A 144179-nucleotide genomic window follows, 5' to 3' on the forward strand; every position below is an offset into this window, starting at 1 on the left:
CTGTACTAACTCTGTCACGTCTGGGCTGCAAGTGCTAGAGCTAAATAGACCGATGCGCTCATTGAGACCCTCATTATCATAATTACAGATCATTATTTGTGTGTGTTGAAAAATGTGCATTGCTGTTAAACTTACATAGGGTGCAGTGCAAAATAATTGCCTGGCCGCAATGCAATTTGAATTTTGCATACTTAAATCTACCTCTAAGTGAGCAGATGTATACAATGTATTTTGAGGGAAGTTCCAGGTGGAATTTAGGGACTCCTGCCTATTGGCATAACAAAAGTAACATTATGAACGAGAACATTTATACTGCATTGTGAATTCTTTAATTCTTTCTGATGATATGCATTTTAAAGCAACCTTGGATTGCAAATGTATTGACAATGTAAAAACTGAAAAATAGATACTCATAAAAACAAATGTTTAAGCTGTTTAAATAGAGAACTGTTGGGAAAAATCAGAGTTAAGATGATGGCAAGCTTATAACATAAAATTTATTTATAAAAAAGACCATACACAAAAAAAAGCTTGTATCGAAAGACATGGAAATAAATACACTTAAAAGGAAAATCAAAGTTCCTACATGGGTAGAGTATGGCACATACAACAATGCAAGACTAATTAATAACAACAGAAGGCATGTTTTATAATAAAAATAGTTTGGTCAGTTCTAATGAATATAACAAAATACTAACATTCATTCTTCATGATTTCAAAACACAGTTCCAGTGATTTCAAAACTCATCAAGGACAGAGGAAATCAATTTTAATCATTTGTTTCCTTCTTCATTAGCCCTCAGAGTTGCAGTAAGTCACAAGCCACAATGACATGAATCAAACTTTGTCCGAAAATAAATCCATATACCTTAATGTGGTTAAAAAAATAATAATAAAAGTACATTAAGACTACTCCACTGTGATAGGTAGTTTTTTTGTTTGTTTTATCAAATGTGCTTGCTTCTTTTTAAGAACTGAACAAGCTGAAATGTAAGACTACAAGTAAAATACATTGAGAAAGTGGTGCACACATCTGATACTGCATAGGCTGCCAAAGTGAACAGTAAGATGGGAAAGAACACAAGTTATTCACAGTACTTTATATAGGTCAAAAGATTATTTAAAAAAAATTATAGGATAACAGCACATGGTATTGTTACGGCACTAAAAAGGTGAATAGATAAGTTGAGGTTAGAGTGGGAGAAAAAGGAATGTAGATAAGGCAATATTTTTTTTTTCTTTTTTACTTTAGGCATCAGAAGAGAAGGAAGACTAGCAAAGATACCAAAGGCTTGCTTGGTAGTTAAAACACTGGGTTAATAGTTAATACTGTTTTTTCGTCACTTAATAATCTACGCCTTGGTCATTATATTGCCCGTGGTATTCATCATTATAGTTGCCTTCATACTCCTCTGGGTACTCTGCTTGGTAGTCACTGTCACTGATCTCTGAGCCGTTTGTTCCTGTTCCCTGGCTGCCGTTGGTGTGCATTACAGGCTCTGTGGGGGCGGTGCAGTATTTAGAGTCGTATACTTGCCGGCCCAGCCCGTACACGCTCATGCCCTTTTGCGAGGCCACTTTGTTGGTGCCCATCTGTAGTGAGATGGTACTGGAGTCCACTGGCTGCATCGCCACCTTCTGGTCAAAGATGTCTCTTCTGGTTCCTGGAGAAACCATTCCAGCCTGGGGATAGGAGAGACATCATTCATGAAGGGAAATAAAAAATAAATAAATAAATAAAAAGAAAGACTTGAAATGACATTTAAAAACTAGGCCAGATCATATCTTTCAATGTTTAAAATACATTGTGTAATATTTGAATTGGGCTGTTTATTTCAGTTTAAATATATGTTTCAAGTCAAGACTAAAACACACTTTTATAAAATGGCTTTCTTATCTTAGTGGGCTTTAATGTAATTTTAAAATTGCTGATTTTATATTATGTGTATGCTGTTACTTAAATCTGTGATTTAAATGGTCCGACTATGGCAGTTATATGTGCGACATACTATACAAATGTATTGTGGTTTGTTCTTTTTTTCTGTACAGTGCTTTGCGATAAAAACTAAACTTGTGTAAAAAGCGCTATATAAAAATGCAATAAATAAATAACGTGTAGAAATACTACCTGCCTGAGGCTGATGTGTTCAAGATACACACATACCTGGCTTGCCCCTTTGTTGGTTCCCATCTGTAAGCTGATGGTAGTCTGATCATATGGTTTGTCGGTCTGTGTCTTTGGGTCGTAAAGGTGTCTCCTGGTCCCATATGCAGTCATACCGGCCTGGCTAGCACACTTGTTGGTTCCCATCTGCAGTTAAGGACATAAAATAAGACTTAAGTCTAAATTGAAACAATATCTGCACAGGGGCCCAAAAGCACATAATTACACTTTACCAATCCTACACATGAGAATGGAATACCCCATAAAACAGTCTTACCTGCAGTCCAATAACACACTGACCAGCCTTCATTTTTTCTTCATCAAAACACCTTTCTTGTTTGTCTGCATATTTCACTCCAATATCAATCTTTGGATTTATGCCTTTGGTCTTCGCCTAGTAAGTTAAAATGACAATAATGATTATAAACCATCAAATCCATAAAGGCTTTGCTGAGCAGATTAACTCCAACACTACCCACATCCCAGATTAGAATGCATAACATTTTTTGAGATGGAAGACGAGAAGCATTTCTTGTCTCGATTTGTTTATTTACCAATTATTCTGAAAAGTTTTAGAAATGTTGCACATACCATACTTGCCAGGGCCAGCAGTGAGGTCTGGACTTGGGTCATGTTCCCAGACTCAAAGAGGTCATTTGCTTCAAAGATGTCATTAGGCTTCATCCCATAGGCCAGAATGGCTTTGATGAAATTCCCAAGGTTCTCCAGCTGAGAAAAAATAAACAATGCAGTCAGAACTGTGGCCCAACAGCCCAGAAACAGATATGTTTTTTTTCTTTTTTTTTATTATTAAAAAACATGTTTAAATCAGTTATGTCATCAATACAGAGCTTTTTAATAGTTTTGGTCTTCAGCTCATTATCAGTAAAGCAAACTGGGGTGTGAGTGAGTGAGTGAGTGAGTGAGTCTGCATTTTGTTTTTTTTATGTCTTTTCTTTCTGACATGATAAACCGGCAGAGGAGCAGATTATTAAGATTATTAAGATTATTTTTCAAAAATATATTGAGTGGATCTCATTAAAAAAAATGGTCCACTTTGAAGTTAATGAGGTTTGTACATGCATGCATTTCTTACCATATGCCAGTTAAGTTGAGAATGGTTAATTTTCTTCACCGATCCAGGCTGAAGTTTGTTTATCAATCTAGTTTAAAAAAAAAAAAAAAAAATGTATATATTATATATACAGTGCCTTGCAAAAGTATTCAGACCCCTGACCAATTCTCTCATATTACTGAATTACAAATGGTACATTGAAATTTCGTTCTGTTTGATATTTTATTTTAAAACACTGAAACTCAAAATCAATTATTGTAAGGTGACATTGGTTTTATGTTGGGAAATATTTTTAAGAAAAATAAAAAACTGAAATATCTTGCTTGCATAAGTATTCAACCCCTGTGCTGTGGAAGCTCCCAGTTTACACCGATGAAAGAAATTGCCCTAACGAGGACACAGTTACCTTACCATTGGCCTCCACCTGTGAACCATTAAAGTTGCTGTCACATTTTCTGGATAAAAACCCCACTGTTGAAGGATCATTGGTCAGGCTGTGAATCTGAAGGAAAATGAAGACCAAAGAGCATTCAACAGAAGTTAGAGATAAAGTAATACAAATGCATAGATTAGGGAAAGGGTACAAAATAATATCCAAGTGTTTGGATATCCCAGTGAGCACAGTTGGATCAATAATCAGGAAGTGGAAGCTGCATCACACCACCCAGGCACTGCCAAGAAAAGGCCGTCCCTCAAAACTCAGCGCTCAAACAAGAAGGAGACTTGTGAGAGAAGCCACAGAGAGGCCAACAATCACTGTGAAGGAGCTACAGAGTTCAGTGGCTGGGAGTGGAGTAATGGTGCACCAGTCAACCATATCAAGAGCTCTGCATAACACTGGCCTGTATGGGAGGGTGGCAAGAAAGAAGCCGTTACTCAAAAAGTACCATCTGAAAGCACGTCTGGAGTTTGCCAGAAAGCATGAGAGTGACCCAGCTGCGATGTGGGAAAAGGTTATGTGGTCAGATGAGACCAAGATAGAGCTTTTTGGCCAAAACTCAAAGCACTATGTGTGGCGCAAACCTAACACTGCCCATGCCTCAAGACACACCATCCCTACAGTGAAGTATGGTGGTGGCAGCATCATGCTGTGGGGATGCTTCTCATCAGCAGGGACTGGGCATCTTGTTAAAATTGAAGGAAGAATGGATGGAGCAAAATACAGGGAAATACTGCAAAAGAACCTGCTTCAGTCCGCTAAAAAACGGAAGCTTGGGAGGAAATTCACCTTTCAGCAGGACAATGATCCCAAGCACAAGGCCAAAGCAACATTGGAGTGGCTCAAGAACAAAAAGGTGAATGTCCTACAATGGCCCAGTCAAAGTTCTGATCTCAATCCCATTGAGAATCTGTGGCACTATTTGAAAATTGCGGTCCACATGCGTCGTCCAACCAACCTGAACAACCTGGAGCACTGTGTGCAAAGCTGGTACATACTTACCCCAAAAGACTTAAAGCTGTTATTGCAGCGAAAGGTGGCTCTACGAAATATTAATGTGTGGGGCTTCAATACTTATGCAAGCAAGATATTTCAGTTTTTTATTTTTCTTAAAAATATTTCCCAACATAAAACCAATGTCACCTTACAATAATTGATTATGAGTTTCAGTGTTTTAAAATAAAATATCAAACAGAACGAAATTTCAATGTACCATTTGTAATTCAGTAATATGAGAGAATTGGTCAGGGGTCTGAATACTTTTGCAAGGCACTGTATATAGTTTACCAATTGCATCTATATAATATACCTATCTTACCAATGTCTCTAGTTATATACCCAATATGTAAATTGACAGACAGAAGTTTTAATTTATTTTTAAATGTGTTAAATTCCAGTTGGAAGAAATATTAAGGTCCTACTACATCTACCATGTACTGTTTTGTATAGAATATGAGTTGTTACCAGTGTATAACATTTGTGAAAAAGATTAACAAGTTAGGTTGTGGTGTATGGAGGTAACATAGCTCAGCGAGACAACAGTGCTCTATATACTCACTTGCAGAGGATAACCCCGTCCTTCAGGCCCTTCTGGAAGTTTTCCCCCCCGATCTGCATGCCAGTGACGTCCTCAATCCAAACACGCAGCTCCTCCTCCTTCTGGTAGTCATATTTTTGAGCTATCTATGGGCAGAAAATAAAACTAAATTAGTGGCTCCCAACCAATGCAGAGTTCAGTTCTCTAATTTTTTTGTTTTTAACCTTCAACAGGTTATCCATTTCATGTCCAACTGAGAAATTGGAGGTGCTAAAAAATAAATATTTTATTCAGAACCTACTCACCCAATACAAAACCTTTTAGTTTGTTAATCTTTTTGGTTACTGAAACTAACAGTTATTATATTGTACTGTTTTGCACAATTGCAATAAAAGAATATTGAGGTACAAGGTAATTAAATGTTCATCTACCGTTACTCTCTCTTTTAAAAACTGCCACTCCCAGTACAAGCCACAACAGATCAGGGCTCAGCACAATGAACAGATGGGATTGGTTTAAAAAAATTTTTTTTATAATAAATTGTTCCATTTCACAGTAACAGGGTATTTCCACCCAAGACTTAAGTAGGCATTTGATACATTACCAAATTACAGAAGCACACTAAGCTTTGTAAAATTCCTGGATATCTCCAAAGCTGCCACATGCCAATCACCTATTTTTTAAAAACGTAGAAACAAGACTGTATTACTGGACTATGAGTTTAAAGGACAATTAATCTTTATCTCTCCACTCAACCAAGAATGCTGCAGTTTTATCCAGTCAGTCCTGGAAACATCTGATTCCTCAATGAACATTTTTGTATGTATTTATTATAAACTTTTTTCCTTTACAGTATATACCTAGCATTACCTTAGAGTGAAATTGAATCTTCTCATCACTAAAGATTATCTCTATTGCTTTTTTATTCTACCTATACAGTATTATGTGTTAATGCATAGTTTAAATATAAAATGTATGATAAGCGAGTGACAGGTTCACAAGCTTACCGGTTTTATTATAATTAGCTTAAACAGTACTACTCACTTTCAGGGTTTGGCTTATTCACTGAAATACGGATTATTATCCAATTGCCAATGAGGTACAGTGCCCTACCCCAGAGGCTCGCCCTTTTGTAGTGCAGGTGGGTTGAAAGCCACCGCCATAGAATTGCAGATTAAGGACTTCAATAAATTTAAAAAAAAAAAAGCTCATGTGTTGGAGACAGGCTGTCTGCTCTCTTCAACACTCCCACCAAGGACAGATCTGCTACTCAAGGACAGTCTGTCACTTCTGATATACTTAAATTACACACCAGATTTCTATAGACTGGAACACGATCAGTTCCTATCCTTTTTACCAATATTATTCCCTTGTTAAGATTTTTATTTTTTAGAACCAAAATTAGTTTTGAGGTCATTCATAGTTGTATATTTGGGTAGTCACAGAACCTCCCGTTGTCCCAGCAGGAAAAGGAAAATTCTCATTATGGAACACATTTTACTCATTAGTGACTATGTTGGAAAAATCCTATTACCTCTGACCCAGAACTATATCAATCATAAGTCAAGGCATTTGGGTCATTTACCAAAGGAGAATTTAAGGACAACGTGCCTCCAAAATGAACCAAGCTGCTGACACTTTCTTTTGGACTTCCGAATCTGCTGGATCATACAAATGCTTTCACATCTGTTAAAATACAATTACGCATAAAAAGAAAAGCACACATCTTATCCCTTACCCACTATAGATGTACCCACAAAGAATTGCAATAGCACCTATCAATACAAACACAGCTTGATTCAATTTGGACACAATACCTTCCTTAAAAAGATGTGTCTACTAATGTACAAATACTGCAACACTAAATGATTAACTAAAAAGTACCATCTGGGTACCTAAGGGTACAACTCTCCCCCTCACTTCAAAAACGCATCTGGTTGTAGTTCCCAGAACTTGAATGTAGATAACACGAAATATATTGCATGTACAACACTGCTGATTAAATGCATTTATACAGAGCATTCAATATCGAAACAGTCAAGGTATTAGGCAGCTGTTTTGGTATGTTTTTTTTTTTCTTTTTCTACCTTCTTCACTTTGTATGCTTAGTTTGGCTGCTGATGAAAGGCTTCCACGACATTCAGGAACTTGGAGGAGTGGTTGTAGAAACTATCAACATGAGAAACAAAATCCTCTTATCCCACACAGAAGAATCTTCTTCATGCGCAGGATCCAACAAACAATTTGCAAAACTCTAAGGGTTAATCCCCAAAGATTCCCAGCAATGTCATGTTCCAAATTTGAAGAACATAGCAGAAGAGTAACTTTACATTGATAAATTATATGCTTGCATATTATTATTGTTTATTCCTTAGCAGACGCCCTTATCCAGGGCAACTTAGTCATAAACAAATACATTTCAAGAATCACAGTACAAGTAATAATACAATTAAGAGCAAGATAAATACAATGACTTTGGTTCTAGCAAGTACAAGTATGACAAAATACGATTCAATAATGGAGAAGAAAACAGAGTCAGTGATAGTTGCATCAGGATATAAATAAATACAAAATACAAAATATAATGCACTTTTAATACAAGTAACCAACAATACACATTGTGTCATATTAAGTACTTTGTACTAAATAGACACCATAGTAACATGACTGACTTACCAGCACCACCAGCACTGTAATGACATGAACTTGGTCCCTGAAAACGCTGGCTCATTTATCTGTGCTACTAGACATTATCAGTGGTAACCCAATAGTGGCCTTCTACACAGCGACAGCTTGGCTTGCAATCAAGATTTGTATCTCCTAATTCCATGCCTGCCTACCTGTGTTCTGTTCTGTATGTGTCACTGTTTGTGCTTTAAAATCTCAAACAGATGCCATAGACCTGTTAAAAGAGTGTTAGTCTTTAATAAAAAAATAGTCTATACAGTATATAAAACCAATCTTTAATTCTGCTTTAGTCAATAATGCAACTTCGTTGTCAGATTCAATGGGGCAGTATCTGTTTCATGGGGTAGGGTGGTATTTTACATATATCCTGTGTTCTTGTACACAGCTCAAGCTGCAATTCAAAATTCTTAAAGCTTTAGGACAATAAATACTATGCACACTACAAAGAGCCAGTGTAAACATGAAGCTTTGACAAGAATCTTGTTTAAACATTTGTCTGTTGGATTTAGCTATGAAGAGTGTTGGCATAATATGAGAGCTTCAAACCACAGGACAAAGGGGGGGAAGATGTATCTAGAAGAAAGCAGATGATTCATTTGAACATCTGTCACTGCATCCTATAAGCATTACTGTCATCACCCTGCAACTTGGCACTCAGGTGGACAGACGTCTCAAACAAGAGAGCACATACAGTATCGAGTACATTTAAGATATTTATATTTTCAATGCCTTACAAATAAAAAAAAAGTATCCAAAAATGGATAATAGGTAAAGTCAGATAGACCAAAAATATAATAACTCAATATTGGTGAATGATTGCAAACATCATAAATACATGATTTGAAAGAGTTACTGAATCATGGGCAAATGTTTTGCATCACCCTATAGAATTAACTAATTTTGCTTCATAAAGTTGAATGAAACCTGCTGAATGATGTTACGTTAACATATTGAATTACATACCGCTTTATAGTTTTCCATATACTTGATGAAAAACTGACAAACTGAAAAATGTGACATTTAGAAATCTAACATGAAATACTGTACTATTGTCTTGATTTTGTAGTTTCTTTGATTACATGATGTTAAATAAAAAATATCTAAATTGTTCATGTAAGATAGATAGATAGATAGATAGATAGATAGATAGATAGATATTTCAGGGGGCTTTTGTTGAGGCTGTGAGGATAGAACAGAGGAAGCAGAAACAAGCTTGTTAGTGGGACAGAGGGGAACAAAGAGAGCCCGGACTTAGGATAGAAGGCAAGCCGATGGCCCAGTCTTAGAGGCGGGCTTGGAGGGGCCCTGACTTTTTATATTTATTATTATTATTATTATTATTATTATTATTATTATTATTATTATTATTTTCTCAATCCTAAAATTCTAGGTGATGCAAAACTTTTGGCCATAGCTGTACACAAGGCATTTGAAGCTACATAGGGCCATATTTTCAAAGCGTTTACTGCAGTCTAATTAACTTTTTTTTTTTTTTTTTTTTTAAACAGAGAAATTTATATGAATGTTGCCAAATGAGAAACAAACAACTTGGAAGACTTTCACCTCATTGTTTGGTTCTGGCTTTGTTCTCTATCCAAAAAATAGGAGTTCATTAAAGATTGGAGTAAAATCTTTGAAAATATAGCCTTTGCTCTTTAATAAACCAACATTCAAAGTAAACCAAGTAGTCATTAACACGCGCTTTCTATAGGAGCTGGGTATTCCCTGCTCTCCGTGCATATAGAGATCATTTCCTTCTAGCAGACAGTCTCTAGGAAGAGAGCCAAAAATATTTTTCCACTCAATGTTATCGTCAAACTCTTGCTTTTAAAGAGAAATCCGGAAAGCCATGGCTTCATCCCGCAGGAATCAAACCCCAGACGCAGCCCCCCAAAGTATTTCCTGCTGACTGCACAGAAACAAGGGAACATCTGGAGAACAAGCTAAGAAATGACACAGAAGCTACAAATGGCTTCCATTTCAACAAGTAAAGGTATAAATTTAAACACTGCCTCTGTGTATGACACCCAGTGCTCTTACTATTGTAGTAAAACAAACACAGAGGAGAGCTGATTAATGTAAAACAATTTGAGTAGTAAAATGAAGTCTGCATGATTACAGAATTTCAACCACAGAACCCAACTCTGACCGGTTTTATTTCTTGAAGGAACACTGTGTCATGTGTAATTTGTACCAACAACCCAATTATCAGGATAGTAGCCAAAAGGTTCAGTTGTATTGTGTTTGCAATTTCTTTTATGCCTGCTGTCACAAAAACTAACTACCCAGACAATGAACTTGTAGCATGCATTGTTTCCTAACAAAATATCAGTCACCAAGATGAAATATCTTTAAACCTCAAAAAATAATCTTTGAGAACTTGTACCTCAAGGCTTATAATTAAAAGAACCCAACAATCAACTACAATGAACAGCATGCAAATTCCCTGCAAACTAAAGGATTACTGCAGACTCCTAAAAAGTATTTTGTTCACTGCTCATGTTGGAACCTCCACCAAATTTTCCCCAGTCATTCCAGATGTATCATAAATGTTTGTATAATACCCTCCATGCTGTATTTAGTAGGGTCTGGATGAGGTAATGGCCTATAGAGACAGTGTATCAATTGGCACTTCAGTACATCTCTGCTATATAGATCAGCTTTTATCTGCTGGTAAAAACCAATTTGGAGGGTTTTTAGCCATATTCATAAGAACTGCAACAGATTAACCATCACATGAAAGCTACAGGACTATGGGCTCTCTCCTAGTAATTTATTAATAGCAGGAATTTGTAAAGGCTATGGTGCTGTTAGACCGACTTGACAGAGTGAAACGTAACCTTTCAAGATTCTATTTCAGTTGTTAAAATAATGAGGATACAAAGTGCTAAACAAGCCTTTCACAATTAATGCAGCTGGTATTTATGAATAATTAACATGCCTTGGAGCTTCAGTTCCTGCCAGTGCTGCTCAACAGACCTGATAATGTAGTAATAGAGGGGATTTGTGCTTGATTCAACATCTGGTATAGTTCACCGGCCCTTTCCCTCCTCTCTTTTCGAAACTTACAAAACTGATAGGCCAGTGGGTAAAGTCCATGGCTTGTAACCAGAAGGTTACCGGTTCAAATCCCACCTCTGTCACTGACTTACTCACTGTGTGACCCTGAGCAAGTCACTTAACCTCCTTGTGCTCCATCCTGTGGAGGAGATGTTAAATCAATGTAAGTGACTTTGCATATAATGCACAGTTCACAGCCTACCTCTGTAGAGTGCTTTATGATGGTGGTCCACTATGAAAGGCGCTATATAAAAATAAATATATTATTATTATATTTATTAATACCAAAATGTATATGCCCTACTGTATATCTATGTCCCGCTCCAGTGCATACCATTTCACCATGATGTGCCTACATTATTTCCAAACAGTTGCTGGTAAAACTGTCACAACCTGTACTTCTATCACTATTCATTTTAGGTGTGGATGCTTACCTGTAATTGTGACTTCAGTGATCAGTTAGAATAGTCCAACACAAAACTATGACGACTCCCAAGATGTCAAGGGCCTTGTAATTCCTTTAGGTTCTAAAATATTGCTCTTTTTTTTTTTCACTAGGGAAACAATGATTTTATTGAGTCTCGGTGATGTCATATGCCACTAGAATTGGTCTGTTCCCAGCACACACTTCCCAAACACTATTTGCGCCACAGTTAGTCATATTGTGTCAGCCTGCTTTGAGCTCGCCTGCAGGAGCCCTGAATGTGCCACTTTGGAGAACTGGAATATCAAGCAATGAAAGGCTTTAAACATGATCTCATTTAGGAAAATATCTGCTCTAAATTGACCTAATGCGTTATGGAGCTTTACTGAGAGCTTTCCATTATGTAGAGTTCAACAATGAACTTTCCTAAAATTGAATTATTACAAATACTTTGGCATTAAGATAATCCAGAATACTTCAATACTTTTTGTGCCATACGACTTTTTTTCATAAGACTACTACTATTTTAGAATCTGTTTTATTTATAGAGGTTAAAAAATCTCAGCAGGGATAACAGATCACATGATTGATATCCAAAACCTGTGCATAATGTATTCTTATGTAAATACAGCATTCATAAGCACAGTTTTAGAATATGGTTCTAAAAGCTTGAAACCAACCTACAGCTATGGCCAAAGGTTTTCCATCACCTAGAATATTATGGATTGAGACATAATAAAAAATAAACTATATGAACATAATTTAGTTCTTTTTGACATCATATAATCAAAGAAACTACAAAATGATATTGCAAAGGTCTACCGGAAGCCATAATAGTAGTACAGTATTTCATGTTAGATTTCACATTTTTCAATTTGTCCGTTTTTTGTTATCTATATGGAAAACGATATGTAACTTAATATGTTAACTTAACATTATTCTGCAGGTTTCATTCGACTTTATGAAGCAAAATTAGTTAATTCTATAGGGTGCTACTAAAAATATGTTTAAAGGTTAGTTTGCGATTACTGGTCTAGCATTTTATTTAAAGTATTTGCTTTTAAAAACAGCAGATGCCATGTATCATCAGGGGCAGTCTTCTCCCACACCCTCACAACAATATAGAGTTCAATAACCTTGAGCCAAACATTAGCCTCGTCCTGACCCTCTCGGGCTTCCTTCAGCCTTTACCACATATTTATCTGTACTAAGCCCACAATAATGGTTTTGGGAAACCACTTCCATGCCTAGTTTTCAGAGGCAGTACAGGCTTAAACCTTGATCATACGTATGTGTGAATCTGTACAGAGACACTCTGGCTAGCTTGAAACTGGAATGGTTTTTTTTTTGTTTTGTTTTTTTAAATGTCAGCCGATTGTATTTAATAATCTAATCCGTGCTAATGGCATTCAAACAGTGTACTTAGCGAGCTTGGGAGGAATGCACTACAGGCCTTTAACTTCACTGCCTTGTTATGTTACTAACTACCAATGCAATGTCTCTTCTCACAGCCATTTTTCAAAGGTTGATGTCTGAATGGGACTCCATTCACAGTCCCCTGGCTAGTGTCCAAGCAGCAATTTAGCAACCACATGAGAAACATGAGCAGATCAGAGATCACTGCAGCAACAAGCACACATTTTGGAAAGCCGCAGATGGATGCATCCATTTATTATCATTTCTTTTGAAGAAATTGCCTTTATCCTTTCACAAAACAATTATACATTCCTAACTAAAGACTATTTAATTACCTGCTAAACATGTACAGAAAAAAAGAAACACAAACACACAATAAAGACTTAAAAGTCACTTTCCAGGAAAATGCTGCTGCTGTGTTTCAGTGATCTGCCATCTGACCACATACAAATCAAAAGCGTGCATGTGAATAGCCCCATTGATCAACTGTTTAGTCAATTCCAAATCCTATGCAATACAATAATGTTCAAATTTAAATGTTAGTTTTTTTTTGTTTGTTTTTTTTTAAAATGTATGTTTTCTGAATATCTTCTGAAATCCTATTTGGGGTTCACATTGGAGGTGTTAATTTATAGTTCAGTGTTTCATCTTTCAGTCCTGCCCTAGGGATTAGGTGGCAACATGCCACCTTCCTCAATGATTAAAGCTTTTTCTGAACCTCTTTATTCATCAATTTGTAAAATTCTTCTTCCAGCTGAATATTAAACTTCCGACTAAAGAAAGAGCCTACTGCTTCATCCTCTTTGCACACTATACTGTAGTTTACCAATTACTTAACCCTACTGTAATTAAGATTATGCCTATATTTATGTTTCTCTCCATACTCACTATTGCCCACCAAAGAGTACTTGTGTGTTCCAAGAGCTGATCTCTATCAAAAAAGACAGAGAGCTTTTCTTTATTAGGAGCTGGTGACAAGAACCATGAAATGATACGCTGGCTTCCCAGCTCACGTCAAGGTTACCTTAAGTATTATTTGATAGTGATAAAGACTTGATATTAAGAATAAGGGAATTAAATTGGAAAAGTATGAAATCAAAAAACAAAGCGAGTTCTTCAAAGACGGACCTTCTTGCAAGGTTCAATTGACATGTAAACTCACATACAGTTCCTAAATGACTACATCATTGCATTTCATTTTCCATTCAGTCTTCATACATCACAGAGAATTGGTTCGACTGTTGGCAAATCCACAAAAAGATTTCCATTTAATAAAGACTATATGCTTTCCAGCCGGCTGGCAACTACTGTGAAAAATACTTGGATTTAGGGAACTCATTTATAGAAAAGAAAGCGAATAATGTAAATTGTAAGGCCCATTCCTCCACTCTCTTCAGTACCTGTCAAAAACATGAAGGCCATCGTGGGACAACTAATAAAATCCTGTATGTTAAACACTGGCCAAACAGATGAAGAACGAATTCCTGAAGAAGGAATCTATGAAGAAGACCTAGGAGTTTATGTTGCCTCAAATGTCTTCATCTAGACAATGTGGGGAAGCTATAAAAAAAGCCAACAAGATGCTCGGATATATTGTGTGAAGTGTTGAATTTAAAACAATGGAAGTAATGTTAAAACTTTACAATGCATTAGTAAGACCTCACCTAGAATATTGTGTTCAGTTCTGGTCACCTCGTTACAAAAAGGATATTGCTGCTCTAGAAAGAGTGCAAAGAAGAGCAACCAGAATTATCCTGGGTTTAAAATGTATGCAGACATGCTAAAAGAATTGAATCTATTCAGTCTTGAACAAAGAAGACTACGCGGTGATCTGATTCAAGCATTCAAAATCCTAAAAGGTATAGACAATGTCGACCCAGGGGACTTTTTTGACCAGAAAAAAAGAAACAAGGACCAGGGGTCACAAATGGAGATTAGATAAAAGGGTATTCAGAACAGAAAATATAAGACACTTTTTTACACAGAGAATTGTGAGGGTCTGGAACCAACTCCCCAATAATGTTGTTGAAGCTGACACCCTGGGATCATTCAAGAAGCTGCTTGATGAGATTCTGGGATCAAAAAGCTACTAACAACCAAACGAGCAAGATGGGCTGAACGGCCTCCTCTCGTTTGTAAACTTTCTTATGTTCTTATACATTTTTCCATAATCAGATTTGGAGGTTTTCAATACATATTATATACAAATATTTATTAGATGAAACAAGCCGCTAACTGAAAGTGCTCTGGAGCCAATGCTTTGTGATCATTGTTTGTTAACAGTAAACCAGAAACTTGATTTAGAAAAATCTTTGCATCATTTCTACTGTATCTGCTCATACAAATGTAAAGGAAAAAAGATCCAATTTACCCAACACTTTAGTTAAAAACTAGGACTTTTAAGGCCTAATTTACATCATTTATCAGAATCTTTTTTTAGCCAGTATGTCAAGTTTTGCTGTCATATGTGAAGGTACTGGTACTTTAAAGAGAGAAACTTTGTAATGTTTCCATGGGGCTGGCCTTGTTCTGTGCATGAGCAGCAGAGATCCCTACTCCCAGAAAAATGAGACGTGGCAAGTTTGGCATTTTCTGTTAACTGAGCAATTGCTTCTTGTTATGCGATTACTATTTCCTGGTGGGCAGCAGCTTAGTCACATGTGGTCTCTGCTCCTACAGTAGTAGCTCCCAGAATACCCATTAAAAGAATACCATTTGATTGTCTGGCTCTTATCTTGCTGTGAACTGTTTTTGTTAAGACATTTCTTTCTGCACCCAGACTCTGATAATCTCAACCTCTGACTCACTATTATTCTACTGTTTGCCTGTTGCACTTAAGAATTTGCTTTGCGCACACTTATGCTGGGACACCAAAATAATGATATTTCAATATCTGGCGCATTTTATATATTAATAAAATGCATACTACTTTGCGAAAATTAATCACATTAAATTAATCACATTAATCACAAAAAACATTTATATTTAGTTACATCTTGTAAATTGTAGAGCTTTTTAAAATCTAGGAACTACAATATACCCTATAGTACAGCTTTAATTTGTTTTTTGAATTACATCAATTAAGCACTTACATTCACAGAAACGTACATAAAATCTTGTACTCCTATTTTAAAATACCTAATCCAGTATAACTTTATCCAACGTGTATAGTAAAAAAAAAAAAAAAGACCCCCCCCCCCCCCCCCCAAAAAAAAAAGAGTGCACCCCCACAACTAGCTACACTGCTTGCCTAGTGGGGGCTTCCTCAGAAAGAATGGTGATGTAATGTTTCGGGAATGCGATAAGGAAGGAGAATAGGGCTTTTCTCCCCCCATCCACTGTATAGAGCAAAGGTTTTGTTGTCGACGTTTTAAAAGGTTTGACCTAACTGAACACCATATCAGCAAAGATACTGTATTATAGAATATTTTTTGGTCCCATAATTTTAATGAGAACTTCAGAGCAAAATACCGCAATAATGTTAAGTACAGAGATTCTGGGATCAACTTTTTTGCTAAAGTTTGTTCTTAGAAAGCAAACTATTCTTGAAAAAATAAAGGGTGTTTGTAAATGGTTTTGAAAACAGAAGCCCTTCCATTCTAAATGGAGATCGGGCATAAAAATTCTAGATCACTGTGAAGATGGGGTTTCTGTAATTTTTACTGCGTTTTGTAATTTGAACAATGGCCTGGTAATTGGGTTCATGCACAGCTTAGACTGGGCCTGATCCTTTGAACAGACAACTATATTATATATTGTTGGTACTGATATTGATTAATGACATTGATTTCAATTTGTGTTCTCAGCACACGCCATGATTTACCGTTGTATAGTGAGAAAATGTGATGGTTTGGGGTTAATCCATCACCATATATATATATATATATATATATATATATATATATATATATATATATATAATTTGTTTCTATGGTGAACTGTATACTTAACAATATACATTGTCTCCTTTTTAACCACTTCTCTGTATGTTTATTTCATTATTTATTTATTTTTCTTGCCGCCCTCGCACAAAGTCAACAAAGGAGAGCACAACAGTCACTGGACTCTCTGAGCAGCATTCATATACCACAGAGGTTTACAAATTGAACTTGGTGTAAAACTATTAAAAAAAAAAAAAAAAAAAAGGAGTTGACAGGAATCGTTTTAAATACTCACAAAAATGAATTAACGTTAATAAAGTAAAAGAACAATAAAATGCTCTAGGTGTCCTGGATCAACCCTTACAACAGCTTCGGAGTCTCGCATCAGAAACCAGGACAATTGTAAGGCTAAAACTAGCAGCACGATCACATAGTTACACGGCCCGCACAAAAAAAAAAAAAAAAATCAAAATGTACAGTTTTCAAACGCAAAATAAGCAATAGGATTCATATCAAAACCGTTACTTTCATTAAAATAAACTCCATTCTGACGCTTTTCAAATACGCGTTGCTACTTCAAGAGGAAATGTACGACGTTCTCTCTCCCCTGCTCCATTCTGAGCACCCATTAGTTCAAAATAAATAAATCTCAGTTGATGTGGACTTCAATTCCCTTTTTTTCTTACCTTGCTTTTTACTTCGGCAGATAAACCGTAGGCTGGTCCCCTGTTAAACTGAGTCATTTTTCTTTTGTTGCAAGTTTGAGGGAAAACTGTCAATATTCAAATACAATTTATTCCTCCTTTTGATTTAAACGATTATATAGGATCCGTACGCTTGCCGTTCTTGCACTATCCGGCTCTCCTATCCCGGTTACTTATTTCAGCAGATTAGAGAAAGTTCTAGATCATTTTTCGAGCCGAAAAACTCTCAAGTGAGTTGACAGACGCATCAAACCAATCAGAGCCAGTGATTTTGCATACCCTCTCTCTTTGTTGTGTAAGAAGCTCCTGAATACGTAGTTACCGTGTGAGTTACAATAAAGAATGGATAGGGGGAAGAAAACTATTATTAATAAAACCCTACACAGTGTTATATTCTAGAGATATTAATACTGCTGAACTACATAATACATTGTTAGTTAAAAAAAAAAAAGTACGAGTCAGTTTTACGCAGGTTGTATTCATTTATTTATTTTTATTTATTTTTTTGTCGTGAAAAACCAAAAAACAAAACATTGTAAATGTACATGTAGTATAGGTATATTTCGAAATAGCATTTTCTTTGGGTTTTAAATATGCAGAACCTGTTTATCTACCGTGAAGTTACATGAACATGCATTAAAACGTGGCAGATGAAAAGACTAAATTATTGGGTTACTAACACCATTCAGCAGTACTGTAGCTGATAGCTGCAAATGTTATTAAATGGGTGCCTGGTATTTTTAATATAAACTATTACTTCTGTATTCTGGAGAAAACACTGTTAGTCTTTAGATTTATCACGTCCTGCTTATTAAAAATATACACACATAAGAAATTACTTTGAACTGAAAACTATAATAACCGTTAGAGTCCATCCTGCCTTTATTACACATACGCAAATAGACTTAATGAATAATAATATTTAACTCTAGTACACCCCCTCAGATTCCACAAACACTTCTGGATGGTTTCACAGACCCCCTGATTAGCACTACCATCTCTGCTATTGTTGTCAGGTGACATTGAAGTCACCATCCCAACTCATTCTTGCCGTGCTCATTGGGTCTAGGTGAAAATTCTGACCAGGGCAGTACATATATATATACTACCGGTCAAAAGTTTTAGAACACCCCCATTTTTCCAGTTTTTATTGAAATTTAAGCCATTCAAGTCTAGTGAATAACCTGAAATGGTACAAAGGTAAGCGGTAAACTGCCAGAAGTTAAAAAAAAAAAGTTTAGGTTACCAAAAACTGAAAAATAATGTACATTTCAGAGTTATACAAAAAGGCCTTTTTCAGGGAACAAGTAATGGGTTAACAACGTACAGCTGTTCTGCAGCAATGGAAGTAAATTAAGCCTTGAAAGTTGATGCTAACAATTCCTACAGGTGTCCCAACTTTTGTTGATTACTTACAAACCCTCTGTCTGAATAAAAGCAGTGTTGGAACAGACTGTGTTACTACACCCTCTTAAGCATTATTTGGACAGTATTGTACTGCAGGAAGTAGTACATTGCTCTCATAATGGCGAGAAAAAGGCAATTAACAAAGGAAGACAGACAGACCATTATAACCCTTAAAAGTTTAGGTCTTTCCTTTAGAAAAATTGCAAAGAAAGCCAAGGTGTCAGTGAGTACAGTTTCCTACACCATCAAAAGGCACTTGGAAACTGGAGGAAACCCTGACAGGAAGAGGTATGGCAGACCCAAAGCCACAACAGAATCAGAAGACAAGTTTCTGAGAGTCAACAGCTTGCGTGATAGGCGGCTCACAGGACAACAGCTTCAAGCACAGCTTAACACTGGTCAAAGTAAGCAAGTCTCAGTTTCAACTGTGAAGAGAAGACTTCGAGCTGCAGGTTTGACAGGTCGAGTGGCAGTAAGAAAGCCATTGCTAAGATGGCAAAATAAGAAAAAGAGGCTTGCCTGGGCCATGAAGCACCGCCAGTGGACTACTGAAGACTGGAAGAAGGTCTTATGGACCGATTGAATCAAAATTTTAAATCTTCGGTTCATCACGCAGGGTTTTTGTACGCCGTCGAGTAGGCGAAAGGATGGTTCCTCGGTGTGTGACACCAACTGTCAAACATGGAGGAGGAAGTGTGATGGTCTGGGGCTCTTTTGCTGGATCCAGAGTCGGCAACTTGCACAGAGTGAGTGGCACCCTGAACCAAAACTGCTACCACAGCATTTTGCAGCGCCATGCAATACCTTCTGATATACGCCTAGTTGGTCAGGGGTTCATCCTACAGCAAGATAATGACCCAAAACATACCTCCAGGCTATGTCAGAACTACCTTAGAAGAAAAGAACAAGACGGTAGGCTTCAAATCATGGAATGGTCAGCACTGTCTCCAGACTTAAACCCCATCGAGCTGGTTTGGGATGAACTGGACAGAAGGGTGAAAGCAAAGCAACCTACAAGTGCAACACATTTGTGGGAACTTCTGCAACAGTGTTGGGAAGAACTTTGCGAACAATATTTGATTTCCATTGTAGAAAGAATGCCACGAGTGTGTTCGGCTGTTATATCTGCAAAAGGTGGCTACTTTGATGAGTCAAAAATTTAGATTAAATTTTGTTAAACAAAACAATTCCATAATTTCTTTTTTATCTCCAATTGTTTATTTGTTCTATGCTTTAATTTCAGAGTACATTGAGACATTAAACTGCGTAAATTTCAATAAAAACTGGAAAAATGGAAGTGTTCTAAAACTTTTGACTGGTAGTGTGTATATATATATATATATATATATATATATATATATATATATATATATATATATATATATATACAGTGCCTTGCAAAAGTATTCAGACCCCTGACCAATTCTCTTATATTACTGAATTACAAATGGTACACTGAAATTTCGTTCTGTTTGATATTTTATTTTAAAACACTGAAACTCATAATCAATTATTGTAAGGTGACATTGGTTTTATGTTGGGAAATATTTTTAAGAAAAATAAAAAACTTAAATATCTTGCTTGCATAAGTATTCAACCCCTGTGCTGTGGAAGCTCCCAGTTTACACCGATGAAAGAAATTGCCCTAACGAGGACACAATTACCTTACCATTGGCCTCCACCTGTGAACCATTAAAGTTGCTGTCACATTTTCTGGATAAAAACCCCACTGTTGAAGGATCATTGGTCAGGCTGTGAATCTGAAGGAAAATGAAGACCAAAGAGCATTCTACAGAAGTTAGAGATAAAGTAATACAAATGCATAGATTAGGAAAAGGGTACAAAATAATATCCAAGTGTTTGGATATCCCAGTGAGCACAGTTGGATCAATAATCAGGAAGCAGAAGCTGCATCACACCACACAGGCACTGCCAAGAAAAGGCCGTCCCTCAAAACTCAGCGCTCAAACAAGAAGGAGACTTGTGAGAGAAGCCACAGAGAGGCCAACAATCACTGTGAAGGAGCTACAGAGTTCAGTGGCTGGGAGTGGAGTAATGGTGCACCAGTCAACCATATCAAGAGCTCTGCATAACACTGGCCTGTATGGGAGGGTGGCAAGAAAGAAGCCGTTACTCAAAAAGTACCATCTGAAAGCACGTCTGGAGTTTGCCAGAAAGCATGAGAGTGACCCAGCTGCGATGTGGGAAAAGATAGAGCTTTTTGGCCAAAACTCAAAGCGCTATGTGTGTCACAAACCTAACACTGCCCATGCCTCAAGACACACCATCCCTACAGTGAAGTATGGTGGTGGCAGCATCATGCTGTGGGGATGCTTCTCATCAGCAGGGACTGGGCATCTTGTTAAAATTGAAGGAAGAATGGATGGAGCAAAATACAGGGAAATACTGCAAGAGAGCCTGCTTCAGTCCGCTAAAAAACGGAAGCTTGGGAGGAAATTCACCTTTCAGCAGGACAATGATCCCAAGCACAAGGCCAAAGCAACATTGGAGTGGCTCAAGAACAAAAAGGTGAATGTCCTACAGTGACCCAGTCAAAGTCCTGATCTCAATCCCATTGAGAATCTGTGGCACTATTTGAAAATTGTGGTCCACAAGCGTCGTCCAACCAACCTGAACAACCTGGAGCAAATCTGCCAAGAAGAATGGGCCAAAATCACTCTGACACTGTGTGCAAAGCTGGTACATACTTACCCCAAAAGACTTAAAGCTGTTATTGCAGCGAAAGGTGGCTCTACCAAATATTAATGTGTGGGGGTTGAATACTTATGCAAGCAAGATATTTCAGTTTTTTATTTTTCTTAAAAATATTTCCCAAATTAAAACCAATGTCACCTTACAATAATTGATTTTGAGTTTCAGTGTTTTAAAATAAAATATCAAACAGAACGAAATTTCAATGTACCATTTGTAATTCAGTAACATGAGAGAATTGGTCAGGGGTCTGAATACTTTATTTGCTGTAGGAATTGTGCAGCATCGCAAATGCTTGATAATTTTACCAAAGTGATATGAGTAAAATCATTTGCTAAACAATTACTTCTTGCAAAATAAATTTGATTCCACCTAGTCAATGTCATTCTCTTATTTTTCCCCACAGCAGCAGTAAGTGACTTTAAAGACAGACTGTAGAACTGTACTACGGTGTGTATTTGTGTGTGTGAATGTTTAAACTTAAAAATTATGTTATTGTAGAGCTGTTTTATTTACATTATGGGTAGGTTTACTTCTAGTCTTATATGTATATAAACTATGGTACTTACTTTTGGTTGACATGTGCTGTGGTAAATACTGCAGTTGGCCCCTCAATTGCTTTTAGTAACATTGCATTTAACATTAAAATGTTCAAAGTTTACATGCAAAAGCTAGATGAAGAAGTGACTGGCTTTGGGAAGTCATGCAATACAAACATTTTTGTCTGAACACAGTTTAAATTTGCTTATGTTAGGTGTTTTGTACCATCTTCCTCTGAGCTTTATATTTTGTATTAACTAATCTACAGATGTATACAGAGGTTCAGAAAAACAACAACACCACAAAAAACATATTGCACAAGAAGCAAATGTGGAAATGCAATATTCAAGGAACCGAAAGAAATTGATACCCTCAGTGGCGGCGCCAGACTGATGAGGGGGCTAAGAAGGGCAGAACAAATAATTGAGGGGGCTACACCCCACTTTGTGCGGGCATGCATAAAATATATTTTAATAGTTTTCTGTGTCAGATAAGTGTAGCTGTGTGAACAGCAGGCATTTAACATATGCTGTATGTATTTTACCTTCGAAAAGGATAACAAGAAAGTGAAATTGTCACAATATATTTTCTGAAAACCAGCATACACAGGAACATCTTGTATGTAAACGGAGACTGAGATTGTTCAACACAGGCGTGGCGTTTTTGGAACATTGACATTAATTGAACATTGGTTTAAGGTACAATTTGGGGAGGTTTAGCCTCCCAATGCCCTACCTTGTCACCACCCCTAATACCCCTTAATCCTTGGAGTAATAAAGTTATGACATTTCCAGTGTGGATAACCAGCTATGCCAAAAGGAGTTATTTGAGTCTATTTACACCTGTACAAAAGAAACAGCTAACCAATGGGATGACTAACAAACTAAGAGACAAGATAGTAGCAGGAAATAGCAGGAAATGACTCAAATGACTAACTCACAAGCTGATGAATCTTTTCCACAAAATGTTACACACAAAAGGAGAAGACAAAAACAGACAGAAAGCCAGTAGGTATCACAAGAAACATATACAGTAGGCCTAGTATGTAGAGCTCACAAACTGACTGAACTGAAAGCTATAATAACAGAGCAGAGCATTAGGGGGTTGCTAGGATTTGCTCAAACAGTTCTATGGGTTGTGTCATTGAAGTATAGACCTTCTCAAATAAAGAGAAAATTACTGTTTACCAGCGTGGGTAATATTAGTCACATAATAATAGACAGGACGATACAAAAAAGTGAGCCTTACTGGAATAGAAAAATAAACTGAGGAATCTATCCAACAAACAAATAATGCCTAATGCCTGAAGGTAGAGGTTATTGTCTTTGAGATCAGCTTAGACAACTATATATTTATATCCTTGTTTGCTAAATAGGTTTGATGTTATTTTAAATAGGTAATTGACTGTATAATTGGAAACCAATACATATATATATATATATATATATATATATATATATATATATATATATATATATATATATATATATATATATATATATATATACTGTAAGTCGCCCTGGATAAGGGTGTCTGGTAAGAGCATTGGCAAACTGAAAGAAACTCGTTATGAATTCAGAATCATTTTCCTCATACACTTTGGTGATTAGATAATTAAAAGAAGTACTATCCGGTACTTTTTTGTCCATTCAAGATATCTTGAAATATTTAAAATACAACGCTATAGATATATGGCTGCATCCTGGTACCTTTACTGTAGGTCTCATTGCGCTAGACTATGAAGTGATTAGGTACCAAAAGGCAGAAGTAACTTTATCTACTGTTGTCTTTGAAATATCTTCAAATTCCATTCTAATTGATGTATAAAATACAGGCAATAACCTAAAGGCCTTCACCAGGGTATTGCCAGGTCGCATAACCAACAAGAAAATGGATTGCAATACCTTTGTTATAACTCCTTTAAAAGAACTGCTGACAAACTTACACTGTGCAGTTTTGCTGCAATTCTCACAATGACAGAATGCCACAATATTGTAGGCATTAGAATGCTGAAGACATCTGCTATGATGTAATATAATCTTTTACCAGCTTCCACACTACTGTGTAATCTGCACTAAAGAAGGATTACTGACATCAAATACCAGCCAACATTTTTAAAAAGAGGCATTGACTGTCGGAAGGACTTTTTAATTGCATGATATTGGAGGCACTGTTGGCCATGTTCTTTCATGTCCTGTAATTCAAATGTAATGTTGTCAGTTTCAGCAACATATGGTAAAGCATGTGTGAAGTCTAAGCTCTCGACCTAAGACTTCTAATTTGGCAGTGAATAAAATATATGAGCACAATGCTGCTGAATGTGAGTGTCCACTGGCTGGAGAACTGGCCTTTTACTTGAGGAACTAGATTTAAATTTCCATTGGTTACTGGTACCAGTCAAAATGAATACAATCAATAATGTCTATAGCACCTAATGAAATGAACAGTATGTTGAGCAATGCATCATAGAGTTAAACCTATTCTAAAATACTTTCTCTAGCAATGTTAAAAAAAAATATTGCACAGTATCATTCTACTGGTAAAGTTCTGGATGGAGGCAAACTCCTTTCCAATATTTCCTGTGTCCCAGACATTTATAGTTCTGCTGACAATAAACATGTTATTGAATTGCCAAACCATCACTGTAGCAAATATGGCATCCTGATTTACAGTAGACAGGTTTAAGATGTATTTCTTAAAAATAAGTACAAGGAAGCCTTTAGAATAAAGTAAGCTGAAGATATTCAGTTCTGTTCTCAATAGGAGGTAATGGATATGAAGGCACTACAGTGATTTCCTATGGGAGAGGGAGAGATGTCATACTATCCTTCATTTTGAGTTCCTCATGGGCTGGTTGAAAATGAGCATGTGAATGAAAGCACTGTTTGGAAAAGCCAATAAATACTGCAAAACCTGCACAACAAATGAAGGAATGATTTTTTTTCCCATATGTATTTGTGTCTGTCAGTGAAACATATTCAACCAATGTCTAATTTAACTTTCCTTTAAGTACTACCGATATTCTATATTTTGTACATCTGTCATTTTAGGTATGTGTCTTTGTAAGGTTACCAATACTTGATATGCTGTTTCCTTGGAACATCAAAGGAGAGAGCAGGTTTGTTTACTGTACCAATAGTTCAAATACTGTAGTACTCCCTCCAGGGCAGATTACAAAACAAAAAACAAACAAAAAAATACCTTGATAATAACATACAGTACTTCACTGTAAGAAAATGTTTCGGTATATCCTATGAGCATTGTGCATAACAGCTGGTAAATCAAAGAAGAGATAATTTGGGGTCCACTTACTCAATTGGGGTCATTTGTATATTTATAGAATTTAAGGATCATTTCTGCAACAAATAAAAACAAAATACTTATTTTTGTCACTTATTTTACTATATTATCAAGGAGTGAACAGCAAAGTAGTCATTCAGACCTACACAAAGACTTCCCAAAAGCCACAGCAGTATCGCATACCTTCGTCTTGGAACACAGTCGCTTACAAGTCTGCAACTTTCCATCCCACTCAAGTCGACTTAATGACTTTAACAAGCTGCCAACACTAACACGCACACTGCTTTGAGGCTGCAGAGCAGGATTTAAAACGCCAGCAGTTTCCATCTGATTTCTGTATGACAATGTCACAGCGTCTGCAGATGTTCTGTACTTGACCTTGGCATTTACTCAGAATGCTGAAGCATTTCCATACTGTGCCACTACAAAACTGCACCTTCTCCTTTTGGGGATATTTTTTTAAAAAAAATCATCTGGAAGGGAGCTAGGTGGTGCAGTGCGTTAATGGATTTGGATAAAACCAAAAAAAAAAAAAAAAAAGATTTGGAACTGCTCAAGAGTGCCCCTGAACCAAAAGGCACTGCTGGTAGTTCACATCAAGAAGCTTTGTGGAGAAGCTCACATTACCCCTTCCATATTGTCATTGTCCCTCACCTTTCAAAAACTATTTGAAAAGGGTAACACTAAATACAAATGTACTGGACTTTTTTTTTTTTTTCATTCAAATAAAAACGTATTGGTTACATGGAATTTTTCTGTGTAAGTGAAGCCAGGTTTAGAACAGCAGAATATGCAGCTATGGGTATTGCTTGCACACTATTTTACACCTCAGAGTGATTAGAATGTCTAAAACTAACAGCTGTGTCCCAGGGGAAATGATGCTGACCTAGACAAAGACAACACCCCCACCCTCACCCCAAGATCCCATTTAAAGACACTCGTGGAGGAGGGGGAGGGAGGAATTGAAACAGAGAAATCTTTTACTAAGGAATGATGAACAAGACCACAAGCTTAGTAGCCAGGGTTATAAACAAGAGGGGGACATCAGCATAAACCAAAAGCATCAAGAAGCAGGGGCATTTAATTGTACTTGTCTTTGGACAGACAACTACTCTAACATGTCACAAATGGTTGTTAAGGGTTAAATAAAGTGCCTTGGGATGTTTGATATACAAGGAACTGCGTACCTTTTTGTTGTATTGAATTGCAATGTAATGTACAAGAGATACATATTATTTTTGCACTACCAGAAATACAAAGCCCATAAAGTCCCTTGATTTACCTATTGGGTGGCATTGACAGAGCATTCAATTCACAAGCGCCAAAAAAAAAAATATATATATATATTTAAATAACAAAACCAGTTTACCAATTTACACTGGTATTCCTATTTGATATCAAATTCAGTATACATTAATATTTATAAAAACAAACTACTGCTTTTGCTGTATTTTAAACTTGTGGTTAAAAGGTAACAAAAACAATCCAAGATATAAATAGTATACACATTTATTATAGTTTATTTTTGTTGGCGTTCATTGCAAGCTCAAACAGATCCAGCTTTTTTAAATTTGTTTCCTCCTCATTACACAGTATCACCAAGGGAACATACTGTCCACAAACAGGAAACACATCTACAATAGAAAAAACAATGCCAGGAGATAGGCGTGCTGAACAAATTAAAACCAACACAGGAACTTGATCACAACAGTTTATTAAACATTACATTAATGTAAGCAAAGTTATGTTCTTTTTTTTTCAGAAGTTTAAATCTAATTTGGTTGTTAATTAAGGTTGAACACCCTAATTCAGTCAGGCCTAGTTTTAATAAGGTGCATCCCAAGAGGGAGAAAACCAGGCTAGTCTAAAACAATCCACCTCTGGTCTTGCTGTTACAAAGGGCTTTCGTCTCCAGTTTCTGTGCTTCTAGTGTTTTTTTTAACCCAGCCCAGCAACAAACATTTTATTGAGCACACTTATTCTAAACAAGCAGCAATTAATTTCTGTGGCTCTGTTTGAGCATTAGTTCATACTTATGTATAAACATTCGTTTTTATGTCTCTTGTTTTTTAATTTATAATTCTTTATTTATAAATCTTCTTTGAAATACTCCACTGGTCCACATGGTGCATTTGAATATTTTTCAACAATCTGAACCCATTTAATACCTACAACTAGGTACACATGAAGTCATTCCCCGCTATGCATAACTCTTCCCTACCCTACCTTGTTCCTTACACACCAAACAAAAGTGTGGAACATTCCTTTTTCTCTGTGCATTGTTTTCCAGGCCTTATTCACAAAACATGTACTCTACTTATTGTAATTTTAGTTATATAAAAATATCAGTTTTTATGAAAAAAAAAACCTGTTATTGTTTTCTGCCAACAGCAGTAATGAATATCACATTTCATTTCAGTCATTCTTTGTGGCTTCTAGAATACAGTAATTACTGAACACTTCCTACTGGAAAACAACATATTGACCATGGTTTTTCATTATAAATAGATTATTTGGTTGTTTGTATATCATTCCAGTATTCAGAAAGTATAGCACTTTCTTGAGAGGAAAGTTGAGATTAAGTCCACTGCAAATGTTTACATTCACATTATGATGGTCATTTGTGTTGTTGTGTTTATATTATTCTGCCAAGATAAGTGGATTTGGGGTACTTTTCCTTTAGGGTTGACCACTGTACAAAAAAATAATCTGACAAATGGTACAGTAACTTTCCAGAGAGGGAAAGCGTTTCCACTCGACAGATGCTCTCTACGTAGATTATCAGCACTTTCTTGACTCCCAAGATTCCTAGAAGGAGGGCAGATGCACACAGTGGGACACAGGTCCCGGGTCCATTGCACAAAACCTGCAACAAAACAGGAAAAAAACGACTTAGAACACTAAAATAAACTGGCATCTCAGCCCACTGAATGGGAAGGCGAGTGACAGACACGAAACGCAAACCATATGGTTCAAAGACGAATGCCTTACCATTCTCTAAAGTGCAAGCCCTGTAGTCGAGAGGCAAATACGTGTCTTGTGCTCATGTCAGTATTATCATCTCATCCTCCACTATGTGGAGATGCATTACGACATCTTTAAAAGCAACCAAACAATGAAGGCTTACTTGTTGTTTTTTACAGGAATTGTTACAAAAGGACATTCTGGAGTGAAAATAATTAGTGTGTCATTAAAAAAATAAACTGTTATCAAACCCACCACTGGTTATGACAGATTTGCCCTTTAGAAAAGGACAGAGGCAGATGCCATATTTGCCTTCATGATGCTAGTGGTGGGAATTTCGCATTAGCATATGAGCACTTTCGAGTACTAAGGGCAAGCAATAAACAAAGATACCAACGGCAATTACTAGTAGGTAGGTAGGGATAGTATTTGACATTGAGGATTCTGAAAAAAAGTTCCTACAGATGTTTCTTAATTCAAGGATTTTTAAACTGTGCTTCTACAAACCAAAATCCTAAATTCTAAAAAGAAACTGCGGAACAGGTTTTTGGACAACTTGTGTTGAACACAGAATAATTACTTAAGTGGGAGTTGTGACACAGAACGAAGGTATTTGAACTGCAAATCTCCTTCCCAACCAGAACAGGCACTGTGTAAGGCTGGTTTTGTATGTGTTCCCCTCGTATGGCGGACCCAAGTGGAAACCGGAAGTCGGTCATCTTGGGGGAAAGTGAGTAGCTGCAAGTACTCTAAACTTCCTGGGGACCCACTGTGACTGCTGGTTTTCATTCCAACTGAGTTCTCAATTACTTAATTAAACCCTTAATTGAACTGATCACTTGCTTAATTGGACCCTTTTTACTTGTTTTCAGCTCTTCACCAGTTGTAGATTTCAAGTTAGCTGTAACATTTTATAAGTAACTTGAACCCTGCAACTTTTTAAGAGCTGAAAACAAGTAAAAAGGTCTAATTAAGCAATTATCTGTTCAATTAAGGGTCTAGTTAAGTAATGGGAGAGCTCAGTTGGAATGAAAACCAGCAGACACAGTGGGTTCCCAGGACCAGGATTGGGAAACCCTGCTCTAAACAACTCCACTGCAATCAGATACGGGTCAGACAGCAATTATATATACCATGGCAATGGGCTAATTGCAGGGAGGAGTTTGGTGGTACAAAAGGGATGCAGTTGCACGAGTACAGCCCCTTACGCTGATGTTGCTAACGCGCCGGAGCGCTGTGTTTTCTTGTTTTGTTTGTTTGTGTTTTAGAGGAGTGAGAGACCCAGGAGCTGCAGCCACAGAGCCAGCACTAAACCCTGAGCACTATCCTTCACGGCACAAGCACAGCACGGACATGAGCACCACTTTCCCGGGACCTACAGAGCACAGTTTCGTGAACGGAGGACTGGGGTTTTTGAGTTTTTTTTTGTTTGGGACTGCAACCCGCCGTATTGGCTTCCCCTATACCTTGTTGGTATAGGGGCGACTGTTTATTATTTGTTCAGTTTATATAAATATGGACGTTTTGCACTGGGAACATTGTCTGGACAGTCCTTTTGTACAACACACCACCTGCATCTTGTCACAGGAGTGAAAGACAATGATCTGCTTTGTCAGGCCTCAAACAGACTCCTCACATACAGGTTGCGAAAGCTGGAATACACAGGAAAAGAGGCAGACCTTGGCAACAGGCCAGTATCTGCTCTATTAATCACCTTTCTAAACGCCCATACAGTATTTACTAAACAATAGCAAGTGCACAGACCCTGTATATCACTCCATACCATAGATTGTTCTATATTAGAACCAATCATTCAAAATAAAGAAATACAAACACAACAAATAAGAAATCTATTCCTGAATTACATAGCCTACGTACAGTAAGACCTGGCAACACTGGAGAATCGAGCAGAAGTTGTCTTCACATAATTCTTGGTAAAGGCTTCATGCCTTTGCTTTGAGAAACTAGAAACCAACACCTGATAATGACGCTGCACTATCTTTAAAGAACAGCCACCAATCCCACAGGACTCCTGGTTTCAACAACAGCAAAAGGCAGATTAAAACTTCAGCAACTTGTTTGTTTAACAAGCTACCAATTATCTTCTGATTTTAAATTTTAATGCCAAGAGACAAACTGGCCTCCCCTGTTGTAATGGTTCCAATCCACAGAGGTATGGTTACATAAATCTCACTGCAGGGGGGCTGTCCTCTGGTGTGTCCAGGTCCCTGGATGATAGATAGCATGGGTAGGGATAGAACATCATAAAACAGCTAGTAAAATAGTTTACATGTTTGGCAGCCTGGCACTGATGTTATTGGAAATTTTGTTAGCTCATAAATTGGAACATGTTTTTTATTGATCATCAATAACATACATTTTAATGAAGCCGGTGCAAAATCTAACACATATTTTTACCTGCTGTACATTTTCAATGCTCCTTGTTATTTAGTAAATCTAACAGCTTAGGGTTGGTTTAGTGGTGTGGGGAAGATGTCCATTTTAATCATCTGTTCTTCATGATTCAGACATGGAAAAGATATTACAGGAAACTGATCTACAACTGCTCATAAAATGAAAGTATTTCAAGCAGATGCAATTCTGGAACCAAACTTTCTGGGAACTTGCAGCTTTTTTTTTTTACTGCATAATATACTGAATATGTTTGGTGCAACATATTCAACTGGCCTCTGAACTGCACACAAAAAGAAAGGTAATTACATTCATGGAAGCAATGACCCAATAGAAACTTCTGAAAGCCTCTAGTGTGTACAGATACTGCCATGCATCTTTGAGATTATCTGTTTGATCATCAAAATTATTTGATCCGTTTATCTTCCTGCGTAACCAGTTTGTGCACTTAACCAGCAGTCACTAACAGATACTTAAAAATACTAAAGTGAAACATCTTCAGACTAGGCTGAAAAGACAATCCATGATCGATTCCTGATTCCTGACCGATCTGACTATCCTGCTAGGCAGGGAGTCTCAGATTGGTTTTAGTTAGTCTGAACAGTCAAATGTGGTCTATACTGGTTTGCCTTTCCTAAAACAGTGTGCAAGGTGCAAGCAGGTGAAATTGCCTACCTTTTTGAACTTCTTTATTATGGGTTACACTTTCAATGTCCTGTGCGAAGCTTCTAACTTACATAAAAATACAGTTTATGTAAGTCTATTTACAAAATATTCCTGCATATTCCTCTTTCATGGAGAAATAAAAAGATTAAATAAATATTGCACTATTCTGTAATATTTGTGTTGAACAAAGAAGGCTGTGGAGTTGATGCATATTTTTATGGTGGCTCAGTCCCTGTGTTTAAATGGCAATTATATTAGAAATACATTAGAGACAAGGAAAAGCAGGTATTCTGAATTAGAAGTTTCTGCAATCAACTTCACCTAAGATACAGCTGAAAGCAAAATTGTTCTGTATAAAAAAGTGCTGAACTCGACAAGCCTGCATTTTGGTGATCTTTGTCCTATCAATGTATTAATGTGTTAAAAACACTCTATAAAATGAAATGAATTTTGAATGAGACTGCTCTAATCTAGTCAGCTCTGTAATGCTGTATGACGTACACAATTGACACACAGAAAAATTACAGAAGAAAGGGGCAAAAAATCATCAGACTTCACAAGGAATCAAGCCAATAGAAACCACATTTTAATTCTGAAACCCGGTAAGTTCATTATGTCATTCAATAGCCATTGGTTCTCTACAACATATGACTCCATTAGCAATTTTTTCCAGACAAGGAAAATTCAAACCTCTCTAGCACCTTCCACAGAAAATATATCCAGCTTCCCTCCTTGGTAGGGAGTTATTCCAAGTTGAACTCAGTTAGAGTCTGCAGCCCACACTCTTGGAATTCAATGTGCAGCCATGGGCCAAGCGATAAAACCAGACATTAAAAACAACTGGTAACTGCTACCAATTTGAAAAGCAATGAAGCAGATTTCGCCAAAAAGGTTTATTCTTTTAATTAGCACATGCTCAATTCAAATGTCTTTATTAATTCTATTGCATGGTTTTCAACAGGGGAAACTTTTTTTTTTTTTTTTTTTAATTTTGTTAATAATTGATTATCCCACACAATAAAAAGCCTGTCTCTAATATGAACTCTTCATTAACTAATCCTGCACTTTACACCTATAACTTATGGGTATACTATTGATTCAATTGTATTCCATAGTTAATAGCTAACTTAGGGCATTATATAGAAGAATAATAATTCCACCCAGATAATGATCATGATTACTGACTGTGGTAATATTCTTTACTCTTCAGTCCTCCAGTCAATTCTACGGTGTACAGTATTGTTTAATCATTTGAGTAGATTTGTTTGTTTTTATTGTAGTTTATTAACATATCATTGTTTAATACAATATCAATTTGATCAACTAGTTGAATACAGCAAATAGAAGATAAGGACTTATTTGAAACAAACAGAGTTTCAACACTCAGCAAGATACATGCTATCTGTCATCTACAGGTCCATAGGACAACCAGGACTTATGACACTCGTGCTTATCGACATATACCTCCTAGAGATCGATCTATTGCCTGCATTAAAACAATTTCAATAAGTGTTTTCTTCAGGAAAACAGTTTACAGAGGCATCTAAAATGTAACTGTTACACTTGAAGATACAATCTAAGCAGGTTTTAAATATTTATTTATGAAAGTGTTTATGAGTGAATCGTTGCATGGACTGCTAACCCCTTGCAAAATAAAATCTAAAGCCTCTTTCACACTGGCACTCCTACCCAGGTCGACGGTTCAATCCAGAGAAGCTCGGATGGAAGCGTCTGTAACAAGCTGCTTCCGGGGCATTGATACGCGCATTGTTTACTTGCGTCTGTCACCCAGGTAAACCCTGCTTTATCAAAAGCAGTGTGAAATCACGTAGCCAACCCGCATGACACCGGGTCCTGACCCGGGTAGAGCATGCCAGTGTGAAATGGGCTTTAGTTAGCCATTTTCCCCACTTAGAATGCACTGCTGTTTTGTATTTTTACAGTTATATTTACATAGTACATTTTTATAATGGCCCACTGGAAATTCCTTTTAAAAATACCATTGCACTACTGAGATTTCTCTGAATGCAGCAGTTTGTTTAAACATCAAAAAGAAGCACATTCTTTGGGTAGCAAAAACTTTTCACATGAAATACTTAAATTTAGGTTATCTTCTTAAATTCACATATTAAATAGGTTTCTTTACCTTATTAAGTAGCCAATGACTAAAAAAGTGAAGGAAACTATGTATGACAAGCACAATTTTGCTGACATAGCCTATGCCCTTTGAGAGCCTTATGAATTTAGTATGTGATCTCATTGAAATGCCCATATATGGCAAAAGTCTGGGAATGCTGAGCTCCCTTCTCACTTGTCTGCCATTTATTCCCACTCATTCCACTCTGGAATGTACCACAGATTTTGAACAGCTGTACAGCAGGCTTTCACTGTGCACATTTTTTGTAAAAGCTAATAAAGTTTCAAAGTGCTTTAAAAAAAAAATAATAATAAAAAAAGCCTGTACATTAAATAAAGCTCAGGAAAAATGCAGGCTACATAAATAGATGGATGTCCTCTGCCGAAACCCTGTGTGTGTGAAAGCATGGTTCTTTGGGAGCCTCTGATTTTTCTACAATGTGATAAACCTCTTTCAAATGGCACCTTAAATGAAGTTCTGCTAGATGAGCAGTTGAAATGCCAGTATGCAAGATGGTGATACAAACTGGTATAATATTTTATAACAGTACTTGCAGTGTCCCAAATATGACTGATATATGCTCAGGGTTTAAAAAGGTGACTTGACAGCACAATGTGTGTAAGCCTGAGACTGGTCTGTCCAAGTTAGGAGGAATAACTTTTTGCTTAATGTTTACTGCTAAGATACAATTTTCCTAAAAAATTATTGTATATAGGTAAACCAACAAAAACAACTTGGACTATAACACACAATATATAGTTCTGCTCCATCTCCTGGTTCATTAAATTAGCCCCTGGCTTCTAGCCAAGTGCCCGGTGAAGCCCTGCAATATCTTGTAAACATGCCCTTTCACTGCTGGCCCTACTAACAATCCCATGAGACATCAGACAAGCACTTTAAAGTGCTGATTCCTTTAGACAAGGCTTTAAAAGTCTTGCATCCTCTTTGTACTTTCACAGAAGGCATTGCAACATTAAATCCCAGGATTAGGATTAGAGAGCAGTTTAAGTGCTCAGTCCAATCAATTGTGTTTAAGAATCTGTTTTGTTTGGTTTACTTTGTTTATTCTTTAATAAATACACTGCTATGGCAGTTTAAGCCCTGCATTTGCCTGTGTGTCTGTACTGCTTCCTGGCCTGTGACGTCACCACTACAGCCATCATTGGCACAGGATCTCAATACAGTGTTATCTGGCACCATAATACAGTACATGGGGTCCTGGTGGACCCAAGGTGCATTCCTACCCCATGCCATTTCCAGGTAAACTGTACACTTGCTGTTATGTCTATGCAAATCCCCCCCAGCAGCCTTTTAAACTGGCCTACAAATCTACATCGTGTAACCTACATACTTATCTAAGGAGTGGTTCGTTTCACGACTTACTGACTTTTGTAATAGGAAAGTTAGAAACTTAGTCATTTTATCAGATGGTTTCACAGACCCTGATTAACCCTAACCCTTGAACTACCTACTTTATTGTTAACTCAGGTATGGTAATCCAACCTTCGGGTGTTCCTGAGTTTTCACAGTCGTCAAGCACAACTACGCCTTTGCTAAACATCACTACATGACAGTGATTTGAGTATGATTGTGTTAACTACAGTAGGCGTATGCAAGTTGTGTAACTTCTTTTTAAATAAATGCAAATGCACAATTTCGTGATATTGAGGTATTTGGTCACTAAAATAATAGCCGCCTGGGAGCTCATCCAATTCTTGGAAGTATGTGCAAGCACCAACACTATATTATAGTTGCTGAGGATGTATGTCTCCAGAAGGGCTAAATAATTCACCAAACTGCATTCAAGAACAAATTCCAGGAGGTTTTAACCTATGGCAACCTGTATTACACAATGTAAACAGGCTGCTCCAAAAGCAGAATTGTCAATGAAAAAAAACACGTTCATTATTTGTATGTGAGGGAATCCTAATTAATGTATAAGAAATGGATTCCATATTGGGCTTTTTAAAGTGCTTTACAGCTCATGTTTAATGAGTTATTAAGCCTATTTTAATTGGCCTGTTTATAACTCAGCATTCCTTCAAATAGCAAAGATGATCAACTGCCAGACCTTTTTACAGTCATTTAATTACTTTGTTTTTTTATATAAATTCGGCAATGCAATATTCAACAAATACCTTCAAATGAAGGGCCCCATGTGGTTTTAAAAATAGTTTTTACATATTTAAGAAAGCCGTTGCCTTATAAACCCATGTAACTGTAGGTGCTTCCCTGTCAAATTCATCTGTAAACCAAAAAAACATTTTGAAAAAGTGATCCTTTTTTAATCTCTTCCAAGAAGTAGCAGGAGAATGCCGACAGTATATAGATAATATTGTGACATATAAGCTTGCCTCCCTACAATGAAACTACATTTGGGAAATTTTGATAAAACAGAGTACACCGAAAGCAAATACGTAGTAAAAAGGTAGCCCTAACATTGTAGCTAGGTAAACTGCCTTCCCACCACCTATCTTAAAGTCATGAAAGCAAACACATCAAGAGCTATTTAAAATGTATACTGTCTTAGTTGTAAATTTAAATCAAAGACATTCTCCACACACCACTGCACAACACAAATGGTTAGAGCAGTTTCCACTGAAATACAGCCAGAAACTGAAATGAGAAACTCCAGAAAGTACATACAAATAAACTTAAACTTTTTCACAGCAGTAAGATTTAGTATATGCAGAGTTCGATCTGTGTTCTATGGTTATTTTGTGCCTCCTAAATTAAATTTATTTTTGCTTGATTTTCTTTTACTTTCTATTTTTTATTTTAGAGGCAAGGACTTGGTCTGTCCAAACATCTGATCACCTCCAACACAGAAGATGAACGGCTGCCAAACTTTCACCTAGATAGAAAGAAAACATTCTACTGTTCTACCAGTACATACCAAATCTGGCTTCAGCTTAAAGACTAGAGGCACAGAGTAGAGCAGTGAATATAAAGTCGTGAGCACCGAAGAACTCCAGGACTGTTGGACCTCTCGACTTCTAGGGATTCGCTGAATAGTAAACTGGAAAAAAGACAATTATCAGGGGTCACTCCTTTACAGACTGAAATTTATTGAAAAAATAAATAAAATCAATGGTTATATTTGCCAACGATTTTGTATTAACTTGCCTGCAGCCCCAGTAATCTGGATCGTGTGTTTAGGAGTCCCTTATAGAGGTTTCCCACAGTAAAAGCACAGAAAAGTGTATAAAGCACAGTGACAGCATGGTAAAGCATAGGCAAGCATTGTAAAGCACAGAGAGGTCTGGTAAAGCATACGGAAGCATTGTAAAGCACAGAGAGGTATGGTAAAGCTTAGGGAAGCATTGTAAAGCACAGAGGTCTGGTAAAGCATACAGAAGCATTGTAAAGCACAGAGGTATGGTAAAGCATAGGCAAGCATTGTAAAGCACAGAGAGGTCTGGTAAAGTATAGGCAAGCGTTGTAAAGCACAGAGAGGTCTGGTAAAGCATAGGCAAGCATTGTAAAGCACAGAGAGGTCTGGTAAAGCATACAGAAGCATTGTAAAGCACAGAGAGGTATGGTAAAGCATAGGGAAGTATTGTAAAGCACAAAGAGGCATGGTAAAGCACAGGGAAGCATTGTAAAGCACAGAGAGGTCTGGTAAAGCATACAGAAGCATTGTAAAGCATAGAGAGGTATGGTAAAGCATAGGGAAGCATTGTAAAGCACAAAGAGGTATGGTAAAGCTTAGGGAAGCATTGTAAAGCACAGAGAGGTATGGTAAAGCATAGGGAAGCATTGCAAAGCACAGAGAGGTCTGGTAAAGCAAATTAACAAAACGTGGCAAACCAGGGTAAACTGGTATATGTATGGTAAAAGTGTGGAGTAGTGGTTAGGGCTCTGGACTCTTGACAGGAGGGTCGTGGGTTCAATCCCAGGTGGGGGACACTGCTGCTGTACCCTTGAGCAAGGTACTTAACCTAGATTGCTCCAGTAAAAACCCAACTGTACAAATGGGTAATTGTATGTAAAAATAATGTGTAAAAAAGAATGTAATTGTATGTAAAAAAAAAAAAGTGATATCTTGTAACAATTGTAAGTCGTCCTGGATAAGGGCGTCTGCTAAGAAATAAAAATAATAAAGCAAGAAAGCCTTGCCCTAAATCAATTGTAATCAAAGTAGGAAAGTGTGCCATCTAGTGGTACGTTCTATTAGTTCATCTAGGATTTTATTCAATGTACCTTTTAGTTTGGGGAAAAATGGTTTGGAGAATAACTATTCAAACTCTACACAGACACAACATTTATTTTAATTACAAAAAAGTGCTTAAACTTTAACTGCTTATTCATCTGTGTTTATAGCCAGTGACAAGCTTTGATGCTGAAAACTGATAATTATTGTGGTACCTGATATTGTAGTAGTGAGGTAGTGATCTCAGATTCAGAACACTTTACATAGGCAATAACCAGATCAATCTCACAACATAGGCAGGGCGTTTATGAATTCTTTGGACGATTTCCAAACTGTGCTCCATACAAAAGTTTAATTGATCCTACGCCTTTAATTTTGAATACACAATGACATGAACTGAAGGAAATCCTCCTGTGAGAAAGCATGAAGATGCTTTGATCCATGAAAACAAATGAAAACACGTCACGGTTTCTTGTCTGTGCATGTTCACTGTCACATCGTGTAAAGGCGGATTAATAAAAATCCTTACACTAGCACAAGTATATTTTTCAATCACGATCATTCAAAACACCTAACTATCATAACAAAACAGAGGCACGCACAGTGTTGAATCAGTGCTAAGACCCACAGTTCCCGTCTGGAATTACTTTACACTTCATCACTTTGCTTTGTTCATGCCTTACTTACGCAACATTTCATTTATTTTGTAATTCTGCTTACCTGTCGTGTTGTGTCTTTTTCTTTGTGAGAATTTTCAAGGGTGCGGATTTTATCTTCACTCATTTTGTCTGTGTCAGCGATGACATAATGTCTTGGAGAGTAGGACCGGGAAAGAGACGCCATCAGTCTGAGAATTTCAGTTGTGTGTCCTCCTAACACAAGCAACCAAAAAACACACCAATTCATGGTATACATTCCCTATTAAACATTGTAAAAAAAAATCTCGGATGGGACCAATGTGTATATGGCTTATTTATTAACTGTCATGGTATAGTTATTCAATACACTAAGTGCATTTACTGTAGCTTGAGTATAAACATTAAAAAAAAAGGAAAAGAGGTGGACTTCTGCAGATTTACATTATGGGTAATTCCACCTCAAGTAGCACCAAATCCATAGAACTGATAACCTGTGTGTCACAGATTAACTGTTTTAGCCAAGTGGTTTGCAGGGTATGTACCCTTGAAATTTGAACTCCCAGAATCTCCTGAACTAACTTCATAAGGCCTACGGAAGTTCAAATTTAATTGAAAAGTAGCCTAGATCGATACATCAATATAAATGATTGTGTGAATGTTTTAAGTCTACTGAAATTGTACATTTCAAATACGTTTGCCCTTTTGGAGAAGTTTGTAGCCCGAGGGCCAAAGCTGCTAAATTAATTCAAATTTAAAAAATAAATAAATAAATAAAATAAAATAAATCCGATTAGGATTTGAAATGTGTGGAAACATAATACTTTCATATTTTTTATTTATTTTAATTCAATTGTGTTTACCAGGAAGTCATTTGAGTTAAATCATTTGGGTGGGTGGAGGGGAGTGAAACCTGACCAAGAAGATGGCAACCCTTCCGTCACATACATCATCCAGTAATATGACCTAATGAAAGCCATTATTAAGATAGTTCACAGAAAAGAAAAACTGCATGTCCAAAGTATATTTCATTTCGCCACATTGGAGCCCTTGTCTGGTCCAGATTTCAGTACCCATATAATTGCAAATATAATTTGAATAAATAAATAAACAAATAATAAAGGATATAGTGTAAATTTATTAATGTGTGTACAGTACGGGCAATGATGTTTAACACCAATGCTAGCTCCATATACTAACACAGCCGTGGTTTATACGTATGACAATAGGTACGTTTTCCGTTTTAAAGGAAATTAATTCTAAACATCGTTTCAACACGTTAACCTGCTAAGACGTATATTATTCACATTAGCCATTACATGTGACGTGAACGACACTTTATGATGTTTTCACATGGCAACGGGAAAGCCTTCAAATCGAAAACGTGGATCATACAACTCCATTCATTGGCAATTTGTATTGTGTTTCATACTTGCTGGAGCAGAGGTTTTGATCCTTACCTGATCCTGCAACCACAAGCACACTGACGGCACCCTTCTTTCCTGGTATGTAGTCTACATTCTTCTGAAGAACAAGAAACAACCTCACAGTACAAATCAAAAGTGTGATCAAAAGTCCGACTATAGCACCTAAAATAACACCCATTTTAACATAACAACTAAGAGAGCTCTAGCATGGAAAAACAACAAAACTACGGCGACGTATTTAGGCCAAAAAGCCAGAACGTTTCGCAGGACGGCTTCCTCAGTATGTTTTTGTATTTGCTGTTCAAATCTAGTCTAGTCGGTTATGTCAGCGCTTTAGGTATATCTAAGGTGACCAGATTTTTAAGCTCCAAACTGGGACAGTAGGGAAACATTGTGAATAACTCCCAACTTCCAAGGTACGGGGAAGCTCAATGAGGTTTTATTTTTACTTTGGAAATGTTAGAACTAAGGTCGTATTGAAAGTGAATGCAGACACTCGTGGTGATATTCTGAGTGGAATCTTTTACTTTCAAAAACTTTTTTTTTTTTTTTTGGTGAATAAATAATCAGTTTCTGCTTGGATTAATAGATACAGTACTACCATGTTTTTTTTTCAGCCACTTTATACTATTAAACAAAACTCTGACATTTTAGATTGTGGTGGAATGCCTAAATGGTATGACATTTGTTAAATATCCTATGTTTTGACTGTATGCAAAAAATGAAGCCCACTGCATCACCCATAAGCTTCCCCACCTTTTCACAGATAATCAGCTTTTCTGAGTTTTACGTAAAAGCTGCCCTGAATACACAAACAGAAATTTCCTTCTTAAGTAAGTAGTTTTTAGTATAGTAATAGTAATCCAAGTAGGCAAACCCTTTAAGTTTCTTTGAATAGTTGTATTTCCAAATTCCCCCTTCAACATGCTGTAAGGTATTCCTTAAAATGGTTAAAAACATGTTAATTACATGATGACATTTCCTGCCTATTCCATTATTTTCAATCTACGCAGTTTTTCGGTACCAGTCAATGATCATGAGAAAACATCTTCTGACCATCTGTATTAGATAACTACACATTTTATGAAGGCTAATTTCTTTGCTGATCATGGCTTTAGTCACATCAAGTGTCATTGTATTGTTATATACAGTAGTAACTCTTCTAGATCTGCTCTGCCTCCAGGTCAGTCTTTTTTGAGCTCAGACTTAATAAATCTTTGAGGGTGTGTGTTTAATACCTGGCCTAGAACAGTATTTGTCAATCATTGTCCTGCAAAAAAAATAAATAAAAGAAAAAAAGTTAAGCAAGTGTTTTGAACACAGTAGCTTTTGCGCAATGTGCAGATGTACCCCACATATTTATCACATGTATTCACCACCCTGTTGGAGATTCCAGCAATGACCTGTTCAGCCTGGTTTATACTTATCAGAGCTGGTAGTACAGATGGTTATATAAAAATATAGTCAGTTTAAAACAGATTGCTCATTAAAATACTTACAATTTACAATTTCTCTTTATTTCACTGTCTGACACATCAGAGGAATTGTGAAAACTTGACAGCTAGTTAGCAAAGGGACCTTATAAGTAAAGGACAACATTTACTTTCAACATGGCCTAATTGTGAAAAAAAAAATAACTTGTGAATTATGGAATTATTAAATAACAGGGAGCAAGATGCTAGGCACAAAGTATTGCAGATGCTTTTAATTATCTGTTCAACCCCTGTATCTATTACATTAGTATTACAATCTAAATGCATTTCCTGTGAATATTGAAAAGCTGCACTGATAAACATTTAGTTTAAACCAAATCCTACTGTTGTGGATGTGAGGCTGGAAGCACTGCCAAATAGGACCTCTAAACGCCCATCAAGATTGCATTCTATTTTGCATAGGTATGAGATATCTTTTTGCAAACACACCATCACTGTCACTTTGCGTTTTATATATTAAAGTATAATCTGAAATCGAACCTTCTTGCCTGTGGTAAGACTGCAATGTTATCAATAAACGGTCAAACGACAGCGTCACTTGATTGGGCACGACTGCAAGTTCATTGAGTGGCGTGGTGTGTTTTGTGTGATTGTCTCTTTAAGAAGTTTCTGTAATTTGATTCTCACAAGAATGACTTGCCCTCCAGATACCTTGGCCAGCACAGACAGCCATAACCGAACAACCACTGGAAATTGCTTCTTTTGAAAAAGCAAAAAATGCACGTTTCTGTGCTAGAGAATAAATACAATATGCGGCATCGTTAGGGCATTTACAAGAGCATCATCGTCTAACGATTATGATGACTAATTGCTTGGCATATTGCGTTTGTGCTTTTAACGGTATGGAGCGTGATGGTTTTCAGAAAATAACACTAAGTGCAGGACGTATGATGTATTTTTAACGAAAGAAGAAAGGTGAGTTTGAAATTAAACCTTATTTTGTTTTTGTTTTTTTATTATTATTTTTGTTTTTTTATGCCTAGGCTGGCCTAGTGCCATGAATTTCTACGTCATTTAATTGCAGCTTACACTGCACACTTATAATAACAGGCCATATCAACATTGCATTATTATTATTATTATTATTATTATTATTATTATTATTATTATTATTATTTATTTCTTAGCAGACGCCCTTATCCAGGGCGACTTACAATCGTAAGCAAATACATTTCAAGTGTTACAATACAAGTAATACAATTCCTTAAAAATAGGTTTTTTAAAAAATGTTTTCTTTAAAGCCGATCAATCTGGCCTTTTTTTTGTATGGTGAAATGTATCAGAATCATATGTATGTGTGTGTGTGTGTGTGTGTGTGTGTGTGCTACCAATTGTTCTGTATATACGAAGCCATGACAATTGATTTAGAAACATATATATATATATATATATATATATATATATATATATATATATATATATATTTCATCGCACAGGTGCTACTTAGACAATGCGCTGTTTATTTTTTATTTTATTTTTTTTATTATTTTATTTTTTAACATATGCTATCACCAGGGTTTTAAATCAGGCCACATATTTCTTTCTTATTAGGGAATAACATGTAAACATATTGGTTGTTTACGTAACGTTCAAGGTCACTGGAAACTTATAACACAGTTATTTAAGGAATACATAGTTAAATAACGATGTTATTTTCATGTAGTTGTAACGGTAGGGTTTTCTTTTTTTTTTTTTTTTTAAACCGACACTGCTGTAGTCATCTTGGTGTACCATTTGAGGTTCCGCTGCAGTCGTTGAGCACATGTTTAACATTGTGAACTTTTCACCCAAAATTAAAATAATATTCTAAAAGTAGGTTTATTCTGTCAGAGAAAAAAAAAAAAATAATAAATTGACATACTTCAATGAGATGCAATCACTAAAAAGTAAGTGGCTTCGGTGCTGTTAATCATTGATTATATGCTCTTCAATGCAGTCCCTAGCCTCGTTACAGACTAGAGCCTGAACATTGTTTTTGAGCAGGAAGTACCCTATTGGTTTGTACCTGTGGCAACAAATGTGACAGAACAGAATGTCTCCTGCACTGGCTTCACAACACTGAGTGGGAGATTGCAGAGGGAGTTAATCTATGCGCTTTAGTTTTGCCATGTTTTCTAGTTCAGTGTGAATTTGTTCATGAAAGTTGACATAAGTGTTTCTGGGCTGCCAAATAATTGTATTATTTGTGACTGTGTTTCAATATATTTAACTAGCAAATTAACTGTGTTGTTACATGTTCCATATTGCTACCCCAGAACAAGGGGAAAGATATTTGATTAAATCTGCCTAAATTACTAATAACCTTTAGGCTAATCTGTGTTCCCCCCTCCCTCCCTCCTATTTCAGTTAATGTCTGTTTAGGGGAACAGCAGAAAGAGAGACCAATCCACTTTTTTTAATGAAGATATTTTCAGTGTGTAAGAGGAAGAACCTGTGAGTGTCAGAATTATTTTGGGGTTTGAAGGGTTTTACAGTGCAGTGCATACCCATGTCCATGTTAATCTACTGCAATAAAATTCCTTTTCCAACTGGGCTGAAGGATGAAATCATCTTGCTCTTTAGGGTTTCTACCACTGGCAGTATGAAAGGGGGTGGAGTCGATGTGGGCTGTGAGTTAAGATTGTTGTGGAGAGGTTATTGGCCTAGTGGTACAGTATTTTGGCTATGTTTTGAACGGTTTGATACAGTTCCCTAATGTGCTTTTTTTGTGGGACCACCTGGGATTTGCCCATATACCACACATGGTCTCTGGAGTACAGGTTGAAAACCACTGATCTGGTTTACCTCAAGTCACTGGGGTACATTGACAGTGCAGGATTCTGTTCCAAGCAGACCATGCATTATTTCTTAAGTTTATAAATGTGCACAGTAAAGCAATGCTGATTTTAAAACGAGCATTTAGAATTATGTTGGACCTGTACTTGATGGACTCAATCTGAGAGACAATGCAGTATAAGTATGCAAATACCCATGGCACGAGTGTGATTGCCATGCTGTGCAAATTGATAGGGTAATGCAGCAATCTGCTGCTCCAGCTTCCCACAGTTAGACACTGAGAAGGTGCAGTTGAGTTACAGTACTACTGTGTGGGGATGGTGTTGAAACAGGGTTAGGTAAAATTGTAACATAACTTACCATCAGAACAGCAGTGGTTTATTAATTAATTTCACAGAACCAGATTAACACGAGTTGTGAATTACCTTCCTGTACTTGATCAAAGATTTGTATTGGCGTCTGTGAAAACATGAGATTTTGAATAATACATGTTGGACAAACACCTTTAGGACATGAGACTGCAAATATAGACATCATATGCACCTCAGATTCATTCATTCTTTTCTGATCTGATTTTTTTCGGGGGGGGGGGGGGGGGGGAATATGTTAAGTCATGCCTGTCTATCTTAATGAGTGGAAAAGCCGCGTTGAGAAAGGTTTTATACTTATTGATCATCATCTTTTCAGGAGATTAGACATCTTGTTTTCTCCAGGTCCCCATGTTACTTGCTGTGCATTGTTTACCATGTTTAAACAGTGCAGGCATACACAGAGGGTCCTCATAATCCAGTAATATAGTGAAATGCAGTCTGAATAGGACACCAGGAGTACATTTTAGTAATATTTAACATAGGTCATTCTAGATACTGTACTTTATACAACAACGATTCTGTCCATGTAACATTTAAAAACATGTAGATGCATTATATTCATAAATTTGGACTATGTGGGACTATTAATATACATTCGGTGGAGAAAGATTCAGCTTATCTAAAAACGTTGCCTGATAGTCAAAAGAAATGTGTTGTTTAAATATGCATGCACACCAACAGTAGTGTCCAATTATTTTGTGTAGCTCAGCTCACTGCTACCACCCCTGCGCTGACTCGGGAGGGGCGAAGACGAACACACGCTGTCCTCCGAAGCGTGTGCTGTTAGCTGCCCGCTTTTTTACACACTGCAGACTCACCATGCAGCCACCTCAGAGCTACAGTGTCGGAGGACAACGCAGCCCTGGGCAGCTTACAGGCAAGCCCGCAGGCGCCCGGCCGGACCACAGGGGTCGCTGGTGCGCAGTGAGCCAAGGACACCCTGGCTGACCTAACCCACCCTCCCCCTGGGCAGCGCACAGCCAATTGTGTGCCACCCCCTGGGAGCTCCCGTCCTCGGTCGGCAAAGGAATAGTCTGGACTCTGCGATGTTCAGACTATAGGGCGCATCCTGCACTCTACGTGAGTGCTTTTACTGGATGCGCTACTCGGGAGCCTGGGCTGAGAGACTTTGAGTTGTAGATTTCAACTTAACCAATAATGGTGGTTTCACACACGTCGTTGGCAATATCAGGTTAAAACCCATACATATAGATAAGCAATGTGAAAAGTAATCAGTATAGAGTTAATCTACAGCATGCGTATTATTAAGTCTGTCCCCAGATCTTGCATAATGTGATTTACAGTACTTGAAATATCATTCTAGAGTGCAGCAATTTGTTTACTAATTTCCAAATGCTGCTCTTTTCCCAATACAGTTCTCTTTTCAATTGTTATTGAAAGAATGGTTCTGTGTTATTAAAAAACAAACAAAAAAAACAAAAAACTAAGAGTATGTTTTGTTGCTCTCTGATGCTATTCAAACCTTTGTCATTCGTGTGGAAAAGCTGAAACAACATTACTCTGAAGTGGACTTGTTTTAACCATACTGTCTCTTACATCCTGTCAAATCAAAAAAGCCAGAATTCTCAAAACAATCAAAATCTGATTGAGCCTACTGGAAAGTCAAGAAGCATGAATTGTTTCTTGTGTTAAAAGATAATACAGTATGATAATGACAACCACATCTTTTGAAACAGTCTTTACGTGTTCTGATAAAAAATACCCAGCCTGGACATTCTTTTTCATTGTCAAGTGTACTGCATGCTGGACCTGTAAGTGAAGTGTTGTGTGTAATATTATTATTATTTTTTATTTCTTAGCAGACGCCCTTATCCAGGGCGACTTACAATCGTAAGGAACTAATGCATATTTTTTTAGGGACAGGTAAACATATAACTAATGGTTTGGGAAATGGATTTTAAACGCATTTTAACATGATGTGCATGTACCTGTAAAGACTGTATGGGTTGGTAAGGGTCTTGCAAGATTTACACCTGAAAGATCTGTTTTCTTTCTCTTTTTAGGGTTGAGCTGCTATGGAGTTCTTCAACCAGCTGATTCTTGCTGTCTCAGTGGCCAGTTTCATCACGTTTCAAGTGCTATTTCACTATCTAAGCTCCTGGGTGTCTACCCGTGTCAGCCCTGGTTTTAAAAAACTAAGTGAAAAGCAGAAGATAGAATGGAACTCCAGGTATAGAAAAAAATCCATTCCTGGTTTTGCATCAATATTGCATCTTAGGTTGGTCTGTGATGTTATCTCAGAGTAATAATTGTTTAGAATAGGATTATAAAAGTTAAAATGTGGACAGATAACACTGCAGCGGTAGATCTTTAACCTGTATTACTTATTTGTTAAGAAATATCTGTCCTGCTTTGTCTGTTACTGTGTGTTTGTTTTAAGAAACACAGTAATAGTTACTACAAATATTGTACACTTTATGGGACCAAATATGCTACTAAACATACATCTTGAGTTATTCACCTACTTTTTATAGTTTTCCATTTTTGGTTTTACTTTATAAATGGCATATGTGTTATCTTTACTAAGCATTAACACTGCAGTTAGTGTATCCTCAGGTCTACAGTGTTGATAGATAAACAATTTCAATGCTTCAGTATTCCAGCTTTACTCATGATTAGAGAAGTCAGTTTGCAGGGTGTTCATTAATACAGCACTTGCCCTGCACCCAGTCCTGGGTATCAGAATTTCCCTGGTTGAAGTTTTGAAATGACCAGGTGCCAGGATCTTGAACAATTAGGCCCAGCTGGTAAATCTGCTGTGATCGCACTCATCGCAACGTGAGTAAGTCACACCTGAGTTTGAAGGTTTACTAATTCAGCTTCAGGGCAGGAACTCTTTATTTAACTTCTGGCTCCTGATCATTTAAATACCATAGTTACGAAACCCTGGACTTGGGTGCAGAGCTAGTGTGTTTTTAGTCATATTAATGTGACTCTGTTAACACTTTCCAAGCCAGCAAAGCTTAATTGGCAATCTGGAAGCCTTATGAATGAACCCTAAAATAGGGTATTATGTAGTATCATGCTCCATGGGGACAAAATCAGTTCTGTATTTGCTGTCTGGAAAGCACAGATGACCATTTAGTTCAGCTTCTCTTGTAATACACAAGAGTAAGCCCAGTCCAATAGAAGGGTGCCAGCTGTCCTGTAGGTGTTTGTTTATTTGACACTTCACCACTTGGTATTCAAATCTTTGAAATTGCATCGCTGAATGCCTGGCCCCTCCTGGTGTCCTTGCCATGCATTCTATATGATAAATAACCCTGTTTTGATTAATGGCACCAGTGTAACCAGAGTTGGAAAAGCACAGCGTGTTTGTGCGTGGACTTAAAGGGGAGTAACTCTGTATGATCAGGTTGCCGTCAGAGTTGTTGTTTATAGTGGAACATCAATGGTTGGTTTCACAGAACCCAATTAGCACTAATCTTGGACTACCTAGTGTTATCTCAGATATGGTAGTCCATTAATGCTAATCGGGGTCTGTGAAACCAGCTGAAAGTGTTGATTAAACAATGTGTGATAAGCTGCATTTTATGTAGTGCCTCCCCTGTTATTCCTGTTATTAGGACAGTGTCGACTTTCCATGCCTTGGTGGTTGGAATGTTTTGTTTGTATATACTGCACTTCGATGATGCTGTCAACGAAGACCCTGTCTGGTAAGTTTTGTTGTCATTTTCTAACTTGCAGAACACAGCAGTTTTCATAGCTGTTACCTGGCTGTGTGTAATTAAATACATAGACCATTTCTCAATATCTAATCTGGAGTGCACACACATTTTGGGTTGGTTTTAATTGCAAAACAAAGCACTGTAATACACTATTTGGCAATTTACAAAACAGCATTCCAAAAACAGTTTTTACAGTGCTTTCTTAGTCCATGCCAAAGTAATTAACGATACAGTAATTATATGAATCCCTTGCTTTCTTGTTTTCTTTTATTGAACATGGTTAAACTGGTCATTTTGTTTTACGTGAAAAGTGAAACTGAATTCCCAAATGCACCGTTCTTTTAAAACATATTTTATCTGCAGCTGAATCCATTCTGTCCTGCTAAGAGCTCAATTTACTGTTTTAGAAGACCCATAATAAACTGTGCATTGATCAGTTTCCCTCTGTACCGTTCAGTTGTAACACATGCCAGAGGTCCATCGGTTAATAGAGGATATTGTTTCTTGCAGGGTCGGCTATGATAGGTTCTACTGTATTTACTTTGTGACTGACTTCATTCCTTTTATATTTAAGTCTTAATTTCGATTGCATGTTTTGAGGTTTAGTGTTTTTTTTTTTTTTTTAAATGTTGTTTATTTATTTTAAAAATCAATTAGTTGCCAATTGATTTTTACCCCATTTTTCTCCCAATTTGAAATAGCCAATTCTATTATTTTAGGCTCAGCTCACCGCTACCACCCCCGCGCTGACTCGGCAGCAGCGAAGACGAACACGCTGTCCTCCGAAACGTGTGACGTCAGCTTACCGCTTCTTTTCACTCTGCAGACCTGCCATGCAGCCACCTCAGAGCTACAGCGTCTGAGGACAACGCAGCTCTGGGCAGCTTACAGGCAAGCCCGCAGGCGCCTGGCCACCCTACAGTGGTCACTGGTGCGCGGTGAGCCGAGGACACCCTGGCCGACCTATGCCCTACCCACCTGGGCTCGGCCAATTGTGCGCCACCCCTTGGGGACTCTCGTCCACAGTCAGCAGTGGAATAGCCTGGATTTGAACCAAACGCGTTACTTGGGAGCCCCCTTGTGTCCTATCACTTAAATCAATATTGTGACATCATTTCCATCTGAAACACATCATGCACTGTATTAGGACATTTCGTATGGTCGTTTCCTACAGATGTGGTGCGCTATACATTTAAAAAAAAAAAAAAAAGTGATCTTTGATATGCAATTTTCTCTTTTGTGATTTACAGGGGAGATCCTGCACTGGTGAAACTAAATGTTGCAATAACAACTGGCTACCTCATTTCAGGTTAGTTGGTTTTGTGTTTTCACATATTCCATTTTTTTATTTGCTTCAAACTGACCATATTTGTGTCCTAGTTTATTTTCTCTAAGCTATAGTGTAACCAATATAACCAGATATTTCCAGTTAAATATGTATAGTTACTGAACCCTTTTTAATAGCTGTTTCTATAGAGAAAACATTTTGCTGTTTTAGATACATCTCCCCTGTATATAGTTCTGAGGAAGTCTGTTCAAATAAAGAAAAAATCATGAATACATTATTTGTGAAGGAAGATATAATGGTAAATCACGTAACCTGTTAAAGCTGTTTTAATGGTGTTCAGTGATAGCATAAACGGTATTCCACGTTCTAGTCTATTGTGGATATAGTCATTATTGACATAGAAAGTAAAAGTATTATATAGTTATCCTCTTTTTTTTCTGTTCAAGATTGTGTGGGATATGCTGTTGTTGTTGATTCCAATTCCTTTTTGTTTTCTTCAGACCTGCTGCTCATTTTTTACCATTGGAAGGCAATCGGGGACAAGTTTTTTGTAGTACATCACCTGGCAGCACTGTATGCTTACTACTATGTACTGGTGAGTGCCCTATTGTCCAATAGCAGAACATGCAGACAGGATGGGAAAATGATGACCAAGCGTAAACAGCACTTGCAGTCTCAGGATTCATACAGTCCCTTCACCATTTTGAACTAGAAAGCCTTCAATTACACCACTTACTGGAGGATTTACTTCAATTCGATTCAAATTAGAAGATTATTGGAATCAATATAAGGGAGCTACCAGCCTAATGATATTAAGTCATTTACCACATTAAATCAACACTTGCACACCAGATGTAAAATACCACAGCCATTCGTTTTCTGCTTTTAATGTAGGCTTCTGTCAAAGTCATGACAAGATTAGTAATCGTGACGTAAAACAGGGAAGGGTAACTGTTTAATTGAATATAGCAAGCCTCCAGGCTTGCCAGGACTTAAGGTTATGGTATTTCTCCCAAATTGTTAAAACTATATATATATATATATATATATATATATATATATATATATATATATATATATATATATATATATATATAAAAAATTATAGATACAGTTCCTTTTGCCACTATAGATATGATGGCAAAAACACCTGAACAGTATATTAATTGAGTAAATTACTTAGTTGAAAGATACTTTTTATTAGCATCAGTTTCAGGTAGAGACCATTTCATATCTTACTTTAAGGTGTTATTGTAACAGTTTTGATTCTTCCAAGTAGTATGAAAAAATAAATAAATACATTCTAGATTTAGATATACTAGGTATACTAAGTTGGTGGATGTCAGTCAGTAAAGCCATTGACTTTGATTGAATTCTGCTGTTCACTCTTGGTTCTGTACCCACTGGGTTCGACAAGTTCTGTAAAAATAATGGTATTTTTTGCATGGAATGCTGAATGATAACAGTAATACCAAGAGTTACTATGTGGGATGGAAATGGCCCTTCTTGCTGCCCTTACACTGAACCTACTGTAACAGCCTGTGCATGTTTTACTTGTGTGAGGGTTTTCAGTGTTGCTGTGGAAGGTCTGTTTAGCTGCATGCAATAATCATGTTTTGTGCCGGAGCTGAATATTAACTCCATCTAATGTATAGTATTGTTTTCTATGTGCAAAATTACACATTATATATAAATTAATGAATGTATATAAAAAAGCCCTTAATGTGGTTAAGTGAAAAATATATTTATGTGCTGCAGGCATTATTTATTATGTGGCCAGATATGCCTATAACAGTATTTTTTTTTCTCTCTCGAGCAACAGGCTTCTTATATATTAATATCTTAAAAAAAATGCAACATTTTGAAAATGGTTGAGGTAACATTACGTTTTCAAATTGTCTAGTTTGGTTGACACCCTTTTTTCAATATATTATCAGATTGTAGCTTGGTCCCTGTGCTATGTAGAAGTGACAAGGACATAAGTGGGCATTCAACCCTGACCAAAAGTTGCATGAAGATATGACAAATTTTACCCATTGTATTTAAAATAAATAGATACATATGCATAGATTGAATCCAGGTATATAATTTGCTTAAGTAAACTTAAACACAGTGGTTCTGGATTCTTGACAGTGAGGAGCATGTTCGGCTCCCTGGCACAATGTGTATGCTTTGTCTAATAACTTGCTTTAAAATACTGTCTTTGTAACACCAGCAGTGTGCAGTGAACTCTGTGACAACCCTCCAAAAAAAAGACAGCCATTATTTTACTGCTTAACTTTTTTAACAAAGTAAAACCTGCATATTTCTCTTCTTTCCCATTGTACTGTACTTCACTATGCATTACATGTTGCCTTTCATTGGGATACTGAGGGTATACTGTACGGAACAGAAAATGTGAAAGTCTAATCTAGAGAGGAGACCATACTGTCACTGGACTCTGTCATTGCTGCAGAATGTAACCATTGTTTTGCTTGTGCATTTAAAAGGTGACTAAGATGTATATGAGGTGACAGAAATACTAATAGAGAAATGACTATCATAGCAACAACAGTAATCTACTTGTAATAAACTGGGTTTTGTTAAATGTTCAATATCTGTTGCAAACTGCATTACCTTTCCTTAAATACGAAACAACACCCACATATGTTCTGTAAGGGCTAAGAGGGGGAGAAAATGGTGTGTTAGCAAACTGATCCTGTTAAAGTAGACATGATTGATATGATTGTAATTGAAATTATTTTCAATTACTTCATGCATTATTTCAAATAATTATTGAATTACTGTTAAAATGGTATAGTTGAAAAACTTTTAAATAACCTTGGCAAAATAGGGTATGATGTTTGTCTGTACTTCCGGAATTTTCTTTTGTAAGCAAGTCAGTTGGAGCCCTTTACAGTCATCACTAGTGGCAGCTGCTGTAGGATGCTGGGCTGGACAATTGGCTGCTTTTTCTGTGTTCAGATAGGTCAACTGGCTTAGCTGTGTGGGATACTGTTTTATTATTATTATTATTATTTATTTCTTAGCAGACGCCCTTATCCAGGGCGACTTACAATCGTAAGCAAAAACATTTCAAGCGTTACAATACAAGTAATACAATAAGAGCAAGAAATACAATAACTTTTGTTCAAGCAAAGTACAAGTGTGACATACCACAATTCAATAATACAGCAGGTAATAGTGATAGTTACATCAGGATATGATTAAATAGTGATAGTTACATCAGGATGTGATTAAATACAAAGTACTACAGGTTAAAAACTTGGCAGATTACAGTATTCTGAAGTACAGGATTAAATGCAGTAAAATAGGGGGCTGATAAGAGCAAAATAAAGCACATTTACATGAAGGGTGATAGTGTCCCAGGATACAAACAGAGGAGTTCTACAGGTGCTCTTTGAAGAGGTGAGTCTTAAGGAGGCGCCGGAATGTGGTCAGGGACTGGGCAGTCCTGACATCTGTAGGAAGGTCATTCCACCACTGCGGAGCAAGGGTGGAGAAGGAGCGGGCTTTGGAGGCAGGGGAGCGTAGCGGTGGTAGAGCTAGTCTTCTAGTGCAGGCGGAGCGGAGAGGGCGAGTGGGGGTGTAGGAAGAGAGGAGGGTCTGGAGGTAGCTGGGTGCAGACTGGTCAAGGCATCTGTAGGCTAGTACAAGAGTCTTGAACTGGATGCGAGCGGTGATCGGGAGCCAGTGGAGCGAGCGGAGTAGTGGAGTAGCGTGGGCGAAGCGAGGCAGAGAGAACACCAGGCGGGCAGCAGAGTTCTGGATGAGCTGGAGCGGACAGGTGGCGGACGCAGGGAGGCCAGCCAGGAGGGAGTTGCAGTAGTCTAGGCGGGAGAGTACCAGGGCCTGGACCAGGAGCTGGGTAGCATAGTTGGTGAGGAAGGGTCGGATTCTTCGGATGTTGCTCAGGAAGAATCGGCAAGTGCGTGCCAGAGTGGAGATGTGCTGGGAATAAGAGAGTTAGGGGTCCAGGGTGACTTCAAGGTTCTTAGCGGAGGAAGAGGGAGAGAGTGTGGTAGATTCCAGAGGAACAGAGATAGAGAGATCAGAGGAGGGGGAGGAGGAGGGAAAGAAAAGGAGGTCAGATTTAGAGAGGTTGAGTTTGAGGTGATGCGAGTGCATCCAGGAGGAAATAGCAGACAGACAGGTAGAGATACGGGAGGAGATGGTGGAGTCAGAGGTGGGGAAGGAGAGGAAAATCTGAGCATCATCAGCATAGAAATGGTATGAGAAACCATAGGATGCGATGAGGGGGCCCAGGGAGCGGGTGTAGAGAGAGAACAGGAGAGGACCCAAGACTGACCCTTGGGGGACTCCAGTTAAGAGAGGGTGAGGTGTGGAGGTTGCTCCACGCCAGGTTACCTGGTAAGTGCGGTTGGAGAGGTAGGAGGAGAACCAGGCCAGAGCAGTGCCAGAGATCCCCAGGTCAGCAAGAGATGATAGTAGAATAGAGTGATCAACAGTGTCAAAGGCAGCAGAGAGGTCGAGGAGAATTAGGACAGAGGAGAGAGAGGCAGCTCGGGCACATTTAAGTGAGTTGGTGACAGACAGGAGGGTGGTTTCAGTGGAGTGAGCAGAGCGGAAGCCAGATTGGAGAGGGTCAAGCAGAGAGTGGTTGGACAGGAAAGCAGAGAGCTGGCGGTGTACAGTCCGCTCGAGGGTTTTGGAGAGGAAGGGTAGGAGGGAGACAGGACGGTAGCTCTGGAGGGAGGTGGGGTCGAGGGTAGGTTTTTTGAGGAGGGGAGTGATAGAGGCTTTTTTGAAGGCAGAGGGGAAGATACCAGAAAGTAGAGAGGTGTTGAGGAGGGAGGAGATGAAGGGGAGTAGAGCAGGAGCAGCAGCTTGAAAGAGGTGAGTGGGGAGGGGGTCCAAGGCACACGTGGTGGGTTTGTGACCCTGGAGCAGGGAGGAGAGGTCAGAGTCTGAGAGGGGCAAGAAGGTGGAGAAGGAGGGTGAGTTAGTAGGGGTTGCAGTGGGTGTTGGAGCGGGAGGGGGTGCGGGGGAGGGAGAGGTGTTAAAGAGTTTGCGGATATCTGAAATTTTAGAAGAGAAGAAGGAGGCAAAGTCATCAGGGGAGATAGAGGAGGGAGGAGGAGGGGGGGAGGGTTTAGGAGGGAGGAGAAGGTAGAGAATAGTTTACGTGGGTTGTTAGTGGAGGCTTGGATTACAGATTGGAAATAAGCACATTTAGCAGAGGAGAGAGTAGAGGAGAAGGAGGAGAGGAGAGTGCGGTAAAGGTCTAGGGCAGCAGGGAGTTTGGTTCTCTTCCATTTCTTTTCAGCAGATCGCAGTGTGATTCTTGCCGAGCGGAGCGCAGAGGAGAGCCAGGGATGGGGAGGGGAGGGGCGAGCAGGACGGGAGGTGAGGGGACAGAGGGAGTCGAGGGAGGAGGTGAGTGAGGAGAAGAGGGTGGAGGTAGCAGAGTCTACGGAGAGTTGTGAGAAGGAGTCGATAGGAGGGAGGTGAGAGAGAGCAGTGGAGGCAAGGACAGAGGGGGAGAGAGAGCGGAGGTTACGGCGAGAGGTGACAGTGGGGGTAGGAGGAGCAGGGAGAGGGGGGAGAGACAGAGAAAAAGAGATGAAATAGTGATCAGAGAGGTCCTGTTTGTTCTGAATCGCTTTAGCAAGGGGGTAAATTACTCCAGCAATCCCAGAGGAAACCCGTAATTTCAGTCTACCAAATTATTAGCAGTTCTTAAATATTAAACGGCATGTAATTGAAGTGATAATACCTTATTTATCCTGCATACATAAATGATTTGTTGGAAGCCCGCTGTGCTGTTTTATCATACTCTAATGAAGCCATGTACAAGGCCTTTAAGAGCCTTTGGTAAAACAACAGTACGCTAAAGCACAGTGCTAAGTGGGATAGAGCTGTATTGGCTTCAGTCAGTGGCTTTGCTGAAATGCTTGTTTGAGGGCTCAATGATAATGATTATTTTCTCTCTCTCTCATATATATATTTATATTATAATTTGTATATAAATGTATTGTTTTTTGCAAGGTTTTTGGGACCCAGTAACTCCAGCCTTCCCAGTGGTGGTTGCCCCAGTTTTATGTAATTTAACTATGAAATAATACTAACAATAAATAGTTTTACATTTTTCTGCTCTAAAATGTATACAGTGTCTTCATTAGCGTATAGAAGGTTTAAACATGAGTTACATGTGACTAGCAGACCCCTGATCAAGTTATCACGTAGGAAAACCTTGGGAACTGTTTTCCTGTTCTCAAATCTGGTGTAGTTCCTAAAAGGAAAGCTACGGGGTGTCCTAGCGGATCTTGTTCATTTGACAAGCCATGTATAAGCCAGTCGTAGATGCATGTACAACTTTATTTCTTCTCCTTGTCGTTGTTGTTGTTGCTTTTTGCGGCCAGTTGTAGTTGCACTTCCTTTTCAATTAGCTCTTTCTGTCCTCACCTAACAATTAACCCAGTCCCACTTCTACTACCAGCAAACATCACATGCAAAAACTACCAAAACTAAAAAAGAAAAGCCAAAGACTTGATTGATCTGGTTAGCTTCTATTCCTGTCTTGTCTGCAGTTAGTGCTGTTGCTGTGCACTGAGCAGTCATATTGCCCAGTAACAGTATGGACTTACCAGTATCTAGAGGTACTAGCATGCAATACTGGGGGGTTCATATTTTCCATAATTAACCTCAGAATTTTTTTTTTATAAGCATCTCAATCTCAGTAAGTATACATTTTATATTTAACTTTCCATTGCCACAGCAGTCGGGTAAGTCTGGGTTTTAATACCAAATGCACTTGAATATCACAGTATAATTGTATTCAGGATACAAATATCCAGTGGTGGTTGGGTGTATTTTGTAATTCATTTTCTTCTGTGTGATCTCACACAGAAGAAAATTTGCCTAATCTTGCAATTTTAATCCTAGCACATGGTATTGGTATATCATTCCCCCCAAGTACATACTGTGTTTGGCAGATTTTGCTCTTTATGCAACATGCCAACGCAAAATGTATTGCTTATAAAATGGCTTGGCTAAATTAAGCACAGTGATTGGCTGAATAAGATCACATGACTGCAATAAGAATTGTCTTGCTGCACAGCTAGAGGCGAATCACTTCTGAAGATCAGTGCATCAGTCACTTAAAAAAAACCTTCTTGACGGCATACTGTCAGTAAAGGACTTGAGGCCTTTAGATATTTGGCATTTGTTATAGTCAAACACTAACATAATTTAAGTACACAATTTAAATGATGATTAATTTCCTTGGATTTCTTTTATTTAAAATCTCAACAAATTCTGATCAATTCGGCCACGGCAGTAGTGCCTGTAAAGCCGGGATAAAGTACAGAACTTGAATTACCAAAGTGTATAAAACATGTAAGTATGCAGTTATATTTTTGTTGTTTTCCTCTACAGGAAAGTAATGCATTCAAACTGCAGCATAAAAAAATAACCTTAAATATTTTAAAAAAAATAAAAATAAAAAAATAAACTCTTTTTGCATTTGGACCACTTTTGATATTTAAAACATGTGCTACATAACACTTTTAACCAATTCTGTTTTTACAGCATGAGCTTTGAAAGTACAGGACAGGGGTGGACTTCACCTTGTCTGATCCTACCAAATGCAAGTCTGAGAGATAGGGCTCTCAATAGCATTGCTGTTACCTGCAAAACTGTCTACTTCCTCATCTGTTCTCATCTTGTTTTTAGGGCCAAGGATTGTTGCCTTATTTTGCTAACTTCCGTCTGCTTGCAGAGTTTTCCACTCCATGTGTTAATCAGCGGTAGGTACCCAAAGAGGAAACTTTTCTAGAATTACAGGTGCAATGTAAACATGGAGCATGCTGGTGTGCCTTTATGAATACTGCTATAGGAAATGTCTTTAAACAGCTTTTTCTTTTACAGTACTGTATTTCTTATGGTGAAATTTGAATTCTTATGCAGTGTTGTGAGACGGTGGTACTGGCTTCAGTCTGACGCACTGGCGGCAGGCACACAGGGAGCTCCCTCTCAAAGTTTCAGGCCTGAGCACACCCTGCTATTGACTCCTAAGCCTCTCAAGTGAGATTGTGGTGGTTTTGGGATGTCGATGAATGTTCCTGGGAAGCTCCATTTTAGACCCCCCAAAAAAATCACCTGTGATCTGGATTGAAAGATGACGGGCCAGAGAATCTGCCTGCTGCCCCCCCTAGCTCTCACACATTTATTAAATACTCACTAAAGAAACTGAAATAAATAGTTATTCATTTTAAATATTTATACTATTGTTCATTTGAACTAGCCACAAGTTTTTGGGTCCTGGTAGTGATATCAAAAAGCGCCTTTGTTACCATGCTAATATATTTTTCAAAAGTAAATGTAAATTAGAACTGTAATATGTTGAGCAAATCGCTTTATAAGATTTAATGTCATATTTTACTTCAATGCCTTTATCAAATTGAATGAGTAAAAGCACAGCAGAGTGTAATAAAGCACAGTGAAAGTATGGTAAAGCATATTCAAATAGATGGTATAACCACAGGACAGCATAAGAAAATTGCAAATTTACTGTGAAACTTTTATAAGGACAATAGCAGTGCAAAAAAATGGATGTGGAGTAATATATTGCCTTTTAGTTACTGTTATTTCCCCCGTGTTTCAATTGAACTGATGCATTTTTATATTCTGAGTATTGCCACTATGTTTTTCAGCTGGTTCTTTGAAGTGTTAGGTTACCCAAAATCTTCCAAGCCCAACATAGCCAATGGAGTCATGATGGCAGTAATATTCTTCCTGGTGAGGATTGCTGTCATGCCCATATACTACGAACGAATGTTCTCCATCTATGGAACAGAAGCCTTTTACCGGCTGCCGTTTGGGGGTCGCAGTGCTTGGATGTGCTCAAGCATCTGTTTGGATGTAATGAATGTGATGTGGATGCACAGAATTGCCCGAGGATGCTACAGAGTTCTACGTTATAGGAAGAAAACTGAAGAGGACGCACAGCAGAACGGCAAAATTGACTGACCTGGGCACTTTAACTGCTATAATTACTATTTTAAGTGGTTGTCTATTAATATACTCATGCAACTGTTAATATAATGGGATTAATCAACTCTGTTTTTATTTTATTTTTTGCAAGTTACGTAATCTAATGTTTCAAAAGACTTACAAAGCTTCACCTTGATGAGGCATAAAACTTCTAAAGATTAACCGTTATTTTATTTTAAGTGGATATGTGGGAAATTACTGACTTTTAGTTAATAGGCAGCAATACTTTTTTTGTGTACGGCAGAACTGCAGGTCGCACACATTTTAGTAATCTTAATAATTAGTAGATCTACGTTGAGAAAGGCCTCTCAATTTTTAAAAAGATTAACCAAAATGCTGGTCATATGCTTTATGTTACCAATGTGATTTTATATTGAACCTTTTTAAAAGAGAAGAAACAAACTAATTCTGTTTGGGTATACCGTGATGTAATTGACTTGATCCAGGTGGAATCCATACATCTATATATAGTTTTTAAGGAAGTCAAAACTTGGCAAGCTGCTTTTTGTTGGAGCTAAAATAACTTCTGAGAGATGTTTTACAATTCTGTGGACAGTCAATCAGGTGAATATTCTAAAATGAAAATAAGTCCTGTTTTGGAACACAGATATATTAATGAGGCATGACAAAAATCTGATGAGCTGTGGAACAAGTCTGAAAACTGACCAGTGATATGATTACCCACTGAAGAGTGCCAGTCAGCAAAACAAATGTTTGTAGTGCAATAAAAGCTATTGGATGTAAAACTTATTTCTACACTCACTCCGAGTAGGAGCTTAAATTCTAAGTCAAGAACATTTTGGATGTACAGCCTTGCAAGATTTTACAGACTAGTAAAGTCCAAAGATTGTGCCAATCCATGGATGAAGTGGTCAAACAGACTTGGCTGCTACCTCTGTCTACACCAAGGCTGGATAGAGATCCTATTTGTAGTTCAAAAAATAGACTTGTTTTTACTTTTGTTTCTTTTATCGGAAAAGGGAATAGAAGTGCACTTATGCCTGATCTACAGCTGCTTGAGGTATCACTAGGTTTGTTAGACATTTTTGGAAAGGCTACACAAGAAATATATTGTCCTAGTGGCATCTGCTTGCATTTGCCAGCCACATATTGTATTGGTATAAATTGACTGAAGTTGAAGATGTTAGCTGTTGGTGTTTTACCAATTCTATGTTCACAAAATATAATGTTTTGTTATGATGTACTATGTGAAGATGCATGCTGCAATGTTTTCTCAGAATGTTTGCGTAATAAAGCTGAGGGTTAATTAGAGCTCTCAGTCACATAAAGATATTTAAAAATGTAGTTTTTAGATATCCAGAAAAGAAAGAGTAAATGAAGTAGGGTGGGGATCCAGGTAAAGTTGCTGCTTTTAAAGAGCACTCACTACAAATGTTTCCTGTTAGCAAAGACAAATGCACGCTTAGGACTTTGCACACAAAATGGTGGGGTCTTTTCTGCCAGATACCTCATTTATAATAACTTAACAACTTGCAAATAATGCTGAACCAGCATGCCTGCATTTAAATACAAATATATTTAATCTATGTATGGAAAAGTATGGTATGAATTAAAAATACTGTTCATGATGTATCTAGATATTAAAACGAGGAATTAGCTCAAAATCACATACTATAAGCTAAGTGATGCTTGCACTCAAGTCATGTGGTTTTTGTTTTTTCTTTTGGAAAACTGTTAATCCATAACTGTTATTCTCTAAATTTATAAGACTGTGTAATTACCTTTGGCAAACGTGGCAACAACAGGAAGTAGAACAAATGGGGGAGTTTAATTTCATGAAAGTTTTATGTTTTATTTTTTGTATTTTCCACTTGTCATTTATTTGTAACCTGATGAATATTCCCTTTTAACATAAATGTGCATGCTTTGTAAAAATCGTAATTCCACAATCGCAGCACGTCTTTTTATTGGGACGGGATAAAAACAAAAGTATAGCTCAGTGTTAGAAATTGACAGACAATACATTACTGTGTTAATCTGTTAATACAGTGTTTTATATGTTGGGTTATTTATGAGAACTTGTTTTAAGATCATTGTTATTGCTGCATTTACTTTATGGCTAAAAGTCCTCTTTTCTCTTAATCTGATTCACTCATTTGTAGTAACAGAAGTAGTTACTTAACAGTGGAAGTAAAACAATGGTTCAGATGTTATAATGGAATATTCTTTTGTGTGTGGTTTTTTTTAATTATTATTATTTAATTAATACAAAAAATATTTTTAAACGTAAATATATTTTTTTATTTTTGTTTTGTTTGCTAAAATTTGGGAAGGGGGGGGGGGGTATAAGGAATTTGATGGAAAACTTGTGGCCGCATGTAATTTGCGTTTTGTTTGGAGGAATGCGTATTTTAGTATTCTGGTTGCCTTTTTATAAGCATTTTTTTCTTGCATCATACTTTCTGTTTTACTCAAGCCACATTACCGGTATTTAAAATATTAACTTTGCTGATAACTTACTTTTTAATCTTATTGAAATTTATTAGAACATGCTGTGGATTATCATGCTGTGAATAAAGTCTGTAAGGTGGTGGTAGGGAGATGTTTTTTATTGACTTTTCGCTCCCTTAAACTTTTAGCATATAAATTACAAAAGATCAGTGAAAAGGAAACTGAATGGACTACAATATTTATTTAAAAAATAAATTCACATAATGTACTTAAACAGGAAACATTTAATACATGCCAACAGTAATTCAAAAGTGTTTATTTGAGAGTAAGCAGTTCATAAGGAAGTTCTTTTAAAGTTGCTGTAATTGTCACAGTTTTTTGTTATTGCAAATTCACAGTTGTTAAAACAGTAAAAACATTCAGAAGAAATCTAGTACTGGTCACAGTAATATTGTTAAGTATTTTAGTACTGTTTTGTTGCTCAATGGAAATACAAGTTTACAATCTCTCTGTACCTCCTATTTCTTAAATGTTTGCATTGCTTTTTCATTCTTTATTCCAATTTTACATGTATGTGTCATCATTTTGTCTGTTAAATATAAGAATGTGTCTTGCCTGCATAAAAGCAATACATTTGTGAGAATATAATTGCCAATAAATTATTCAGATCTACAGTACTTCTGGTCCGTTTAATTTTGATCCCAGTAAATGACCTATGTGGGTTCATAGTGATGCACAGGTAACTGTCAGCTGAACTTTTCTAAAACTTTAATTCAAAACAAACTGACACATATCTGGCTACTTACTTTATGACTCGCTGTATGCATGCCACAGGAATAGTCTACCAACTGTAATGTGTATTGTAAAACCACTTGCACAATATCAGTTATTTTAGATACATAACATAGAAAGTCAAATGGGGGATTTTGTTTTTGTTTTTAGAGAGATATATATAGTTATAGTCATGTGGTTAGCTCTTAATTTAATCCCTTAATTGTGGGTTTCGGGTTAATGAAGGGGTTATTACAGGAGTTGAATCTCTATTTTTATCTGTTATGTGGTCTCAAGATTTTTTTTTTTTTTTTAACGACCTTCTACTTGGAAATGAAGGTGTCTACTGATAAAATTAAAAGAAAGCAGCTTGCCTTTTCAGCAGAAAATACATAAACCCTATAAACGTAATGCCCACAACTGTGGGAAGCAAAACAACAATGACACAGACATCCTTTTCTCAGAACCCCATCCCCAACCTGATAATGAGGAAAAAGGACAACACTGCGCCATTAAGAATATGAAATGACGTTAACTGAAAGTGCTGTATACACGTCCCAGGACTGCGTGAAAGTGATGCATTGTGGGGGAAGTTAAAGCTTGTTACGTTTGACATTGAAGTGAGGTGGTAAGGAACTGTAGGTAAGTCTTTTATGTTAGAATCTACATTAATACAGATAGAACCCTTTTTTAAATAACAGTAAAGTTTGATAAAAATACAGTACGATTTTTAAAGGATTAAAGTCATGTTTATTTCAAATCAATGGACGTGGGTTTGCGATGGAAGATTGTTATACAACAGACAAGTTTGTCTTAATGCTTGGTAAAACATTATTTTTTGGTTTTCACTGATTTTATAAATAGTATTTCAAAAGATAAATAGCTGTCCATTGTACATTGTATGGTAATTAAATGACGGGTACTGTAGTTACCATACAACATGTCACATTAGAAGAAGGTAGCTGGCTTTTTAAACTCATGATTGTTGAACTTTATTGAAAATGAAATTGGAAAACACAGGTTAGCCTGTAAGTTACGTTTCATATTTACATCTTTACCAGATCTTTATATTTGGTCTGCGGGGTGAGACCAGGCAATACAGGCTACTTCTGGAAGGATGGGTGCCACAGCTTCAACTTCCACAGTTCAGCCATCAAAACTAACAGCAGCACAGCATGCCGCAACCCCGCCACCTGGGTGCCCAATGCAAGACAGTCAACCAGGTATGAACATACTGCACTGTGGCTTGGAGTTCAATTAACAAGCTCTTAGACTCAACACAATTGTATTTATAATACAGGAGCAGGACTAAATTTAAAATGTAGAAATATCTGCCATGGCGTGTAAATAGGACGGTTCGACTCGACTAACAAAGAGAGTTGCGTTGTTCTGGAAGGACATATCACAATTCCTATGTGATTTATCTTCTAACATCTTTAGGGAAAGTCGCATCTTTGAAATCTTAGATACCATTTGTAAACAAATGAATCAGTTATGTGAGCTAAAGTCCGTTTATGTTTAATTTATTTTATACCTGAGACCTGAGTGAGTTCACATTTCTGTGTTTTGTTATTTTATTTTAAAAAATACAATACATAAATGACACTTACAATCTGCATTATTTTGAAGTAATTTAAAGTATTGGATTATACAAACATATCTTACTCCACCGCTTCTCAAACTCTTTTACATGAACTAGATGTTTTTGTATACAATAGCTCCCTCTTCTGGTGTGCTTGGTCCTGTAATTAAACTGGTCAACTTTTCATAGACAGAGGTTTTCATTGCCTTTATCCTGAACTAGAAAGATCAACCAGTATGTGTCTTCAGATGTTTATTCAATTTTATGTCCCACGGAGTGTTTTAATGGGCTGACACATGTTAATTTCAGATTATGTTTTCCAGCGCTTCTAGATCTTTGCCTTGCATTATTGAAAAATAGTATATCGTACTGAGTCCTTGAAACAAACTCAACTCAGTTTTCATTAAACTAGCGGTACTAGTAGTGGGGGAACAGTTTACCTAACGGACGTTGTCTGATATCCCTCATGAAAAATTCACAAATAATAATAATAATAATAATAATAATAATAAAACTTTGCAATGGCACCAGAGCAGTCTCATACGCGAAAGACTACTGATGATAAATTACTAAAATTAATGCATAAAAAAATATACGTTTGGCGACATTTGTCACGTGACCGGTTATACGTCTAGCATAGTATTAGACGTTTTACCACTTTAGAGTTTATGTGTTTTAAACTTTTAAAATTCCTATCCCTAGTACCTGAAAATAACACTACAACGATAAGAAATGTGTTATATAGCATCTACTTTGACTTCAATCTGGATAGATTTAGACATTACCGGAACTGTATATATACTGTGTTCTTAAATAGTACATTTATTATTTATTTTGCAAAACAGAAACGTTATGTTTCACTTTCATTGCATTTGCACTTTTATTAAATCTGTAATACAATGATGTATTTACGAGATTGTGCTTCAGTTCATTTGATTTCATGTATTTTGTTTATCTTTTCTCTTTTACACAAAAACATATTATATTTATGTGTTTCCCCTTTTTTATAGGTTCATAATGGAATACAAAAAATGCAGTTCACACAGACAGATTTCTAGGTTGATGCTGCACAGTGTATTGTTAATATGTTTTTCCCGCATCCATAATAAATTATTTATTTTGGTAAATTAAGTGGTATTATGTTATTCTGTCGTTCTTTATTTGCTATCAATCAGTCCTTATGTCATATCAGTCTGATATCTGCCTATTTGACGGAAGGCAATTTTCGATTTGACACTAGTGCCTAGTCTTGCACTGAATGTGCCAGGTGAATTCATTGACATTGCTTGCAAACAGTGATGGTGTGTGCTGGGAATGAGTGGAGATTAGAAGCAAAACACATAATATTTACTCGCACAGTGATTTTCTGATATGAAGCTCTATAAGTATGATTTTAACTTGTTTGATTTCTTTTTTCATGCAAACAAATACTATTCCAGAGATTCAGGGAGCTCAAGAAAAATCAAATGATGTATTTTTCAAGAATGCAGTTTTTAGATGTGCTTCAAAAACTTAGAACACGGTTTAAAGTAGTAAAGAGAAAGGCTTGTTAAAAGCCAAATAATTACTTAATTGTTTACCATGCTGACATTATTCCTTATAAAACTTGGCCTGCGATAGTTGCAGTTGGGTCTGTATGGGGGTGTGTTTACAACCAGTTGGATTTGTGTGGGGGTGTGTTTACACTACAACCTAACTCGCTTCCAATTTCTTATTCTTACTATGATTGGCTGCAAAGATAACAGGGCTAACCAGTGATTGGATAGTGTTTTGTTGGGTGGGTTTTTATTGTGCACAGTTTTCTAGTAACTGTAATATTACTTGTGTTAATAGAAAATAAAAAAGGACTCTTCATTAATATCTGAGTCACAAAGCTCGAATGTTCGAGTCCGAGTCTTGCGGCCGTGACTCGAGTCCGAGTCACGAATAATGCGACTCGAGTCCGACTCAAGTCCGAGTCCCCGACTCGTCCTACAAGTCATATATATGAATGTTTAATTTATTATTTTCAGCTTCCCCACCACCAGGATGCCCAATGCACCAATCTGCTGGGTCAACCCCACCAGAGCAGAACGGGGGTCCCCCAGTCCCAGCGCACCAGGAGAGGGCCTATGAGTTTGTGGAATGCCCAATGAAGGCAGCGGCTGGAGGAGACAAAATGACTCATGACATCGACCCAGCAAACATGGTACGAGCTGGTGTTCAGAAACTGTTATATTAATCCATCTCTGTGCCTATGTTAGTAGCTTTCATTTATTTTGGTAATGTGAATCTGCCAACGTTGAAGCTTTATAAAAGGTACAGTGCTTCGAAATGAGAAATACCAGCTTGCTCAATTTTGGGTGCAGTAGAAATTGAGGAAAGGGACTCACCCTTTCAAATAGGGAAGTGATTATGATTGCTTGTTTTAAACGGCTAGATTTTGTTTTTTCTTAGTGTTTTGTTATGCCTCTAATTGTGATGAAACTTGGTTTGGACATTTCTTATCATAAGCTCGTGGGCCCCCGCTAGGTCAAGGGGACCTACTTATTTTTTTAGTCGTCGCCATTTTTTTTTTTACCCCGGTTTTCTCCCCAATTTAGCATGCCCAATTATTATCTGTATCCCCGGCTCACCGCTCGCAACCCCCCCGCCGACTTGGGAAACAGAGGCTGGAACACATGTCCTCCGAAACGTGCTCCTGCCAAGCCGTCATTTTTCGCACTGCAGATCCACAGCAATGCCACCAGACCTATAGTGCCGGAGGATAACACAGATCTGGCGGCTCCTCTGCAGAGCCACAGGCGCCCTATCGACCACAGGGGTCGCTAATGCGCGGTGAGCCGTGGATTCCCCTGCCCATCTAAGCCCTCCCTACCCAGGCAGCGCTTAGCCAATTGTGCGCCGCCCCCTAGGAACTCCCGGTCACGGTCGGCTGTGACAAAGCCTGGATTCAAACCTGCGATCTCCAGGCTATAGGGCACATCCTGCACTCCGTGCGGAGCGCCTTTACTGGATGCGCCACTCGGGAGCCCCGGGGACCTACTTTTTGATCTAAGACATTCAGGCTTTCGTCCGAGTCACAGTACTAAAACGGCCCTCGTCAAAGTAGTAAATGATGCTCTGTTATCCTCTGAGTCAGACCTTGCTTCTGCCCTAATCCTTCTAGATCTAAGTGCAGCTATTGATCAAATTAACCATCTAATTTTAATTGACCGCCTTAAAATCCTGGTAGGACTGTCAGGCTCTGTCCTATCCTAGTTTAAATTCTACTTATCAAATAGGCTACAATATGTCCAAATTGAGGAGAAATCCTCCTTATCTGTAGTTACGTGTGGCATTCCACTGGGCTCTGTCCTTGGTCCTATTCGGTTTGCCTTGTATATGCTTCCCCTGGGTGGTGATGTCTGTAGACACTGTAAATTTCCATTGCTATGCTGATGACACACAATTGTATTTATGTCAAACCAGGCAATTCCACATCTCAAAATACTCTAACTATCTGACTCGTAGATATAAAAAAAATGGATATCAACAAATTTTTTAATGCTAAATTTTGATAAAACAGAGGTCATAATTTTGGGTTCTAAAAAGCAACGTGAGAGCATAAACCCATGTGCCTGTGGCAACCCCATTGAGCCAAAGCCAGAGACCAGAAATCTGGCTGTATTTTTTTATTCTGATCTTTCATTTGAAACCTGCATTAAGAACGTAACTAAAGTGTCTTTTTTCCATCTATGAAACATTGCTAAATTCAGATGCTGTCTCAGTACATGATGCTGAGAGACTGATTTACGCCTTTATAAGTTATTGCCAGATTAGACTATTGCAGTGCCCTTTCTGGTATTCCAAACTCTGTTCTGTCCAGATTGCAGCTTGTGCAGAACGCTGTGGCCAGGATCTTAACTTCAACAAAATAATATGATCATATTGCACCAGTTTTGGCGCCCTACACTGGCTCCCAGTTCGATACAGGATTGATTTTAAAGTTCTACTCCTCACATATAAAGCCTTACAAGGCTTGGCTGCATCCTACCTGAGTGACTTACTGATCCCAATGTTCCAAGGCAGCCGCTCTGATCCCAGGATGCTGGTTATCTCGCCATTCCAAAAATGTTAAACAAACACAGGAGGTAGAGCATTCGGTTATGTGGCCCCTAAGCTATGGAACGAATTGGTGGTTCCTGTTAGGAAAGCTTCTACTGTAGCAATCTTTTAAAACGAGGCTGAAGACACATTTTTATAGTTTAGCATATTTATCAAATTGACTTTTTATTCATTGTTTTTTATATTCTTTTTTTATTGTATTTATTTTTTATAGTATTTATTGCATTTTCCTATCTTAAGGACCTTTTTATTGTCATCTTTGATGTTCTGCATATGTTGAAGCTCTTTGTGGCAACTTGTTGCGAAAGGCACTATACTAAATGTGATTGATTGATTTGTTGACATGATGTTGACAAGTCTGATGAACAGTTTTAAGATTCCACATGTTGTTCAGTGTCTGATTCCTTCAATAGTATTTGTACTGTTTTTACTGTAGGCAGGGAATATGTACAACGTCTTTTTTTTTTTTTTTTTTTTTTTTTGTGTGACCACGTGTTAAAATTCGAAAGTAATCTGAATGTCTAAAGTCATTTATTTATTTTAATTCTTATAGATGCCCCCTCCAAACCAGACACCAGCCCAGGACCAGCCTTTCCCCCTTCCTGTGAATAGAGAAGTATCTAGTATTCCCAGGGCTGGTTCAGACAAACAATGGGTCTACCCATCTGAGCAGATGTTTTGGAATGCAATGCTAAGAAAGGGGTGAGTAAATAAATTAATACATAGGTCATGGTTCTTATTTTTTTGTTTAAAAACAATAAATAAAATTATAGAACACATAACTGCTTTGTTTTGTGTCAAATTGTATTTTAAATGTTATTCACAGCATTGATGTAATGGTAACACATAATATATTAATACCTAAGGTTTCAAATATGGTGTTTTTTTTTTCCTCTAAATTGCTTCCCGATTTCAATATTATTATTTAAATCTTTTCACTAGGTGGCGGTGGAAAGAGGATGATCTTGGTCCTCAAGACATGACCAACATTATCAAGATTCATAACCAGAACAATGAACAGGCTTGGCAGGAAATATTAAAATGGGAAGCCCTTCATGCTGAGTGAGTGTTTTTTCTGTAGTAGCAAGGGAAACATGTTTTTCCAAGTACACAAGATGCAACCTGCTTCCACTCTGAGTCGGACTTCATGCGAATCCGACATTTGGTGAAAGGCAGCAGCTGCTGTGACTCATTGTGACATCATTTATTCATCAACACTGTACCATGATGTGTTATCACACGATGTGGAAGTGCTGTGAAAGTGAATGAGAGAGAGAGAGAGAGGGAAGGCATGTTTTATCCCAAAGAGAATAAAACCTGTCTGGATTTCATTGAAATGTTCAAGGTTCTCTTTGCATTTCTTAGGGAATGCCCATGTGGACCTTCTCTGGCTCGGTTTGGAGGCAAAGCTAAAGAATTGTCACCAAGAGCCAAAATGCGCTCATGGATGGGGTAAGATATTTTAGTGTTTTTTTTTTTTCTGTCTTCATGTTTATGGTTTTGTTGGACCATCATGACCTAATGTGAGTCTATAATAAAACAGTATTTAAGCCAGTAAGTATCCATTAAACACAAAGATATTTAAAACGTTTACATAAAGATTTTTATTGTTATGTTATTTTTATTTGTATTTTACCCTTTTTTGTTTAAATAATTCAGTCTGGCCATCACTTAATCTAAATATAGGAAAGAGGTATACACTACAACTAAGCAAAAAAAGCAGGAAGATTTGGTCAGCCAAAGTCCCACTGGAAACAAGGATTCATACGTTTGATGTTGATAATGTGGTTATGGTTTAAACCTTACATTATACTACTTTTCTTACAGGTATGAACTGCCTTTTGACAGGCATGACTGGATTATCAACCGCTGTGGAAAAGAGGTGCGATATGTGATTGATTATTATGATGGAGGAGAAGTTGATAAGCAGACCTATCAGTTTACTATCCTTGATGTCCGCCCAGCTCTGGACTCTCTTGGGGCTGTTTGGGATAGAACGAAAGTGGCTTGGTGGCGCTGGACTTCATAATTCTTCACTATGTATTAAAGATAACATTCATATCCTGGAAAGAACAAAAAACTATTTATACTGTAATTGGCCTTTCCTTCCATTTATATATTGTTTATAATTTTTTTTTTTTTTTAAACATGAAAAAAAGAATGTAATATGATGATCCGATTCTGAACTTACTCTTTTAAAGGGTTTCTTAATGTAGACTTTTTGGCTTTATTTTCATATCTGTCCACCCAGCAGCGTAAGGGCTCAGTAAAAGTAGGGTTCTGATAATTCTGATTGGACTTTAAGATCATAGCCTCTTCTGTTACTGAATTTGCCCACCTGTGGTTCTGTTTGCTAAGTTAAAATCTCAATCAAGAAACCATTAACTATGTATCCACATGGTTGATGGCTCTGGGAAAATGTAGTTGGGCAAGACACCCACAACTTCTTGTCCAGCCTCTGACATTTGATGATTGTTGTATTTCTTAAATATTTTAAATGTAGATTGCACTGCTTACAGTATTAGAGAGTCACAGTTAAACTTTAAACTAAGGGCTAACTCCCCCCCCCCCCCAAAAAAGGTGTTTTGAAAAAATGTGGTTTAGATATTTAAACTTTTTTGACCTCCATTTCTGATTAGCTTTGTAAAATGGCCTTTTTTCTTGTTGGTTGGTTTCTTTTGAACTATGTCTGCCATTTATTAATTTCTGTTCCTCCAATAAAGCGACATCAAAACAAATACGGAACAAACATACCGGATACAGTTACTAATAAAAACCTGCTTGTAATTAAAAAATCAACTCAAATGTTGTCAGTGCTCCCATTTGTCTGATTGCGATTGGAATGTGTTCAGGGTAAAAACCTGAATAAAATCTAATCATTAATCGACATGGGTTGGTATGTACTGTACATAGGTTAGCATGTAAATGCAGTAGTAGCCTCAAATGCAATGTGTGTGTTTAATGTAAATAAATATATTTAGAGTTTTTGATTGATATGAAAGTAAGCAGGGTATAAATGATTGTATTAGTAAAAAGTATGTGTCTTCTAGAGTGCTAACATTTAGAGCTGGAAAGCAACCTACTGAAAAAAAAGGAATGAAAAATTGTAAATTGAAAAATATTTTGATAACTTTCTGAAACAGCTAAGCTATTTAGCATGTTCAGATTTATATTGGATTGTTTTGAATTTGACAATGTGTACTTTTTTCCGTGTTGATGAGTAGTTAAAAAAAATCACAAATCATCAAGTTATAACAATACCTCTATGTATAAAGACTTTAGTTTACAATTATTTAATAATAGTAAAACCAAAACAGGCACACATTGCGGCATCATGTGGTATATATTGAACAAAAGGTTAAGACACTGGTTCTTCAAATATGCAGACCCACAAATGAGAAACTAATTAAATGCAGTACTTGACCTTTCTTGTTAATAAATGCACAGGCTGTGATGTATAGTGGTAACATACTAACCACTATTTATCAAAGATGTCTCATGTGAAAGACTTTGGTGTTCTCTTGGTTTAAGTAATTGTGACAGATAGAATGATTCTTGGTGATAAATCTCCCTCCCGACCTGCAGTAGAAAGTTGCAGTATAAAGGGAATAGAATGCCCTGGACTGGATAGCCTGACAGTTCATTCCCAGGGTACGGCTGAAGTCTGCCACTTGCACGTTAGGACTCACTGTGGACTTGTGATCTTGTGTGTGTTTAATAAGTTAGATATTTTTTTTATTTGCGGTCACAAAAGACCTGGAATTACAAAACCTCCACTCCAAATAAAACATTGTTTGGACATTGAAATCACTTGTTTATCGTTACTTGTGCACCACATCACCTCTACACCTGCGTACTGCAAACCACTTTGCCACACTAATGTATAACTTCCTGTCATACATTAATCATATCTTGGGATATGTTTCTGTTAAATGTAATTAACAGATACTACATTCCCTCAGTGTAAATATTGGTGTGGAATTAGAAATTGTGCATTTATCTGAAAGCATAGCAATATATTATTAACTGCCACTTGTCAGAAAATCCCAAAGGATATATAAGCATACCAAGGTCATTTTTTTTTAGGTATACCTAATCATTTTCTTTGGGGGGGGGGGGGGGGGTGGTTCTTCTCCACAGTGTGGCAGGTAAACACATAATTTCACTCCATCTTGTTTGTATTTTTTCCTCCTTTTTTAAATGTTATGCATTGGCAAGTGAACTATTGTTTGTCCCATGGGTGTGAGGTTATGCGGGGAGCCGGGGGTCCAACCTTTAGGGGTAAGTGAAGCTCACTTCCCCGACCTCTATGGTCGCTGCCATCCGCGCCTCTGCTGAGGGAGGGTTCTCACTATGTGAGTCAGAGGGTACCCCCTTTAACAGCTCCTGCTCTTTATCTTACTCAAATTGAGACTGGGTTCTATTTACAGCTCCCTATTCTATCATTCCTTTTCCAGTTTCTTCAGTGCAAGAGCCTATACCTCCTACATGACTGCTGCTCCGCAGAGCCAATCTGATGTGTTTTCTGGTTCCCGAGGCTGCAGAACAGCCTGCCTTCCAGGCCGCTCTCTCTCCTCTGGCCAAGAAGTTGCTGGTCGGGAACCTCTTTCCTTTCCTATCCTATCCCCTGAAGCCACTCCTCAAACTACCTCTCCAAGTAACAACCTTTCACTCCAGCCCCGGCTCTCGCCAAGTGAAATCATTTTAGATTGTTTTTTTATTTAAGTGAACACTGTAGCACTGTTCAAAATTGTAATGATATACAGCTATTTCAAAAACAAACAAAACTAAAAACTGAGCTTATTAAATGAATAATACATTGTATGCCAGTGCCACAGAAATATGTAATTTACTGTTTTATGTATGCCTGTTATTAATGGTCGTTCATCACGTTTGAATGCAGAGACTGAAGGGCTCACATTCAGAATTCAGATTACAGTTGATGGATATACAGGAAAGCTACTATTGAAGCTCATCTTTCACTTACCCCTTGATTACCCATCTAGTCTGCCTGATGTATCTGTTATTTCTGAACAGCTCACAAGAAAACAGTGCATCGATATAAAGCTGGGTTTACTGAAAAAGGCAACGCTTGTTTCCGAGCCCATGGTCCACAAACTGCTTCTTTGGCTACAACAGAACTTCACGACTTTTACTGAGCAATCAGTAACATACCAAAGTCCTCGGGGTGACTGTGAGCAGAGGAGTCAGGGTGAGACTAGGACAGCTCTGCTACAGGTAGATCACATGAGGGCAAAAACCAAATATTAAAAAATCATTGAAAAATGGACTTCACAACTGGGACTCACCGGGAGACTGTTCATGGGAAAGTTGATATTGATGCTACTGCAGGGAGAAAGAAAAAGCTAAAGGCATTTCGAGCTTACATCATTTTCTGCTTGTCTGACATGGTTAATAATTGATTGTGATAGGATGCTCGTTTGTTTTATACAGTTCTGTATGTTAGCGCTTCTCACATTCATTCACCCCTGTTATTGTTTTCAGTCACCCAAATCAGACTCTTTGCGTCATCAGACATTGATCCTGCCACTGAAATGACACTTCATGAGCAAATGTTGGTCGGGTGCTCCAGCGAAAGCAGGATGGCAGTTTAAATGAAATTGACTTTGCTGGATGTTTAAGCAAGTTGTTAACGTCCTTGCCATCAGATTGCAATATCAGGAAAATGCAGATCTCCACCTGTTTGGAAGATTGTTCAGCTGTTGGACAATAAAGTTTAGCCAACCTGAATTTACAGCATGTACAGCATGAAACATTAATATGCCAATTACCTAGAATGTGATCCTTATCACCAGGATCTTGTAGTTATGTTGACCTACAGTTCAGAAAAATACCAAAAGTAAAATACAAAAAATAATAAATAACAATAATAAATATATTACGACTAATAATAGCAATGCCTTAGCATTACTGTTGTACAGCCCCTTGAGATGCAGGTAATATCAAAATAAGAAATGTCAATTGAATTATATTGTATATGAGCATTAGTAGATGGAAAAATGCAAAACTTTTATTGTTGAAACTATCTTGCCATGCTGAGAAGTCCCTCTAGTGGCTAATTGTAGTAATTGCATTAATATTACTAATCGTAGCAATTTCTAGGATAGAAACAAACCAGTAATGCTGCAAAATTAGATAGAAATATAACAATAGATGATACATATAGAATAATAGATGGGCTGCAGTAAATTACAAATTTATAATTGCATCGAATCTCGAGTGGTTTATGATGAATTCTGAGTTGCAATTATAACCTAAAGTAATTCACTTCAGATATATTTGTTATTATTAGTAACATATGGATTCCACAGCATTGGATAAATATACAACAAGCTCTCCAATGCGAATGTAATGCACGTCACTAGTTTCGTCTACCTGTTGTAGGGATGTTTTCACAAGGTTTATATTCAAGACAATTGTCTTTCTTGTGTTTTTGTTTTCTTGGTCTCTGATGAATGATTTTCTAGCTCTAGTGTTCTCTTTATATAATAAAAACTACAGCCAGCAGTTTAAAAGACTTACAGAAAATTCCAAAAAAAGTAGCTCGGAAAGTCATAAATAGACAATGTATCGTCACATCCATTTTTTAAATAACATGCTTAATTATGATTTTTTTTCCATATGGGCTGAGATGCAATTATAGCACTAATCCATATATTATATATTTATTACGATGTTACAAGTCTATTAAATGCCAGATCATTAAATAATTCATAATGAACATGCTGTTCAGTGTGGATATTGGTGGTTGTAAAATTCAGTCGTAATCACTGACATTAATCTATGTGTGTTGTTTAAGGACTATCGTCTCCTGCAGAAGACCTTAAAGGTGGATGTTGACTCAAGTGGAAAGAAATGTAAAGAAAAAATGATGAGTGTTCTTTGGGAAATGCAACTGCCATGTGGATGTAAACAATAAGCACTTTATTAAAAAAAAAATAAAACTGTTTCCTAATAAATAAGTACAAAATGTATAATAAACAAAATAAAAATAAAAACCCCTCCTGAGACCGTAACACAAGTAATTAGCCCTTGACTACAAATGCTTACGACATTGACACTAACCCCATTTTTTATTTTCTTTTTGTTCAAATCTCCCAGCATTTGAAGTTAAAGATTATTCCTCTCTAGAGGAACTAAAGACATCATCTGAATTAGTTAGACTATTAAGAGCTGTACCACAAGTTTGTTCACATGCTAGTTTAGTAATTGTGCCTTTATCATCTGTCTGACCCTGGTCAAGTTTAAATGTTCCATTGGGATACTGCAAGATACTTTCACAGACACAATCCCTCCATTTGTGGTAATGAGGTTCGTTATCTCAAATACTTTCTTATAAAACAATAGAAAAGACATGGGAATTGGTGATATAATGTTTGGAATAAAGTTTTGTAATGCTGTGTTGTATTACATTTATGTAAGGGTAAACAACCATAGGGCAACAATAATAAGATATTTTGACTCCTGTGTTGACATCATTATTTGGACATTCCTTGCATTGATTTACTTTGTTACACAGCATTTCTCATTTTTGATCACCTGTAGACCTCTTGTACAAATTATCTGTGAACATAAAGACCATCAAGAGTTTTTTATTAGAAAAATAGACCATTCCCTAACCCCTGGGCTTTATGCATATAGCATAATCTTTAATGAAAATCTGAAAAATATTATAACCATTTGAAGATTATCTCAGATCATTTAAAAATGGTGTTAAAATACTCTACTATAGCAATGGCCATGTGTGAGACAGTGATCAAACAACCACTAATGGATTAGTTTAAATTATGAAAGCCTTTTTTTACATTACAAGCCATGCATATATGATGCTAGATACTGCACAATAACAAGATAGTTATTTAAAATCCATAAAGCCTGTCAGTCATACACTGCAGTCGTTTTTTCTTAACCCTGTTATCTCTGATAAATCCAATGTGTCGCTCGATAGTACGTCACTGGTCTGGACAGGCAGCTGTCAGAAATGATTGGAATTTAGTGGTTTATTTAATGTACTATGCCCTGTATTTCACTGTATTTTAATGTATTGTGCATTGTTCCTCACTATCTTGTAAAAGTGCTTTGTGATGGTGGTCCACTATGAAAAGTGCTATATAAAATACATATTGATTGATTGATTGATTGATTAATTAGCATACTGGTTTGCTGATTAAAAGTCTGTATTTTAGGTTTGAAAAAAGACCCTCTAAATGAGTGAGAAACAGAAATGGCACACCTAGCATTCTGCCTAGAATACCATGGGAGTCCCCTAAGTGCCAACATATATATATATATATATATATATATATATATATATATATATATATATATATATATATATATATATATATATATTCCTCAGTGGCCTACTGGTGCTTTAATAAGTCCCAGTATTGCTACAGATTGATCACAGAAGTACTGGCAATTTAATAGATAATTAAATGATAGACATTCACACACAATGACAAAGCATGATTTTGACATGCATAGATTTGTTCGCAATGCTGATTTCAGAAAGTGGTCCAAAAAACTTTAATGTCATCATGGTCTTATTATATACTAATCAATGTCAAACCACTGTTAATTGGAAATAAGGTTAAAAAATGACTAGAAGGAATGGAAATATACAGCCTGAGTCCATTCAAAAGAGCCTGACATCACATATTTAGATTTGATATAAAATGCATTCAATTTGAAACAATGAGACTTAAAATATAAATGTATGCAGCACAGGTTTCAGACAAGGCTGATTTAAATGAGGTTTTGTATTTCTGCAGTGCTAAATTAATTTATATTTTCTTACTTTAAACGTAATTACTCACATTTAAGATTATAAACTACTTTAACAACTGGCTATGTATTCTTTGAATATGTCTGAATGTAATTTAAGTAACACAATATGCCACTAATTAGGTATTTGGTGGTGACATTTTTCTTAAATGCCATAAATCCTAATTAGAATTTAATCTAGTCTCTATAGAGTACCTTCATATTCAAGTAAATAGTTTGAAAAATTCAAACACCTCTCCGAATAATGAGTGTATGATGTAGACTCAAATCTTCTTATTTAGAACACATTTATTTTATGCAAACTTATTCAGCCAGTGATGATAAACTTTCCAATCCATGGATATTGAAGAAAATGGGTAAATATAGTTCTGGTATTTCTATAGAGCACTGTTATCTCAATAAAGATCCAAATGCTTTTATTGCTGTTGGCAAAGACTTGCAGCTTGATAGTAGACCTTGTAGAGACCTTGCACACATCTGTTTGTGCGCTGCTTTTGTTTTTAACAATAAAATGAAATAAGTTTTAATAAGTAATTTGTAGTGGTCATGTTCTTATAAATATATATATATATGATGAGTGTGCAACCAAGACATCTCTACAAGGTCTACTATCAAGCTACAAACCTTTGCCAACCGCGATAAAAGCATTTGGATCTTTATTATATATTTTTTTCAATATATAAATTGCCTTATATTGGTTTGCACCTCTAATAACAAGCATTGTGGTGCACTTTATGTTTCTTTATATATATATATATATATATATATATATATATATATATATATATATATATATATATAATTAAAATTATTAAATACCGGTATTCATCAATAACGTTCTGTGTTGTTATTGTATTTCCCTTGAAACGACTATAGTTTCCTAGAAAAATATATAGATTTTATTTACAATTACAATACAGTTTTTATATATTATTATCTCCCTGTTGGGATAGCCCAATGTAAATTGCCCAATAGTGTCAGGTCAGGTTTTCTCTATTCCATCTTCATCTTAATGCTGTTATTGGGGATGGTACATGTAAATGTTATATTGAAAAAGAATATAAATGTGACAGGGTCTTACAGGTGCACTGTACGTTAGCCCCAATAATGGACTGTAATAAAAACTGTAATCTTTTCTCAGTAAGGAAGCCTGATGGTTTAGCTATTAAAAAAAAGGCATTTCTGATCTTTTCTGAGGCTTTGCATAAAACATGTCCAGATTTTATTCAGTTTTTAGGAAACGTGATACTTTGCAAACCCCCTTTTTTTTAACAATTATTTTTATTCATTTTCCAATTTTCTCCCAATTTTGGAATGTTATTATTCAACCTGGCTCACCACTGCAACCCCTGAACTAACTTGGGAGAGACGAAGACGAGCACTCGCGTCCTCCGAAACAAGTGCCGTCAGCCGTCTGCTTTTTTTCACTCTGCAAGCCCGGCGTGTAGCCATATCCAGAACTTGCAGTGTCGGAGGACCACACAGTTCTAAATTGCGTACGGGCCGGGCTGCAGGTGCCCGGCCAGCCACAGGGGTTGCTGGTGTGCAGTGAGCCAAGGACTCCCCAGCTGACCTAACCCTTACCCTGCCTGGGCAGCGGTTGGCCAATTGTGCGCCACCCCCTGGGAACTCCCTTCCACTGTTGGCAGTGGCATAGCCTGGATTTGAACCGGCGATCTCCAAGCTATAGGGTGCATCCTGCACTCTGGGTGGAGTGCCTTTACCGGGTGTGCCACTTGTGAGCTCCCTTTTGCAAATCCCTTGTTCATTTATTATTGTGAGTCATTTAAACACACACCTGCTAGAAAATCTTTTAAAGACATTTCTGCAGAAAATTGCCCTAACTTGAAATATGACATACAGATATTTTGAGCTTTTGTAAGCGCCAAGAAAGTGTATCATCCCTTTTATCGCAGGCTTTTTCACGTTTTTTTTTTTTTTTTTTTACTTCTCTATAACTTCTCAGACTTCAATTAATGCAAAGCTTTGTCTTGGGCGATTCAGCATATAAAATTACTATCTTAACATGGAAGTGTGTGCTTTGAGTGTAGTAGGGTAGGGTGCTGCCATGTTTAAAAACTGAGATTGCACCTCCCAAGCTGAATGTGCCTATCCAATTGTAAGTTATATTATTATGTCCTATATTTCGTTTGTAAAATACAATGCCATACCTGTTGTTGTTTACACATCACACTTTAAAAATATGTCAGCATATCTAGGTATGAATCACAGGGATGAATATGGTCACCCTTTATCTGATTTCAGTCATTTTTTGTTTATTTGTAAATTTGGACTTTTAAATTGTTGCATCTAAGCTATGTGAAAAAAACAGAGCCTTGTTGTTTTGAAGTTTTCTCAGAATCTTAGCACAAATGTACTAAAACACCACAGGGACTAAACTTGGTATAGGAAGAATTATTGATTCAAATGTGACTTTTTTTTTAAAAGAGAAAGGAAAATGACATGCATGGGAAATTAAGGAGATTATAATAGATAACACATCACTTATCCATCCTCATGAACATTTTATATTGATGCTCTAAAAAAAATAACCAGAAGAGAATTCCCAAATTGTGGGATAGCTTGATCTGAAATCCTCCCAGGCTGCAGATGGCCCATCTGTTTAACGCATAAAAAAGTATTGGACAGTAGTTTATTTAAAGTTTGTTCATGTAAAACTGTGAAACAGTTCTGGCTGGAATACATTTTGGAACACACGCTTACATTGTTCTAAAATATCACCCAGGTTTAATGAAACCATCCTGTTGCCATACCCTGTCAAAACTGTCCCAATTTCTGAGCAACGAATCCACCTTTCCTGGCCTTTCCCATGAATTGCACTCTCACAATGTGGACCTAGCTTAAATGTCACCTGCTGAGTGACATTTAATTGTTTAAAACTGAAATATGCGCTGAGTGTGGAGTAGTGCTGGTGATGTGATGTGTGGCTCTAAAGTGTGGTGGCAGGTAGGCAGGTTGTCCTCAGGTGCTGTAGATCAACAAGGCTGAATTGAGGCATTTGCAGTTCTTGTGATTTCAGGGGACTGCTGGATGACCCTTAACCCCCCCCCAACTGCCAACCATTTCTGACACAATTGCCTCTCTAGAATCAAACAACAACAACATTAAAATGTCAGTCTGCAAAGGTTTCGTTTAGTTACAGGGATTTTAAAGGGACAAATGTGTAATATAGGAAACAAACGATTTCTGATACAAGGACGTACTGGAATAAAGATGGTAAAGTGAGAGGGTTATGGTTGCCTTTCAATCATACTTTAATTGTGTTTGGAATAATGACTACATTCACCAGAATTCAGCTTCAAACACAATTTGGTTAATATTATTGCAGATTTAAAGATGTTGAAAGGGATTAAGGAACAAAACTATATCACTCAAATGTGTTCAAGGTATTAATTGTTGAATCCATTTGATTTGTTTATAGGTTGGATCGAAATGTAGACTGGAATTCATTATTATTTTTATTTTAATCTTATTACAGGTAATTGCCTTCATTTTTTTCTGTAGTTTTCTTTGTCAATGAACGAATGTATGATAAGTACGATTGAACTGTCATAGTGCCTACCTCATCAGACAGGGTGCAATCTCATTGGTGGTAATCGTGTAAAATTAATTTCACAGCAGTTCCATTTCATCTAAATTAGAATCCTACTTAGGTGTATAACCTGGATATACTGTCTGTAGGCTCCTCAGCCAGATCTGTTCATTGCCTCTGTGCAGTTGGTGCCATTCTTCAAAAAAAAGATCTTGTCCCCTTTTTAGCTGTCAGTATTCTGTGGCGTTTGCTGATGAATGACAGGGTTTATTTACCCTTTGTCCTGGTACACTTCAACCCAATAAAGTTTAACTGATCTCTACTGGCACCCTCAATTATATGTACTGTGACAAAAGCTTAACCGACTTATACCGCAAGCATGACAATAAGAAGCACAATTTGTCCAACAGGAACTGCAACATGCTATCAGTCTAATTAAGCAACTACACACTTACACATGCTTTCTTATTTTTATTGAGATGTAATGGAAACAAAAATAAACACATTTCTTTGAGAATCAGTTTCTAAAGCTAGCTTTTTTTTGTATTTTTCATTTTCGATTTTCGAAGTATTTCTATAGCCTCATTTGCTAGTCTGTCAACACATTCTTAAGCCAGGACTCTTCATGCAAAGATCCTGGTACTGTATATGTTGAATGCCTGTCTGTATAGCAGGTGTTAGATAAAGAAGGAAAGAGAAGCTGATGAGAGATAATCCACAGAGAAACATCAAGCTAGATAAACCGTAGAGGTGAGGGCTGCCAGCCTGAGCTTATTTCGGCAATAATCAAACCACTTCCAATTTGTGCATTCAGTTTAAATCACACAACTGGGAGAGATGAGGTTGAAATATTACAGCTTAGTCGGCTGGCAAATAATGTACCGCACCAGAGACCAAGTGTCTCATATCATAAACTGTTTGAAAGAAAGAAAAAAAAACCCTACATTTACACTGCTTGCAACACCAGGAAATACATTTGATGTCTTCATTGTTTAATTATTTGTGTTATTTGATTTGTAGTACTATCACCAAAAGAAGTACGTGGAACTAAAGGCTCATTTGCTTATAATGCAGTAGCGTGAATGCAGAAGACAGGACAAAACTTGGGTTTAATCTTTCCATAGGCATCCCCTGCATTATCTTCTTCAGTATATTTTTACTGTCATGATCAAAGTCATTATTCAACTGCAGAATGGAGCCGAACATGTTGAAAACATATTATTTTCAGGATCTAAAAATATTGCCTCACTGGCCCATATAAACACTCTCCCTTACAAACTTGCAGCTGCTGGTTTCCTGTGTATCTTCTCATGCTCAGCATGGTTATAATGGGAGCTTTGCATTGCACTATAGATTTTCTTTTTAGATCTCCAAACAAGCTTAATTGACTGCATTGGCATTACAAAGCAGCAGTGAAAAGGTAAACAAGAGACACATTTAGACAAAATATTTGGAAACAGAGTAATTGTATTTTTAAAGAACGTCTTCTTTAAAAGGATCAAACTAATGAAAGCACTACCTTCAAATTATAAAGAGTGAAGCCCACAGGAGTGTATAAGCAGCAAATATTGCTGTTCAGATAATATTAGAAATGCGATTTGTAATCAGCTGTGACCTTTCTCCAGCCTGTCATCCTCGCAGACGTGCTTTGTGTCAGCCAACTGCATGTTTCGCCTTCCTGACATTATTTACTTTCTCAGCTGCATAATAACGAGGGCTGCTCTGTGATTCTCATTTAAAGGGCTCCATTATGATTGCTGAACTGGAAACCACCAGCTATATACAAAAAAATATATATTTTATAAATTAACAATAGCAGTAATTAAAGGACTGGAATTCAAGATTCGATATAAATCACCCTTGGCCCTTTGTTGCTTTTCTTCTGACTGTGCAAATCATATCAGTTTGACAGTGCAGCAGAGTAAATAATAGAAGCAAGTTCTTTTTGGGGCGACGCTAAAGAAGTTTGCACAATTCATCCTTATATTAAGTCCGTAGGGCCAAAGCTTTACACTCCAAATTGTTTGTCTGAGTTGTTTATTCATTTCTGGTTTGGTTACTGAAAACATGTGCTCATTGTGGAGTCTGGGGGAGAAGGTTTTATAGATTCAACACATTGTTTGTTATTTGGCTGATATCAGTAAGCCTGTGTTTCTTCAAAATTAAATGATGGCATATTTATTATACCGTTGTTAGATTTTATCTATTAGTAAACCGAGCTATGGGTAAATAACTAATTATAAGAAAATCAATAACTAGTTTTCAGTTTGAGAAGTCAAATGTTTCTATTTGCTTTCCAAATCCTTGATCAGTGGTGCTATGATACTGCTGTACAATATGGCGGCTAATGCAACCACCCAGAATGAAACCCCTGACTGTTCTAGTGCACACTGTGTCATTTTCAATATTGTTTTTCAAAGTTACCCAAGCAGAAACTCATTAGAACTTATATGAAATAGACATTTCATAAAAAAAAACTATGTTCATATTATCTTAAGTCAGAAGCAATTCCAATTAGCTTTGTAATTACGCAGCATGGCATGCTTAAACTCATCAAATTTTTTGGCGACAGTTCCATATTAATTGTATTTGGCATATTAAAAAGCAGGCTTGCCTAAAGCTGAAGCAATTTTGGGTGAGATTATTAACACAGATATATTCCATATATATAGAGTAGGCTTGTTAAGTCCTATCAGCACTGTAGCTACTGTAGGTGATTGCTTAACCATTGCTAAGGCCTGAATTGAATACAAAACAATGCACTGACATAGATCATCATTCTTATTTAATCTAGTGACCTGTTATAATTACTCTATTAAAAAAAAAAATCATTTGAATAATGGATTTCAATTCTTCAACAAAAAAACAGCACTGTTAATTCAAACTGCAGTGTAGTTTGCTTGTTTCATTTACTTATAGTTATTTATTTGATTCAAAGTTGCTGTGACATAAATGCCAACATTCCAGTAGGGTCCTATTAGGCAGACACAACAATTGTCTAAACTAAGAAACACATTTACCTAATTACACAATACCATTACGCAGATTATACTAATAAAGTATATGAAGTACTGAACGCTTAGAGCAAGCTTTGTACAACACCTGGGCTTGGTTTAGGAATGATCCCATTATTATAATTTATTATACCAATTTATAGCAATTTTATCAAATAAATGTTCCTTCAACCTGGACCTCAGGCTGCATAATTCAGTGTCCAGTTTTAAATGATCCGTTAATTGTGTATCCAATCTGTGATGATGTACTTAAATGACCTTTGAACTATTTGCATGTTCTTTCGTCCTCATGGAGGTCTTCTTAAGATTTTCTCATGAATATTGGGTTATTGTTGATCAATTCCTAAGTAGTAACAAACTAAAGACACAAGTCTGAATCATTAAATTAACCTTCCGAGTGGTTTGACACTAGTTTTAAAACATTACCAGTGAACGAGGTTGGTCACTGTCAGTTTAAAACGGTTAGCATCTTGTTGGAGTTAACCGTCATTTTAAAGCCAGGAATTTTAACAGCCTCAGCTGAGTCTGAAGGAGTGCTGCTAAAAAACAATAAGCACTTAAGAAACAGCATGGGTTTAGCTGAGGACCCTTTCGTAGTAAAACACTGCACTCTCTTTTTTTTCTGTAAACAAAATGATTTCTTACCGTGCCTGCTGTTATCACCATGGGTTACTAATAATACACGATATGGATGATGGTAATTGAAGAAAGATAAATAAATCTTCTTCATTGGGCATGTGTTGGTTCTTGAAACAGTGGGTTTGCCACGAATGAGTAGATATTTAATTGATAGAAATTTCTGCCAACTGCAGTTCCATCGACGAGGGAATTAATTTGACAGCAAACTGTTCTGGGGAATTGTGTTTACATGTGTTCCTCAGAACAGCCATATGCTTTACAGTGTATTGCAGTGGCTAACTTTGGACCTCTGCAGAGATTATAACCTAAAGGTATGTTCTACTGACCACAAATATGAAATGAGATTTAAACTGGACAGGTTGGAACACAAGGCCTCCCGTGGGTTCATGTGACAGAGAGAGAATTAATCCGAGTCAACAATCTCCCTCCCGACCTGTGAGGGCACGGTATAACAGGAACAGTGTGCCCCAGACTGGATGGTTTGACAGTTCGGAAGTCGGCCATCCAAAAAGGGGACGAAGCCACAATACTAGAAGTCAGCGCCTTACTGCGGTAGGCGATGTGTCAGTCATGGATTGGAGGAGAATTGATTGCACTCACTACCAAAGGTGGCGTGACTGAAGGCTGTGTGGCCGAGCGATCTGTTGTTATGGTTACGGACGGACCTGTAAAAGAAGTACAGAGATAAGATAACTGTTAGTGCTGTATTTTGTTTATGTTTAAAACTATTTATTTGTAATTATTAGACGGCTAAATACCCGGGAGCTGTTGCTGTCAAGCCAGCATTAAAACCCAGATTACAACTACTGCACCAAGTCACTAATCACTGTGTATTCACCACCAGCACGAGAGCACCGTGAAAAGATGCAGAGCCGTGCCTGGACATTGCCTTTGTTTATTATTGTTTCGGAACTGAAACCCAGTATTATTTCACTATGCAAACTACATTGGGAAAAAGAAAAATAAAAGAACTGTTTGCACTGTGAACTCTGTCTGTGTGTTATTATTAGAGCACTGCATCACCGCTACAAACCACTTTGCCACAGTTCACTATAACCATTTTGTTGAATTGACACTACAATACAAGTCCATATTAGAATCAAATAAATGCACTAGTTTCAAGCTGGTTAGACCTGGTAGTTGACTTGTGTAGTGCTGTTAGTAAACTGTTGTGTACAGTATTGTTAAATTAATCTATTTGTTTTTGTAAACCTCTGATGTTTTTGGTTTTATGCACCAACTGGTTAACCAACAGGATACCAGTAAACAGAGGTAAACTATATTTTATAAATAATACTTACATATTTTGCAATATTTTTAATACACGTTATAGGTATAATATATTGACTTAAATACTGCATATGAATAAATATATGCATTTTCCATACGGGCAGCAAATATGCATAGACAAAACCGGCCTTGTGTTATGGTGATATACTGTAATGTTGCCAGTAAACAACAAATAATGACATTTCTTACGCTATTACATTGGTAATCAGCACACCCAACCTGACCGTCAGCAAAAGGACTGGGCTGCAGAATTGAATGCCGATCCCTTTGTTTCAGTTCAAACTAATGTGGGTCTTCTCAGATAAAGGAGCTAGCAAACATTGTTTTGTAGAGAGCAGGAACAATTGCATTTCCTCTTTCCCAGAGCGGGTCACCGCTAAACAAGTTGTTAAACAATGAATCAATTTACACTGAACCCTTCACTCCTGTATGGGAGTACTGATCAGAGAAGAGGTACCGTCCGTAAGCCAACAAAATACCATCACCTCATTGAGTTACAGTACACAGCAATACAGGTTGCTACACCGAAATGCATAGACGCACATATCTTTTGAATGACAATACAACACAAAGCAAGGTATATTTAAACAAGGTACCAGGTTTGACAAATGAACAGTATTGAGCCTAACTTGACAAATAGCATTGGTAAATGGAAAGAAGCGTGGCCTTCAAACTAGTTTGATAGAAGTGTTACTGTGGTATAGCTATTGCAAGTACGGGTAACGGGTAATGAAGTGCAGTAAAGAAAAACAAGAATAGAAAAAATGCGGCAAAGCAGACTTAAGCAAGTTTAAAACTAAGCATTAAAGAATTACAAGCCATGAAAGAATGTCACAGCATGATAAAAAATGTAGTTAAGCATAGTTTAGTTATGAATGGCTTATTGTTCTATGGTACATTAAGAACACAACTGAAATTAATACATTATTTATCACGCTTTAATTTAGGTATCCAATTAAATAAGTTGAATCTCATGGTTTGTAGACATTTCTTTACCCTGTTTATACAAGTGCAAACTTGATGTACTGCTAAAACTGTTGTGCTTCTTTTTTATTTAATACGACACTTGAACAGTGCATTTGCAGAAGTATTTTAATAATTCTAATGGCCCAATGCTCTTTCCACTGACAGCCTCAGACATGTGCAGCAATTACCTTAGCATTAGCACATGGTTTTTCATTCTGGAGCTTGGGTTCTTAATGATCAGAACAGCGAGAATATATTAGCTTTTTAGCATGCATGCGCACGTCCCTAAATAATATAATACAAGTACACATCATTTATAATTGACAATATTTAGAGATCAAAAAAATAAAGTTCCAAAGACTGAATGTAATTTTTCAGCAGATCATCCTGATGCAAAAGGTCACTGAATTGAATGGATTTAGTGTATTCGATTAGACTGGGTGGTCAGAAGGGAGACAGTGACAAAACGTCTGTAGTGTTTTTTTTTTTATTGTTTATTGATATAGCTCTGAAGTGCACCTTCTGTGTGAGGATGTTATTGGATGAAACACTGCCATGTGATCAGGTTGAATTAGTGGTCTTGTCTGCTTGACTGGGTTGTATTCTCATGTAACTGGTCATTTGCCAGCTGGTTTCAGTGGTTACAGCTGATATTCAAAATGGCTACATGCCCTTGTTTGGCATATTTCAACCGTGTTTGACTGAATTAAATAATTTAGCCAAGACATAGCTCATTAAAACATGGGCAATATGCTCTCTAGAGTCCACTACCATTGAAAGCCCAAAATGTATAACATATTGTAAAATTAATATTTCCCATATATATATATATATATATATATATATATATATATATATATATATATATATATATATATATATATATACAGTACTGTGCAAAAGTTTTAGGCAGGTGTGAAAAAATGCTGTAAAGTAAGAAAAAAATAGACATGTTAATAGATTATATTTATCAATTAACTAAATGCAAAGTGAGTGAACAGAAGAAAAATCTAAATCAAATCCATATTTGGTGTGACCACCCTTTGCCTTCAAAACAGCATCAATTCTTCTAGGTACACTTGCACAAAGTCAGGGATTTTGTAGGCATATAGTCAGGTGTATGATTAAACAATTATACCAAACAGGTGCTAATGATCATCAATTCAATATGTAGGTTGAAACACAATCATTAACTGAAACAGAAACAGCTGTGTAGGAGGAATAAAACTGGGTGAGGAACAGCCAAACTCAGCTAACAAGGTGAGGTTGCTGAAGACAGTTTACTGTCAAAAGTCATACACCATGGCAAGACTGAGCACAGCAACAAGACACAAGGTATTTATACTGCATCAGCAAGGTCTCTCCCAGGCAGAAATTTCAAGGCAGACAGGGGTTTCCAGATGTGCTGTCCAAGCTCTTTTGAAGAAGCACAAAGAAACGGGCAACGTTGAGGACCGTAGACGCAGTGGTCGGCCAAGGAAACTTACTGCAGCAGATGAAAGACACATCATGCTTACTTCCCTTCTCAATCGGAAGATGTCCAACAGTGCCATCAGCTCAGAATTGGCAGAAAACAGTGGGACCCTGGTACACCCATCTACTGTCCGGAGAAGTCTGGTCAGAAGTGGCCTTCATGGAAGACTTGCGGCCAAAAAGCCATACCTCCGACGTGGAAACAAGGCCAAGCGACTCAACTATGCACGAAAACACAGAAACTGGGGTGCAGAAAAATGGCAGCAGGTGCTCTGGACTGATGTGTCAAAATTTGAAATATTTGTCTGTAGCAGAAGGCAGTTTGTTCGCCAAAGGGCTGGAGAGCGGTACACGAATGAGTGTCTGCAGGCAACAGTGAAGCATGGTGGAGGTTCCTTGCAAGTTTGGGGCTGCATTTCTGCAAATGGAGTTGGGGATTTGGTCAGAATTAATGGTCTCCTCAATGCTGAGAAGTACAGGCAGATATTTATCCATCATGCAATACCATCAGGGAGGCATCTGACTGGCCCCAAATTTATTCTGCAGCATGACAACGACCCCAAACATACAGCGAAAGTCATTAAGAACTATCTTCAGCGTAAAGAAGAACAAGGAGTCCTGGAAGTGATGGTATGGCCCCCACAGAGCCCTGATCTCAACATCATGGAGTCTGTCTGGGATTACATGAAGAGAGAGAAGCAACTGAGGCTGCCTAAATCCACAGAAGAACTGTGGTTAGTTCTCCAAGATGTTTGGGCCAACCTACCTGCCGAGTTCCTTCAAAAACTTTTGTGCAAGTGTACCTAGAAGAATTGATGCTGTTTTGAAGGCAAAGGGTGGTCACACCAAATATTGATTTGATGTAGATTTTTCTTCTGTTCACTCACTTTGCATTTTGTTAATTGATAAATATAAACTATTAACATTTCTATTTTTGAAAGCATTCTTACTTTACATCATTTTTTCACACCTGCCTAAAACTTTTGCACAGTACTGTATATATATATATATATATATATATATATATATATATGGGTATACAACCTGGGGATGAAGTGGAGACTGAGAATGAAGTGGAGGTAAACAACTGTGTGCCTTTTAAATATGGGAAACGTGTATTTTACTGATGATTATGTTTAGTGAGAAATTTTAGATTATAAATCATGACTGCAGCTAGAGGGTGCTCTTGCACTTCAACAATGATAGCTCCAGGTCACTTATGTAGCAGGAAGAGTATTTATCTTTATATATATATATATATATATATATATATATATATATATATATATATATATATATATATATATATATGGAACAATAAAGGCATGCAATGTTCAAAATGTTACTTATATATGCATATGGACTGTGAAATAAGATTACTTTTCCTACATTTAAAATGTGTTTTACTGTAGTATATATTAACATACCAAGATTAAATTGTATACCCATTTGTTATAGGGGTTCAATTTTAGCGACTCTGAGAAAAATAATTTACACTTGGAAAGGCATATTAATAAAAATACACATAGCTCATGTGAGTGTGGTTGTACCATTGCCTCATCTATTGCTTGGATAAACACAGTAACACTTTTTGGACATCAACTAGGGTTTATATGAATAAAGATTATTATACATAAGATCACTTAGATCATATGTCAGTTTTTACCCTTTTAAACTACAGCTGTGGCTAGCCATTGTGTTAGGCTGGTCTGACACTGTGTTTGTCTTTGGTTTGCACCTGATCATGTTCAAGAGATTGCAATGCTGCTTCATTTGCACATTATTGCCGGTCACCAGCAAACCAGAAGCTGTTAAAACTCCCTGCAGGGCATATTTGTGAAGCAGTAGCTATGCCCTGGAAAAACAGTCTCCCCATTCCCTGAGAATGAAAGGTTGAACACCCATAGCATTCACAGTACAATGTACATGTCTTCCTACACATACATTGCTATTAGGTAGTATTGAGCTTTTGAAAAACATCTGCACTTTTCAGGGTTAATCTCTAGTATCAGATAGTGAGGCCACAGCCATCCTTTCACCAAACAGTGATGCAGAGAGTATCTGAGCAGACCAACCTTTCTCTTCAACCCAAACACCTGTAGGGCATAGCAGGCGCTGCTGTTTTTTCTCCCTCTATAGGATGATACCTCCTCGTTTCTGGAAAGAAGCCCATGGATTGTGTGTTGCCTTCCAAACTGGTGACCTGAATAGAATAATAACAAAGACACTGATGATTGGCAGCCTACAGGTAGAGCCTGGGTCTCAGGAGTCAAAGCCTCTGACAAAACAGCTGAGAATATCTTGGATTTTTACATTTTTTGTATTGTAAAATATATCAAATGTGTGCTTTAGTCTCTTAACACAGCAAGTTTGTAAGCATATAAAGTGACTATCATATTTTTCAAAGAAACATTAAAATAAAGATAATAACACTAAAATAATGACTTCATATCTGTATTAATTCCAATCAAGGAACACATTCAACATGAAGATTCCTAGCCATTTCCTTGTTTAAGTGGCATTGCAATGGTTCTTTTCTAAGGATTGGCAATGAAAAAATAAAGGCAGCTGCAGAATGTTATTAGCAATTGGAATATTAGTAGGAATGGTAGAAATAATGCTGTGGTCGGCTAATGGCTGAGCTGGTGATTTCGTCAAGGTAATACACAAGGTATTATAAATGTATCCCAAAAGAATTTTTCAGTTTCACTCTAACTTATATAATAGATTACACTATATAGATGTTATGTCAGGGTCAGGGTGGCATTTGCACACTGGGCTGCGCTGATCTGACTCTTCTGGAATGTGCGGTAATTACTGCACCCCTAGCTTGGACTGCTGTATTAGTATTAGTGTGGATACAGTCTAACTTTACTTATAATAATAATAATAATAATAATAATAATAATAATAATAATAATAATAATAATAATAATACAATTAAAAACAAACTACACAGTTCTTTACTGGATGTGAACGGATGCTTTTTTTCTTGTTCAAAGGTTACAACCCTCGCCTGTAGGCATTTGTGAACGCAGCCCAAGCTTAACAGCCTGAAAATCTCAAAAAATTGAACATATAAGGTCTTTAGACTTGGATTTTTATAGCCCTGTTTTAACCTTTCACCCCCCACCCCACCTCCCTCACAATGCATTGTATTTCTGCTGACAGCACAGGGTTCCAGTACCACCTGAGATTCATGAACTGTTTTACACTCCTGAAAGGAGTTTCTGCAGAATGTTAAATCTCAGTGAGTCTGTCTTGTGTGCATTCAAGCAATACGTGTCCGGAGGCTATGGCAGCTGCTTTATTAATGGAGGCCCCGCAACAGGCATTTATTAATGCAATTACAGCCTTGAGAAGGTGTTCTGGCTCAGAAAGGAATTCTGATCAGTACTTACAGTTAACTTCATTGGAATGAGTAGCCTGGTATGTTCCATCATGTGCTCGTTTATTAATGTGATATTAATTCTGTCAGGCTTTAATAACAGTACTGTACATCCTCAGAGATGGTGTACCAGGTAAATGCGTGTGGAAACCTTTTTAAAAAGATCAAACTTGCGTTTCTGTTACCACCTCAGCCTTTTTTGACTGGCATTGTTCAAACCTAAGTCAACCCATTACGTGCATGAGGTAATGAAATTCACCCTGGGGCTTCTCATTTACAGCAGTGTTTTCTGCTCACTGTCTGATTCTGGCAAATTTATATTCTAAGTGTGTTAACAGCTGGTATTCCCACAGAAACAAAATCTTTTTTGTATGCCACGCAAAACCAACAGGCAACACAGTGTTCCTGCTGCTTCCTGATTAATTAAAGACAAAATGCATTTGTAACATATTTGCGTTACCTGTAAAATATTCACAATCCTTCATCCTTGGCTTTGGGCAGTAATCTGAGCCAGGTTCCTTTTGGGTAAAAGGCTAATGTCTGAGAAGTCATTCAAAGAGAGTTTCTGATGTGAAGGACCTCTTGCCATCTACAAGAATACAGTAGTAATTCTGCAATAACGTTCCAGCTGGAGTTGGATGTAAGCCCTCAGTGATCTGGCTAGGGGAGCAACTGTACACAGGGCTTTTGAGGGGCAGCCTACAAGTGAAGAATATTTTTGCACATTAATCAGGGAGAGCTGCAGGTATGGTAGTTGCATATCTCTAAAAACACTTGTTCTATTGTAAATAGTAAACATATTATGAAACAATGGGGGCCTGTTTACAACTGAGTATGTAGAGGGTGGGCGAAGACCACATACAGTCTGAGTTACAAAAACATTTTCAAAGTGTGTGTTTACTTAAAATTTTGTTTTTAACATAATATAAAAAAAGAAAGATTTTTTTAGCATTTTTGAGTAAAAAGCTCCAGGGCTCTTTGCTGATGCTCACTGTCATTTCAGGTCATGGTTAATTGTATGGGCAATGCAATTCTTTGCCTATGTATTATATTAATACCAGAGTAATGTGCATTTTTTTTTTTAATATTCAGACTACCTTTACAACACTATACATAGATTTTAATAGTAACATTCAAGAAAAAAGGCTCGCATTTTAGAAAATAAAATCCTGTCATGTTAAGACTTAAATTAAAAACCATAATGAAGTGTTTGAAATAATAATAATGATTTAATGGCTATAAGAGGAGTAGTTTCTCAAAATGACATCTTGTGTACTAGATATTTTTTACAGTCAAGGCAACTGGAATCACTCAGTCACCCAAACTGGGTTCTTGTTAAATCTGTGTGTGTTCCAGCACTGAAATATATGCTTCTAATACCTGTGGCTTTTGTTTTATTTAAAAAGCAACACTGAAAAATGCAGAACAACATCATTAGAATGAAATATGCGCTGCTTGAATAAAGCGTGATGGTTTAGAAAAACGTGCTGTTCAAAGTCCTAACAAATGCAATTTGTCTGTGTTTAATACGGCAGGTGGAGAAAGTGATAGCTAGCGTGTTCATTCAGCCTCATCACAGAATTGGACTAAATAGGTACATCCACACGGATTAACATTAATCTGCAGTGTAGTGGCTGCAAAGCACTGTTGATGCATTCATAAGACATTCTGTTGCACAGTTAATTCATAATCGTTATAGTAAAGCAATTTTCTTTGAGGTGTGATGCTGTCTTTCCATTCCCAGTTTCAGGTTGTTTTTTTTTCCCATGAAGCTAGTCATCTGGTTAAAAAATCAGCTGCAGACAGACTTCAAGAGTGGATGATGGCGATTGCTTAGAAGTGAAATCCTTTCCTCACCAGGGAGCACTTTTTAAAATGTTCTTCTTGAAGCGTCATAAGCTTTTTTTCAGAAAGCAAAGGCCCATTACGACAGGGGGCATTGTGGGCCTGTTTCCCAAAGATGAAAAACAGGTTGGTTTCCTGTTTGCCTGCATTATTACAAACAATGCCACCCATCCTCTAGGTGCTTCATCTCCATCTGAGCTGGATAGCAATACTGACCACCAATTCTCTTAACACTCCAGCCTTTTAGTATGTTACTAGGCATATATTAGATTTACACACAGTTTCCTCGCAGTAAATATCTATTATGCTAAGACTAGCTACGGGTGCATTGCTAGTCCCTGCTTCTCACCTTGCAGTGTATAAGGATCTACCAAAGAATGTATCAGAGAGGCTTGTGCTACAACAACGCCACCTACTGGCTCCACATTTTTTGGAAATCTAGAACAAATCAACAGCCTTCCAATGCAAAATTAACTTTTCTAAATACGTGGCTAGTTGGTGGGTAACAGAATTATAATTGTGCTTTCTTTAAATGCACATACTTGATTTCTCTCCACTGCCCCCAATTTATAGATTTTACAGGATACTGTAAAGATTTCCATGCACTGTAAGAAATAGATCACAAAGAACACACCATAGAGATGGAGACCGGCATCAGATCCTGGATACCATGCCTGCTTCATAGCAACCACTCAAAGAAGCAGGAATGAAAGGTGAGGCAGTGCTCACATGTTCAAATAACTGGTCTGCTGCTCTACTGTGTATGAGGAGCATGACCATGAAGAGCAGGACATTTACAGTTTATTTTATATATTTTGGCATAGCCTACTTAAATATCACAAGTACATGGTGACTATATAAATATATTAACATAGCCAAAAGTGTTGCATATACATCTGCCTAGTAACCTTCATACAGTATATCCCGCACTGTCTGAGGCTGTACATTGTAACATTGGAACTCGAGACGTTAGTGAAACAATCTTTAAAACTGAAACAAACTTTTACTGGAAACAAGAGTTGTTTAAAATGGTCTGTGTTGGCTGAAAAAAAAAGTAACAAGTAGACAAAATAGATTTTTTAAAAACAACCTTGAATGACATATTCAGCAACATTTTTGAGTTTTGTAAACCTTTAAAACATATGCTGCCACATTAATTACAATGACCGTGTAATTCGCATAGACTATTTTGCTGCCTTTAATCCCAAAATGTTGAACACGGGAGAAACGTTAACTGCAAACCTGAAATGACAAAACCAAAGCTTTTGTGTTTTTCTTTATAAAAACAGAAATCATTTTTAATGAAGTTTTAAAACCAGATACTGTCAAATTATTAGTAAATGATATAACGTCATATATGCCACTGGAGCCTATCAACCTAAAAAATTAATAATAATAAAAAAAATGTATACAACTAAGCATAGACGTAAACAGCTAGTGTTTCTCCCTCTTTACATAATCTATTTCACAAGGCAGGAGCCAGGCATGCGTAAAGGGGCTACTAGAATAAAGACAAAGTGTGACTTTAGCAACAGAATAGGGGTTTCCCCTTGACTACTTGGAGAACTGGTCTCTAAGGTGAGGCAGAACTGATCGACCTCCAAGGCTGGGAAGCAAGGAACTTCGCCCAAGGGGAAACTAAGGAAGGATAGAGGATGAATCAAGTTCTCCCTGGCTCACTGAGATGTCTAATCGAGAGAAGTCAGACTCGGCTGATGCTCTGAGGCCGAATGGAGAGCCTTGTGATCTATGCAGGAAGAACAAATGTACTGGAAAAGAGGATAAAGAAATAAACACATGAAGAGGGCCAGGGGTCCCCCTCCCAGCTGTAAGAGCCACCTTCGATAATCTGAGTCAATGACTAGCTCGAAAGTTGACAGCAAGCTTGTTCTCTGAAGGGGGAGAGTGGCACAGGTGCAAATGAATAGATTTAAGCAGGAGAATGGAAAACAAAATGTAGTTAAGTTTTTTGGCCAGGGGTCCCCTCTGTCCAGCGGGCACCTTCCTCTTGGAGTGTGAGACGACTATATATATATATATATATATATATATATATATATATATATATATATATATAAAAAAAATTAAACTAATCTAATCGCTCGGTGGAGAGGAAACCCCCTCCCCCTTTTTGTGGGAGGAAACCTCTGGTGGTCCTGGTGGAGAGATGGCCCCTGCTCTGGGCCTGCTAGCAATACTTTGTTAAGCAGAAATAATATCAAGGAGAGAAGAGCGAATGTTAGATTCCATTGCTGAGGAAGGACTGGTTGATTTCAACTTTGGCTGCTGATGTTGCTGCACCTATACGGAATGAATGGGAGAATACGATTGGTGAGGAAGGACAGCTTTGAATGAATTGAAGACAGAAGATTGCAAATGTATGAATTTAGTTGAAAACTAGTTAGTTGAATGGAGGAATGGCTTGAGGAAAAGATTGAGCTGAGGGAATTAGATGTCTGAATTGGTGGGGGAGGGGCTAGGGAGGAGAGGCAATGATGAATGGCATTTAGATGAAAGACGGCAGATGGAACGTGAATGAGACTTGCCACAGAAACTGCACATATGTAAAAAAACGGCATTCTTTGGAAATGCAGAATGAGGAATTGAAATTATTGCATAGCTGTCTGCCCCCAGAATATCTGATAGGTCTTCCATTGCTTGAAAACACAGGCAGAGCTGAAGAATGGATAGGAGGAACTGCTGATGCATAATTCCTAAAAAAGGGTGTTGTCAAGAGCAGTGGAAGAATAATTTGAGGCTGATGAGGAGATTGAAGAGGGGTCTGCTTTTGGACACAGAGAGGTAGAATGGACGTTGGAAGCACAAACTCTGCAAGCTTTAGCACGGAGACCACAGAAGAATCTATTAAAAAGATTATGATCAGGCTGAGCCCAGTCAATCAGTGTATTGTCCAATGCTAACCGAGAAGCTGCTTTGGCTGAAAAAGCCTTATGATACTCAAAAAAATGGTACCGCCATATCTGACAGAGAGATCAACGATGCTAAATAAATATGAGTCCAGTTCCTATAGTCGGTGAGCATATACTTCACAAAGGACATCCCGAAAAACAGAGAAAGCAAGCATGAATTCTCCAAGAGTAAGATTTTTAAACAGCTGAGGATCCTGTGATTTAAGAGTAAAAGACAAATCTCCATAGTCTACTACCTTGTGATCCAGAAATTCTGAGGTTGAAATAAGTATTGAGACCAAATTAATATTTTTACCTTCAATAATATTGCATCTCAGTGTAGGAGAGAGAGAGTGGCGATGAACTACTGAAGCAGAAGAGAATCCTGAACTATACGCGATCGCTAGAGTGAAGATTGGCAGGTGTGGGCGTTTGCTGGAGCAGCGGGAGGGACGAGCTCTGATATGGTGCTACAGATGAGGAAGTAGTGGCTGTCGGTTCCAAGCAAGTGATCCTGCTATCAGATACTGTAGAAATGGAGGTGGAAAGAGGTGAATGAGTTGCTTGATATTGTTGAAAATCTGATAACGCAAATTGGAGGAAGGATCAGATGAAATTGAAAACTAAGGGGTTGTATTAGCTGGATCATGAGCGAATGAAGCTTGCACTGCAGGGGCGGAGCGTGAACTGACAAGTTTGGATTTATGTTGTGACTTTTGAGGGGGAAAAACAGGCTCTGTCGATATGGAATTGCAGTATGTAAAGCAGCCCGATCGCTCCCTGCTTCAATGGGCAATCCTTTTTTGAACAGAGCTTTCAGGAGTTTGTCGATGGGTCAATCCTTGTAAAAAAGTTGCACTGGAGAATCAGGTTTGATGCGTTTAGAGCTGCGAAGAGGAATGGCACCGGGCACAACTGGATAAGCAGAGGTTGAAACAGCAGCATTGTTTGTTGAAGAAAGACAGCCAGAAGGAGATAAATATTCTTCATCTGAGTCAGATAAAAACGAAAGTTGCCTCGGGTGAGTAGTCATTTTAAACTGAATGAAAACAAGAGGCTTGTTTTAAGATTGGGTCTGCAAGTCTGCGTGGTAACCGTAAACTGAAAAGCAAGACGAGAATTAGGAAGCTGGCTACAGTTTAAATAGGGTGACCGACAGGTGATTAAAGGTTGACTAACAGATATTTTAGCAGGATGACATAAGGGAGGAGTCCCGGCTCCAGACCCGCGAAATACACCAAGGTTCTACTATTACAAAGGCAGACACACAATTGAAATCAAGGCCATTCTCCACAAGCATCGTAATGATATCCTGACCTACTACTGTGTGGTTAGAGTCAAGATGCAGTATATCTACTAAGTAACCAGTAAGTTCCTCTGAATAAGCAGTTGTAAAGCTCTGTGGGATGAAAATAATGTGCAAAACACAGTTGTCTTGATCATCAATGTCCTCGTCGCATACAATGCAAACAGACTAAGAATCGTTCATCGGATCCACAATTCGGGATTTTATTTCATTGACCAGCTGTTGTATTGGTATGTTCGCTGCACAAAGGTTTCCACTAAACGTGTTGACATTACGTGTTTCTCCACTTTCTGTGCTCTTTTTAAACAATCCTGTTTGTTCGGTAATTGTTTAGCCTGAGCTTCAAGTTTGATTTTCTTGTTTTTGTGTACTGCGCTGTGAAGATGCTTGTCAATAGTACCTTTTCTTAGATGATCCAAAGACACAAGTTGAGCAAAACAGAATCCCACCATCGCATGCAACACCCCCTTTTCATAGCTCTGAACGCAATCTTCTGTTGAAATAAATTTAGCTTTTTTTAAATTTGTTAGCTTTCTGCATTTTTTATGTTAATTATGCACAGCAAGCTAATAAATCAACAATATCTAAACAACCATTTTAAACTTCCCGCTTCTGACTCGCATGTTACGTCATTTAAAGAATTCACCAATCATGAAGCCGGTATTTGTTTGACCCTGTTGCCTTAGTAACCAAATGCACGGCATTGACGTCGGACCGTGTACAGCTACAGCAGCGCTGCTTCTACTTGATAAAAGTATGAAATGAACAGGGGAGGTGAAGAGTGTAAAATACTGCAAGGAAAAATAAAATGAATATTTTTCACGATAGGCAGTCAAATACACCATTTCTGTGAAATTCATGATATGGTGAATTTTCCGGGGCCCTACATATAAGGCTAGTATGAAATACTCTCTCCCTGACTTCTTCTTGCTCTCCTGTGCAGCTCTTCTGCTGCTTCTGTGACACTGCCTGGTTTCAATAAGCGGCACTTTTAACACATGCCGAGGCACCTAGTAAAGTTAGCGCCGTTAAGTGAATATGGTTTGTATATCAAATACCTCCCTTGCGGTATTTTGTGATGTAATTTACATATATTTCCACACATTAACATTATTCATTATATTTAAATGACTCGAACGCAGTACTTTTTCCACGTGCTAGGTTACCTACCATTGGCTAGTGAATACAGCAGGTTTACAAAGCATGCAGTAAAGAGGCTTACTGTGTGCAAACCAATCTGTGACAGTCTGAGGATGGCTTTCTGTGGTGTTCCACTCAGTTTTTCAAAGTCATATAAAGGCCATTAAAACTAAAAATGAAAGAAATACAGTGGCTTACTGGTAATGTAAAAAAGGGACAAAAATAATCTTAAAAGCAGCCAGCCCCCACCCTCTTACATTAGTATACCTGTTTTATCTTCTCAGTGACTAGATGTACTGTAGATTGGAAGCCACAAATACTGTAAAATGGCTTTTGACCCCCAACAGCTCAATTTGCACTTGTAAATCTTCTGACAGCTTTAAAAAGGTGGTCCTTTGTTGTTATACAACCCTGTAAACAGCAACAAACTATTTGTTTGTGACACAAGGTGGGAAGGTTTAGGCAAATGGTAAAGATGCTTGATAGTTAACACTATGATATTATGCCTCTGTGCCTCAGCAATGCTGTATTAATCGTCTTGCTGATATCAAGAGTTAATTGTTCTTGCAATTTCATCCTTCAGCCTCTGTACAAGGTTATTGGAGCATGCCTGTCATCTCTGCCCCTGTCAGCAGTAATTTTACTCTACCTATCATGAGGAAGTGACCTCCGACCTGGAAAGACAAACGAAAGATGAAAACAGAAAAGACAGAAGACAAACTTACTGATTTTTCTTTCCACCCAGAGACCTCACACAACCTGCTGCCTTGAAAAAAAAGTTGACATTTAAAATTTAGCGATGAAGGCAGCAATTTAAATACGCGTAATCTTTACTTTTTTTTTATCAAGGTTGTCCAAGCTTTGCAAAGACAGGAAATTGAAATCCCTACAATACAACAGCCTGTAAACTGAAGACCATTCTATGTTTCAATACTTCATTTTATTTGCAAAAAGCTGCCAACATCTTCTCATGAACATAGTATATATATATAAAAACAACATTTTAATATTTTTAGGATATCTGGAGCTATAAAGGTAGTCCATTATGAAAGGCAGTCCATATAATGGACTACCTTTCTTCTTATGACCTATACCTCTTCAAATAGAGAAAGAAGACTCCACAGTCCACATCTATAGAAAACATAGATATTGTGCAAGTTCCAAAGTGTTTTGCATGTACTTAATAAATAAATGTGGTTTTAGGATAACCCAACTGCACTTTCTTTGCTTTGTAAAACAAGCCAAAGTACTGTACATCCAAAGCTCAAAATCATGTAGGTTTTCTGATTACATGTACTGTAATAATGACATAAAAATAATCCTATTCCTGTAAAATCTTGTCCCTCTGTGTTCTGTTTCATTTTCCAGTCAGTTCCTTTCATTAAAAAAAAAGTTAAACACAGGTATTGATTGAAGTCATTATGAATTCAGGTTAGGGTCTTCACAGGTTTTGTGTTTGCAAAACCCATGTTATTAGATAATGGGACTCTTCATTAGCTCTTTTATTTGAGGGATTTAAAAATCTATATTATTTACAGAAAGCCTTACACCATGCATGCAGTATTGACTTCCCATGTTCCTTTCTTGCAGATGTCTTGATTTGTTTTTAATTGCCCATTGTGGATAGATACAGGCACTGTCCCACAACACAGTGCTAAAATCTTAAAAGAAGTGATCTTTTCAAGAGAATACAGAAGCTATAATCCATATGCTTACTAATCATTTTGAATAACTGCCGTTGGTCCAATGTTGAGTTGTCTCTAACTGACTTCAAGTTTGCTTGATAAGGCAGGCATGTATCTGTTATCTCCACCTGCTCTGTTCTATACCTGAGGCCAACATAGTTGAAATGCCACAGTGTCACATATTCTGGAGAGTTGGAGGTCTGGTTATCCTATTACAAAATGCATACCAAGCCGTGAAATGTCTTCTTTGAAATTATATTTAAGTAGCATCTGACTGTCACAGGGAACAAGATTTAAAAGGCTTACTCTGGCTTAAAATCTGGAAAGGAAAAAAGGTTAACAGTCTACATTTTAGCTGCGTAGCATTTTAGCTGTATAGCCTAGAGATGAGAAATAGGCACCACTAGCTCATATGATTGTCAAGATAAACTCACACTGGATCACTTCATAAGCTTTTGTGGACTGTAATGACACCATAAAATACAGGTTTTGATGATTTCTGCTTTGATTTGTCTTGTTTATTTTCCCCTTGGCAAATAATAAAATTAGGTTCTGATAGAAATTTTTGTTTGCCTTTAAAAAAAAAAAAAAGGAGACGTGCCTTAAAAAAAAAAAAAAACAGACGTGCACTCGCTGCTGCCAGGGTGAAGTACTTCTCAGAACTCATGTCTATGGGACATGGTAAACCAAATATTCTCTTCAAAATCATTGATCAAATCCTGCATCAAGCCATCGATAAATCCACCTTACATTCATCTTCCTCTCTTACTTGCCATGATTTCTCCTCTTTCTTTTAGCACCATTTATTCTACGCTCTCCTGCCACAAACCCAGTATAGTAGCTGACCACCTTGACTCTTCCGATTGCCCTTCCTGCTCTCTCTTCCTTCACTCCTCTCTCCATTACAGATGTCTCCAGCCTACTGCTGAAATCAACTACTGCCACGTGACCCCTTGGACCCCTGGCCAACAAATCTCGTCCGTCTCTGTGCTTCTGACCTTGATTCCTTCCATTATGCACACGCTCAACCTGTCCCTGGTTTCAGGCCTGGTTCCTGCTGCCCTCAAGACTGCCCGAGTAACACCAGTGCTCAAAAAACTCTCCCTTGACCCGGCTGTCTTATCCAACTTCCGTCCCATATCCAGTCTTCCTTTTCTCTCCAAAACTCTTGAAAGGGCTATAGCCAACCAGCTGACAAAACATCTCACAGATAACAATCTGCTTGAATCTCTGCAGTCTGGCTTTCGGTCACATCACAGTACCGAAACTGCTCTGCTCCGGATTGTAAATGATCTCCTGCTCAGTACTGATGCTGCTGCTCCCTCTGTCCTTGTCTTCCTTGACCTAACTGCTGCTTTTGATACCATAGATCATAGCATTCTTCTTGACCACCTTCAGAAGTATGCTGGGATCTCTGAAACCTGTCTCTCCTGGCTGTCCTCTCACCTATTTGGACGCATGCAGTCTGTTTTCTATGATGGAAGCAGTGCTGACACAAACCTGGTCACTTGCGGTCTACCTCAAGGGTCTGTTCTCGGACTTCTTCTCTTCAACATCTACATGTTTCCCTTGGGTCACCACATCCGCCAACATAGCCTCATGTTTCACTCCTATGCAGATGACACCCAGCTCTACCTAAAACTGGACCCTGGATATCCCTCTGCCATGGTCCGGCTCTCAGCTTGCATCCAAGACATTGAGGCCTGGATGTCTTCCAATTTTCTTCAGCTCAACACCAACAAATCTGAACTTCTTCCAGTAGAAAACTCAACTCAAGAATCTCAGTATTGCTGCCATGAACTTCGGAAACTGTATGATGCCTATATTTAATGTATTTGCATTTTTATTTTTACTGTTGTATTGAATGTACCATGCCCTGTATTTCACTGTATTTAATGTATTATGCATTCTTCCTCACTATCTGTACTTTGTGATGGTGGTCAACTATGAAAGGCGCTATATAAAATACATATTGATTGATTGATTGATTTCCAAGAGATTATTTTTGTCTTTCTTGTTACAGCATTGCACAGCTCAGAGACCACAGCTACCAACTCCTGACTCTTATGTATTTATTTGGAAGGAAACGAGCCAAGAACAGCCCTCTGCTGGTATATAAATAATATATTTATTCAGTTTAATGTAACAATACTGTGTTAATGACATATTCACAGTCCTGTTACATTTTCTATGGAGGAATAGATTGAGTCTCCTGTTCTGAATGAAACATTTTCTTCTTGTAATCTCTGGGAGTGTGAGGAAGGTTTTCAGGGAACAGACTGATTGCACAGATTGCATGGCCCATTCCCAGTATCAATTAATCCCCAGTTAAATCTGACACATCTTAACCTGTACTGGATCCAATTCTGCACTACAGCAGAACCCATATGGCTGCAAGATATTTGCAGGCATTAATTTGCCAGCTGCTTAGAGGAGCTGGCGAGATACCAACTTCCATTCCACATACTTTTCACTAATAGACATGTTTGCTTTACCAGGCCCTGATGCATGCAGTAACGTTTCTTTCTTTTTTTATTATTATTAAATTCTTGTCAAAATGTATTATTACAATTTTTTACAAATCAAGACATGGACTAAATCAAAATGATAGCCCAGCTATTGCTTTTTTATTGTCTATAGAGACATATTATGTGACAATACAGCAGCAATTTGTATGTATAAAATATGTACTGCCATATAATCACTGTATAAACTGTTAAAATATTAATCTTTATATTATGGTCAAAGTACGGAGCCAATATTTTTTGTCTCTACTGGTTAACAAAGTATTATTTGAAATACAAATGTTTAAAGCTAAACAGCACAGTATAAAAATAACAACTCAGAGGACGTTTTTAAAGCTGTGAGGGTATAACCATCTAAGAATTCTCATTCTCAGTGACAAGAAAACCAGTGTTCCTCTGGTTGTTTTCAGTCTTGCTCACTGACTTTAAATTGAGAGCTATTTTTTCAACCGTATTCTTGACGTTTCCACTTTTTCACAACTGAAAACAATGCCTTATTATTGCTTACTTACTTTAGTGGGTGCAATTCAATTTCCTTGTTCTTATACTAACAGGTGAGGTTTTGCTGAAAGAAAAGCATCACGCACTGCCTGCTGCAGTGAGAAAACAGACAGTTCTTCCAAAAATGAACTGACCCAAAAAGTTTCAATCCTAGTTTGACAGGTTTAGCGTTGCAAATCAAATTCTAATTACTTAAAAATGAACACAGTCAATAATGTTGCCTTTGTTAAAAATTGATTTTATCAGGCAAATCATATGGCTTATCTTATTTTACTTCATATCGTGGCTAATTAAGGACATGAAAAAATGCCCTGAAATCCTGAGCTTTATAATAATACTGTATCCCATAATACTGTATAGCAATTAAAAAAAAAAAAAATCCACTTTTTAAATTAACTATGTAGAATTCCATTGTCTTAATTCCATTGTTACTAATACAAACTAATAATATATAGTTTTGGAAAGTACCTTCTGTTTGATTTATGTACTATGGATTCCAAAATATTTTGGTCCAACTAAATTCTGTAATAATTAAACATTGAAAGCAGAAATGTCAGTAACCTCATGCTTTATATATTGTGATATACAATAAAAGTCTTCATAAATTAGATATAGTATATTGATCTAAAAACTTACTATTTATGTTATAAACCAATTCTTTCTTCTCACCTTTTTTTATATTGATATCGGAAAGTCATTTTTGTATTTGTTTTCCTGAAGCATGGGCCCATTTTAAGAAGTATGTTCAAGTAAAATTTCCAGAAAGAAATTAAATCATTTTCACAGTATAAAACTACTCGGACCAATCATTTAAATTGCCCATCCTGCTACCAAATTGTTCCTTGCTACAGTAGTCTTACACTGTTAGCATTACAATTGTTTTATTCATGTCAGAAAATGTGTGTTTGCCTTTGCACTTCATGTGTAGTTTAACTTTACATTCTATCGCTCTCCCAGTAGGCATGGAAGGGCAGGACATTGTAAATCCACAGGGACAGTAAGCTGTCATGAGCTCAGAGAGTACTGATCAATGGAGACAGCCTAAACCTAGCTCATGGAAAATAGAAATACTTATGCATACATGAATTTCAATCAAGTACTCATTATTTATTTAAGATATCAAGATGCATCTTTATTACAGGTTTGGGGAAATTGAAGGTTGTGTAAAAAAAAAAAAAGGATAATTAATGATGGCTTCCTACAATACAGTATTATATGTATTTCAACGCATAGAGTTTAACAGATAATAATGTCCTTAGCGTTGTGCATAACAACAGAGGCTTTTGATTGGTGGAAGGCTTCAGCGATACCTTGTTGTTACATTCTAGTTAATCATTGCTGATACAGAGAACTTCCAGCAGGTAAAAATAAATTGCTCCTACCCCTAATTCAACATACCTGTATTTCTGAAGCAGGACTTTTATTATTTGCACCAGATTTGATGGTCAGTTAAATATATAATAGCATAGAGAAAAAGAGTAGCCTGAATCTGCAATTTATCTGGCTGTAACAATTTATTTGGATCTGACCAGAAATGAGCTGTTTCTCAAAGCCAGGCTGGTGCCATTTCGGGGAATGAATGTTAACCTGATTTAATGGTATTGAACTAACTGAATGGTTGTGAAACCTAATAATTGCTGCAAAATTGCCAAATAAACAAAACAGGAAAAACAGCCTTTTTAAAAATCAATACTTTTTTTATATTACAGGCACCGTTATTTCTATTATTTATCAGTGATGCAGTTATGACTACTTTACAGATATGCTTAATGGTCTTAATTCTACAGGAAAACGGTAATTTCACTGTAAATGGGTTAAGCAACATTTTATTTTATTTAGGACTCAAAACAGCTGTCAGAAATAATTGTGTTATAAACCATGCTGCTCTTGAAACCTGTTAAAATCCTCAAATCACAATCCTCTTTAGGAGTTTCCTCATGCTCCTTATTCCTTACAATGTATTTCTGACTGGTCATAGGTCAACTTCTCAGTTCAGAAAAATAGCAGGGAATGTTTTTTTGTTGTTGTATTCCTCACCTCTAAACATCATGTCAAATTCCCTGTTGTGGTTCCATGTATGTGGTGAAGGTACAGGTCAAAGTTTTTATAACACCCATGCTGTGGAATACAGTAGGCTAACACAATAACAGGACACCCCTGTTACAATACAGCATGTACTGTTCACTGTGTGTAAGAGAATGGCCTGTGTTAACATGTAGCTACACCAGGTAACAAACTGTTTACAAGGCCATGTCCATGTAATTACACATTAGGTGCCATGTACTGTAAAAACAGGAACAATTTGTAACAACCAAGTTATTACAATGTAGTTATTACAAAGTAATTGCATGTCCCACACATTTATTGTGTCAGCATTTGCATAATTATTCACTAAAAACACTTATTGTACATTTATTTACTTTCAAGTGTGTCCTGGTTAGAATGCAGAAACATTCATGGCAGACACACGTATATAAGCAGCCAATCAAACAGCCTCTAATGAAAATTAAGTACAAGACTATATAAAAAGATAAATGAATGCAGGTCCATAGGCCTAATTTCCATAGTTAGAGTATCTAAGCAAGTTTAAATGTGGAGACAGTGATCTTTTAAAGGTTGACACGAAAGTACGAATTTCAGAAAGATTTGTGTAGCCTTTTGGGGTTTTCATTATTTGTACCTCCAGAATAATTGCACAGTGTGTTTAACCTTATTAATATCAAGCACAGCTGAAGAAACAAAACTGTGAAACTCCCATACTGCAGGTATTATTTATACTCTTGTTGTTCCTGCAAGAGTTCGAAGTCCATTAATCTTGACACTCAAAGTTATCTCAGTGCTGCACATCATCAAAAAGGATACCATTACATGACAGCAGGATATGGGCCGCTGAAGTGGCTGGCACCATATTTTTTTTTTTTTTTTTTTTGTATTACTCTATTTTCTCACAATGAAATGCATTGATAAGAAAATGTCACCAAATGGGAACCAATCAATGCAAATGAAGTGTCAGTGAGTATTAACCTTGGTCACATCAGGTAACATAACAGACCACTTCCTTCAAGGTAGATGATGCATTTCAAATGCTCATTAGTGAATCACAGCGGCAGAAGGTCTGACAACCAAATCTTTATCATTTTTTTTGTGGATTTATCTTAATGGAATGGAATGTCTCCTGTTGGAATACTAATATAAGATGCATGATGAAAAGCAACGGCTTATGAAAAATTATCTAAAGCGTCACAGAAAACAAAGCCAATGGCCACTGGGTTACAAAAAAGGTGAATAAATAAATTAACCCTGTAAAGCATTTTTTTAAATGAGAAAAGCTACTTTATTTATGTAATTAGATTCCGTTTCTTGTACAAAACACTTTTTCTCCCCCAGTCCGGCAACACATAATGTACTGCATATGAAAAATCCTGGCTTAGGAGACTTGATTTAAAAAATAATATAGAGGGGTGACAATGTAATGTATCATATGTGATACAACATGGATATTACAGGGTTAATTAATTAATTATGATGTGCAAATAATTAATCAGTTTCAGCATTAAAAAAAAAATTAAATTAGACACTTTTTATAATAGAGCAGAGACATTTCTGCTTGCCGTAGTGCTTTGCAGAGCCATGGAAGTAATATGCTTTCCTGAGCATTGTGCCACTTCTCACATTATAATTTAAGCACTGAACTGGAAACCTAGGTAAACCTCCAACAGTCAGTCTAACCTATCCTCACACATACAGTGTATCTGTACTTCTTCTAGCTCTGTTTACTCAATGAAGTGGAAAGCTAAAAATACCTTTCAATATTAGAAGTAACACTTTCCTGGCTGAGTTGAGATAGCAATTTTCTGCATATGTGAATAGTTTTTCAAATAGCTCCAAAACACATACTCAAAATACTCCGGAGCAGTGCGTCCCTGTGTGGCTCACCTGGTAAAAACACATCCACGTGGTGTGCAGGGTGTCATACAATGCAGGTTCTCGACCTGGCTGTGCAAAGTCGCTGGTCTTCGCTGGTGATTCTGAAGGGTGAGTCGCATTGGCTCTGGTGCTCCCATGGGTTAGAGAGGCAAAACCGGCAGGGGTTGCATCTCATAACGCTACAGCGAACCCTGTTGGCCAGGTGCCCAGTGAGCTCAGGCAGACACCTGCAGGGCTTGCCTTTGTCCTCCAGAGGCTGGTAGCTTGCTGGCATCCGCTCTCAAGTTTCTGGGTGTAAAAGACGAAGCTGGCTTGGTCATGGGATCGGAGGAGCTGTGTGGGGAATTGTTGAGGTGAGGAGAAAAATAGATGCACATTTCAAATTGAGGGAGAAAATCGGGCGTTAAATACTTGAGCACACTAAATAAAAATACTGCAGAGCAAAGGAAATTATCAGGGTATGTGTGGCAAAGTGGTGAGTGGATACAGGTGAGTGCAGTGCAGGTATGAATCACACAGACAATTGCTAACAGGTGCAAGGGTGTTTATTGATAAATTACAATGACCAGAGCCTTAAATGCAAATACCTGTAAATAATAATGTTGGAAGTGATTACGGCGGCATGTATCACTTTGGTTTTTGTAAACTCAAACACAAAACCAAAAAGTCCGGTTTTGTCACCCACACAAAACACAAAGACACAGACACAGTTCCTACGGTGCGTGATTTAAGTGCTTGTGGTGAAAAGACAGTACGTTGTGAAACAGGGAAGTGTTGGTGTCCGGATTTGTTGCTGGCCTGCGTCTGCAGCTCCGGATAGTGTTAGTAGTCTTAAAACGACACAAACAGAACAATGTTACAAGACAGACTAACAAATACAACACTCACAATTGCTGGGTTTCCTTTTGGTTCTTTCTCTAACCATTCACAAAGGAACAGATCACCTACGCTACCCCCCTATTTATATCCTCGCTCATGACCCCTAAGTTAACGAGCGCATCCGCTCCTCCAATCCTCGGATGCCACACCGTTTACCGTCGGGGTCATTGAGTTTGGATACTGTAGCTCTGTTCCTCTCCTAAATGACCGACTTCCACCTACCCTATGGAATAAATTGTCGTGCCATTTAATTAAGGGTACTCTGTTCCTCTTGCACCGTGCCCTCACAGGTCGAGAGGGAGATCTAACACCAAGAATCATTTGATCTCTGTCACAGTATGATATAAAGCCAGTATATGACGACTATTTTGTTTGCATTTTTCCACAATGTCAGATTTAATTCAAGCTTTGAATCCGGTTTCTTTGATAATTAGGTCTCTTGCAATGTTCTTTAAACAGTAGTGAAGTTACTCTGTAAGACACCAGAATGTTATGGACCTGCTTTGGTTATTGGGGAATTCTGATATACTTTAATGGTATATATATATATATATATATATATATATATATATATATATATATATATATATATATATATATATACAGTATATATATATATATATATATATATATATATATATATATATATATATATATATATATATATATATATATATATATATTCCATTAAAGCAGCTAGAACACCCCGGTATCAGTTGATTAATTGCTAGTGCAATCAGTTTCTTCTTTTGTTATTTGACTCTCAGCAAGATTCAAGTCAAGCTAGCAGTGAAACAATGAAATAGATTGTGATCTTTGTCAGTGAAGAACATTCTCTCTCTCTGTCTCACCCTCTCAGACTCCCTGTTCTTATTTAAATAATTCAAGTTTCAATAAGAAATACTTCAAGCTGCAAAGAAAATGATTTCCAAATGTAATATAAACGTTATTAATTATGCATCAATTTCACATTCAATAGCCCTTCAAAGGTTAAACATGCCTTACCTTTTATAATTGAGATATGCTATTTTGAGGAAAGTCTGCAAGATTTTGTTTGTACTGTTTAGGCTTCTGTAATTTGAAAAGTGAGCTGAACATGATTTGCAGCTGCATAAATACAAAAATCGAACTGCAAGGTACATGGTATTGGGCCGCAAATGAACAATTACCAGTGAATGAACCTGATAGTTGTAGAAGGGTTTATTATTATTGTCTTCCTCATATATCTGTAAGTTTTTGACATAGTACCATAGAACAGGAAAATATTTTGGATCCAAGTTGATTGATTGAATGTAGTCTACAGGGGAAGGAGAGGAGTTTATTCTCCAAAGGCAGATTAAAGAGGTTGAGGTTTTTACAGATACAAGGCAGGGGAAACAGCATAAGAGACACAAAGAGCCCCTGCCGAGACATATGATGCAAACTGCAGTGATCCTAATACAGTGTGCAAACAGTGTGTGATATTGCAAGTCTATGGAATAAAAGGAAAAAGAAAGTAGGAATTGAAATAAAATACAATAAAAAAAGAAACCCAGGAATGCACTTTCCCCTTTCTTCTTCTCCTGGCTCAATATCAGGATGTGTCTGAATCATCTCAAAGAGCTGGAAGGTTTTGTGAGGGAGTACATATGCATGATGGTTAAAGGTTAAAAAAGGCTTCAAAACATTTTGAAACCTGAAAGCTAAACAGCATTTATTTCATACTGTATTTCTGGTTCTCAATATGTACAGTAACTGCTCCAATAGACAACATTTTATAGCCAGGATAAAGAACCATTGAGACATACATTTCATTTCCAACTGTACAGAACATTCTTAAATAAATAAATACTATTACATTTTTCCCTATCCTTAAGCCAGTGTATATGAATAAATACTATTTAAACACATTTAAAACCTGCAATATCATAAAACTAAGGGCACTATTCAAATCGAAAGGCAACACTAAAAATAAATTACTACTGTACACAATGTCTCTGATAATTTATTGAGACCAGATGTGCCACAAATATGTACACCTTTCACAGGCTTCATTGTGGAGTGCTATAAAACATGCCTTGCCTGTGGCTTCTACCTTTATTTGAAGCCCAGTGAGACAAACTCTGTATGGTAATTACAATCATAGTCTCCTGGAGAGCCTTTCTTCACTGCGGCTGCCTTTAGATATCCCCATTTGTAACATTGTTCTCTAAATGCTACCCACCACAGCCACACAGGAGCTTTCAAAAGGTTTTCAGGGAACTAGCAAGCTGGCTCACATGGATAATGATATTGTCAGATGTGACTTGTATTCTAATGAACTAACCTCACCCTCATTTAGCTTGAAGTGTGGACTTAATAAATAAAATACAAATAATAATACTCAAGCACACATATTCAACCTTATGCAAAAAAAAAAAAAACACTGTTCACTTTAATAAAAATAATGATGCGGCAGCAGCTGCCGTTTTTCCTTTTTACCATGATTGGATTTTTCTGCTGTCAAGTGCTCAGCTGACACTGAGAGAGGAGGGTACCTTGTGGAGCTTTGTTATAGCGAAGTAGATGACATTTTTGACCCAGGAAACTGCAGTGTTCACGAGTATGGTTCCATCTTTTCAGTTAAGTGACAGTAGACGTGGGAAGTGCATTTCCCTCAAATTCTTTTTTGTTCCTGGCTGAACTTTTAATAATGATCTTTTTTTTCTGTATTCTGCTATTCTCTCCTCCAGTCTGTATGCTGTATCTGGAATTAAAACTGCCTTGAACCTAGTAGGTGTTTTTTTTTTTTGTCTGTTATTGCCTTAAGCTGGAATCCCCATCTCTCTCTCTCCAAAGTTTCAACAAATTAATATGATAAATCTGGTTCTCATTGAGCTCGAAAAGATCCTATGTTGTGAACAGTATTGAGCTTTTGAGCCTGTGCAGCTCTAATGCTTAGAGACTTTTTTTTATTGAATTGAACTTCCCTCTGGATACCCCATCTTGCTTCACAGAGTCATCCATCACTGGGGTTTAAACCATAACCTCACAGTCCTGAGGAGGGATAGTGCAGGTATTGCAGTGCAGTCTGCAAGAAGACTACAGCACTACACAGATGACACTCACTTGAACCCATCACTATTGTAGATTTCACAAACAACCACAACTCAATTTAGCACAGGTTGATTAAAAAAAATAAAATGTTGTCTTTACATTCTTCTTAAAAGAGCTTAGATTGAATAATTAACCCTACAAAACAGCCTAAAAAAGATTGTCTTTTACTGGAATCAAAATAAAATAAATAAATGAATAAATAAATAAGCACATCTTAGCACATATGTTTTCTATTGCAACAGAATTTAGAATAGAAGCAGGAATCATCATTGGAGAATTTTGACAGCTTACGCCCTGTATTCTTTTCACTTGTCATTCTGTAGGATTTTTGTAGATTAATTAATTAGGATGTTCACAGCTCATCACATTTGAGCAGAATCTGATTGGATGCTTATGATTCTTCTTGTGAGGTACAAATATGCTGCTATGTTGTCAATTCCATGTCATTCTCTTGACCTGGTTGTACTGGCCCATGCTGATAGGGCTCTGTATCTTGTCAGATCAGCAATAGTATCTTCCTTTTTTTTTTTAGCTCAAGTGAAGATATAATATTGCAGGGAGGAAAGATAACTTGCCTTTTAAAACCCTTGATCTCCTGCTCAACCCTGGTATATGTCAATGAATCTCATCAGACAGATCAAAAGATTGTCGACTAAGACAGACAAGCTGCAGGCAGCTGTTGAGAAAATAGACACAACACTACCTGATGGACATCCAAATGCAGTGGTTGGATTTCCTCATCAGGAAAGTCCATAAAGGGAGTTTGTAAACATCCCTAGTGGAACCCAAGGTCTGAGATGGTGATTTAGATAAAATGACTCCCATTACTTTTTATCCCTTACAGAATTCATGCTGAAGGTCTACACTTATTGTAGGCAACAGGTGCACAGCACAAGGTTCAACTTTATTGCCACCAACAACTGCACTTGCCTTTTTACTGTACATATAGCATAAGAAGGCCTACTAGATCCATGGTAACAGAAAATTAATTGTAGTTGTATTGATTCGCCAGGGAAATAACATCAGTGTTGAAGGTTGGTTGTTTTGAAATTTATGCAACAGCTTTAATTTCCCACACTAAAGATGTGTATAGTGTACAAGACACCACACAGGAGCATGGAGCCATTAACACCACTAGCAGCCCATTTAATGATGACCTGGCCAAGAGGCTCACAAAACTGTAGCAGCTTTCATAGTTGAAGTTAAGAGCTACATTCTGGTAGTGAATAACAAAATGCTCAAGTATTGAAGAAAATAAATAATTAAAATAAAATAGGTCCTTGGTGTGAAATTGCTTTGATTGCCTTGCCAACACACATGCATACATATATTTTTCATTTATTGTAAACTTACAAACAACCAGTACTAACTGTTTTATGCTCATAAGGGTTCTTAGTGTTGTTTCTGACATTTTGCTTTGTTCAGACATACAGAGTTTTGGGACAGTTTTGCCAGTTCTGCAATGGGTGATACATTTTCAATTATTACAATTAATTGCCTTACTTTAAAAGTAGTACATGTTAGTGATATTTTTCATTTACAGTAGGTACCAGTAGCACAATAATAAAAGCAACTGCAACAATACGTTTGTAATGCAAGTTAGTTCATTGTTTCATTATCTTTTTTCACATATTTTATAGATGTGTGAAGCACTATTTTTTTTTTTTTTAAGTCAGTACCTACCAAACATCATTACACATCTCTTAAATCATTATCTGCTGCCACATAGATGAGGCATTTTTTACACTGCAAGTATAATTTATGTACACTAGAGACCAATTTATTTTACTGCCTTTACGCTAACTATTTGCATTGACATCCAGGTCTACTGCGAACAAGCAATTATGACAAGTTGCCTGTTGAACTGTAACTGGGTATTGTCTGGCTCTAAACAACAGCTTCATCCAATTATGAGAAACTATGTATCTATTTGGCCCCATTCTGTTAGCTGTGCTCAGTAGAATAATGAATTCAGATTGTTGATGTTGATTTGATTATGTTCTTGTCATGTTTGCAAAATAATCTAACTTTGCACACATCTTCTCTGTACTACTGTTTCCATTAAAAGAAACTGCAAGATTCATGTGATGCCATAACAATTTAGACAGATCATACTAAATCTACAAGTCCAGTATAACTGAACTCATCTTTATTGTATCATGGTCAAAGTTGAAATTAAAGTGAAGATTTTATTCTAACTGACTGGTAAATACTTATTGTATGGATTTCATGATATTTTTTTCTGTATAATTAATTGTAGTGCAAGAGTTACAGCATACAGATAACATATAGAAATGAAAAAGTAAAATGGCTAATTGGCAAATTAGTGTACTGATTTTATTAAAATACTGAAACCTGTTTTGTCTTTGTGAGTTTCATAAACCCTTTCTAATAAACACATGCCTAAATTAATTTAACTACACTCAAATATTCCAATTTAATAACGCCATGCCACTGAAGCAATGCATTTTTTTAAAATAACACCTTTCCTTATTTTGGAGTTTGAAATCTAATTACATAGGTATATCTTCAACTTTACCAAGGTGCTTTAATTTCTAATCAATAGACAGTATTTGAAATACTGTATATAGCAACACTCCATTTCCTCTAAGGCTCCGTTAAAAATAATGACGTAAATAGGATATACAATGTAATCAAAACTTCCACAAGAAGGTATTAGTTCATAAAGGGAATAAACTAGTTTACTTGGTGTAGCAGGGCAATTGCCCTGCACGTGTGTATTTAGTGTTGGTATAATTTGTATGGGGAAATGGGTTTATTGTGTGTCGTTTCGGAGTTGATTTGTTTAATTACATTTATTGTTTACAGACGGGCGCACGATTGAGACTTGCTGCCTGCTAGGCTTGGTTAAGGGGAAGGGCAGCAAGTGATTGGCTGTGCTGGACCTCAATCAGCAGGTGGGCGGGTCTTGACCGAGTGTCCGTCAGTTCAAAAGCATCCGCGGGAGATGGTTCGAGGCGACTGCAACGCCATGCCAGAGGGGAGTGGCGTATACTCAGGAGGAGAGGGTCCGTGCTGCAGAAATGACCGCTACGCAACCCTGAGACTGCAAGCGGTGCTTGTGAAGGCAATGCCCAGCCAAGGCCGTATGAAGCAGCACGAGTCGTTGTATGAATATCGGCTCATGAGTAGGTTAGTTAGGGGATTGTGATCCCATGTGATGTATAGCGAGGGTTACGTAGTGTAGCCGGTTCCTGGAGCGGGACGCCTGGTTTATAAGGCTAGCGCTCGCCCTCTGGGGCACCTTTTATTTGTAGTTTTTGCACTGTGTTTTATTTTGCCTTTTGTACAGCTTGCTGTATGTGTCCTCTGTTCGTTACCATGGCTGACCACCTTTACTTTCTTTTCTGTTTGTATTAATAAATCCTGCGCGCCTGTGCCGGCGTTTCAACACCATCCCCAATGTCTCTCTGTACTTTGTAAACAGTGGCTATCCACGCATGTGACGTAAGACCCTGTCACACTTGGGCATAGATGATATTGGCTGTGGTACAGTATTATTTGTAGGCTTTATTCAAAAACACCCCTGCAAGGCAGACAGTCAATCACTGTCCTAGCACAGTCTGAAGGGATAATCTTGGGTCTTGTATCAAAACCTGCATGCTCAGAAAGCTGAAGGCTGTAGCTGACAAGGGGTGAGGAGATGGACTGCCGCACACAGTTGATAATGCCACAGATTTGCAGGAGCTAGGAGGAACAGCGCTGTTTTTGTTCTTCCTATTGAAAACCCTGTCCATCTTTTGGAATCAGTTATCATAGCCATCGGGCAGCACAGTGAGCTGAAACAATGGTCGATGACGATGCCCTGCAAGGCAAGGCAGATCCCAGATAAGGGAAATAAGTGTGTGGGTGCTGTCCTGATTCATAAGGGGGGCACCAGTGTGTTTTGTGATGTCAATCCAAGCAAAAGTATTGATTCTGTTAGATTCAGGGATAAGATACTGTCAGACGATGATTAAAGTCTTCATAGATTTACTGTACTAGGCAATGCTCTCGCTCTATAAGCTTCCTAATATTTAGCACATAATTTACACACAACCAGCACCAAATATAATCATAATACTACTTTATAGGGTCTATTATAATAATATAAACAGCGGTGGATCTAAATAATACCTTTACCCTTTAACAGTAGTATACTTCCAGTGGTGTTTTTCAAGATAGGTGACATGTTAGTTTTCCCGAATCCAATCCAGACATGGTAGAAAGAGCTCTATGATAGAGCAGGGTTATCAGTTTTGGATGGCGGAAGTTAGATCTGCTGCAGTTTCAATTATAGATGCCTAGATCATTAAAGACATAAAAGTCGATTTTCAGCACTACCACTGCTAACTACAAAGCCATCAAAGACTACCTCCAGCTACAGCATTAGCGTTCAAATAACCTAGCCTACTCGTCAATGACATATGAAATATTCCCTCAATATCTCTTCCACACAGCTGTACATTTTCTATCCCTAATCTATAAAAAACAAATATGATATTTTATACTATCTGAGCATTACCATCTGCCTGGCTTTAATACAGCAGTATCTGACAGTAGCCTTATGCCACAGTGGCTCCAAGCACAGTCTTGCATTGTCAAAGAGGTTTACTTTTGCAGGGTTATGGTGGTATTTAGCAGTTAGCTGTGCAGCATAACATGCTCAGCAAAAGCTACAGGAAAATGAGTGTCAAGTCCATTGATCATAAAGAAGAATATTCAGCCGGCTGGAATGTCATCCAGGGATTAACCATGGCCTATATGGTAGAGAAAATTCCATTCAGGCAACCAAGTGATTAGGTCACCCTGTCCTTTTGTGCTGGGATCTCTAACATGAGTTGGCAGTGTCAGAAATAACCCTCAAAATACTTCAGGCAGAAAGGAGGACTTGAAAAAGAGGACCAAGGTATATTCTGTATTATGTCTGCTTTAATATATATATATATATATATATATATATATATATATATATATATATATATATATATATATATAAAGAAAATTTACTGATCTGGTCTGCTGCAAGCACAATGTATTATGGTTAAAGAGCTATACAATAACAATGCTTTTTATTGCACTCATTACCAAGACTGTGGGAAATTAATTCCAGGTTACATGTGTTTTCATCATGTACTCATACTAAAGTGTGAAGATGCCAGTATGTACATGAAACTCAAAACATCATGCAGTCATGTACAAAAGGAACCTGGCTTATTTTTGCTCTCTTTCACTATAATATCTTAACTTCCATTATCATCTGTTTATAAATAAATATACACAGATTTTCTTCAGAAAGTTCTGCATTTCAAATGCCTGTTTTGCCTTATAATTGATAAGTGCTTTTTTTTTTAAAGAACACACAAACAAACAAACATATATATATATATTGTAAGACAGCAGGGAGGGGGTTAATTTCCTCCCTGCAGAACAACATGTGAAAATGCACTCCCAGGGCAATTGTTAATTGATTTATTGTTTAATTATCCCCTGCACCTGGGCGGCAATTGTAAATTAGTACCAGGTGCAGGGTATAAGAGAAGAACAGTTAGTTAGTTTGAGGCTGCTGAGTAGAAGGAGGCAGAAGAGGTGCTCTGCTTCCGAGCAGTCGAGAAAAAGGTGGATGCAGTTTAAACCGGTGAGGTTTTGTTTGGTTGTTCTGTGTTTGGTGGGGAAACGGCTTAGCCGTCCCACTTATAGTCAGGGTGTTCCGGAGAGTTTAGTTAGTGCTCGTAAAGAGCTAGGTGTTTGTTTTGTGTTTGTTTCATTTTTGTGAATTAAAAATAGCGCGTCAGCGCATAAAAATCCATTCCTGTGTGTGTTGGGTCAGTTTTTAAAGGGGCAACGAACCCGAGTGGAAGCAGCTCGGTTACTATATATATATATATATATATAATATATATACAGTGCCTTGCGAAAGTATTCGGCCCCCTTGAACTTTGCGACCTTTTGCCACATTTCAGGCTTCAAACATAAAGATATGAAACTGTAATTTTTTGTGAAGAATCAACAAGAAGTGGGACACAATCATTATTAACAAATAAAAAACTGAAAAATTGGGCGTGCAAAATTATTCAGCCCCCATAAGTTAATACTTTGTAGCGCCACCTTTTGCTGCGATTACAGCTGTAAGTCGCTTGGGGTATGTCTCTATCAGTTTTGCACATCGAGAGACTGAAATTTTTGCCCATTCCTCCTTGCAAAACAGCTCGAGCTCAGTGAGGTTGGATGGAGAGCATTTGTGAACAGCAGTTTTCAGTTCTTTCCACAGATTCTCGATTGGATTCAGGTCTGGACTTTGACTTGGCCATTCTAACACCTGGATATGTTTATTTGTGAACCATTCCATTGTAGATTTTGCTTTATGTTTTGGATCATTGTCTTGTTGGAAGACAAATCTCCGTCCCAGTCTCAGGTCTTTTGCAGACTCCATCAGGTTTTCTTCCAGAATGGTCCTGTATTTGGCACCATCCATCTTCCCATCAATTTTAACCATCTTCCCTGTCCCTGCTGAAGGGCCGAATACTTTCGCAAGGCACTGTAATACATGGATGTAGGCTATATTTGCATCCTGAGCCACAGTAGTGATGTCAAAAAGTGATAATTCCTCTAGAGGACCATATACTTGAACTTTGACCCATTCGACTTTCAATTCAATCACAAAATGTCTCATTTTCAATCACTCGACAACACCCACATTACAGAAATGTTCATTAATGATAAAAAAAATTAGAACACGTTGAAAAAAAAGCTGATATATATATATATATATATATATATATATATATATATATAACCTCAAGAAATACTACAATCTCAATCACAGACTAAGGATTAAAAACGACATTTAATATTAAAATGACAATATGTGTTCTAAATAGGCTCCATGTATACATTTGTGTGAACTTATTACTTGTTTTTAAAAATGATATAGAATAATTATTAATGAAGAGCTTTGAGGATATTTCACATTCTGTACTGGGTAGCAATATGTTCTTTTGGTGCTGGCAACAAACATAATCCTTCAGAGACAACAGTGAGGCTATGGGATGAAATTGTGAAGTAACAGTAAATAACCTTAATGGCCTCACTAGAAGGGTTTGTGTTATAGTTGTCCTGGGGGTAAGTGTTGTCTAAAAAATACAACTTAAATAAGCAAGACAAATTAAGACATCGTGAAATCTATATCAGGCATAAATTGAAACATAGGAACCCACGCACACATAAAATGTTCTCATAAAGTTTTCAATCTGATAATCTGAAACACTTTGGTTTTATAAACACTACGACAGCACTTGATTTCTTTGTTGTAGTAATTTGTCTACAAATGCCACCCTATAGAATAACATTTTACTGCCTCCACTTGTCCTCTTATCTTGAAAACACACCAGGCCCGTCTTCTCCTGATTTAATGCAACTCTTGTCTAGTTTTATTCTCTGTAAAGATTTGTTTTATTATGTCTCTTACCAGACACCAGTATGAAATGAACCATCCCAGTAATCCTGTATTATTTTATGCAGTACTGCTCTGTAATTGAACTGTGACACACATTGTCTTTTTAATAGGCTTCAATCTCCTATTAATAACCATCAGGAATGCTAGCAACAGACCTAACTTGAGTCTGGACTCAAAGGGAAATAAAAAGTTTCCCCATTTGATGATTGCAGTGAAAATTACAAGTATGAACTAGTCATCTTACTGCAACAAGTAAAGTGAAAGGAACAGGCAAGTGAACATGCTTATATTATATGCTAATAAAAAGTTGAACAAAACAAAACAAACACTGACTGAACAAACAAAGCGGCGAGATGGCCAAAACAAATAGACAACAGACAATAACAAGTATTGTGCTGGTTCAAAAGCCAGCATGCAATTGTTATTTATTTTTCTTAATTAATCCTCTCCTCTCCACACCCGTTCTCCACTCTCGAACACACAACCCCATGTCTCTTTTTATGCAGCTGTACCGAGACTCAATTGCTAATCAATCATTCAATTGGAATCTCTGCGGTACATCTGCATGTGAACTAATTGTGCTCCCTGTGCTTCCATACTAATTCCCATTTTAATCTACATGTGGAGTGATTGTGCAATCCCTGTGCCTAAATACAAATATACACTTTAAATCACCTGTCCTACATTAGCCACACTCTGTGTACCAATACCTGCACCAACAATAACACGCCACATACAACATATAACACAAAATACACACAGGGGCGGGGCACCCAACCACAGGCATCCACCATCTTAGAGGGAATATGAGTATAAACTCACACCTACTAATGATGTTATTAAATGTACATATGCTCTCCGGGCAATTGTGCTATGAAATCTATTAGTCCAAATCTAAAGTGCTTCCATTATGTGTTATTGCCCTGAGAAGAACCTTGATGTACAATAGATACTTGATAGTTACCAATTGGGAGGAACTGTCACAAATCATTCTGAGAGAATGAACCCCATGCACACAGTGAAGACTAAAATAAACTATTTATACAGTCAAGCTGCATGCTATATTTCCAATTAAATCAATTAGATATTGTTAATTTTAAATGGTAGACAGGCTTTTGGAGATTGGTATAACTACCAGCAACAGAGATAACAGTTTGGTGGTATTTTTACTTTATTTGTGTAAATAAGCATGCCTAGCTTCCAAATGGACCTGGATAAACTGTTTTCTGTGCAATATTAGCTCTCAGAATAATGAACACATACATCTAAACCACACCCAAAGTTTGTGTGCAGGAATCAAAATATTCTCTATGGACTTCCTTGTGGGCATCAGGTAGACCTGATATCAATAATGCATTCAGGTTTGATGGTTTGTTTTCATGGACATATTTAAGCTGTACTTTTTCCAGGTGTTGCTGCAAGGGTTGCAAGATGGAAACATTTTAAAGAAGCTTAAATTTGATAGATATGTCAGATATTAACAATTTGTATTGCACATCAATTGATCTTCACAAGTCTGACATGTCTAAGGACACAATATGAATGGCTACATATTCCTTCCACTCTGACCAGCATTAAAGGAGAATTTTCCATTTTATGTGTTTGACAAATACCAGGAGCTGAGTGGATTGGCATTATCAAGTGTAATTTAATCTGACATTCCTAACTGGAGCAGTTTTTCTTTTCTATCTCAGGTGATGTGTACAGACAAATCTGAACATTTAAAGCTAATTTCTTACAGCAGCGAGTATATCACTGACAGTACTGTGTCTTTAGGAAAAATATATATATTAACATTTACATTATTTTTGTAACTCTGCACCTGGGTTGAGACTTTTTAAACTAACCAGGAAGAAAACAGTAAAAAGATATTCCAGTATTATTTTTTGATCATTGTGTTGTTAAATTAGCACCCATATGTATTATTTATCAGTAGGAGTGACAAATTGGAAGTGGGAAGGAAAGGGCAGTTAACATCATGACTTATACCTTCTGTGCCCTTTGCATGCTTTCATTTCTCAAAGGCAAAAAAATACATTTTGGACAATGCATGTTTCTTACATATAAGCTTCTCATAGGTTAACATTTGAGCTTTTCTGAATAAAAAAAAAAAAAGTGTACTTCGTAAACCCATCTTGTCGACGCCGACTTCCATGATTTATAATGGCTCAGCCCACACGCTGGCCTGTATCCTGAGAGACAGAGAATAGTTGAAGAAATACAGCCCATGCCATGCAGTACAATTATACCAGTTGATTCTGTCATTTTAAGGAGCCTCCAATCTCTGCTTTAATTAACAGCTATCAAGGTGACCAACAGGTAGGCACAGCATGTACTGTACAGCATGTGCTCAGTAAAAGATTAATTCAACTAAAATGATTCATGCTGCCACAAACTCGTTTCAGAATATATTTTACTACATTTTACACTTGTTTATAAAAAAATATATATTTCAGAAAGGCAACGAGCTTGATAAAGTCCTGAAAGTTTTTCAAATTGAATTGGTGAATATAAAACTCAGAATAACAATTTGGTTACCTGGTGTAGCACATGGTCAAACATTGTAGTCGATGCACGTTTTATTATGTTGTTCTGATCCTTTCTGCATCTTAGTTAGTTGTACAGGTCAGTCAGTTATAGGGACCCATGTGCTATAAAAACCTATAGTTACGTCACCACAGCCATTTCTCCAACCACTTTTCAGTAGTTTTAAAGAGACATGCGTTTTTGCGTGCCAAATTTGATTCAACAAAATACAATAAAATAACCTTTTTGTATTTAAATGCTGAACTCTAGTTTATAAGAAATAATGTATAATTCTTTATTAATACATTTTACTATATCAATTAGACAGATCTTCTAATTTAACCAGGTCATAAATCTGATAGCCTTCAAAAATCAAAATGCATACTAAGGTACAGTTTACAGTACATTGCTCAATGTATCTGAAACGGTTGACTTTAAAAACAACCTGATTCTTAAAGAAGTTTAAACCTTTAAAAGCTTCTGAATGTCTAGAATTCTTGGTTACAGCAAGGCCAAGGACCGGAGCACATTTTCACTCCCATCCCCACACCGACAAACAAACACAGAGCTACACAAATATCGTTTTTACACATGTTGTTGGTTTGAGAGTTCTTCACTAGGTTTAAATGAGTTTTTGAGGGAATCAAAACTCTCATTGTTACTAGTCTACCTTCTTTACTGACTTGTTACTGCATGAGTTCTTTCCCTGCCATAACCATAACACCGTATAACTACTGTATTCTTTTATGTGTCTGTGTTAGCAGAGCCAAACACTGTTTCATCATTGCAAAAACAAAGTAAATTGCAGCAAACAAAACTGAAGCACAAGAAGAAACAAACGAACTGAAAAATCACTGTGCTTTCTCTTTCAAGTGAATTAAAAATAAAAACACCTGATAAATAATAAATAATACAGTCATTTTACATTCAGTGCATTTATAGTGCTAACTCACAGTAAGTGGGAGAAGTGGCAGGTCCTCAAGGACCTTGAGTTACAGGTGAGCTCAGCAAGAGCAATAGAGACACGCAAAGATTTGCATCAGTCAGGACAGGACGCTGATATTAATATTAGTAATGTTCATCTTGGAGAACAAATATCGGCACACATACTGTAATGTGCTCTGCAGATACTTAAGATAGGAAACATTTTAGCTCTATGTGTTGTAAGCCTGACATGGATCGTAGCATTTGACGACTTTAATCACCTATACAATCAGCATACTCATTGTTCACAAAAAGCACTTTCTGGTGGATAGATGTTGTGGCCAGGGTTCTGTCCGTTATGCTACCGTTTGTAAAGTGAAGTTTTGTACACACGAGTAGTACAGTATAGTACCATATTGTGTGCTTTACCTGAGTCAGGAGTAGCAGTAACACAAATGCGCGTTGACTCGTATGTGTTTTATTAAAATATTATATGTTTTACCTGTCATATTTTTTAATTGGCTTGGAAAAGCTACTACTTAACAAAAATGGGCTCTGTAGCACCGGTACTCGTCATTGTTTTCTTGGCCTTTGTGAAGGGCGATTTTCTGAACTCGTACTATAAGGTATGAAAATGTTATCTTAATTGTGTATTTTCAAAAAAAATACTAATGATGGTTGTTTTATTAGCCATAGAAGAGGGATATGTTGACGCTTACAAAACAGGCCACAGCAGCCAACGCACTTTATTTGTGTTGACTTGTTGTATATTTTGTTTCATTCACAGCTCGCACTGAGTATCTGCTACTTACTATCACAGTGACACCTACTGTACCCTCGCGTACCACACTCTCATAAAAACTATGCTGTCTGCAAAATTCACAGCATTTCCAATATGAATGCAAGTAAAAAAATAGATTGGAATATGACTTGGCGGTCTGGTCAAAATGTTCTGGCATTCCAGATTCGAACCGTGTCCGCCTATTGAGTAACCCTGTCTTAGAGCTTGTGAGATTTGCAGCGTCAGTGTTAATAACCACACTGTGACAGATCAGTCACTCTTAATAGGTCTACATCTACTTGCTGCTCAGTGAGCCAGAAATAAAACGTTCACAATTAATTACTTTAAAAACACTAACTTACTGAGCCTGGGTTTAAAAAAAAACAAAAAAACAGCATGAACATAATTTCAATCTTTTATTTAACATCATGTATTCAAAAAAACCTACAAAATGATATTGCAAAAATCTACTGGAAGCCATAATAGTATTTTCATGTTAGATTTGACATTTTTCAATTTGTGTCAGTTTTTCTTTACGTATGGTATATAGGAAAACTACAAGGCGGTATGCAATTCAATATGTTAACGTAACATTATTCAGCAGGTTTCATTTGAGCTTATGAAGCAAAGTTTGTTAATTCTATAAGGTGATGCAAAACTTTTGGCAATAGCTGTAATATTACACAGTGGGATATTTTCCAAGCCTTATTCTGCAGTGAGATCCTTATACATTGTTAGGGGTTAAAAAATGAACAGGGAGGCCAGAGATAAAAAGTAAGGATATGATAATAATACTACTACTACGACTACTACTACTTGCCTGTGGCCACACCACCTTGAATAAGCCTGATCTCATCTGATCTCAGAAGCTAAGCAATGTTGGGCTTGGTTAGTACTTGGATGGGAGACCACCTGGGAATATCAAGTGATAAAATGCTACAGATTGAAAAAAAAAAACCTACTACTACTAATAATTATTATTATTCCAAGCACATGTGTAAATTGCTGTTAGTTAATTCAAATAATATTTACTTTGTACTTTGTGATACATTTATTTAACATGGTAACTAGAGTGAAACATTCTATTGCTCCCCCTTCCATTAACTTCAGACTATAGCAAACTGGAAGCTTTCAGTTTTTTTCATTATAGGGGTCTTTACAAGCAATGCACAAACAGATATTTTTTTATCCAGAACTTAAAAAATACCAAATGATTTGTCTACTTGACTGTTTCTTATGTTTTACCTTAAAACCAGAAATATCTTGCTTGTTTTATAATGTTAGCAGTTTTATTTCTCCTTTCACAAAAGAATTGGAAACTGTGCACTGAGCTTTGCAAATTGTATTGTTACTTCAATATTAATTAAGAACTTAATCTGTACTAAATTACTGTAAGCAACATGTTGGTATGGTGCCAAGTTGCTTGGAGCAATATTTCCATCGAATTGCATTTCTTTAAAACATTCTAATCTGAGCTGAACTGCCAAGGGCTTCAGTTTTGCTGAGTTGGGAATGTTTGGGCCGATAAAACCATATGGGTAACGATTCTTATAATAAAACTACTGTGTAAATATTAATCAATGCACTAGGACTGAACAGGACTGTGTTGGATGGAGTCCAGTAGTAACTGTTTATATGTGACAATTAAAATACATTTTGTTTTGGCACCACTTTGGTTATTTTATATTTGGAAGGGAATAATCTTCCATTTGTTTTTATGGCAATATATTTAATTTATGTAGATTCTAATTAATATGCGATGAATATTAAAACATATTTATACAAATCCAATGACAATTAAAAGAGGACAACTATTATTATTGGAATATATGGAATCCTAATGATTATCCATTGAAAAGATATTCCACTACAGTTACTTTAAAACTGTAATACATAAAGACATATGAGAATGGAATTAAAGAAAAAAATGTATATTTACTTTATAGGCAACTCCCAGTTGAATGCCAATGGCATGGCCAAACCTCCAACACAGACCCATGTCAATGACATGGCCAAACATCCAACACAGACCCATGTCAATGACATGGCCAAACCTCCAACACAGACCCATGTCAATGACATGGCCAAACCTCCAAAACAGGTGCATACCAATGACATGGCCAAACCTCCAAAACAGACCCATGTCAATGACATGGCCAAACCTCCAAAACAGACCCATGTCAATGACATGGCCAAACCTCCAAAACAGGCGCATACCAATGACATGGCCAAACCTCCAAAACAGGCGCATACCAATGACATGGCCAAACCTCCAAAACAGGTGCATACCAATGACATGGCCAAACCTCCAAAACAGGCGCATACCAATGACATGGCCAAACCTCCAAAACGGGCGCATGTCAGTGACATAGCCAAACCTCCAAAACAGACCCATGTCAATGGCTCAGAGGCACTTGACTTTCATGTGTCAATGCATGTCTTTACAAGAGTAATGATGGGCCAGAGTAAGTTTGTCAGTTAATATTTTAAAAAATTACTCCGCAATTATATTATTTTAAGCTGTTAGTGAAAATATCTACATAAATTATACAAAGGTAAAAGATTGCTAACTTGACAAATATGCATTAAAGAAAGAAACACATTATTTACAGTTTTAAGTACAACTGTAATCTTGAATTACTAATAAACATGTTTAACTGAATGTGATTATCTGTACCAATATAGGGTTAAAATATTAAACTTCAAAATGCTATATATTATGGAAATTTATGGTTTTTTTGGTACACTGCATTTTACAGAAATAGGACTGGTTTTCAGTTGAAATATCATAAATATGACTAATGCATTCGACCAATTTAAGAGTTTTGAAAAATATTACTATTATTATACTTCACAATAAAATGTGTACCTACGACAGCAGGCCACGAGTCATGTAAACATACAAGTAATATTTACATATATTCTGCTATGTGGTTTTATTTAATTTATGACATTATTTTCTGATGCCTATGTAGAACATGTCTCACTTGAGATTGCCGTAGTGTCAAATCTTAACTCCAACTCCCCTAGTTTTGTGAGTTTGTGTCGCAAACTTAATGTTATCTTTACATAGTTTTTTGCAATTAATATAATGAACATTCCTAACAAAAGCCTTGAAATCCCATTGCACACTGAAAATGAGAAAACCCAGTGCATAATGCAGACTGTATTACCCTTTGCTTTTACAGTAGAAGGATTTTAATGAACTTTTGCAAATAAATTGCTTTTGAAATCAACAAGGTAACCCAGCAACAGAGTACTTATTGTATCTTGGAGATTCGTTCCGCAGAGTGACAATGGAGAAAATCAGGTTTAATTTTAGTCGTCAATAACAGTATTACAGGCTTTTAAGTTATTAAATTAGCAGTAAAAAAAGAAAAAGTGGTAACACTTTATTTTAAGCACTACATATTAGGCATTTATTATGTACTCATTTGTGACTAATTAGCACATAACACATCATGTATAGCCTCCTAATAAGGGTTTAAGTACTTATTATGCTTATTCTCAAACATACCTTACTAACAGGTTACTGGACATTAATAAAGGATTTGCATGACTTATACTGAAGTGAAGACTCTTCTTGGCCATATTATTATTTTATTTCTTAGCAGATACCCTTATCCAGGGTGACTTACAATTGTGACAAGATATCACTTTTTTTTTTTTTTTTTTTTTTTTTTTACACATTATTATTTTTACATACAATTACCCATTTATACAGTTAGGTTTTTACTGGAGCAATCTAGGTAAAGTACTTTGCTCAAGGGTACAGCAGCAGTGTCCCCCACCTGGGATTGAACCCACAACCCTCCGGTCAAGAGTCCAGAGCCCTAACCACTACTCCACACTGCTGCCATATTAGATCCTACTAGCTGCTTGTATATGATTAATACCTTGGCAATAAAGCAACAAAACAAAGTGGACCATGCATGGATAACACTCTATCCCAGAGTTGGACTTTGTTCCCAATAAAGGGCTTATTAGGAGGCTGTTGGTCACTAGTAAAGAGTTTTGCAGCCCCTATTCTGAAGCGAATGTTTCATTTTCATTAATTAAGAGCTTATTAGAAGCAAATAGGTTATTAATAAACACTTTTGCAGCCCCTATTCTGAAGTAAAGGATGCTTTTACATTACTTAAGAACTTATTAGCAGCATTTCAGTCATCAATACTGTTTTGATCTAACAAATAATGCACAAAGAAGCAATTATCACCAGGGTATCTTTAATCAGTTGTGCAACCTGTATACTGAAGTGAAGACTCCAGGCACTCCATGAAGCTCTTACTCACATTAATGAACCTGACAAAAAAAATAAAAATAAGTTGAAGTAAAAAAGAAACAGACAAAATCCTTTTAATTAGGAATTTATTTATTTATTTATTTTAATTCAGTAGTCGCCAATTGATTTTACCCAAATTTTTCTCCCAATTTGAAATGTTCAATTGTAGGTTCAGTTCACCACTACCACCCCTGTGCTGACTCGGGAGCGGCGAGGATGAAGACATGCTGTCCTCCGAAGCGCGTGCCGTCAGCCGACCACTTCTTTTACACACTGCAGGCCCACCACGCAGCCACCTCAGAGCTACAGTGTCGGAGGACAATGCAGCTCTGGACAGCTTACAGGCAAGCCTGCAGGAGCCCGACCAGTCTACAGGGGTCGCTGGTGTGCGGTGAGCCGAGGACACCCTGGCTGACCTAAGCCCTCCCCCCTGGGGCGGCGCTCGGCCAATTGTGTGCCGCACCCTGGGAGCTCCCATTCTCGGTCGGCAGCGACCTCCAGACTATAGGGCACATCCTGCACTCCATGCAGAGTGCCTTTACTGGATGCACCACTCGGGAGCCCACCTTATTTGGGTTTTTTGAAAGAACTGTTAAAACTTGTAACAAGTTGCTATATAATTATTTTCCCAGTAAAACGCACAATCTTAAATTGTAAATATTTTTTCCAAAAAAGGTCAGATAAATTCTGCATGCCTAAACAGATACATCACCAACTGGTGCAATGTATAATGTGTCATTCTTTTCTCTAAGGCCATCAGTAATCTCTTGTAAAAGGATAACATTTGTATTCGGTATTATTAGCATTACAGAAATTGGGATTTTTAAAGTGATTTCTAACGTGATTTTCAGCTGAAATTTGTTTTATTATTTTCTGATTAGAGTTTTTACCATTTAAAAAAAATTTAATTAGGTTGATTTAATTGAACTTATATACACCACAGTCGTATATTTTTTCCATTAGGTGTATGCATTGGAGTAAGCTTCGTGTTTTATTGAATTGTATTGAAAAATAGTATTGTTGACTTTAAAAACGAGTTGTATAAGTAAAAAACTATTTATTTTTCCACTCCAAGAAAAAACAAAAAAAAATCTGTATTAGTGTCACAAAGACGGCTGCAGTGGGTGACGTCAGACCAGAAACAGGAAGTAACAGACAGAGACAGTGAGGTTGGTGAAGCTGAGCACTTGGTTGTGCTCAGCATTTAATAAACAAAATAAGAGAATACAAAAACAGGACACGGCACTTGCGGCCAAAATAAACAGGTAAAACAAAAACGAACAGACACTTAACAAACGGTGAACGGACAGGCAGACAAACACAGTGAGTACCAAACACTTATTATATTAATTTATATTAATTTACTTTACTTTACTTTACTTTACGTTAACGTTTCTCACCCGTTCTCCACTCTCGAACACCCAACCCCGAGTGAATGCTACGTGTCTCTATATATACTGTTGTGCTGGGATTCAATTACTAATTAATTATTCACTTGAATCCCAGCACGTGAATTCATTACGTGCAACCCCGTGCTCACATATTATACTTTAAATGCACGTGAAGTGCAATCCCGTGCCTAAATATAATTATACAATTTAAATCCTCGTGCTGCACACACCCATTTATATCCCGTGTACCAACTACAATACACCAACATTAACACACGCAACATACAACACATAACACACACATGCACACAGGGGCGGGGCACATTGCCACAATTAGTCATCAGTTATTACGGTACACCAATATGGAATATGCAGTTACAGATTCCCACATTAAGCCACTATTACAAAGATTCAATAAAATAAATAAATAAACGTTGGAGATTGTCATAAAATACTGGATTATTGTATTAATATAAAGTATGGACAATTTAACACAAACACAAAATAAAGTGTGACCAAAAATGTCATTTAAAGCTATTTACTTTTTATGGTTTTCATAAACTTGGGCCAATGATGGCGGTATTTAGATTCAATGTGATTTGTGCCTGTCTTCAGCTTCGGTTCTTCTATGAAATCACAAGGGAGAAATACATCTTTAATAACATCACCCATTTAAGATAGACCGAACTGACCAAGCCCTAAATCAAAAGAAAACAACAAGGACATGAGCTGTATGAACATACATACCTACTGTTTGCCCAAACCAGTCACCAAGATTAAAATTGTGATGAGATGTTATTTCAGGCTCTTCTTTTTTGTTTAGAAGGCTTAGCACTGTAATCTTAGACAACATGATTAGAAAAATAAACAAACCTGTCTGGGCTGACTTAGTTGGGCAGGCCTCAATCAATTTACGACCTAGGTGTTTTTTTTGACAAACGGGGAATATGCAAGTGTTGCATCTGAACGTTGATTATTTGAAAAGTGATACGTTTGTTTATTTTAACAATAAAAACAAAAGAAACAAACAAAAAAAAAACATGTAAAGAATGTTTTATCTTGTATAAGATTTTTGTTTCTTGTTCTGCAGCTCACTACTACAACTTTTCTTAGAAGATTTTGAAAAAGGTAAGAAAAAAAACAGAAATAAAAAAAAAGATTTGTTAATTTATTTGTCAAAATTGCAGTACATATTATCCTGTGGATAGATTTAATCCTGTTTATGAAATCTACATCTCTGTTCGAAAATGAAGTATGTTGGCTAAAAGTTTTTGTGATTTATAACAGGTTAATACATGTAGGGTGTCTTTTTATTATCTTGCAGAGTCTGAGCTGACAGATCCACTCAGCTTCCCCAATGCTCTTACACATGCATTAATAATACCACCTGCAAAAATCTATTCCCTAAATCTCTCACCCAGGGTAGATGAGAAGAACCTGGTGTTTCCAAGCTGACTGGAGTTATACAAAAGGTGAACAGTATGGCATTTCAGTATTGCTTTTTGATGATATATAGTAGATCTTGTGTTGTCTGAACTCATAGAATACACCTAAATGGGGTTGAGACCATGTATGTGTTTTTTTTTTTTAAGTTAACACTAGTTTAGATGTCAATCATTAAGTTTTGTGAAAGCAAGTGTCCCTCTCTAACAAGGGAGTCTAGCCAGATTAGAATATTCAAAAGAGTATAACTGAAATACAACTCTGGGTGCAATTATGTTTTGCCAAAGAGTGTATTTGATTTTACATTATATGAATGCAGAGCAGAACAGACTGCCAGGAGTGAAATGTGAACCACAATAAATACATAAATAAATAAATACTGGTAAGTAATACAGGCATCACAAAGATGAACGGTTTGTATGCTGAATGTTGTGTAGAAGTCAGCACTAAATATAGCCATATGATTTAAATGCCCCCTATTTGTCAGATAATCAAGGTTCGCTCTGCAGTGATTGGTTACTGAGAAGAACAGCCATTTCAGTAAATGCTATGAAAAAAAAAAACATTGAAAATCAAATACATGTTTGCTATAATGTTCGTTCTTATTTGGTAAGATTTACTGGATCTTTTTCATTTCTAATTTTATTTGTGTATTTATTTTTGTCATTCGACAGTCCATTCAGAAATGTGTTGCTTTAGTAATCCACAGACAATTTACAATTGTGAATTTCAATAAGCATTTATAGATTTAGGATCTTTTGAAGAAAACACATTCGTATGTACTATAGTGTGAAAACCATCATTCTGTATTGAGTGAGCCATGATGTATGTAATGTTCTTTGGCCTTGTGACATAGAGATGCATTTTCACAGTGTATTTGAAGGCTAATATTGACATTAGAAGACATTGGAAAGTGATCTCATTCAGCATGCAGGAGTGACTTTGCTGTCATATCCTACTTTCTGCACAATTGGCAGCAAATACTCATGGCTGGATTTCTATTTCGGGTTGAATTTCTGAGGAGTCAAGCTGTCTGTTAGAAACAGATAAGACCCAAACCTTTTGTAGCCTCCTCATAGTATCCTGCCGATAAAGAGAACCTTTCAAAATGTTAGGGAGAATGACACAGTGAAATGCGATTTGACAGAGAAAAAGTCAATAATTTTATCCCTGGTCTTTAACAATTAATTGCATGTTTACAAGACAACTTTTTTTTCCAATGTCTAGAATTTCTGTGTCAGGGCTGCTCTGGGACTAAGTTAATGATTTAACCCTTTCTTCCACCGTAGTCATCACTTCTGTGCAGCTTAGAAAGTTGTCACAAGAAGAAAGAAAAAAGCTTGAGGATCTGATGAACTTTTGATGTAAAACTTTTCATGTTGGGTTGATTTGGAATAAAAGGTCAGTTTGGGATTCTTGCATGTTGGATTAAGATTTGGTCCACTTTGAAACGATTCATGTCAGATTGATTTTGAATAAAAGTTCAGCTTCAATTTGGGATTTTTGCTTTTTGTACTGTGTTTTAATTATTTAACAAATAGGATAAAGCAAAGACAGAATACTGCATACATGAGATGAACATGTGCATGTAATTCTACTTTTATTCTCAATCTCATCTCATTAACTTACTCCAACAGTTTATAGTTCATTTTGATTGTCATTTCGCTATAACGAACCCCTCGATATAACGAACAAAATGCTTGGACCCCAACTGGCTAGTTATAGCGAGGGTGTAGTGTATATATCATTGAAATTAACTTTTAATTCTGACATAATCATGACATCATTCACAGAATTCTTGAAAAATAACTTTTTGCTGTACTATGTTTACTTTTCTTTCTACACAGCTAAAAAAGGGCTTTTGTTCCAAAACGTCCTGAAATAATTTTGTAATCATTTAAACCTTTTTGTATTAAAAAAATTAATGTGTACACTGCAGTTATACCTCCTTTCACACACACACACACACACACACACACAAACAAACACACACACACACACACACACACACACACACACACACATCCAGCAATAAACAAAATAGCAATATATACAGGTATATACAAAGCTTGTAAAATATGTTCTGCTTGAAGGTGCAGTCACACTGAATACCTCCTTTATCTGTAGAGAGGGGACATTTTTCTCCTTGAGCAAATCTTGTTGAACCAATGGGAAATTCCTGGAGAGGAGAGCACATTTTCACAACAATTTCATTGCTCCTGAGTGCTTTCAATGCTTTTAGATGCATTTTTATGTTTGACAGAAGCCTAATTTTCTAAATGGAAGAAAGAAACCTCCATATAGCTTTTGAGAGTTCCTTGAAGGCTTAAAGGATTTTTTTTCAGCTTGATGCTGACATTAAAGAATGCCACTTAAAGAACCAATTTACCTGAACGAAACTCTGTGTACTTACCTAAATTTACTTGATCCCCTTGGGAATGTAAATTGTATTCATCAATTGTTTTTATCTATTTATTTTAATAACACCCAAACTCGTTAATGTACACTAAAACCTTGATTAATTTTCACAGCTGACCATTTCCTAATTAGTGTGTGCAGATTTACAGCGTTACACTGTTTACAATTGTTTGATTGTTCTGAATGATCATGCAAGTATAAATTCAGAGTTTGACTTTAGATACTGTTTATTGCTGGATGCTACACACAATGATGACTATATATATATAGTGAGCCAGCTTCCAAGTTCACCACCAGGAGGCGTTCATGGCAGGCTGGGGGCGCGCCCACAGGTGTTGCCAATAGAGATCGGAGGGACCTGTGGGCAGCGTACGTGCCTGCCATGACGTTAAGAAGTTAACGGGTGAACAGGCTGCAGGTGCGGTTAGGTAGGCAATTATTGTTTGAACATGGTATAATATCATTAGCCTTAATTGGCCCACACCTGCAGCCTGTATCAGCCAAATTCCTGGCTGATGAGGGGCTGGTAAAAGAGAGCCTGCACAGCTAGTCAGGCGTCTCTTTTCGACCTAAACTGGGTTTATCTATGCCGGAAACATGAGCCTTAGAATTAAGAATACCTGTTGTGAAAAGCTGTTGGTTGTTTGTGTCTGCAAATCCCTGTTTGCTACAGGGGATGTGGGGATCTGCCTATTCGGATCCAGGATTAATCAGTGGAGACCTACCTGCAGGGCTGGGGTCTGGACCGCAGGACTTATAAACAAACACCCAGCGTGGAGTTCCAACCGGGGATTTGGAGACAGAGTGCGCCGGTTTAATAGAGAAAGCAATAATGACTGAAAGGAAGCAGTCTCCAAGTCATCACTGGCTGGGTTTCCATGCAGCTTAAAAAGTCGTCACGCTCTTTCCACAGTTATTATTTATGTGATGTAGCATGCATGCACATACCATACACATACCACACACATTCCATGCGCTATAAAAAGTATGTGTCTAAAACATTCTACAACTTTAAAGGCTGGGTAAATCATCTTCTCGTGCTAAAAAGCTGTACCGTGGATCATAAAACTAGTTTTTTTTGCATGTCCCGGTGGACAGCACTGAGAAATGTGTTGAGGTCGTGGACTACCGATATACTGGTTCATCAATAACCACAAGAACAAAATATATTATATTATAACTACTATAATTTTCAAAAACAGGTGTAATATGCTTAGTCCTTTTAGTACCAGTCAATATTCGTTTAGCAGCATTTTGGACCAGTTGTAACCGATTCACCAGATGAGAAGGCAGCCCAGTCAACAATGTATTACAGTAATCAATATGCAATGTTACAAAAGCATGGATTCAGATGTTTCGTAGGTGGTAGAAAGAAGACGAAACACAGACCAGAATCTAAGATTACTCCCAGATTCCTGGCTGAAGTGGATACAGCAATGGCACGACCACAGGCCAGGGATAGTGGTGTAGTTTGAAGTTGTTTCATAGTGCCTAATTACAGTGTCAAATTACAGTTTACCTGTCACACTAGATTGAAAAAATAACAAAAAAAAAAAACTGGTGTATCATAAGTAACCTATGCATTGATTGAGATTGCAGAATTCCAATAAACCAAGATTTATCAAGCTTTGCAACATAAACTGTACTTAACATGCAAATACAAATATGTAAAAAAAAAATAGCTCAATATGTTTCAAAAGATCTTTCAGAACACAACAAGGATAATAAATTATAAAGTTCCTTTTAATTTCTATGATGATTTAGATTATTGTCTATACTAATTCAGCAACAATAAAATGTTTGTGTGTTCTTATTAAAACAGTCAACATTTTTACCACACATGTTTGACAACCATCCTGTATGTGTTGTACATCACAGGACAACAGTTGCAGTGCCTTTAAATTATATTCCAAATTGCTACTGAGTCCAAAAACAATGTCAGTCACCAGACCCTGTGGGTGGTAAGTCCATAAGATGCCACCCAGCAGCATTCCTTTAGCTGCGCTGCACTACTTAGCACTGATTATGGATCATGTCATTTGAAAACCACTGCTTCTCACCGGTGGTGTCATTAAATCATTGCCATTTCTATAAATGACTGTCAAAATTGCCAGAGAAGTGCAAAGCAGGTCTTAGTAATACACTGAGCCACATTCCTCTCCTTGAGCAAGTGCTGTAAAGTATGTCACTATTTCTTAAATTCAAAAGTTTTTTTTGTTATAGAAATTTATGTGACTTTAAGTGCGCTTAACTGCAGACTCCATCGGTTAATATGATAGATTATGCTATTACATTCAGATCAATCATCACCATAATAACTACTGTGGAATAATACAATGTACCAGGTGTATCAGTTGATTAAAAGACTTTGACAAGTCCCAGTCCAATGCCCGGTGCATACTTGTGATAGACAACTCTCATTAGCTCTGGCAAGATCTCAACCTGACTGTGTCAAATAAAATCCACTAAGAAAACACAGCCTTTTCATCCACTGCTTACGTCTTAATTTAAAGTTTAGACCCCTAAAAATGGTAAAACACTATTGTGATACCAATATAATACCAGTGCATTACCTTAAAGGAACATGTGAAGACCCCAGCAACAGCAAAACAATGAATTTTAGTTTGGGGAACAAATTACAGAGGGTTTCTGATGCAGTCTCGTCCTGGTAATGAGATGGTGCAACACAGTAGTACTTCAAAGGATTAACAGTTTGTTTGTGTTCATATCATTGTGATTTTACATGCTCAGATAGCATGTACAAATATTACATGTCTGGGGAAGAGAGGGACATGGGGCCAACTGACACATTTTATTGTGATGGTCAGAAGTATGATAACCGTGCATCCATATCATAGACAGTAGGCTATATAGAGTAAAATAAATGTTTCAGCATCTACAGTATTCCAAAGGATGGCACTAACTATAAGTTACAAGATTCTAAAGAACCTGTTGAGTTCTGACTCACTGACGAGAGTTCCGCTACTACTGTAAGTCACCAGCACTACTTTATGTGCTGTGTTGTCTGGAGCTCTATCATTCAAGTTATGTGATCCAGCCCTGCTTAAGCTGTGTCTACACTGAGCCAACACTGTAGAGCAACCAAATCAACAACAGAATCATATTGTGTGGACGTGCTAGACAGCGGTGTCTGCCACCAGTTTATTGTTGGCCAACCATAGTAGACCACTGGCTGATTTTTGTTGCTCATGCAAAAAAAAAAAAAAAATGAAAGCTGCAAAGACACATTAAGTTTCCAACCCTTATTAAGTGACATGTTGGGAATGGTGTTGGTTTGATGTGGATGCATACAGTTGACACATTTTTGTTGCTAACAAAGCCAGGTCAAATCGTCTCAGTGTAGACGGCTTTAGCATCAGATATCTAAAGAGATAAGAATCTGAGTCCAGTAGGATGGCAGGCAGGATATATAACACATCACATCAGTCACACTCAATAAAGTTGCTAAAAAAGATAATCCAGTACACCAAAGATAAACTGGTGGTTTGTGTGTTTGTGAGGGGGGGGGGGTAAGAATCCAAACAAATCTAAAAGACTGTATTCATAATGTTGAACAGGTAAAATGTTACAATGTATCAATGCCGTGTGATAAGAGATCATGTGATTCCCTGTACTTACAGACTTCTAGAATGACACATGAGGCCTCATTACAGTTAAATGTGCCAGCTGCAGTCATTTACAATATGAATGGTGGATTGGAGTGGTGATGAGACTGGTTTATTTTGGGACTGTGAGAAATCCGCAAGTTATGAATGCCTGGGGACCTGTATCATGCATCACACAAATCCCAATGAACAGACCGATGTAACATTCTGATCAACGCTGTGCATTCAAATAGGTGATATTTAATGAAAAAGTTATGTGGAAATCAATTTGGTTTGAAATGATATGGATCCATGAACTCAGGCACAATCTGTGCTGTCAAAAGTAGTTACTCAAATCACTGAATCACATTTTCTAATTTGCCACAGATACATTTCACTCCTTTCTGAAGCTCCTAGAACACTCTTGCCTCCTGCTTTATAAAGAGCTGGGTTTTTTAATTTGTCTTCAAGCTATCATTATAATATCATCCTTATCTGAGCCCTTGATAACTTGTCTGTGCAAGCAATGATATCAATCTATTTTACAGTATGACAGCATTGCAAACGCCCATGTAAGTTAGAGGAATCGTGCTGTGGACCACTGACATTTTTAAAGAACTAATGTAGAGACTCTCATGGTGTAAAGACCCTCAAGTGTTTGTTCATGAAGACCCTAAATGTGGTTCTATGAGAAATGATTATTAAATTATCATGCATTGAACCAAGATTTGACCAGGCATAGAGTTCCAATTATGTGATCATAGTCAGGCCTACAAAACAATGTACAGAATATATATAAAACTGAATAGCACAACTAAAAACAAACCTTTTTTTACAAACCATACTGCTGTCAGAATGTATTTAAGATAATTCACGTCTGATTACAAAACTGATTAATCAGTGCCATTTTGCGTATAAATGACACAACAATCTAAGAAAGTTAATTTCTATCCAATGCCTTTCATTCCTTCCTTAAGTGATGCGTCATGCATTGCCAAGCAACTAATTTCCTGAGTATTTTTGAACAACATGTAACCATTTATAATTTCCATGTGAAGCCAGTAGTTCATAAGTTAATTGTTTTATGTACAACTTATTCGTACCTTACTTGGTAAATGATTGACCCATTTAAACATATGGCATGTGCATTTTATTGTGGTTGTACTGTAGTTTACTTTTCTTCTTGAAAGAGCAGTACATGTCCTTGCATTGAAGCCCCTTCTTAAGAATTGGAGTGCTCAAGCTTGAGGTACGTACTGTACATTAAATCCCCAAACTGCATTAACCCTTGATTAAATAAGCTGTATTTAATCAAGGATATTTTGGGGATTTCAAATCTCAAATCTGCAAAAGGTAAACACCACTTGAAAAAGAGATGGCACACCATATTAAATTAATAAAACTAAAGGAAGATACTGGAAAAGAATACACACTTCGGCCATTATACGCAATCCAATGCTGAATATATGTTACTGAAACTAATGCATGCCTGGTATCTGTGTAGTTTGCTACTGCACATGTATTTAAAGTTCATGCAGTGCTTTTCAACATTATGTTATTCTGGCAGCTTATCAAGACAGGAGGCTAACAATGTTATCAAGAGGTCCAGAATTGCAACTAAAACCTTGATGTATTAAAAATTAAATTGTTTTATGCTGTTATGTTTCTGTTTTTTATGCAAGAATGCAGATACATGGATTGGAAATACAAATAAAATGGGAAATAAAAAACAGTACTGACTAGTATAACCCTTGCATTGCTGCTTTGTGCAAATTGTTGGGGTTTTTTTTGCACTGCAATATAATACAATTGTTAAATTCTCATTCATTCTAAATTGATGGATAATTTGATTTTTTAAGACTTAAATAAGGCTCTTGCATATTAATTTTGTCTTTGAACCATTTGCAGTTGGTTTCATACAGTTCTTTTAAACAGAATCCACACACTTCAATACATCTAGAATACAAAACAAAAATGCTTCTTGCAAGCAAATACATTTGTATTTTTACTTGAATACTGTAACAAATATATAATCGAATATTTCTAAAAACTTAAGCCACAAATTTAATGCCAGACAGAACTTGAGACCAGTATACAGGCTGTCTACTGTCAAATGTGTTGCATTTTTCAAAATAGAACTTTTATCCTCCATTTATTTGAGTCCTATAATGAATTCTGTACCAACAGGGTTAAGCTGGTAGGATTATATAGAAACATTCATTTTGAGGCCCTGCTCGAGTGCAAAGATTTCATTTCACATCATTTATCTTCCACTGTGCTAACTCTGCACATATCCTATGGAAAAAAAACCTGTCCATTCATTTCCTATCTTTCTGAATTACTTTCACATGTCCTATCATCTGCACATAATCCTATTCTCTCCATTATTGTCTTAATATCAAGTACAGCAAGAGATAATGGATAGACACTGTAATAACAGTGTGGTCTAAAGGGGTTCCTCCAGGGAAATATCTTTGATGCCTGTGGAATATTAATGCCTTGCAGGCTTCTGTTCTCCCCCCCCCACCCCCTCCTTAAATTTATCAGCCGATTCTTCAACTACATAATGGCTCATATACATGACAAAAGCACCCAAACATCCAGGGCTCTTTGATGGGCAGCGGGGCTCTGTAATATTGTAGCATACAAGCCATGTTGCCTGTTCTTTTAAAAGACTTCAGCCCCCCAGCAGAGATTACATTCACATGCAGGTATACTTCCTGACTGAGACCAAGGTGAAGAATTAGCATATTCTATCACACACACCTCCAGTTAGGGGGACTGTGAAAAATAATTAACTAATAAAACCAAAGAATGCAATTTTATTAAGTCAACTTAAATATTGTGTTAACATATTCATTGAAACACCTGGAAATGTGTTTTATGAAACGTATTTAAAGATCTGAATGTTGTTGCAACACCATAATTTAATTATTTTTCATACTGGTACGATTAGAAGTAAATCATGAAGATACGACAAACAAATGCATTTGGGAACATATGTTACCAATGGTTATTTAATTCTATAGTTTAATAGTTTATATGCACACAAAAAGAGAGTCATTTACACCAGTCAAGTGAGTATGTACTGTATCTACAGTACTTTTTAGAAAGATAAATCATATTTATACACTATGGCCTGAATACAACAATCTTGCCAGATTTAAAATCTTTTGGTTTTACATGTCTTTTATATGAATATCAATCTGGAATTCATGTATGATGTTAGCAGATAGAACAGAAGTAAATGACTCTGGTTAGCTGAAAGAAATGTAAATGTACCTGAAGAGGGAAACTGTATGTTGCTGTAAAATAAAAATAAAAAACATTGAAATAAAAATCAATTTCATCATTACATCTCCATCCCCTAATTAATTTGTGACCTCAGTAAAGTGATGCAAGTCTAACAGCAGGTGCCAGTATTTCCTTTGTTGTTATTTGTGATACTATCAGGGAGAATTAATGAACTTCGTCCCATTGTTGTCACTGTAGTCCTGTTCTAGAATTACAGAATATAATTCTTCTGGTGCAAAGAGACAACCCAGCCACCCCTAAAGCAAATCTCCCAGCTTCAGCAAGGCTTTTTTTTTTAATGAAACACATATTTATTGACTGCTGTAAATATATGATTTATTGCAGAAAGTCCCCAGGAAATTCAGGTCAGACCAACCTCTCCAGTCAGGATGGATTTGGTAAATTTCATCTGTGACCTTTCTAACAGTTTTGGGGAAGAACTGAGTCATTGTCAGTATCAAAGTCACTTTTACTTTCAGGCTTCAGCTGAACTACTGCAGCTGGAAAGTAACGTGACAGGGCTGCTGAGGTTCTGTAGAGTCGAAATTGAAAGGTCATCTCTGCACTGAAAAGATATCATTGTCACTGAGTATTTGCATAGTATTCACTATGGTCAAAAATCAAAATGTGCAATGTTGAGAGGTAATTCTTTCTTTCTGAGTATACATTAATGATTCTGCAATGTTATTGGAATCAAATATAATTAAGTAGCTATTACATTGCAACTATATTTGTAAATTGCGATATACTGGTATGCATTTCCAAAGATCATTCCCTGAGAACAACATTTGATATTGTACTTTAGTTATATATATATATATACACACACACACACACACTGTATATATTCTTTGCAAAAAACTTTGTTAAGTAGGGAAATGCGATGTTAGGGTTTTTAACCTAACTCTACATTCCCTCCCACCCCCTTACAAGCAGTGGAAGAGGCAAGGCAACACAAGCAACCACAGACAGCCATCATCAGTTAAGACGAACAAAATAAAAAAATAAAAAAAACATTTTCATAGATACACATAGATTACAGTAGATTATCTACTTTAAAACCATTTAGTTGCCAATAAATAGTCAAACATTAAATTGTTGTCATACCATTCTAAAAAGTTTAGATAATGAAACAGTATTCAAACAAAATGAAGACAGGTGCCAATCATTTATTAACAGCATGTGGCAATAAATAAATAAAAATAGAAAATAAATAAATACTATAAAATCTCCTTTCCTAAATGTACATTCCACTTGCTTCCAACAACAACAACAACAAGAGGTGAATTGAAATATCTTATAGGAATACATTTTTCTACCAGTAAAATATCTTTCTTTCAATGAACACTGAACCTATGACAAATGTGAAAAAAGAATATTGTACATTACTGTTGGAAAAAAACACTTTCATGTAAAAACTTTCTTTATCCCTACAGCTCTTTTTTTTATCATACACTTGTTTCTCACTTGCTAATGATTGTGACTCTCAGATCTGGGAATGCAATGAGTATTATATCACAGCACTAGCTTATTTATTCACTCAAAGGATGTACGCCTTTAAAGTAGGTTCAATAATAATTGAGAAGATACATGTACTTGTTCACTATTTTTATTGCACAGCTTATACAAAGTAAAATAGGACCCAAATTACTTGTCACTCCACTTTCTATGAACTGATATGTTCTGTTATAAAATGGTAAGATGAGTTTCTGATGAGTTTAGCTTTTCATATACTTTTCTTTCCACACATTTGAATGCTGCTTGTCTTCAAAATGACATTCTCATTTCTTGCAGGTTATGGCCAGGATGTTTTTTGTGTTCAATTTATCTTCAAAAAGCTATTTTCTTTTAAACTACCAGGGTCCCAAATCCAAGGGGTCTTTTACAATCTTTTTCTTTTTAAATAATGTTTAATTGTATCGGGCAGGTTGTGTTGAGAATGTAATTGAAATGCTGGCAAAAAAAATAATTGTACAGGACTCTTTAAAAGTGCCCCTCAAATACCCTCCACTAAAAGGTAAGCAGCTGCAATATTTTGGCCACTCCTAAAAAGTCAGAGATATAAATCACTGGACATTAGACTCACTTGGTGTGACACAATTTACCCCATATATTCCAATAAAGTAATCATCTTTTCACAATAATATTCCACACTTAGTCCTACAGATTTCCAATTGTTGTAAAGTGAGGGTACTCATTTTGAACTGAAAAAAAGCATGCACAAAAGAAATCTGTGAGCCTGGCTGAACAGTGTGAAAGTTCAAACTGTGCAGAATCCTGTGTTCATTGGAATGGTTGCTGGTGCTGCGTTCTGGTTCCATTGAGAGCTGTAAATTGATTTCACACTGCAATAATAACCTGTCCTGAGTATAACAAGCGATTGGATTGACTGCAGGTGATGCAAATTAATCAGAGTAATTAGGCTACATTTATAAAGAAGGGGGCTGAGTTGCTCTCCTAAGACCTCTGTATCTTGGATGCTTGGAGAGAATGAGAAAAAAGTGGAAATGTTAGTTAAGTAGGCAATTATAGCCCTTGTTGTTTTTTTCCCATTGTAATTGTATTGCGTTGGTAAAGGGGGTCCATTTGATTTCCACAATGCAGAATTTAATGATTAAAAAGTATGATGTGGCAACCTTTGGGTGCTCCGTCTGAAATATGGCAACTACAACATTCCAAATAACTGACATTTATTAGGTTACAAACAGTAGATTAATTTGTAAAAATAAAATAAAATAAAATAAACCAATAGATTTCTAATTTAAATAAATATAACACCAATGTTTTGGAGATGTGGTTTACCATGACAGCAGTTACCAAGTGGACCATAATACTGCCAGCATGATGAATGAATTTGGGTGTGTTTTTATTTTTAGTATGCACTAGAAACTAGTTTAATTTTGGTTTGTGAGTAATACAGAAACTAAAGGACCACTTATTTAGCTTAAATCAGAATTTCTAATGCCCGTCACATTATTATAATCATATTATTAACTATAAAATAATACATTAATAATACTGGTACATTTAAATGGAATTTTATAGAAATACATGTGATATTATTTTGTAACTCATGGATTTGCAGCAATTATATAAATGTGCTAATGGTCTGGTTTGTACATTATGTGCCTAAGTGCCCAGTCAGATTTGTTTTTGTATTTGCCATAAAAAGGGCACCATGTGGCCTTTGTATTATGTCACTCTTTTCTTTATTAAATAATTATTTTGATTGTTGTTGATTTAGATACAATAATCCTCTTATATAATAATGTTATATAATCTCATAAGTGCTTTATAAAAAAAATCACTTATGTTCTTAAGGCATTTATCCCCTTGTGAAATCTGGCATACAGTACATCTCAATGCTGAATTTGTAAGAAGACAAGTACACAGTTGATATATTTGTATTTAGCAATGAACCGATGAAGAATTACAGGCTAAAGGGTAAAATGTCAAAGATTCCTGGTTTATTGGCATATTATTGCTACAAACTACAAAACAGCACAGAAAAAAGATGCATAAATGTTATTCTCTTTTTGCAATCCTATGATTTTACAAAATGCACATTTTAAGTTAATGGTATGTTTAATATGAATACCAATCAATGACATCACTGCAATTACAAAAGTTTTCATAAAGCAAACTGTCTGCAAAATGTCTTGAAAACTATATTACTCCGTCTCTATAGTCTATAAATTGAAAAACTTGTATGCAGGATCATCTAATTAAATTAAAATTAAAATCTACTTGCATGACTATTCTTTTAAAAGCCAGCCATTTATTAATCATAATTTATGTTCCTGAGAAGCAGTCCATAGAAATGTTTTTGACAGTACAGGACAACAGAGAAATGTAGCTTCGGTGTCATTTTTAGTTGTCACGTACTGAGCTTTCAAAATGTATTAAAATAGATCCTCATTTTGCTGTGACAAAAATATCTAAGCAAGGGAAGATAAAAGGCTAATACTTGCTCTTGCTACAGAGACAGGAGATGTAGTCAGATGAGTCACTTTTTCAAGTGAATGTAAATAGATGAAAACATTTACAGAAAACACAAACCCCTCAAATATGTGATGAAAATCCCAGATGATGGGTTTTTAATATAGGATTTAGGGCGTCTGACGTCTGTTTATTGGCTATTTATCGCTAGTGTTGATGTAACCCATGCACAGATGCACACAGTCCTATAACCCTCCTTTGCCATTTTCATTGAAAAGTGTGAAAAGGTTGATCAACAGAATGTAATTAAAAGATTCAGTTGATGTCATAGATTTCTTGTTTTGGCATACAGCAGACAAAATGCACTCCATCTGGCAATAAGATTCTTAGCAGCAAATTTGTACTTTGACAGAAACAAGTGATAATATAAGTGGTGACCAATGCTGTCACTGTTATCCAGTGTAACAGGCGTGAATGTATACAGCTTTTTAGTTATACTGAGAACTGTATGTTAATAATAGTAGACTTATTATTGTGTATCTTCGCAACTGATTGCTGCCTGTTCTGTGGGCAAAAGTGATGTAGGTAAAAGTAGTTCAGCATACAAATGTAATCACTCGTGTGAGATCATATCATTAGTTGAGTAAGTGACAGCATGTGACAAAGAGCAGTCTCCATCCAGTACTTCCAATAAATTGGATTGCATGAGATAATCCTCCACTGATACAGGATCTTATCTGGTGCAGGACAGAAGTGATGTAATCCCGATGATGACACAGGATGTAAATGATGACACTGTGTGCCTGTATAACCCCATAGTGCTGAAGGTCAAAGCTTATGTCATTTATTATTTAGGACAGAAATTAACACAAAATCCAGCCACACTTGACATTTGCAGATTTAAAGTTAAATCCTCACTAAATATTTAGCCTGGGTATGATTTGAATCATTAATAGTTTTCCAAATATTTATTTATTTATTTATTTTTTTAAGACGTAAGTATTTTCTTTTCAAGGTAACCACGTTTATATAGAGTATAACTATTTTTAAATTACATTTTCATATATAATATAAATTGACACAAAATGTGAACACATTTTATATATCATGTGATATATACTTGTACACTGTACAAAGGGCTTTTATTGTATTTTAAATATATTTTATATGCATATTGTTAATATTTATTTACTATTTTCAGGATTAAATAAATAATATAGTGTATTAAAATGCATGCTGCTGTAACAGACAATTTCAGTGTGATTCTGTGCAGTCGGTGAGATGAATTTAAAAGCTCTATAACAACGAATGCAGACAAGCCTGGCTCTCGTGCCTAGCATCCGCCCTGTTATATTAGTGCTGTGACCTGGATCTCCTAATTTGACTGCAGCCAGTCTGCAAGGTTAAAGGGAGGACAAGTGTAACAGGAAGTGCTGTGTGATGCACTGCCCTGGCTCATTCTGTCCCCTGTCAGTGAGCTCTATGATCATGAATGCAGATGAACCCAGCTGTTTTGCATAGTTTATGCTCAAGTTTCTGTCAAGACAATCTGTGTTTAAATACATCTATATTCTGTACGAGGCTTTTAAACTCTAACCTCATTTCATTTTGGATTAGATTTTGTTCATTGGTCATTTTGAATTCAATGCTAAATTATTAAGAATTTGTAGCTTAGTGGTGTATAACCGCAAGACAATGAATACTTGGTTTATGGCTGTGACGGATGAGTTAAAAATACATATTGTGTTATTGCTGATAAAGTGTCCTTTTTTTAACATATTTTATTTTGTTTAATTTTATAGCACAAGATAGAAGCATTGTATAGCTAGCATAGTATAGCTAGTATTTTCTTCAGTTGAACACTGTGTTTGCACATGAGCATCACCACACAGATGTAAACCAGTTCGAACCCTGCCAGGTATATCCAGGGTAAACATTTGATTCCATTTTCTTTTTCTTTTTTTTTTTTTTGGT

At 36.9% G+C, this 144179-nt stretch overlaps 3 protein-coding genes and 2 pseudogenes across 8 annotated transcripts; 4 read left to right on the forward strand and 1 right to left on the reverse strand.

The window, feature by feature from the left end:
* Positions 1-477: 477 nt before the first annotated feature.
* Positions 478-40003, reverse strand: LOC117400493 (calponin-3-like). 3 transcript variants are annotated; one of them, XM_059031702.1, is made up of 9 exons: positions 39775-39948; positions 38400-38551; positions 36423-36545; positions 5237-5361; positions 3261-3327; positions 2756-2893; positions 2442-2558; positions 2165-2311; positions 478-1683 (listed from the first exon to the last, which is right to left on the reverse strand). In XM_059031702.1, the coding sequence occupies exons 1-9, from the start codon at positions 39917-39919 to the stop codon at positions 1345-1347; spliced, it is 1353 nt and encodes a 450-aa protein (XP_058887685.1). In that variant the 5' UTR covers positions 39920-39948; the 3' UTR covers positions 478-1344. The 3 variants fall into 3 exon arrangements, with proteins under 3 accessions (XP_058887685.1, XP_033856437.3, XP_033864688.1); XM_034000546.3 differs by lacking the exons at positions 36423-36545; positions 38400-38551; positions 39775-39948 and adding an exon at positions 17371-17659; XM_034008797.3 differs by lacking the exons at positions 478-1683; positions 2165-2311; positions 2442-2558; ... (1 more) ...; positions 3261-3327; positions 5237-5361 and adding an exon at positions 27413-28213 and having other exon boundaries at positions 39775-40003.
* Positions 40004-41782: 1779 nt separating this feature from the next.
* LOC117409237 (TLC domain-containing protein 4-B-like) lies at positions 41783-61461 on the forward strand. Of its 2 annotated transcripts, none has more exons than XM_034014941.3 (7): positions 41783-42149; positions 46405-46571; positions 47968-48057; positions 49320-49378; positions 49858-49952; positions 57053-57126; positions 58033-61461. In XM_034014941.3, the coding sequence occupies exons 2-7, from the start codon at positions 46417-46419 to the stop codon at positions 58346-58348; spliced, it is 789 nt and encodes a 262-aa protein (XP_033870832.1). In that variant the 5' UTR covers positions 41783-42149; positions 46405-46416; the 3' UTR covers positions 58349-61461. The 2 variants fall into 2 exon arrangements, with proteins under 2 accessions (XP_033870832.1, XP_058887686.1); XM_059031703.1 differs by lacking the exon at positions 41783-42149 and adding an exon at positions 43605-43667.
* Positions 61462-62073: 612 nt separating this feature from the next.
* On the forward strand, positions 62074-69364 carry LOC117403932 (holocytochrome c-type synthase-like). 3 transcript variants are annotated; one of them, XM_034006442.3, is made up of 7 exons: positions 62074-62193; positions 62617-62778; positions 65150-65325; positions 67777-67925; positions 68166-68285; positions 68589-68675; positions 69051-69364. In XM_034006442.3, exons 2-7 carry the CDS (start codon positions 62673-62675, stop codon positions 69250-69252), a joined length of 840 nt encoding a protein of 279 aa, XP_033862333.3. In that variant the 5' UTR covers positions 62074-62193; positions 62617-62672; the 3' UTR covers positions 69253-69364. The 3 variants fall into 3 exon arrangements, with proteins under 3 accessions (XP_033862333.3, XP_033862325.3, XP_058887687.1); XM_034006434.3 differs by having other exon boundaries at positions 62075-62197; XM_059031704.1 differs by lacking the exon at positions 62074-62193 and adding an exon at positions 62306-62378.
* A 2325-nt stretch (positions 69365-71689) lies between these two features.
* LOC117411186 (RWD domain-containing protein 3-like) lies at positions 71690-73828 on the forward strand (annotated as a pseudogene).
* Positions 73829-122651: 48823 nt separating this feature from the next.
* Positions 122652-122771, forward strand: LOC117414946 (5S ribosomal RNA; annotated as a pseudogene).
* The last annotated feature ends 21408 nt before the right edge of the window (positions 122772-144179 follow it).

Source organism: Acipenser ruthenus, chromosome 10, assembly GCF_902713425.1.
Source record: "Acipenser ruthenus chromosome 10, fAciRut3.2 maternal haplotype, whole genome shotgun sequence".
Lineage (NCBI taxonomy): Eukaryota > Metazoa > Chordata > Actinopteri > Acipenseriformes > Acipenseridae > Acipenser > Acipenser ruthenus.

What these genes read in the sequence shown, in the direction of transcription:
- LOC117400493 (XM_059031702.1), bottom strand. Translation starts at nt 39,919, where the DNA reads ATGGGTGTTATTTTAGGTGCTATAGTCGGACTTTTGATCACACTTTTG. An exon ending in AAAAAGACACAACACGACAG is followed by an intron (nt 36,546 to 38,399) that starts GTAAGCAGAATT and finishes TCTTTTTTCCAG; the next exon opens with TTTACTATTCAGCGAATCCC. An exon ending in TTAAGCTGAAGCCAGATTTG is followed by an intron (nt 5,362 to 36,422) that starts GTATGTACTGGT and finishes TTCTGCCCATAG; the next exon opens with ATAGCTCAAAAATATGACTA.
- LOC117409237 (XM_034014941.3), top strand. Translation starts at nt 46,417, where the DNA reads ATGGAGTTCTTCAACCAGCTGATTCTTGCTGTCTCAGTGGCCAGTTTC. An exon ending in AACTGGCTACCTCATTTCAG is followed by an intron (nt 49,379 to 49,857) that starts GTTAGTTGGTTT and finishes TGTTTTCTTCAG; the next exon opens with ACCTGCTGCTCATTTTTTAC. An exon ending in ATGCTTACTACTATGTACTG is followed by an intron (nt 49,953 to 57,052) that starts GTGAGTGCCCTA and finishes TCTTGTTTTTAG; the next exon opens with GGCCAAGGATTGTTGCCTTA.
- LOC117403932 (XM_034006442.3), top strand. Translation starts at nt 62,673, where the DNA reads ATGGGTGCCACAGCTTCAACTTCCACAGTTCAGCCATCAAAACTAACA. An exon ending in TGGGAAGCCCTTCATGCTGA is followed by an intron (nt 68,286 to 68,588) that starts GTGAGTGTTTTT and finishes TGCATTTCTTAG; the next exon opens with GGAATGCCCATGTGGACCTT. An exon ending in AAAATGCGCTCATGGATGGG is followed by an intron (nt 68,676 to 69,050) that starts GTAAGATATTTT and finishes CTTTTCTTACAG; the next exon opens with GTATGAACTGCCTTTTGACA.